Genomic DNA, 106,083 nt, shown 5'->3' with positions numbered 1-106,083 from the left:
TGTCAAAGATTAAAAAGAAAGAGAAAATTTAAATAGCAGTAAGAGAGACGCAAATAGTTACATACAAAGGAAACACCATAAAGCTATCCATTGATTTTTCAGCAGAAACTTTACAGGCCAGAAAGGAGAGGAATGATATATTCAAAGTACTGGAAGAAAAAACTCTACACCCAGGAATACTCTACCTGGCAGGGCTATCATTCAGAATTGAAGGAGAAATAATGAGTTTCTCAGACAAAAAAAAAGTTAAAGGAGTTCATCACCACTGAACCAGTCTTATCAGAAATGTTAAAGTGACATCTTTAAGTGAGAAAAAAGAGCCAAAATTAGAAGTAAGAAAATTATGAATAAAAAGATGTAAAATATGACAACATATACATAAAATGTGGAGGTGTGGTTAAAAAGAAAGTCTTTAAAGATGTGTTCAAGCTTAAATAACCATCAACTTTAAATATAAAGTGCTATATACTTCGGATATTATATATGAATCTCATGGTAACCTACAACCCCAAACCTATAATAGATGCACAAAAAATAAAGAGAAAGAAAGCCAAGCATAACACTACAGAAAGTCATCAATCACAAAAAGGAAGAGAAGAAGAAAGGAATGGAGAACAACCAAAACAACCAGAAAACAATTAACAAAATGTGAATGAGTAAATATCCATCAATAATTACTTTCAATATAAGTGGCCTAAATGCTCCAGTCACAATACAGGGTAGCAGAATAGGTGAAAAAACAAGACCATCTATGCTACCTATAAGACACTCACTTCAGAGCTAAAGACACATAGACTAAAAGTGAAAAGATGGGAAAAGATATTCCATGTAAATGGAAGTGGGGGGGGAGCCTTAGTAGTAATACAATATTTTGACAAAATAGGCATTAAAACAAAGACTGTAACAAGAGACGAAGAAGGGAATTACATAATGATAAAGGAATAAATGCAACAATATATGTAAGAATTACAAATACCTATGTGCTCGACATTAGAGCACTTATACATAAAGCAAATATTAACATACCTAAAGGGAGAAATTGACAGTAACACAATATTAGTAGGGGACTTTAACACCCCATTCACACCAATGGATGAATCATCCAGACAGAAAAAAGCAAGGTGTGCTTAAGGCCCAGGACAGTGGACCTCTTCCCCAGAAGACAAGCAAAACCCCTTGCACACACCACATCTATCTCCTATAGAGTTCTGCAAGGCTTCAGTTCTAGTGGAAATAGCATCAGGTCTCAATTAACATGCAGACTAGAGCACACCTACTTAAAACTCTCCACACTCTGGCCAAGGGTCAAACACTGTCCACTGCAGGCAAGGAGAGCCTCTGAAGGACTGACCTGAAGGATAGAGCAAGGGTTCCTCTTTGCAAGAGACTCATTTTAGATCCAAAGACACCTCCAGATTGAAAGTGAGAGGGTGAGAAGTGACTTATCCTGCTAGTGGACATCAGAAGAAAGCCATGGGTGGCAATCTTTATATTAGATTTAATATATTATATATTTATAAATATTATATATAATATTTATATATATAATATATATATTATATATATATAATATATATAATATTTATAAATATATATATAATATAAATATATTTAGATTTAAACCAAAACTGTAATAAGAGATGAAGAAGGACATTATATCATAATTAAAGAGTTTATCCAACAAAAAGATTTAACAATTGTAAATATTTATGCCTACAATTTGGGAGCACCCAAATATAGAAAATGATTAATAACAAACAAAGAAACTAACAATACAATAATAGTAGTAGGAGACTTTAACACCCCACTCATATCAATCAATGTACAGATCATCTAAGCAGAAAATCAGCAAGGAAACAGTGGCTTTGAATGACACACTGGATCAGATGGACTCAACAGATATATTCACAACATTTCTTCCTAAAGCACCAGAATATACACTCTTCTCAAGTGCACATGGGACATTCTCCAGAATAGATCACATACTAGGTCACAAATCAGGCCTCAACAAGGACAAAAAGATTGAAATCATATCACGCATATATTCAGACCGCCATGCCATGAAACTGGAAGTCAACCACAAGAAAAAAATTGGAAAGATCACAAATACATGGAGGCTAAACAACATGCTACTAAAGAATGAAGGGCCAACCAGGAAATCAATGAAGAAATTTAAAAAAATACACCGAAACAAATGAAAATGAAAACACAATGGTCCAAACCTTTGGAATGCAGCAAAAGCAGTCCCAAGAGGGAAGTAGATAGCAATACAGGCCTATCTCAAGAAACAAGAAAAATCTCTAAAAAATAAAAAAACCTAACCTTAAACCTAAAGGAGTTAGAAAAACAACAACAAACAAAGCCTAAAGCCAGTAGAAGAAGGGAAATAATAAAGATCAGAACAGAAATAAGTGATATAGGAGCACCTGGGTGGTACAGTTGGTTAAGTGTCTGACTCTTGGTTTCAGCTCAAGTTGTGATCTCAGGATCCTGGGATTGAGTCTCACATTGGGCTCCACATTCAGCATGGAGTCTGCTTGAGATTTTCTCTCTTCTCCCTCTGCCTCTCCTGCTTATGCTTCCCCTCTCTCTCTCAAATAAATAAATAAAATATTAAAAAAAAGAAATGATGTAGAAACTAAAAAAAAAAAGCATCAATGAAATTAAGAGCTGGTTCTTTGAAAAATTTTAAAAATTGATAAACCCCTAGTCAAATTTATCAAATAGAAAGACCCAAACAAATAAAATCACAAATGAGAGAGAAGAAATAACAACCAATACCACAGAAATACAAACAATTATAAGAGAATATTATGAAAATTATATGCTAACGAATTGGAGTATCTGGAAAAAATGGATCAATTCCTAGAAACATATGAACTACCAAAACTGAAACAGGAAGAAATAAAAACTTGAACAGACTGATAACCAGCAAAGAAATTGAATCAGTAATAAAAAATCTCACATCAAACAAAATTCCAGGGCCACATGGCTCCCCAGGGGAATTCTACCAGACATTTAAAGAAGAGTTAGTACCAGTTCTTCTCCAACTACTCCAAAAAATAGAACTCAAAGGAAAACTTCCAAACTCATTCTTTGATGCCAGTATTACCTTGGTTCCAAAACCAAAGACACCACTAAAAAAGAGAATTACAGGCCAATATCCCTGATGAACATGGATACAAAACTTCTTGACAAAATATTAACAAATTGAATCCAACTATATATTAAGAGTCATTTACCATGATGAAGTGGGATTTATTACTGGGCTGCAAGGGTGGTTGAATATTTGCAAATCAGTCAACATGATACACCACATTAATAATAATAAAAAAAGAAGGATAAGAACCACATGATCCTCTCAATAGATGCAGAAAAAGCATTTGACAAAATACCATGTCCATTCATGATAAAAACCCTCAACAAAAGGCTAGAGAGAACATATCTCAACATAATAAAGGCCATATACAAAAAGCCCCACAGCTAATATCATCCTCAATGTGGATAAACTGAGAGCTTTTCCTCTACAGTAAGGAACACAACTCAGATGTCCACTCTCACCACTGTTATTTAACATAGTACTGGAAGTCCTACCCTTAGCAATCAGACAAGAAAAAGAAATATAAGGCGCCCAAATTCAGTAGAAAGAAGTCAAACTTACACTATTTGCAGATGAAATGATACTCTATATAGAAAACCCAAGAGACTCCACCAAAAAGTTGCTAGAACTGATACAGAAATTCCATAAAGTCACAGGATACAAAAACCAATGTACAGAAACCTGTGGCATTTCTACACACCAATAGTAAAGAAGCAGAAAGAGAAAGCAATGAATCAATCCCATTTATAATTGCACCAAAACCCATAAGATATGTAGGAATAAACCTAACCAAAGAGGTAAAATATCTGTATTCTGTAAACTATAAAACCCTAATGAAAGAAATTGAAGATGACACAAAAATGGAAAAACATTCCATGCTCATGGATTAGAAGAACAGATATTGCTAAAATATTTATACCACCCAAAGCAATCTACACATTTAATGCAGTCTGTATCAAAATAAGACCAGAATTTTTCACAGAGCTAAAATAATACTAAAATTTGCTGAACCACAAAAGACCCCAAATACCCAAATCAATCTTGAAAAAGAAAAGAAAACCTGGAGGCATCACAATTCTGGACTTCAAGCTGTATTACAAAGTTGTAGTCATCAAGACAGTGTGGTGCTGGTGCAAAAACAAACACATAAATCAATGGAACAGAATAGAGAACCCAGAAACAAACCAACAACTATATAGTCAACTAATCTTCAACAAAGCATGGAAAAAAGACAGTTTATTCAACAGATGGTGTTGTGAAAACTGAACAGTAACAGGCCAAAGAATGAAAATAGACCACTTTTTTACACCATACACAAAATAAATTCAAAATGGATAAAAGACCTAAATGTGAGACAGGAAAGCATCAAAATCCTAAACAAGAATACAAGCAATAGTCTCTTTGACATTGGCCATAGAAACTTCCTACTACACATGTCTCCTGAGGCAAGAGAAACAAAAGCAAAAATGAACTATCGGGACTTCATCAGATAAAAAACTTCTGCATGGTGAAGGAAACAACAAAACTAAAAGGCAACCTACAGAATGGGAGAAGATTTTTGTAAATGACATATCTGGTAAGAGTATCTAAAATACATAAAGAACTTATAAAACTCAACACCCCAAAACCAAGAAATCCAATTTAAAAATGGGCAGAAGATATAGACATTTTTCCAAAGACGACACTACAGATGCATGCTAAGAGATGCATGAAAAGATGCTCAACATGACTTATCATCAAGGAAATACAAATCAAACTACAATGAGATACCACCTTACACCTGTCAGAAGGGCTAAATTTAACAACACAGAAAACAACAGTTGTTGGCAAGGATGTGGAGAAACGGGAACCCTCTTGCACTGTTGGTGGGAATGCAATTGGTGCAGCCAGTGTAGAAAACAGTATGGAGGTTCCTCACAAAGTTAAAAATAGTACTACCCTATGATCCAGCAATTGCATGATATTTGAAGGGTACAAAATACTGATACAAATACTGATTCAAAGGGATACATTGTGTCCCAATGTTTATAACAGCATTATCAACAATAGCCAAATTATGGAAAGAGCCCAAATGCCCATCAACTTGTGAATGGATAAAGAAGAAGTGATATATATGTAAATATATTGATATATATAAATATATATATGTATATATATATATTTAGATCTATACTGGAATATTACTCAGGCATAAAAAAGAATGAAAATTTGCCATTTGCAACAATGTAGATGGAGCTGGCAAAGTAAATTCTCATGGTGTACAAATGAACAATTCTAATACTGCTATACATGTATACTGGAATTGAACAATTTTGTAAATGCATAGTGGATGGTGGGAGCCAGGTTTCTTATCACTGGAGTAGGAATTCATAGATATGAAGAGGAAACTAGAATACTCCATGTGGAAGGGATAGAATTGAAGACAGTAAGAACATGATATACATACAGATGGCTACATACAGAAATATTTATAGATATATGTATATATAGGGGTTGGTATACACACATATATTTCTTTCCTCTTCTGATTGACAGTCTGAAAGAAATCACACTATGCAGTAGCAGCAAACACACATAATGCCTGGACCTTGGTTAAGATTTGGTAAGATTTACCAATGGTCAAAGCTAGAATACTTTGAGCAAGAAAATTAATAAATTGGATTATAACATAATTGGATGATAACCAAAATCATAAGACAATATCCATGAGTCCATATTAATACAAATAAATGATTGAATAAATAAATAGGAAGAGACAAATGTCTTATGCAGAAAATTCCAAATAAATATGTAGACATTCCACTGTAAAGGATGGGAAGCATAACTCCCACTCATTAATTGTGAGCTCCACAAAATGACTTCTTTCCAAACAATACAGCATAAAAAGGGAAAAAGTAGACTTCAACTACTTAATCCAATTGATCAAAGTCAACATCAACAGTCATATTTACACTGTGTCCTTGATATGATGTGATGAAAATGGTACTTTCCCTCTGTGATCTTCCACCTCAAACCCATAACTCCAATCTAATCATGATTTTAAAGATTTGTTTATAGCAGCAATGGCCACAGTTGCCAAACTGTGGAAAGAACCAAGATGCCCTTTGACGGATGAATGGATAAGGAAGATGTGGTCCATATACACTATGGAGTATTATGCCTCCATCAGAAAGGACGAATACCCAACTTTTGTAGCAACATGGACAGGACTGGAAGAGATTATGCTGAGTGAAATAAGTCAAACAGAGAAAGTCAAGTATCATATGGTTTCACTTATTGGTGGAGCATAACAAATAATATAGAGGACAAGGGTAGATGGAGAGGAGAAGGGAGTTGAGGGAAATTGGAAGGGGAGGTGAACCATGAGAGACTATGGACTCTGAAAAACAACCTGAGGGTTTTGAAGGGGCGGGGGTGGGAGAGTGGGGGAACCAGGTGGTGGGTAGTAGGGAGGGCACGGATTGCATGGAGCACTGGGTGTGGTGAAAAAACAGTGAATACTGTTACACTGAAAATAAATAAAAAATTTAATTAAAAAAATAAAAAGAATAAAAAAAATAAAAATAAAAAGATTTTATTTATTTGTTTGGAGGGGAGGGGCAGAGGGAGAGAAAGAGCTAATCTTAAGCAGGTTCCACACCCAGCCTAGAGCCCCACATGGGGCTTGATCTCATGACCCTGAGATCACGACCTGAGCTGAAACCAAGAATCAGATGCTCAATTGACTGAGCCATCCAGCTGTCCCTAATCATGATTTTAAAAATCAGGCACATTCCATTAGAGGGACATCCTACTATGTACCTGACAAGTATTCTTTAAACAGCGAAAGTCATTAAAAATAAGAATCTGAGAAATTATCACAGATAAGAGGAGCCTGAGAAGACATGACAACTAAATGTAACATGATATTGTAGATGGAATCCTGGAACAGAAAAGAGACTATTGGGAAAAACCAAGGTAATCTGAATAAACTATGGATGTTAGTTAATAATAATGTATCAGTATTGGTTCGTAAATTGTAACAAATGTACCATACTAATGTAAGATAATAATAGGGGAAACTGTTCATGGAGTATATGGAAACTGTACTATCTGTTCAGCTTTTCTATACATCTAACCTGTAGTCTACTAATTTTTAAAAGCCAAAAAATTCAGTTAGCTGTACTTGTGTGGGTCTATTCCTCTCTACTCTTTCACTGATCTTGTATGTATTCCTTCACTATACCACACTTTGTTTATTACTATAACATTAGAATATGTCTTAAAATTGAGTGGTATGGGTCCAATGATTTGTTCAAAAGTTTTAACTATTCTAGCTACTTTGCTTTTCTCTAGAAATTTTAGAATTGACTTGTCTATATTTACCAAAATTTTTTGGAGATTTTGATTGGAATTATATCAAGCTTATGTATGAATTTGGGAAGAACTGATCTCCTTACAATATTGATTCTCCTTATTCATGAATATGGTGTGTTTCCCTATATATTTAGAACTATTTTAATTTTTTACCAGCCATTCATAGTTTGCAACAGATATTGTATACATGTTTTGTAAGATTACTCCATTTTTATGCCTATCACAAATTTTATTTTAATTTTGGTTTACAATTGTACATTGCTAGTATATAAAAATACAATTTGTCTTTGCTTGTTGATCTTGTGACTTTGCCAAACTTTTATTGGTTTTAGAGGATGTTTCTGGTAGAATCTTTGAAGTATTTTATTTAGACAATCATATAACCTGTAAATAGGGACAGTTTTATTTCTTCCTTTCCCATGTGTATAGCTTTTTTTTTTTTCTTGTCTTCTTGCATTGACTAGGTCTTCCAGTAGGATGTTGAATAGGAGTGGTGAGAGTGGATATCCTTGCCTCATTCCTGATTTTATGGGGAAAGTATAATGCTAGCTAGAGGTTTCCAGATACTCTTTATCAGGTTAAAAAAATTTCTTCTATTCCAAGCTTGCTGAGAGGTTTATGTTTTTATTTGTTTATTTATTTATGTATTTAATTTGGTGAATAGACATTAAATTTTGTCAAATAGTTCTCTGTATCAATACATAGTGATCATGTGTTTTTCTTCATATTGGATTACATTCATTGATTTTCAAATGTTAAACCACACTTGCATGCCCAGGAGAAATTCGACTTTGTCATGTTATTTATACTTACTGTTTCTGAGTTGCTAATATTTTGATTTTTTTAAATTGAATTATAGCTGACACACAAATTACATTAGTTTCATGTGTACAACATAGTGATTCCAAAACTCTATAGTAATGCTATGCTCACCAAAGTATAGTTACCATCTATCACCATACAGTGCTCTTACAGTACCATTAACTGCATTCCCTGTGCTATACCTTTCATCCCCATGACTTATTCATTCTATAAGTAGAAACCTGTACTTCCCACTCCTCTTCACCCATTTAGACTCCACATAAAAGTGAAAATACCACTCAATTTTAAGACATATTCTAATGTTATAGTAATAAACAAAGTGTGAATGCATAGTACTCTCTAGGCCATCCATTGGCCTAGAGAGTTGTCACAAATGATATGATCTTATTCTTTTTTATGGTTGAGTAATATTCCATTATATCTCTATCTATCTCTATATCTATCTATATCTATATCTATATCTATATCTATATCTATATCTATATCTATCTAATACCACATCTTCTTTATCCGTTTATCTACGGATGAACACTTAGATTGCTTTCATATCTTGGCTGTCATATATAATACTGCAATAAACATAGGGGAACATATGCTTTTTCAAATTAGTGGTTTTTTTTTTGTTTTTTCTTTTTTAGATAGAGAGAGAGCACAATCAAGGGAGGGGCAGAGGGAGAGAGAGATTCTTAAGCAGGCTCCATACTCAGGGCAGAGCCTGACACAGGACTTGATCTCACAACCCTGAGATCACGACCTGAGCCAAAATCAAGAGTTTGACACTCAACTGACTGGGCCACCCAGGAGCCTGAAGTGTTTTTGTTTTCTCTGGCTAACTACGTAGTAGCAGAAAATTACTGGGAATCATATGGTATTTCTATTTTTAAGTTTTTGAGGAACCTCTATACTATTTCCCACAGTGGCTGCAACAATTTACATTCCCACCAGCAGTGGGTGAACTTTCCTTTATCTCCACACCCTTGGAACACTTGTTATTTCTTGTCTTTTTTGTTCTATGAATTGTTAATTTCTTGTTGAGGTATTTTGCATTTATGTTAAAAAAACATGTAGTGGTATCATGGTCTATAGATACAGTGGCTTAAGGTTTTCTTTTTTTATACTGTCTTTGTTTTTGCTATCATAATAGCACTAGCTTCATAAAGTGGGAAGTGCTCCCTTTTCCATTTTCTGGAAGGGATTGTGTAGAATTGATATTTTTTTTTATCATATAGATGTTTTGAAGAACTTATTAGTAAAACCACATGGGCCTAGAGATTTCTTTTCCAGAAGGCTTTTAACTATAAATTCAATTTTATCCAAATTATCTATTTCAGTTTGGGCACAATTTAGTAGTTTGCATTTTCAAAGAATTGGCCCATTTCATCTAAAGTTTATGTGCATAGAGATGCTTATGTTATTGGCTTATTAGTTTCTAATGTCTACAGGTTTGTAATTACATCAATAATTTGTCTTCTCCTTTTCTGCTTCATCAGTCTAAGAATTATCAATTTTATTGACAGATCAGAGGACCAGCTTTGAGTTTAAGTGATTTTTTTTCATTGTTTTCTGTTTTTGGTTTCATAGGTTTCTACTCCTATCTTTATTATTTCCTTCCTTCTGCTCTGTTGGGTGTATTTTCCTCTTCTTTTTTTATTTCTTAAGATGGAAGCTTAGATTATTGATTCAAGACTTTTATTTATGTTTAATATAAGAATTGAATGCTAAAAAAATCCTTCTAAGCACTTTTTTAGCTGCATCTCACATTTTTATATGTATGATTTTCATTATCACCCAATTCAAAATAGTTTCTAATTTCTTTCAAGACTTCTTCCTTGACCAAAGGATCATTTATAAGTATGTTGCTTAATTTCCAAGTGTGTAGGGATTTTTTTTAATCTTGCCTCTATTAATTTCTAGTTTAATTCCATTATATCTAGAGATTATATTTGCTATGATTTATTTCAACCTTCTTATGACTCAGGATATGGTCTATTTTAGTTAATGTCCCATATATACTTGAAAAGAATGTATATTCTGATGTTGTTGGATGGAGTGTTATATGTGTAGATTAGATCCAATTGATCGATGATATTTTTTCAGTTATTTAATCTCCTTGCTGATTTTCAGTCTCTAGTTCTATTAGTGAGATAAAGAGTTTCTGGTGAGAAATCCACAGTCATTTGAAATGTTGTTCCCCTATAGGTAATACATTTTTTCCGTGGCTGCTTTCAAGAGTTTTTTTGTTTGTTTGGTTTTTGGTTTTTGGGTTTTGGGCTTTTTTTTTTAAATGATTTTATTTATTTATTTGACAGACAGAGATCACAAGTAGGCAGAGAGGCAGGCAAAGAGAGAGGAGGAAGCAGGCTCCCCATAGAGCAGAGAACCCGATATGGGGCTCGATCCCAGGACCCTGAGACCATGACCTGAGCAGAAAGCAGAGGCTTTAACCCACTGAGCCACCCAGGTGCCCCGGGTTTGGGGCTTTTTTGTTTGTTTTTTAGTTTTCAATAGTTTCATTATGATTTATGTGAGTATGAATTGCAGTCTATGCTGTTCAGATTTGAATTAGTTGCATTGTATCTTTCACATTAAATTGGGGAAGTTTTTAGTCAATTTTTCTTCAGATGCTTTTTGGCAGTGTACTCATTCTCCTCTTCTTCTTGGACTCTAATGACACCAATCTTAAACATTTTGTTATTGTGCCACAGGTCGTGTCCCTGAGGCTATGGTCATTTTTTTAAATCATTTTTTTCTCTGTTATTCAGACTGGATACTTTCTATTGATCTCCCTTCAAAGTCATTGACTTTTCTCCTGTCTTTCCGGTCTGCTACTGAGATACTATTTTGGTTATTGTATTTTTCAGTTCTAAAATACCCATTTGTTTCTTTTTTATATCTTCCATTTATTTACTAAGATTTTTTACTTTTCTATTGGTTTCTAGAGTATCTGTGATTGACCACTGGAACAGTTTTATACCAGCTTCTGTAAAATCTTTGTCAATTCACTCTGACATCTCATCTTGATGTAGCATCATTTGATTTTCTTTTCCCGTGCAAGTTGAGACTTTTTGGGTTCTTTGAACACCAACTAATTTTGGATTGTGTTCTGGCAACTTTGAAGATTATGCTATGAAACTCTGGGTCTTATCTAAATTTCACAAAGAATGTTATTACTTTTGTTTTAGCAGATAATCAACACAGTTAGGTTCAGGCCACTAGTTTCAACATGCTTTCAGTGGGCTCTTGTTCCTGTGTCGTTTCAGTTCTCAAGTCCTTTGCCATGCTGTTTGGATCTGTTTCATGTGTATGCCATCCAGGGTCTAGTCTGTGATCTGAGCAGTAGTCTGTCTTAGTTCAGTTCCCAAAGCATTTAGTATGCTGATTGAGATCAGATCCACACATCTGCCACTTGAAGGTGAGCTTAGGAGTTCAAACCCAACATTAAGACATGGTTTCCCTGTGCTTCCCTCTCCCTCTCCAGGATCTCCCCAGTACTTTCTGTCTCTATGGCACTTCCATTTCTAGTTTGCAGACAGGAAGCTGGGGCTTTAATTGCCCCATTCTGCCACATGCCTCTCCAAGTGTACCCCTGTCTGGAGCCAGGAAATAGGAGAACAGAGAGAAAAAGAAAGCAATAGAATTGGGGTCCAATTTCTTGGGACCATAGTGTCACTGCTTGGACAGGGATGTTTTATTTCTTTGGGGTTTTGGCAGTTGCAGGCTCCATTTGTTGCCATTTCAGGATTGCTTGCAGGCTGGGTTGTCAGAGAAAAAAGAAAAGAAAAAAATGGGGCATTTCCCACTTTCCCTGAACAATAACAATTCCCATTCCTTCCAGTCAAGTCACAACTAGAGAGCATCTCCTGGAGATTTCTGTCTTCAACCTATGCCTACTTCAGAATATTGGGCTGTATTGAGTTCAGGCTGAGGGATACTGTAGGGGAGAGAAGAGGGCAAAATCATACATGTTGGTAGTACTATGAATTCTGGTCTTTCCCATCCCACCTGCTACTATTTACTTTTTAGACTCCTGAAGTAGTTGCTTTAAGCATGTTTCCAGGCTTTATACTACATTCAGTGGGAGAGATGGGGTGGATTGTACTTATTTTATCTAATCCAGAACCACAAAACCAAACTAAATATCATGTCCAGATTGTTTTACTGGAGAGTTTTATCAAGCAAATGATTTCATTCAAAGAGCAAATTATTTCATTCTTAATCAAGTTAATATACTCTCCAACTCACTTTTTTGAGATTAAGCTTATATTAAAATCTGGCACACACAGGAAAAGAAAGAAAATCAGAAGCTAATCTAAATCATCAACATAAAGGTAAACTTTAAAACCAACTACTAGCAAACAGAATCCATCAAGATGTAAGAAAGTTAATACATAATGGCCAAAGTAAGCTTCCCAGGAACGCAAGGTTAATTTCAAATTAGGAAAACAATCACTAAAATCCACCACATCAACAGATAAAGATTAAAAACATGATTATCTCAATATATGCATACAAATATTTGATAAATTCAACAAGTATTGATCATACTAAAATGAGTCCTTAAAAAGATTTCACATTAAGATCAGTAACAAGATAAGGGTACCTATCTGCTGTACAGGAGGTGTCCCTAAATACAAAAAAAAAAAAAAGGCAAAAATGGCACAAGAATTAAAAATGAAGACACAAATGATCATAATTCACAGATGAGTGATGCCTAATGTCCCTCTCCGAAGGACAGGGAGAATTTGGGAGGCCTCTCTGACAGAGGAAAGAAACAGAGATGATAGCAACCGGAAGAGTGGAGAATTCTCTTTCTTAGTTTTCTGAAAACCGATATCAGACTGTGTTTTCTGCCCAGTGCTTGTATCTGAATATATACATATACATATACATATACATATACATATACATATACATATACACATACATACATATATATGGCAAGAGCACAGAACAATCCTAAAGAAAATATTACCACACTAACAAAATTATACTTATTTTTTCATGCCTTTTTCAGTCTTCATGCCTTATGCCTAGTTTTTAATTTTGTTGTTGGGAAACGCAATCCAGCGAGGGTGCTGAGCTCCCTGCAGGTTCCTGCCAAGTATGCCAAGAATGCTCGAATGCTCTTTGCCTGGGCTATTTCTCAGGGTTATACTTGCAGTGGGCAGCCTCAGTAGATGAGTTAACATCCCTCCCCAGGAAAGAGCAAGCTTGTTTCTGCTTTTTGTAAAACCGGGGAATCTCCCAAGCTCCGTGTTCCTCTCCCGAGAATTGCAGTGCTCTGGTTGTGAAGGCATCCATGAAGGGATCCATGAAGGGCCTTTTGCATTGCCTTCATGGGATTTGGGTGGCACGGGGAACCAACACAAAAGAACGTGATAAGCTCCACCTGCCGCTTTCGCTGTGAGTAATGAATGAAGTCCTTTGCCTCTGACCCAGAAGTCTCACATCTTCTCTCTGCATCTGTGAAATAGGATGTAATAGACTAACTTGTTAGCTTGTAAGTAGGGTAAAATCCTAGAACCTGCACAGTGCTTGACAATTATTTGGTCCCAGTTTACTTATTTCTTGTATGCAACACTTTCCAAGACCAGGTTTTATAAGTTGTGCATAAGAACACATAATTTTCTTTTAACTGTATAATGTTACATCAAAGTGATACAACATAATTTGCTTCATCAAACTTAAATTTATAATTCTTTTCATTTTAAAAAATCTATAACTTAGTGATTTTTTAAAATAATTTCTTAGGATAAATTCTCAAGAATGAAGTTAAAGTATTGAATGTAATGAATAATTTCTTCATAAATTGTCCCATTACTTCCTGAAAGAAAAAATTAGTAATAGAAGAAAATATGCCTACAAAAGACTCATTTCCGGGGCGCCTGGGTGGCTCAGTGGGTTAAAGCCTCTGCCTTCAGCTCAGGTCATGATCCCAGGGTCCTGAGATCGAGCCCCGCATCGGGCTCCCTGCTCAGCAGGGAGCCTGCTTCGCCCTTCCTCTCTCTGCCTGCCTCTCTGCCTACTTGTGATCTCTATCTGTCAAATAAATAAATAAAATCTTAAAAAAAAAAAAAAGACTCATTTCCGACCTAAAGACACTGGCAGATTGAAAGTGAACGGGTGGAGAAACATTTATCACACAAATAGATGTCAAAAGAAAGTCGGAGTAGCACACTTCTGTCAGTCAAACTGGACATTTTTGTTTTTGTTCTTGTATTGTTTTCATCCTGCTTTGGTATCAGGGTAGTACTGGCCTCATGGAATGATTTTGAATGTGTTCCCTCTATTCCCTTATTTGTATGATTTTGATTTTGATGAAGATTATCGTTAATTTATTTTTTTTCAGTGTGGTAGAATTCACCAATGACGCCGTGCAGTCTTGGGCTTTTCTGTGTGGGGAGATTTTTGATTCCTAATTCAACTCTGTTATTGAATTGTTTGTTTAATTGTTTGTTTAATTGTTTAATTGGTTTAAGAAGATTTCCTACTTCCTGGATTCAAGATCCATGATTTAAACTTGGTAACTTTTGTGTTTTTAGGAATTATCTGTTTTTTTTTCTAAGTTATCTGAATTGTTAGTATATAATTGTTTATAATAATCTGTTATCATACTGTGTATTTCTGTGGTATCTGTTATATTGTTTTCCATTTTTCATTTTGTTTTTTTTTTAAATGTAGAAGATAGAACTTTAATATCAAAGACAATTTTATTTGGACATAAAATGACATCAAATACATTTTCATCATCTCCTGTACAGGTGGTTTTGGAGAATTCATGTCTCAATTTGGTTTTGAGTCTTCTCTCTTTTTTTTCTTAGTTAGTTTAGTTAAAGCATTGCCAGTTTTGTTTATTTGGGATGAAAAACCAGTCACTACTTTCAGTGTTATGTCATTGTTTATTCTGGTCTCAATTTTATTTATTTCTGTTATTTATTTGTTATTTTCTTCCTCTCCTAAATTTCAGCTAAGTTTCTTCTTTTTCCACTTCCTTGTGGTGTCATGTTGTTTATTTGAACTTTTTTTCTTAATACAAGCATTGATAGCATAAATTTCATTATAACATCTGCTTTTGCTGCCTCCCACAGGTTTTGGAATACTGTGCTTTCTTTTCTCATGTTCTGAGACATATTTTGATTTGCTGTTTGATTTCTTATTTGGGCTATTGCTTGTGCAGGGGTGTGTTGTTTAATATTTACGCGTTAAGTATTTACATTGTAGATTTTCCGGCTTTGTTTTATTGTTGATCCTTACTTTTGGTACCGTTGTGGTTGGAAAATATACTTGGTATGATTTCAAAAAAAGAAAAAGAGGAAGAAGAGGAAAATTCAGCTCCATGATTAAATAATTAATAATTAAATGATTAAATTTATTAAATAATTGTAAGTAGAGAATAGTTTCCATGAAAGCACAGACTGTATCCCAGGGATTTGAATCCAGGTATCTTCAGAATAGCTTTTGAAGACTTAGAAGGATTTTATTTTGTAGGATATTAAACATACTAATTCTTGAAAGAAATTTAGTACTGTTTGGGTTACTTACTTATTAGGAAACCTTTATGCACATTATTAAATGTAGCATCTGAGTCTAATCAGGAGATAGCCCACAGTTGGGCAAACAGGAGCTTAATGGAAAGAATTGTGAATGATGATAAAAGAGTGAACGTAAGATCCAAGACAACTCTGTAAGGTTCCTTTGGGCTGAGAGAAACCACCACAGAGAGACAGTGCTTGGGTTTAGACCTGTTGGGGAGACTGTGGCTCGGCCCCCATGTGGCAAAGAAATTCAATGCTTTGCTCCCGCTGGAGCTGAACTGGAGTTGCTGGGAGAGCAGTAGGCCAGCCTGGGGGTGCAGGCAATAGGCGGTATCTGCAAAAGGGGGCTCAGCTTTCCCTGCAGAGGGGACTGCGCCCGGGGTCTGCCTGGCCCAGGCTGCAAGTTGGCAGTGTGTCTGCTCTGTGGCTGGGCCCCTCCACTGGGGGTCGTGACACCACACCATAGACCCCAGCCCTCATGATAAAGCGCCCCAGAACCTCTTCCTCTGTGCTGGCCTGTCCTCCCAGAGCCCTCCACCAAGGAAACTTAACATCATGCTTGCTCAGGAGGAGAAATGCTGAAGGGAATTGTGCTCATCACGCAGCAAATATTAGAGGTGGCCTTTGGGGCCAAGAGGCAATAACTTAACGGTGGACATGTTAAGTCTACTCGGCCAACTTTTCTGTAAGTTTTATTTAACTACAGTCACATCTGACCACTCCTCAGTGGGCTGAGTGGGCTGCATGTTATTTTCCGGAGTACGAAGGAGGCGGGCAGTGGGCGGGCTCTTCCTTCCCCCAGCCTGCCAGCCTCCGGGCCCCCAGCGCCCCTGCTCTTTGCCTTCCTCTGTCTGATGCAGCCTCAAGAGCAGCAGTCCTCTGAGGGGAGAGGATCTCAGCTCCTTGGAAGTGTAGCACACAGTGCTGAAGTCGGTCCAAAAATCACTGGGAGCGCCTGGGGGGCTCGGTCGTTGAAGCGTCTGACTCTTGGTTTTGGCTCAGGTCATGATCTCAGGGGCTTGAGATCGAGCCTTGTGTCAGGTTCTGTGCTCAGTGAGGCGTCTGCTTGAGATTCTCTCTCTCCCTGTGCTCCTCCCCCTGCTTGCACGCAATCTCTCTCTCTAAAATAAGTAAGTAAATAAATAGACAAATAAAATCTGAGAAAGAAAGAAGGAAGAAAAGAAAAAGGAAAGAAAAGAAGAGAAAAGAGAACTGGTTAGAAGCCATCCCTCACAATTCCTCTGAGAACCAAACACCCCGAAGCCTTTCCAGAAGGGTTAAATGGTGGTTAGCTAAAACCAAAGTCCCCCTCAGTGTAAGGGCAGAACACGCTGGATATACAATTTTTCCTGTAAGTCAGGCACCTGTAAGTGAGGCAATTTTGATTTCTGTAAGTAACGTAAGCAATTTTGTAAGTAAGCAAGTAAGCAATTTTGATTTCTGTAAGGCAACTTTCCTGTAAGTAAGGCAATTTTGATTTCTGACTGTGACAGGGACAAATCCTGGTGTCAGCATCAGTAAGGAGAGAAGCCAGTTCCTGCAGTGAAAAGCCCAAAGCCCCTCACTCTGCAGGAGCTCCCGTCCTAGAACCATTAACCCACATCTAACCCACCTCTCTTCTGCCCTGTGTTCTGTAAGACCATCCTTCACGAAAGCAGTTCTCAGATGCGCGCACTTTGCTTTGGACACCCTGAGACCCGGGACTGTCCTTGGTGCCCACCAGCTGCATTGTAAGCTCAGCCACACCGCAGAAAGCCCCGTGCGGAAGGTTTGCCTTCGACTCCATCCAGAAGGGTTCAGTGAGTCAGCTCTCGGGGGGCCTCGTGAGAAAGCATGGTCAGCCAACATCAAGCTTTTTCACACACTCAGAGAGGGAACAGTTAGGGCAGGACAGCCCATGATCCCCCCAAGCCTGGCTTTATCTCTCTGTTCACAATTAGCTCTTAATAACTAATGATTGATCATTAAGGAACCAGTGGCTGCTGCTTTGCTCAGGGGTGGGGCAGGAGGTGGAGGAGGGTTGGAGGAGGGTGAGGCATAGCTGTACCAGAGAATCCCAGGGCTTAAATCCCTGCGGGGACTACAGGGAGCAATGCTAGTCTCTCCCCAGGTCCCACTCGGCTGGACATCTCCACAGCTCCTTTCGTGGTGAATGAACAGAGGGCTAATTTATTCTGGGAAAAAGTTAACAATTGGGTGAAGAGCAAAAGTGACATCCAACACGAAGTGTTGATAACATCGCTGGGGGGCAAATCCAAATCGGTGTCCTCCAGGCACAGAGACAGATGTGACATTCCCTGCCACATGTCATAGGTATTTGCGTACGAATCTGTGCCCCCTGTAGTTTAACAATCCACTTAGAATGTGGCCTGTGCTGTCCCCATCTGTAGGCACTTAAGGTATAGCACTGCACATAATTGCTTGAAAAGCATTTATGGAATAAAAAAATAAACATATCTAATAGATTGGAGGTTTAACTTGATGGGATAAAAAAAAAAAAACTTTATGAAATCTAAGGTTTTACGGAACTTCTAACCCAAGTATTACTGAGCACAAGTGTGAAGGAAGCCAGATTCACAGCATTTTGGTGGCTTGAAAGAAAATCTTTCACACGTATCCCGTCCAACCAGCCCTTGAGGACAGGTGGCGCGCCAGGCCTGCACCGAGGGCCCCAGCCAAGGCAACACGAAAGAGACGCAGTTAGCCAAACAGAAATGAACACCTGGGTTTGGCGGGAGACTGTACACAGCTCATCTTTATTCTATCTAAACATGAACTGATAATGACTCAGAATCAATCCAGCCATCCTCTTTCATCAAGCGGACCAGACAGGTTTGACATAAACTGGGCTGTTTCCTTCCTCCTGTCCTATGGGGGCTGTCTGTTGTGGTCGTAGTAATGCGATCCCCTAGCAAAGGAAGGGGATGTTCAAGGAAGACAGTTGGTAGCTATGCTGGACACTGGCCCTGTGGAGTCTGTCCTCTGCTCAGGCACAAGGGTCCCGCCAAGGGAGAGCCCACGACAGACAGAGGGAAACAGTCTTTCCCTTTCCAGGTCTGGAATAATATGTTGCTAGCCATCCTGGACTTAACCTGAGTAAGGTTCTAAAGCATTATGGTTTCAACCCATGCTAAAGGCTATATTCCTGTACTGTGTTTGTATACTTGCATGAAACGTTTTCTTATGCCCACAGATGGCCTACATTCACACTGCCCAGCCTACACCTTTGGTACTGGGAGTGGGCCATGCAAAGTATCTGTTTGCAGGTGGGAGCTGTGGATCTGAATGTAGCTGAGTTCATGGGCATTGAGGGACGCAGTGTGCACAGAGGTTAAGAGCCTACGCTCTTTGGCAGAGGACCTAGGGTGTGATCCGAGCTCCAAAACTCATTAGCTGAGCCGTTTCCTTTCTCTCCAGCATGGCTCCCCTCCCCCCACCATCTTCTACCTACTTGTCGTGTGGATTAAATGACACACTTCTATAAAGTCTGTTGCCCAGTGTGCAACACCGAGTAAGCATTCTATAAACTTTAGCCATGGTTCTAGTCAGTGTTCAATGAAAAAAACGAGCTTAGCTTCTGGGCTGGGTGTCTGGGAATGGTCTGGGAGTGAAGCTGGAAGGCACGGGTTCATCCTGTGGAGGACGGAGTCCCAAGGCTCACTCCAGGACCTGCCACTAGAGGGAAGCAAATATGCAGCCTGCGTCTCTGCCCGCTCCTGGGGCAACCACAGTACTTGGGAGCATCAGATGGTCGGGTGAAGGGGGTTCACTCTGTGTCCCTGTGGGTCCAGATGGTCTTGGGAGCCCCAGTCACCTTCTGCAGACATGGGCGCACAATGCTTGAGGACTTCACAATATGGGGGCGGTTTCACCATGCAGAACCGGCCAGGCCACGTGACTGGAATCAATACTTTGGGGAAGTGTTGACTCAGGTCACCGATCAATTTGTGAACCACGTTAAAACCAAACAAAAAAAGAGCATGTGACAATCATCAGAGTAAACAAAGACAATGAGGATTTTCCTTCAATTCTCCAGACTTAGGTGGATCGCTTGTTGTGAACCTAAGTGACCTTGATCATCTCGTCTTGGCAATGGCAGGTCCAAGCTCGCCAGCAGCCTGGCCCGTGGAAGGAGCAGGGATGACATGAGAACTTCCTGGAGCCACCACTGGGGACAAAGAGCCCAGGAGCCATATTTAGCCTGGAGCCCCGGGATTTACAATTTGGGGTCCTTGTGGTTCTGGCTACAGCAGTCAGATGTGTGATTTGAGTGCCATTCCCTGATGCCCTTTACTAAGTCTACATGTAGCACTTACCCTGCATTCGGAAGATACCTGGCTTATGTGATATTAAATATTAAATATATTAAATAGGAGAAAAAACAAACTTGAAATATCAGCCCATTGGCTTCCTGAATCTTCTCTTGCTCCTCTATCCTATCTCTGACCAGAGACCTCTTCTTATAGCCTCCATCTGCATCAACTCATACTTGAAGACCCTGGGGCTGAGGAGAGATCTTGGGGAGAAATATGTGACACATAGGTCTTCTCACTCTCGAGCTCAGCAGGTGTCTCATGCAAATCTGAGATCATCCCCAGCAGACAGGGTTAGGCTATTCCTGCCTCTTTTTGATTCTACAGGCATTCATTCATTGGAGTTCTGGTATGTGCTAGTACATTCTAGTATGTGCTGGGCACCATGGGTTCCCATTTTCCTGAGGTGCACAGTGTATTAGGGGGAACAGATGGAAAAGAGGAACCAAAATATGTGGAGCAATGTGGGGGGAAAAGCTACCTGCTCAGCCAGCTGTATCTGTCTAATCAACCCTGGAAAACAGAGATTTCAGCCAGAATCACTCAGAGTTAATAATCAAAACCCCAGGCAATAATAGGTCTATTTAAGTAGTACAGCAAGTCTAGGAGCGGGGAGAGATTAGCTCCACTTGGGGTGTTTCAGGAAGACTTCCCAGACAGGAGGTTTTGAATGGAATTTTGAAGGACACCTAGGAATTTCCAGAGGGAAGAGCCCAAAAGATGGTAGGAATAAGATCACTGTGGGCAAAGCATTTGATTGTGTTGAGGGCTCTCTGCTGGAGTGTAAGGTCTGTGTGTGTCAGGGCTGGGCTACGGCTGAGTTTGTGGCAGCCACGGGAGGGCTAGGGAGCCTTGACGAGGAAGCAGACTAGAGATTGGTAGGGCTGTATCGAAGAAGTCTTGTGCTTTCTTCTGGAAGCAAAGGGCAGCAATGGAAGGTGTTTAAGCTGGAAGGTGAACTTAGAGCATGTTCAGGTTTGTGTTTTAGACACATCCTTCGGCAGCAATGTAGAAAAGGGCAAGGTGGGAGGTCTGGCAACCATTTCAGAGATGACTGTATAAAGATAACAAATACCAGGGCACCATACGGCCCGGCCTCATGAAACCTGAGGGTCTCATATTCTAAGAAACAACAATAAAAAGCAATTCCAGTCTTTCCTTGTGCTTCAAGAAATTGCTAAAGGGCATAGCAACACATCTTGGCAGTTCTTCCTCTTCAGCGATCCACACTCTCTAAGGGCGAGCACCCGGAGAGCAGGGATTCTGTCTTGCTTACACTTGCATCCGTAGTTTTGAGACTAGCCTTTGGAGCATCACAGACACTGTGTGAGTTGTTTTTGACTCCACGGCAGAGCTTCTCATACTCCAAAGCCGGTCCTTCCCACCCTCAGCCCCCGTGGCCTCTCTCCTTCCTATTTCCTCTCTTTGCACCTCACAAACCTAGGAACTCACCTGGCAGTCTGCTCTGCTCGGAGATTGGTATAAAGCTCTGGGGATAAAGATGAGAGCCTTTTATGGAAGAGAGGCTGGGAACACTTAGATATGAATGACTTGTGCGTCTGTCCCATGAGGGGTATTCCAGGTGACGGGTAATAAGGACCTAAGCCCAGGTGCTAGTAATGGGAGGAAATCAAGGATGGCTAGGGCCCAGGATGTTACAGGGAAGCATCCACAGAACTAGAGCAGAGAGCTGGAGTATCATCGTGACTAAAAGGAGGACTGTGTTGATTTATTCCCTGAACATGCACATGGACTCCAAAGTTGATAACAGAGTTACCCACCCTGAACCCAAGTATACTACATGTCAGGCAGTATACTGCACTAAATGCATTTGACATAAAAACATTTTTGAAATCATAGGCATAACCCCCATGAGCTCACTGTGATCTCCATCTTCCAGATGAAGAAACTGAGGCACAGAAAAGATAGGTGACTTGCCTGATGTCACAGAGTTAGCGGCAGAACTGGGATTCAGATGCAAATCTGTACAGTGTTAGAGATCAAAACCGCCAAGCTATGGTGTATGTCGGAGTTTTCAAATACTGGGGCACCTGGGTGGCTCAGTCTGCTAAGCAGCTGACTCTTGGTTTCAGATCAGGTCATGATCTCAGGGTTGTGAGATCGAGCCCTGCTTCTGGACACATGCTCAGCACGGAGTCAGCTTGAGATTCTCGCTCTCTCTCTCTCTCTTTGCCCCTCCCCATGCCCATGCTCTCTTTCTGAAATAAATAAGTCTTAAAAAAAAGAATTTTCTAATACTGATTTTTCTTGAGGGGAGAAAAATTAGCATCTTTCCTGGTGTCATAATTGTTTTGAAACTTTATTTGCCACCTTTCCCTCTCTCTCTCTCCCTCAACCTACTGTATTGTTTGGGTGGAAAAGAGAGAGGGAGAGGACGATGGTGTATAAGAGCCTATTTATGAGGAAACCTTCCAGTGTAATTGCTTTAGGTAACTTATGACTTATTAGCTAGTGATATCAGATAATGTTGTAGTAGTCAACAAATATTTTGTAGTAAAAAAATATTTTGTATACTATTCTACTTAGACATCTTTTCTAGACATTGAAAGAATCTTTGAGAAAGGCAAAAACCAATACAAACTTTGGGGCCAAGGGGGACTGGTAGAGTCTAGGAATGTTGAAAACTTTTCTCAGGCTCACAAGCTCATCTGATTATCTCTTGGGCAGTGGCTCAAAAGGCTCATTTATCTGTACTTGGACTGTGGGTGTCTGTTTATAACTTCGACATGTTAATGGGGTACCATTAGTTCCTTTCCTCAAACCCCATTCCTGGTCCTTATTTTGCCATTCAATATTATGTTCATAGTTGATTTCTTATGAAGAAAGAAAGGAAACCTTTAAACAGGGATCAGAAACAGCAATGACGTAGCCCTGCTTTTTGAGTTTATCCACGGACAGTTTTTCAAGGCTCCATTGAAAGACCTGGGTTCTTTCTTGGTGCACATAGATGATGAGCACTTTCCTTTTTTCTTACTTTTTTTGAAGTATAGTTGTCACACCATGTTGTGTTAGTTTCAGATGTACAGCATAGTGATTCCCCAACTCTCTAGGTCATGCTATGCTCACCACAGTGTAGCGACCACATCACCATACCTGGCTATTACAATGCCACGTTCTCTATTCCCTGGGCTGCACCTTTCATCCCTGTGATTAATTCCCCAGGTGAGCACTTTCTCACCTAAATCTGAAGAAGAAAATAAAGAAAATAAAACTTTCTGGAGAAAAAAAAATCTTCTCCATGATTTAAGGAAGAAGAAAACCATTAGCAAATATTGTATTTAAGTGCATCACCCTATTCAAAGCAGAGAAATAAGATTTTTAGTGCATACTTCTTAAAAAGTCTGATCATTTTATATTGTTTTAAGTGGTAATTTGCAAAGTTCACTTTCACTGGATTTTACAATTAGAAAATAGAGTGGAATAAATCATGTCTTTTCAGGATGAAACAAGCAAACTTTATTAAAAGTCTCATATGCTTTGGTTATTTTGGGATGAGAGATTTTAACCCTTTTCTTGGGGAAATAAATATAGTTCATGCTCTGTGCTGAATGACAGGGGTTCTGACATTTTGCCTTCAGCCATGACCACACCCTGATAAATACCAATCTGATTGTAAGAACGGAGTTATGTCTTCTTCTCCAGGCCCACACTCAACCCACCGTGCAAAGAACCGACCTAAGATTCAGCAAGCCTGAGACCGATTCTGCTTTTGGTGGTGATACAGGTAGCCGAGAGAAATCCAAACTGGTGATGGCTCACAGGCTTTGCTTATGTCCCGCCCCTCGCCACCCCTGGTACAGAGCGCTAGCATTTCGGAAGTCCCTGTGAGACTCTTCAACCTTCTGGAAGGCAAAAATGGCAGGCGCCCTCTGTGCGGGATGGGTTACAACAAAATCCAAATGCTTAAGTGCAAGCCAGAGCTACTACAATTAAAATGATAGATCCTCGATTTTGTAGGATTTGTTCAGGTCCTAAAAAGGGAATATATACATAATGCTAGAATTATCAGCTTCAGGCCATTCTCCCAAGAATAGGAATTTGTATTTATTTATTTATTTATTTTCCCCGGGGAGAAGATTTTATGGCTGCAATTTGGCTATTGCAAAAAGGAGGAGCCTCTGAGAGCTCTGAATTATCCGCTGGTCCTAACCCCGCATTCCTGACGTGGCCCTTCCCAGCCAAGGAGGAACCAAGAAAGGTCGGCCATCCTGCAGCTGCGGCCCGAGCCCGCGCGAGGGCGCTGTAGAGAGTCAGCCCGCCCTACCTCAAACGCGCCTGGCTAGAGATATCACCGGCACTAGCTTGGCCCACGAAGCCTTCACTTTCTTCCAGTTAACCCATGGGTCCCTAAACGCCTTTATTAGTTAGATTCCATCCCCCCTCGCCCCCCAACTACCCTTAAATTACACAAGAACCTGGGGGGTTTTCTCAGGACTTTTGCTTCCAAACCTTAAGACTTGGAAAGTTGTCTCCCTCCGCCACCACCGGTGCTCCTGACCCTGATATTTTGGGGTCACTGCCGAGTTTACCGACGACCTACAGGGCCTCACGGACATTATTTCGCTGGGATGGACATGCCGTATAGATGGTTCAGAGCATTCACAGCCCTCAGATTCCCCGCAGTGGCCTCCTAAGGGGCAACTTTCTCAGCTTACATTCCCTCCGCCACTGGCCCCAGCGCAGAGCCTCCCACCTCGGCAGCTGGCACCTACAACAATGATTTAGATTACTTTATTATCATTACTTTTTAAAAACAAACAATTTCACATATGTAAAAGTAAATGTTATATAAATATGACTTAAAGGACAGTAAAATGAATAAGCAAGTACCTACCATCTAACTTAACAAACATTAATACACCTTTAAAGACCTGTGTGTCCCTTCCCATCATATGGGAATATTCTGAATATTCCATTATAATTCAACCACTTCAGTATGTGTCCCTAAATAATTTTTACTTGGTATGTTTTTATACTTAGGTTGAGTGATATTCTGTGACCTTTTTTCCTCTCACTCAACTTCTGATTATGAAATGTATATACCTTGATTGGGTACCTATAGTTAACTTTTTAATGGGTAGTAAAATGTGTAAATGCACAGTTTTACACAGTACATTTTCTAAAATCAGCTGTTTTAATTTAGGTTCCACTCTCTCTGTGTTATTTTTGTCGAGCATGCTTTTAACCCTGTGAGTCAGACAGGATGGTTATTGTTATTGTTATTGTTTTATATAGTCGTTTGTCTAATTGGCCAAAGTTTACCATTTTCGTTGCTCTCCATTTCCTATTGCATTTCAGGCCTTCCTTCCTTCCGGAGTCATTGCCCTTCTAAAAGAAATGCAACTTTCGGAAATTCCTTTTAGTAATCTCTGTTCACAGCTAACTGTGTGTGTGTGTGTGTGTGTGTGTGTGTGTGTGTGTGTGTAATGTCTTTATTTTACTCTAAGAGTTGAAACAGAGGTTTCAATTTGTAGTTATCTTTTTTTGCAATGTGTTGATAATATGATTTCATCATTTTCTGGTTTATGTTGCTGTTATTGAGAAATCAGTTGTCAGTTGTTATTCCTTTATAGGTGATATATCTATTCTTTCCATTTTTCTTTTGTGTTAAGCAGTTTCATGATGTTATTCTGTGTATAGGTTTTCTTTTATTTAGCTTGTTTGAGACATGTGGTGCTTACTAAATCAGTGGTACTAATATCTTTCATAAACTCTGGGACATAAGCAGATATTGTGTATTTTGAAATTATGATACATCCCCATTTTCTCATTCAAGAAACCCAATTAAAAATATAGCAGGTCTTTTTACTCTATTCTTTATGCCTACTGAGTCTATCTTTCAGCCTTTTCATTTCATTCCTTATTTGTCCACATCTATCTTTCAGTTCACTAATTCTTTCTTCATCTATATCTAATCTGTTTAACCTCTTCACTGATTTTTCAAAACTATCTGGTCACTTTTGAATGACTCTTCTATATCATTCAGGGTTTGATTCAATTTTCACTTCTTCAAAGATTTTGCACTGGACACCTGAGTGGCTCAGTAGGTTAAGTGGCTGCCTTCACCTCAGGTCATGATCCCAGGGTCTTGGGAATCCTTGCTCAGCAGGGAGCCTGCTTCTCTCTCTGCCTGCTGCTCCCCCTTCTTGTGAGTGCACTCCCTCTCTGACAAATAAATAAATAAAATCTTTCAAAAATAAAAAATTTGTTATTTTGTATTACGTATCTCATAATGCTGACATTTGAAAGTCTGGGCAATAAGATCTATTGCTTGGTGTTTCTCCTTGTTCTCAGCCATGATGTTTTGTTTCCTCATACGTCTCGCAATGTGGAGGGGCTTATATTAGGCTGATTGTAATCAGGGAGAATTCTGACAGGCATGAGATGATGTTTGTTTTTTTTTCCTCCAGGGCAAATTTATGTTTACTTCTTCCTGCATTGAAGGTTCTCATCATTTTGGGCCACTTTATATAGCTTTCCCCTACTCTGTAAGTGTGGGTAGACTAAATTCCATTCCCAAATCCTATAGTACTGGAGAGTTCTTGTTTTCTTCTGCCCAGAGATGAGAGGGAGATACATAGGTTAGCTTCCTGTCTCCTGTTGAAGGCAGATGTCATCTTCTATTCACCTTCTCACAAGTGACCCCATTTATGTAAGGTCTCAGCTCAGTTGCCCAGGTTGTATGGACCCAAATCTGGTCTCTAGATCCTTCTAGAATATCAATATCAGCATTTGACCCCGAGGAAGCATAAGACTCTGCATTTGCTCATCATTCTGCTATCAGCAGCTAGTTGGGTTTTTTGTTGCTGTAGGGCAAGGTTGGTAGGTGGAGTAGGGAGAGAAAGGACACATTTGAACATTTTCCTTAGTCTCCGACAATCTCAGTAATGCATTTAAAAGTGTGTTTTTTGTATCACTCAGTATCAAGGAAATACAAATCAAAACCACAATGAGATACCACCTCACGCCACTCAGAATGGCTAAAATTAACAAATCAGGAAATGACAGATTTTGGCGAGGGTTCAGAGAAAGGGAACCCTCTTACACTGTTGGTGGGAATGCAAGCTGGTGCAGTCACTCTGGAAAACAGCATGGAGGTTCCTCAAAAAGTTGAAAATAGAGTTACCCTATGACCCAGCAATTGTACTCTGGGTACTTACCCCAAAGATACAGATGCAGTGAAAAGAAGGGACACCTGCACCTAAATGTTTATAGCAGCAATGTCCACAATAGCCAAACTACAGAAAGAGCCCAGATGCCCGTCAACAGATGGATAAAGAAGATGTGGTGTGTATGTATATGTATGTATGTATATAATGAAATATTACTCAGCCACTAAAACATGAAATCTTGCCGTTTGCAACGATGTGGTTGGAACTAAGAGGGTATTATGCTAAGTGAAACAAGTCAATCAGAGAAAGACATATCATATGATCTCACTGATATGTGGAATTTAAGACACAAGGCAGAGGATTGTAGGGGAAGAGAGGAAAAAATGAAACCAGACGAAACCAGAGAGGGAGACAAACCATGAGAGACCCTTAATCTTAGGGAAAAAACTGAGGGTTGCTGGGGGGGGGGGTAACTGGGTGATGGGCATTGGGGAGGATATGTGTTATGACAAGCACTGAGTGTTATATAAAACTGATGTATCACAGACCTGCACCCCTGAAACCAATAATACATTACATATTAATTAATTGAATTTAAATTTTTTAAAAAGTGTGTTTGTTGTGATTTTTCTGGCTTCTAGAAGTTTTGCTGCAGGAGAGCTCTTCAGAAATCTTATCTGCCACAGAGCAGGAAATGAAAGTCTAGGTCGGGTTTTGAACCTCAACCAGAAACTTGGCAAAAGAATCCTCAACTCGCTGCCCCCCCCCCAAAATTAGGTCTTTATTGAGTGGGATGCCTCAGTTCAGACTTCTCCTTTTCCCACTATGAACCCCCTCACAGGTCTTTGAGGGTCATTTTTTAAAAAATGGCCTCTGTTCAGTGCTGCTTTCCCCCACACCGACCCCCTGAGCAGAGTTCCCTAACATGAGTGGTTCTGAGTACAAAGTCTGAAAAAGGCTGCTTTGGTTTGAGCCTCAGCTCTGCCCTTGCAGTGGTGGGACCCTGGTCAAGTTCCTTCAACTTTGTAAGTCTCAGTTTATCCATCTGTAAAATGAACATAATAATAAAATCTTTTATACCACCAACTCATGCTAGGGGACATCAGACAAAATACAGTTCTTCCAACAGCGATAGAGGAATTCAAGTGATACATGATCAGATTCCTAATAAACCTCATCCTTAATACATTTTAATGAAACAAATGACTGAATGAATTTAATTTCAAAGCATCCACCCCACTTTATGGAAAGAAACAGTGAGAGATAAAGAGAGATCAGACATACCAGTCTGAGTTGGGATCAGCCCCAGGACCATGGGGGGCTGGGATGTGGGATGTGGATCCCAGACAGTATTTCAGACTGTTTCTGGACCTCAGGGAAAAGGATTATAGTATGACTGGACTAAGGGTTTATTGAAATTTTGCACATCAGGTGGGGTAACTATGGAAGCCAGACTCCCTTTTTCATAGATGGGGAAACCAAGGCTCAAACAGTTTGATCAGCTTGTTCAAGGCTACTCTGTCAATTACTGGAAGAACTGGGACTGAACTCAGGACCTGGTACTGCCCTCTGCTGCCTCCCTTAGGTCTCCACAGTGGCAGATTCTCCATCTTCTCCTTTGTTCATCAGGCACTATACATGTAACCCATTTGGCGAGAAAAAGAATGTGATATATTAGTATAAATTTTATTCTAATCTTATATGGCCCATGTATATTCTTATGTCATTGTAATCAGACTCCAAAACGAATTTGTGTTTCCTTTTCCCTGGAGTGTTTCATATTTTCATGGAGATACTGTGCTTGTTGGATTCATTGGGATTGCACTAATTCCAATTGTAATAAAACCATGTAAGCAAAAGGGGCGATGCATTGCCTTGCATGACTGAAGAACTGAAGAAATTTCAGCTTCAGGCAAGGATGGTTCCAGGTGTTCAAAGGATGTATTAGGAAGTTGTCTCTTTATGCAGTGAGGACAAGCTTCCCTGTCAGTTTCTCCTGCAGGTCAATGCTCTCTAAGTCCTGGCACTTGGCTGATTTACAAGAAGCAAGACCAGTGTCTTCTCTCCCAGGAGATCAGTGAATTCCTGAGCGTAATCTCATTGCCTGGCTTGACTTGTCTCCCCAATGGAACTGCGATTGATCAGGTCTGTCAGGTGCCACTCCTGGGTACTGAGGGACTCACATGGCTTGGTGAAAGGCCATGATTCCCAAAGGAAAATCAGGGTGTTGCCACCAGAAGAAACAGAAACAGATGTGGGACAGGCAAAGGTGACTGTTTGTGACTCTTGCCATCCTAATAGACCCGTGGGTGACCATGGCATTCTTCATCATTACCCCAGTCCTCCAGAGAGGAACCAGAGGCTCTGGGTTCAAATCCCACATCTGCTTCTCTATAGCTGTGACCCTCGGGCGAGTGTCTTCGTCTAACGCTGCCTCAGTTTCCTCAGATGCGAGGTAGAGACAGCAAAGATACTTGCTCATTGGCAATGTTATGAGGATTAAAGGACCTAATAATACCTGTAAAGAATGTGTATCAGCCACTGGCATATATGAAGTATTCAAGACATGTTAGCGATTATTGCTCATTACTACAACTAGCATTGCTAAAAAAGCGGACATTTAATTTAGATAATTAAGTTTCCCCTCAGTGTATTTCCTTAGAATACATTTCCGTCTGTGGAATTTTCTTGTCAAAGCTCCGGCTGTGTTTCCAGCTCCTGTTACTTGCTGCCAGGGCACTCTGGGCTGCACAGAGCCAACAGGGTCGCCGCAGAGTGCCCTTGTGCGGTTGTGATCCTAGTGCTCTCACTGGAGATCACTGCCTGGAGAAGCACTCGCTTTTCAGGGCAAACAGACTAACGGGAGCCCACAGGGGATGGGGAAGACTGGCGGGCTGCCTGGGACTGGCTGCTGCCCGCCCCCCCGCAGTCGCCTCTGCCTTCCTGCCCCTGAACTGCTTGTGCATGCGAGGTGTCTCTCCTCTGCCCCTATCTTGCTCCCTTTTCCTGGGCTTCAGGAAGGTCCTCTTGGGACTTGTGCCTAGTTCCCTCTCCCATGCTCTCCAGCTGCCATAACCACTCCAAATACCTTGACACTTTTTGTACATGGAGCAATGTTAACTTTCTTTCTCCCACCCAAACTAGGTGTGGGACCTACCTTTGCAAGACCAAAGAGAACTAACTTCCCGAATCCCAATCAGGCCCCACGATCCTAAGAAAAATGTTGTCTTGCCTTAGATGCGACTGCGGTCATTTCCCGTTTCTTCTTTTTTCAGCAATTCCTGCTTCCCTGCTGGTGCTGAGTGTGTTTTCATTTTAAGTCTTTCAGCAATGAGGCTTTAAAACTCAGCAGTGGGGGTGCCTGGGTAGCTCAGTGGGTTAAGCCTCTGTCTTCGGCTCAGGTCATGATCTCAGGGTCCTGGAATCGAGCCCCACACTGACACAGCTTAGACTAGTCTTGCTTTCATGAAGCCAACAGTCTAGTGACAGAAATGAACATTGATAAGATGGCTCCAGTGTTTGAAATGGGTATGAAAATGTCCTCTAGTGTTTCTCAAGTAAACACAGTATCACAGAGATTTTTTTTTAAGAGAGTGAGCGCGTGCATGCACATGAGGGGGGCGGGCAGAGGGAAAGGGAGAGGGAGAGAATGTGGGGCATGATCCCACCACCCTGAGATTGCGACCTGAGCCAAAATCAAGAGTTGGGAACTTAACTGAGTGAACCATCCAGGTGCCGCACACTGAGAATTTTTTTTTAAAGGCAGAAGTACAGGGCATAGGACAGGACATCCAACCCATCCAAGGGGTTGCGGACGGCTTCCTTAAGTGACATGGGAGGTGGCTTGGGCGATGAGATGGGGCAAACGTTGCTGCTGGAAGGGGCTGCCCCTGCACCAGGAATAGAAGCGAGAAGTCTGGTATGGCTGGAATGTAGACACGGAGTAGCCCGAAAGTCTGTTTAGGAGACAGGGTCACATGCTGTACCTCACAGACCAGCTCAAGGATTCTGGACATTTCCTAAAAGCCATGAGAAACCCCTTAAAGATGAATAGGCCTCAAGAGGGGCATGAGGTGTGTGTGTTTGTGTGTGTGTGTGTGTGTGTGTGTGTGTATGCACGCACACAGTTAAAGAGTGCTCTAAGCATTCTATAGAAAATGGGTTTTAAGGGACAGGCATGCATAAGGGAAAATTATCTAGGTGGCTGTTGCAATAATCCAGGCGAGAGAAGGTGGTGCCTGGATGAGCATGGTAGAACTGTGGATGGAAATAATGGGCAAATGAAACAAAGGGAGAAGGTGGAGTCAGCAAGGCATGAATCTTGATTGTGGGTAGTCCAGGTGAGGCCTAGGTTCGGGGCCTGACATTGGAGGAATGTTCCTGCCACTTACTGAGATAAGGGGTGGTGAGGGGGCTATGGGTAGGGGGACGAACTCAGGTGATGAGGTGTTGGATCGGAGGTGCCTGGAAGACAGTCAAGTAAATTCTCCAATGATCAGCAACTTTGAGAGATCCCAGAAGCAGCGTCTAATAGGGAAATAGTGCCACAAAAGAAAGCCAGACTCAGCGAAAACAACACAGGTACCAGATCTCGAGCCTTGACCGCAGTGCTGAGGCAGGGCAGAGCAAGCCAGCCCCTTCTTGCTCGCCTGGAGCCTGCTCTGGGCTAGGCAGGGAAACTAAGGCAGCAAGTACAGCTGAATAATGCAGGCTAGAGGTGCTGGGCATGCCCCCAGAAAGTCTATGTGTAACTCCTGACCCCACAGAGTTATCTACTAATGAGCTAGTGTTGACCGGAAGCCTTACTCATAACATATAAAGTCCATTAACACATATTTTCTATAGGCATTTACTGTATTCTTACAATAATACATTTTTCTTAAAAATTGCAGGGTTTCCAGGCTACTTGGGTCACCTGTGAATTTCTGCAAATTTTTGTAAATCCCTCAAAATTTTTCCAATGTATTTATGAAAAAAAAATCCACATGTAAGGGGACTGTAGTTCAAGCCCATGTCATTCACGGGTCAAGTGTACTTGGCTGAGGAATTTGTATATGAGCAATTGTGAATGGAGAACTATACCGAGACACCAAGAATCCCAGTGGAGAAAGCCGATCTCTCGGGCAGCGGCAGGCTGACACCTGGGCAAGGCAGCTGGTGTGAGATCACTGGAGACTTTATCCCTGTGTACCAGGCTGATTACGGCTTCTCAGTGCCGGCACATCTGGCTCCGTGGCCAACGTACGGGATGTGCCAGCAAGGCTAAGAGACCTCTGCAGAAAATAGCCTCAAACCCACTGATCTCGGAAAGAGGAGAAAAAAGAAAGGTTTCACGTTGAAGACAGAACTACAAATGTAAATGCAACTGCTTTGCCTGCTGACATCACAGCAGAGGCCTTTGTACAACTTCTGTCTAACTTGGCACAATTATGAGATCCTCAGACAGAACTTATGGTCAAGTTTTACAATGATAAACCAAGGGAATCTTAAAGCAGATGGCACTACAGTTACTTGAAGAGGGAATCTGGATTGCGCAATAATGCTTTTGGATGAACATGAAATTAGAAGCTTGAAATCACATAGTGAGGGTAGCTCAGCTTCAACGGAAGCGGATGAGAGGGCATCAGAAAGGAAGAGGTGCGAGCGCCACAGGAAGGAGCTGGCTCCGGAATGACGGCAGCAGGGCTGGTGGAATACTCGAGGGAGACCCCACCAGGGAGTGCTCATCATCACAATGCTTTACCCTGTGGACTTTGAGGATGGTCCACTGGTGCTGATCAAGGTCAGAGAAAACCTTGGGCCAGCCAGGAAGCTCCTTCTCTTGGAGAGACATCCAGATGTCCTGAGGAAACTATCTGTGTACTCAAACCTTCTACGGAAGGTGGCTTGGAGGCCATCGAATCCCTGTCTAAACATGGGGTGGGACTACAGATGGCCAGGCTGAGAAGACTGCAAGGTGGGGAGGGGAACAGTCACAAGAAGGGAAGTCTTTCTTCCGTGTCCTGAGGCCAGTGGAGGCCTTTAGTGTTCAACTTCCATCTTTGCTCCCAAAGGCGAGGCTTTCTAAAAAGTAAGGCATTTCCAGAGCACTCGAGCACATCCAGGATGAATGCTCAAGGAGCCACAACTAACGCGGAAAGAATCTAGACATGGAGAGATACTCGGAAAATGAGGAGATGGGGAGATTTTGAGGATGCTTCTGAAAAAGATGCTAAAGAATGCAGTCCCTGAAGAATCTGAAGAAGGCAGTTCCAAGAAGTGACGAGAACAGTCTCGAAAGAATACCTCAAAAACGATTCTGAAGAAAATGACTTTGAAAAAAGTCTGAAGTTGACCCTGAAAATCTGAAGAGGAAGATGTCTTGGAAAGAGAATCTGAAGACTGTTCTGAAAAGGAGTTTGAAGAGGACTCCAAAAAAAATAACTAGATGAAAACGGTGTTGAAAAAAGTTAGGAAGGAACCGTCCTGAAAGCTGAGCATCTGGGGATGGCAGATCTGAGGGAGTGTTTGGGGGGGTGGTGGGGAGGCTGTGGGGATGCAGATGAGGAGGAAGGAGATGCACATAGAGAAGCATGATGATTCACCAGACGGAAAACAGGAGGAAGAGAAGGCAGATGGAAAAGGAAAAGGGTCTGGAGATGCTGAGAAGGAGAAGGAGGTGGCGAAGCAGGGGACAGGCTACTCAAGGATGAGGGTATCAGCCTGAAGGAAGGAGTATGACGAGGAGGGTCTGGGGACAAGCTGGGTGGCCAGTCCGATGAGGGGATGGTGGGTTGCCCTGGGGACCTTAAGGAAGGACGGCCTCTGTGCACAGGCCGTGGCTTTATCCTTGGAAGTGATGATGATGAGGAGGAGGAGATTTAACCCTTTAAACCTGCTTTTAGGGAGATCCCTGCCACTACAGGAGCCTCTACTCAGAGTAATTACCAGTAATGTCAAGTGAACACATGCGCAGGGAGAGGACGCCATTGAAGCGATGCTGGGAGACTTTCACAGTAACCCCCGTGCAATGAAACTACATACGGGTTAAACAGCTGTTCACTGAAAACTTCAAAGCCATCATGCATGCGTGTACACTAAAAAAAAAGAAAGAGCGAGAGATGGAAGAAAAAAGTCCAAACATAGCACTGAAACACTAGCTATCAAAGATTCAACCTTTCTATGAAAAAACAGAAATTGCCAAGCTGAGTTATGAAATAAAGCAAAAGAAAAAAACTGCCATGCCAGGAGAATGGTTTGAAAACAAGAATACCTGTGAAGGTTGATCACAGGGAGATGGAAAGACCTCAGAAGAGAAAAGCAAGCCCGGATGAAAAATGGGCTCAGCTGGAAGAGAATTCAGGGTAACCAGCTGTAGGACACCCGGTCCTGCCCGACAGGAAATATCACCAGCTCACTCTGTCATAACTTCGTTTTATTACGGGAGCATCTTCTCTCTGCACGCGCGGGCAGACGTGGATGTGGCGTGAAGCGTCACTGCCCAAAGTACCAAGAAGGCGTGCAGTCGATGGGCTCTTCCTCCCAGATGGTTTTCAGCCGCTGGGCCCAGGACGCCACCATGGCCTTCCTCTCTTCTTCGGAGGCAATCTCGGGAGCGAAACTGATCTGCGGGGCGAGGACTTTAAATCCACAGAAGTGCAACGCCCCGTGCTGCGGCCACAAGGAAAGCAGAGAGCTGATCAGAAGCGGCATCCCTTCCGTGTCATTCAGGTAGACAACGAAAGGGGGGAAAGGACCTGAAATAAGCCTTCAAAGAAGAAAAGAACAACTTCACTGCTACTTGGTAACCAAAGACAACTGAACTGCCCTATACCCTTACAATGCGGGCAAGTGAGGTGAGGAACTCCCGGCAGCTGGAAACTTCTGATCCTAATTGAGATTCATCTGTAATCTTCGCTTCTGACTCAGACAGTAAACCTTATGGTTTTGATCGATTAGGCAAATTATGGTACATTCATACAGTGGATTATTCTAGAACGATGTGACATTATTCTAGCTATGGTGTATATCCACGTGTAGTTGTTCAAGATGCGTCAAGGAAAAATAATAAGAAATCTGAAGCAGTATTTGTGGTATACCATTTATGTAAAAACATAAACATAATAACGCTAATAATAAAAAATACACATGTAAAAATATGTATGGGCCATAAGGAAATACATCAAATTATTGAAAGTAATTATTTTTAGGGGGGATTAAGAGGACTTTCTATTTTTATATTTTATACTCTCACTCTTTTTTCTTAATATGTATTTTTGAAAAATGAAAAGAATATATAAAGATTTTTCAAAAACCAGAAGAATTTAAGCTTGGCTCATGACCCTTAAGAGACTAGTTGACCTGTGGAGGAGGAAGTTCAGGCCTTTAAGTTATCACTTTCTCCCACAGAGCATCACAAAATGAATCACTATCTTTTCAAAGACAGCTCTTACTAGAAAATATCACTCTCCCCTCTCTGCACTCCTTGCCTTAAAACCCAGGGGTAAGTCAGGGGGCAAGAGGCCCACAGGTCACTGTCCGTATCTTTAAAGAAAGCTCACAAGCTGTTGAATATGTGATCTCCTACTGCTGGACAAATGTCCCTTTATAACATCCTGGAAGAATGGTTTGCCTCTAGGATTCTGGGTTTCCTGGGAGCTCGGAGCCAGGATGTAGCCGCCTGACCCAGAGCCTGCTCCCTCTGCCCCGACCCCCAGCTCGGTCCCTCAGCAAGGGGTGCCTCCCATGGGGACACCTCAGCCTGCCTGCATATGTGCTGTCCCCTGCTATCCCCTTCACGACAGTCCAGAGGTCCACAAAGGCAGCTGGGTATCCACCTGAGAGCAGGCCCAGAGTCCTGGGAACCCGGGGAGGGGTGTGGGCTCTGGGGATGGGGCACGACCCTGGCTCCATGGACCATCACCTGTGGGAGGTGGGAGGCTGTCTGGGCTGGTGGCCCTGCGGCCCCTCTTGCCAGGGTCTGAATGGGTTGACGCCTTCACAAAGCACCGCCCATCAGTGTAGACGGTGCCCCGGTGCTCCGCACACACTCACGGGGCAGATGGCAGCTAACCAAGTTCAGCTTAGCTTCCACCCAACAAAGTCAAAGGCTGTCATTATAATAAATATGTGTTTCCCTACTGGCCCACTTTTTCAGTGCTAAGTAAGGCATTTGAAAAGGCAAAATGTTTTAACTTCTTGTATTCAGGTGGAGTCAAAATGGTCTGGATTCCGGGCTTCCATCACATCTCTGACTCCTGGGGGGGTGGGCTGCAGGGGAAGTGGAGCGGGTAAGGGGTGCGGCAGGTACCTGGAGGGGCCACAGGAAGTATCGGAAATCCCCACTGACTCCGGTTTTCGTGTACATCTCAGCTGTGCTCCCCGTGGTTAATGAGAGGAGGGCCAATTTATTCTGCGGAGAAGAAAACAAATCCATGTGACTCCGGCAACAAGGTGCAGAAGGACCAGGAGGGACAGTATGAGGTCAGTCCCTCCAGGAATGGACAAATGATAACATTCTCCTCGAACACACCCAGCTACAGGCAGCAACCACAGCCGCTGGGGACAGGGGAGGGACCAGACCGAGTGAACACGGGGCTCTGCTGCACCCCGACTTCTGGCAGACAGCAGGGTGTGATGCCGGGTGTGGACAGGCGAGGCCCAGATGCTGACCGCCTGGGCTGCTGTGAGGGCCAACGAGGCAGCACGGCCCCTGGCCAGGACCACTCATGGAATGGCAGCATGACTTCATCCACGATGGACCTCGTGGCTCTACGGCTTCCTTACATACCCTTATTTTCTGAGGCTTTCAGAATTAAGACATTATTTATTTCGGTAAGGAGTGAACTTAGTAAGAAATTCACCACTACTGCACTGTGCACGCACTGGGTTCAATGCAATGCCTTCCCTGCCACACGCGTCATATTATCCTGTTTTTCAAGGAGGAACGTGAAGCTGTGAGGTGAAGAGGTGTGAGGTCCCGGCTCAGCTCTGCATAGCAGCGCAGACGCTCTCTCCCGAGCCGGAGCTCACACCGTGGGGTCCACTGCAGCCCTCCCACGACACCAATTCTGGGCCTTCCTTGGCCCCACCGTGCAGTTCGCGGTGGATGCATCTATATCCCTCACTAGACAAAAGCCCCATGACCTCAGAAATGACACTTTCCTTGCCCAAGTACAGCACACAGGGCTTTGCACACAGCTGGTGCTCAATCAGTGTTTGTTGATAAAAAAGCAAACTAGAAACAGGACTTGAGGAAACGCTCCCCACCAGTACACAGAGATCCGTATCCTGGGGTATGTACCTTGAGAAAACCGGCGTCGTAGAATCCTGGGATGTCAAAGGCAAAGCCCTGGCATAGGACCCTGTCCATCCAGCCCTTCAGGATAGCCGGCATGCCGAACCAGTACAGCGGGAACTGTGGACACAACACCAGGGAGAAATGGATGCTGCAGGCTGCCTGACATGGCAGGTTTGCTGATCTGGAAGGAATCTTCCAGATTCCTCTTCTTCTGTATTCCTCTTCCCAGGGGGCTGGGCAGGCGAGTATAACCAGAGGGCAGCACGACCGGCAGACTTTCTTCCTTTCGCTTGGGGGCATGCAGTGTGGACGGGGTGATGGTGGGCAGGGGGGCAGAGCTGACCATGGTCCTGGTTGCTGTTACAGGTGGCTCTGTGTCCCCTGACCAGGAAAGCCCCATCAGCTGGTCCTTGAGCAGATGGGGTGGTGCTAGGAAGTTCTGCTGGACACTAGCTCAGTGGCAGCAGTCCCTGGGACTGATCCAATCAAGGGGCACCAGAAAAAGGTATAGAAAAGAATCTGGCCCTTTCCAGTTGCTGCCCTCTGGAAGTCAGACTGAGTTAAGTTCTGAGAAGCTCTGGATTTTGACACAAACAAAAGCCTTATAACCTCAAATTCCACACACCAGCAATAAGATCTACTTGAAGTCCACCCTGGTCTCCAAAGAACCCCTACACTATATCCAGAATCATCATCAATGACAGGAGATGAGCAGATACCAAGGCGGAGAGAAACCCGTGTTTCATGTGCTTTTGCTATAAATCTAACACAGGACTTGGCATTGAAATTTAAGCTCCACGGCCCACTGCTGTGTGATGCTGACAAGTTACTTCACCTCCCTGTGCCTCCTTTTCCTCATCTGGCAACAGGGCTAGTACAAGTTACTAGGCCACAGCATCGTGGGGAGGATTCCATGACACGAAACAGTGCTTAGAACAGAGTAAATGCTCCATGAGTGATGGGGAGTAGTGATCACTACTAAGCAGTAGTGAGGAATGAAGTTCTTATTAATGTTGAATGAAAACCAGTACACTTACAATGCAGGCCCTCTGGGCAAAGCATCAGGAAAAGAGGAAAGGCAGAGGGAAAGGAGCTGCGAGATGGAGTAGCGAAAAAGAAAGATGAGTACAGAAAGGACAGGCCTTGGCTTGCTGTAGCTATCCAGGAGTACAGGAGCGGGGAGAAAGGAGAGACGGGCTCCACGTGGTCACCTGACCCCAGGGGACAGGAAAGAAGAATCAGAGAGCCCAATATGGTTCTGCCTGGACCATGGGCCCAGACTGCTGGGCCAGCTGTGATACAGCTTCACTGTCCCGGTGTGGCTACTATCCTGTGGGTGACAAAGCATGGGGCAAGCACACATGGTGGCACTGTGATCCAGCCACCTGGAATTAGGATGGAAGCACAATTCGCACTCTGATCAGATTAGCAACTCCAAGTTGCCTGGGAAAGAAAGGGAAGGGGCCAGGAGAGGGTGTCTAGAGATAGCTAGCCTGGGTGGGGCAGAAGAGGAGGGCTGAAGCATTCCCTTCTCCCATATGGGTCGGGTTATTTTACTAAGGGTTTGGGAACTTTGCCTTCTGGACATGTTGTTTCACCTGGAAACTGGTCGCATCCTCACCCCTCCCCCACACGCGGGGGTCTTGTTCTCTCACCCACTCCCTGCCTTTCCTCTGTGTTGGAAATAGAGACAACTGGGACCCATCAGATCCATCTTGGAGATTCCGGATCTAGAGCCCCCAGTCCGTGGTGTGCAGCGAGAGGACAGAGCCCGCATGTGGGGAGCATCAGAGGAGAATCAGAGGGAGAGGGCAGAAGGGTCCCTGAAGCCCAGCTAGCCTGTCCTTGGCTTCCACGAGACCCAAGGGATCAGGGCCCTGAAAATAAATTCCTTTTTTTTTAGTTGACTTGGATTTCTGTCAACCCAACAGCTCCCCCAAAGTTTACTTTGCTGCCAGGCTCACCGTTCCCTCTGTGGGTACACATGCCTGTCTAGCTGGGGAAGGGGTGTGTGTGGCCGGGATGAGTTAGAGACCACAGAAGCAGGATCCTGGCCCAGTTCTCTCTGCAGGGAATCCTAGCCTGTGAATGAGTGCACAGGTGGGCTGGTGAGGAAACCAGTGACAGGAAGAAAACAAAAGACGACTTTCCTCTTAATAATTGAGATATTTAGGGCAGGAGTTGCATTTGGACCAAATTACCTTGCGTCAACAAATCTGGTTTTCACGCAGCCTCTGCCTGTGTGGGGTGGGGAGCGGAAGGCAATGAAGGCAATTCCCCCTGCATGATGCAGATGCTTCTTAGAGCGCTGGGCTAAAGGGGAATTCCTTACTACTTACTTGGGAGTCAGGATTTTGAATGAATATTGGCTACACGGATCTCCTTACCTAGTTAGACATAAATAAGTGTGCAAATGTGCTAACAACATTAATACCATTTCTTAGAAGTGTGCGACTCAATATTTGGAAAGAGCTTGTATATAGAACGAATCTAATTTGTTATAGTAATTGGAGAAGAAACAAACCTGAAATATCACTAGATCAGCTTCCTGAACCTTTTTCTGTTCGTCAGTTATGTCACTGGCCAGACACCTCCTCTTAAAGGCTTCATATGCTTCCACCCCATAGTTGAAAAACTCAGGATTAGAGAGAGCACCTGGAGAAGAAAAGGCCAAATGTTCTCACTCTCATATGCGCACCCACAGCCCATCCTGGCCAATCCCACTGGCATCCCCGTTACCTGGACTCCCTAAAGTAAGTGGCCGGACATTCACTGAGACCCCACCAGGTGCTGGGTCCTGGGGGTCAGGCTACGGAAATAAAAAGAGAGGAAGCTACTGTTCTCACCTGGGACTCAAAGTCCAGTAAGAGTAGATGATAACCACATGATGAATATACAAGATAACACTCAAGCTAGCTCAGTCTAATGTTACTTTCAGAAAAGCCTCCCATCTTACAATAAAGATGCAGGTGGTCTAACCCAGTATAGTAGTGGGTGGCTCTGCTTGCTTGGGCTAGTGATGAGCTTTGTAAACCAGGCTTTGAAGAGGGGCGGGAGTTCACCAGGTTCCCTGGAGGGAAGAGACAGGACAGTCTGGGCATAAGACACAGAGATGGCAGGGTGTCCAGCAACTGGGCCTGTCCAGGAAAGGGCCACCAGGAGGCAACCTCCAAAGCAATGGGTGAAAGGCCGGGGGGCTGCAGTTGATGTGAGCAGAGAGATGGGCCGGGTCTTGTGAGCCTTCTCATGGAGCTTGAACTTCTCCTGCCTGTGGGGAGCCCTGTGGCGTAGGCGGGAAATACATGAATGCTCTGAAGTGGGTGCTCACGAGCTCAGTGTAGCTGCAGGGATGCAAGAGCCAGTCAGGTGGGGGAGGCACGGTTAGGCAGCAGCAGTGAGGCGGTGGGAGAAGGGAGCTCCGGGTAGAACTTACAGCACTGCCCACGGCAACCAAAATGAAAAAGAAGTTATTTTGATCTATGCTTTTAACTGGGATCTTGTCAACAAAAAGGATTCATCAAAGGCACTGATCAGCATCAATCACAGCTTACCATTCACTGAGGACGCCCTACCTATCAGGTGCTGTGCTCCACACACATTGCCCTTTCTATCTTTATAACAACTGGTAAGTGTAGGTCCCAGTCTACCAAAGAGGAAACTGAGAGTTTAGAGAGGCTGAGTGACTAGTTCCGTACCACAGAGGTCTTGGTGGCAGCAGAGGTGGGACGACCAGGCCAGGTGTGAACCACTCCACCACATGGGGTCTGGAGAGGAGCAGACACACCCCCAGCCATGTGGAGAGGAACCGAAAGGAAGACTGAATCCAAGCTCTTTAAATAGACTCATACTTTAGAAATAGGTCAATGTTCCTTGCTTCCTCTTTAATCTACCTGTATTTGATTTTCATCCAAAAAACACCTACTGAGTGTTTCCTGAGTATGAGGTTCTGTACTGACAGGAAAACCCAGAGGGTAACTGCTACAGGCAAGAGGTCGTGTTCTCTCAGGCAGGTTCCAGGTAGGGTTTTGGCTAGTCACCATGTGTGGAGCCTAGAGCAGGCCTGGGGTGGTTCTGATGATGGTGAACAGAGATGAAAAGAGGTACGTAGGGCAAATATATTCAGGTAAATTTCAAAAGTAAATATCAAAGTAAAGGTATCTAAGTATCATTGGAAAGTAAGAATATTTTTATAAGTGTGGGTATGGGGAGGCCTTCCTAAGCAAGGCAGAAAACCCAGAGCCATAAAACAAAGACTGGCACAGAGCTTGAAATAAAAGGTGGGAACAACATAGATATAAATCAGCAGGGGAACTGGTGAGTAAGTTATATCACATCCCATGGAGTGCTATGCAATCATTTAAAACTTAAGACTTCCCAAGATCTAAGTGAATAAAAAGCAAGTCCCATGACATGGCACCATTTACATCTGTACCCATAGAGTTTTGAAACCATAATTTACATGGGTATGTACCCTTGTTGATATTTAAAGTAAGATCCACAATGATCTACACCAAAAAGTTAAACTAATTTGTCTCCATGGACAGGGTCGGACTATGGAGTATATATGAAAAGGGGCTGCACTTCTTACCCTATATGTTCACCTTATTCACTGTATCTTAAAATATTTTTTATAATAAGCTTGTGTTACTTTATCCACTTAAAATCATAAGATTCTGTTTTCCCAGTCCCTACTCTGTTGTTCCTTAAGTGAAAATGAATGACTGATTTATTAAAATGGAAGAAAGACAAGAAGATACAGGATGTCAGCTATTACCATCAATATCAAATATTAAACCTTGGGATTATCACTAACACAATTATAAACAGAAAGAAGTTAAAGGCATTGAATACTGGAAAGGCTGAGGTGAAATCATCATTATTTGCAGATGATCTGATGGTATATCCGGAAAGCCCCAGAGAATGAGCTAAAAATCTACTACAAACAGTAAGAAAATTAGTCATGGCTGGGTACACACACACTCGCAGGCACACAAACAGGCACACAGAGATTACCCCTCTTCACGTAGAGAAACGAAAACCAATTCAAGTATTATGCAAGATCTGTATGAAGAGCTGCAGGGTTGTTCAGGAAGACGGGAGCAAATGAAAAGTCATACCTTCTCCTGGGTAGGATCAGTATAATGGAAGTTCATCTGTAAGTTTAATGGAATCTCAATAAAGAAATCATCAGATTACTTTCTGAATCTGGAAAGTTAATTTAAAAGATTTTATAGAAGAGTAAAGTAAAACTAGCTAGAAAAATAGAAAATAAGGCAAACATGGTGACCTAATTCTATCAGATACTCTATCACTTTCCAAAATAATTAAAGCCATGCTGTACTAAATCCACAAAGACAGGAAAAAAAAAAAAACCAACAGAATACAAAGTGTAGAAGAGAATCAAAGGTACATGAGAAGTAAAATCACAGTGAAGGTGGCATTTTAAATTAGGGTTGGATCATGCAATAAATGATTATGAGACAACCAGTGCGTTCTTAGAAAAAATACTGGACCCATACCAAAATAAATTTTAAGTAGATAAAATATTTTTTTAAGTGAAATATGTCAAACACTAGACAAGACTATAAAATTAAAAAAAAATCTTAGAGTTTATATAAGCATGACACAAGATCTAGAAGTCATGGAAGAAAAAGACTGATCAAAAGCCAAGTAGGTAAATAAAATCCTGCATGGAAAAAAAAACCAACATAAACAAAGTCAAAACAAAATACATATTAAGTAAAAACTGTTTACAATTCATATCCCACATAAGAAACTAATTTTTTAATATATAAAGAGCTCTTTAAAACCAATAAGAGACATAAGAGAAAAATGAGTAAGGAATATAAAATATTTAAATTTTGTTAATATAAACATTTATAAATATACAATACTAATATAAAGCTAAAAGTATCTCACTTTTCAAAAAGAGTATTTTAGAAAATGCAGTCATGTTGTAAAAAAAAAAAAAATCCAGTCAAGAAATGGGCAGAAGACATGACCAGACATTCATCCATAGAAGACATACAAATGGCCAACACAAACATGAAAAAATGCTCCACATCACTCAGCATCAGGGAAATACAAATCAAAACCACAATGAGAGACCACTTCGTACCAGTCAGAATGGCTAAAATTAACAAGACAGCAAACAACAAGTGCTGGAGAGGATGTGGAGAAAGGGGAACCCTCTTACACTGTTGGTGGGAATGCAAGCTGGTGCAGCCACTTTGGAAAACAGTATACAGGTTTCTCAAAAAGTTAAAAATAGAGCTACCCTAAGGCTCAGCAACTGCACTACTAGATATCTTTCCAGAGGATACAAACACAGTGATTTGGAGGGGCACCTGCACCCCAATGTATACAACAGCAATGTCCACGATAGCCAAACTATGGAAAGAGCTGAGATGTTCATTGACAGAGGATTGGATAAAGATGTGGTCCGTATATACAATGGAATACCACTCAGCCATCAAAAAGAAATCTTGCCATTTGCAAGATGATGAATGGAACTAGATAATGAATGGAACTAGAGAATATTATGCTAAGGGAAAGAAGTCAGTCAGAGAAAGAAAAATACCATATGATTTCCCTCATATGTGGAATTTAAGAGACAAAACAGATGAACACAGGGGAAGGGAAGGAAAAATTAAATAAGATGAAAATAGAGAGGGAGATAAACTACAAGAGACTCTCAACTATAGAAAACAAACTGAGGGTTGCTGGAGGGGAGGTGGGTAGGGGGATGGGGTAACTGGGTGATGGACATGAAGGAGGGCACTTGGTGTAATGAGCACGGGGCGTTAGATGCAACTGATGAATCACTAAACGCTACCTCTGAAACTAATAATAATAATTTAAAAAATACTAGGAAAAAACCCCCAAAACCCCCTCATGCTGTATACCTTAAATATATACAACCTTTGTCAACTGTGTCTCAGTGCAGCTGCGAAAAAGAGAAAATGCTTCTTACATAAACACAGGCAGTAAAGCTTACTTACAATGAGAGAAAGGCAAATCAGAACTATACTGGGAGGCCATTCTTCACCTGACAGACTGGAATTTATCAAAATTGGTCATGCAGAGGAAATGAGCACTTGCAAACATGTTGGTGTGACTGTAAACTGGTCCATTTACCATCTGATATTATCTACGAAAATCAAGACTGCACCTTCCCTCTGACCAGCAATTCTACCTCTAGATACACCTGGATATGTAGAAAAACACACATGGCCGTAGGTCTGTGTGTAACAGGAAAAGATCAGGAATGATCTGAAATGCCCGGGCAGTCGGGGCTACTTGAACTATGACACCTCCACACAGTGAATACTCTGGGCAGTAAAAACACATGCAATGTGCAACACCTGTAATATATGCTACCGTTTTGAAACAAAGTGGAGAGAAAATGGAGACTATCCCTGTAAATGTGTTGCATAGCACAGATAACTCTGGAGGGACACAGAGACGAGTGAGCGCCCTGGTAGGACAGGGATGGGAAAAAGATCTGCCATGTAGACTCTCCCGACTTGAGAACTGGGTACCGTGCAGTGGTTAGTTTTGTCAAAATATTTTTTCCATTAAAAAATTAGAAAAAACAAAGTTAAACAGGGGTGCCAGGGTGGCTCAGTCGGTTAAGCATCTGCCTTCAGCTCAGGTCACTGGGATTGAGCCCTGCATCGGGCTCCCTGCTCAGCAGGGAGTCTGCTTTTCTCTCTGCCCTTCACCCCGCTCATGCTCTGTCTCTCTCTCAAATAAATAAATAAATAAATAAATAAATAAATAAAATCTCACCCCAAAATTCAAACAACAAACACCATTCAGCCCATGACTCACCGATGACATCCTTCCTGGTGGCCCGTGGCTCGAAGTCCATGGCGTACAGATCGGAGACGGTGATGGTGCAGCCCTGCTTGCTGAGTTCCTCCACTGCCACTTTCTTCAAGGACCCATTTAAAGACCTGGGTTCTTGGTGGGCATAGACAATGAGCACTTTCTTGCCTGTATTGGAAAAGAAATGATTTCTCCTGAAGAACAATTCCTCTTGGTCAAAATTCCAAGAAGACTAAGATAACAACAAAACGTGTAGTTGGATCACAGGTTCAAGTTAGGAAATACCAACCTTTGTCACATGTAACAGTTTTAATGTAATGAACAGTTTTAAAAGTCCAGTTATAACCTAGCTCGTGGCTGCCTAAGTTTACTAATGCACAGATATAAAATGGGTCAAATTAGGATTCCTCAAAAATAACATCATGAATTTCTTGAAAGGCCCAAGCTATAGCAGTTATCTTCTATCAGAGGTTTCTGTCCTGTTGACGAACACCAAAAGTGAAAGTTACCGTGACGAATTTCTCCAGCTAACCCTACTTTGGCAGGCATCGGCTTCGGACAGCTCTGTCTCCTTCTCCTTCAGGCCCACAGAAATGGGACAAGTAAACCAGGCAGGGAAAATCAGACCCCTAACCCCAGAGGGAGGCAGGGTCTAGACGGAGCCCGTTTTGAGTGACAAGGCTGATGTAAAGGCTCTATGAAGAGTCTTAGCTTTACTGGTCCTGCCTGTGTCATTAACACCAACAGCCTCTGAAGCAACATCTCCCTCATTCAGAAGATTCTGGGAGGTCATGTGCTGATTTATTCTGGGAGGCGGCTTTGGTCATCTGCTTAAATTTGCCCTCGGTAATGTCAAAGACTGAAATGTTTGAACTCTAGATTTAAATTTTTCGTTTTAGGCCCCTAAGGAAGAAATACCAATGTTAGTTTGAAGCAGTTTCGGGCACTCAACTGGGTGTAAAGGTTGGATTCAAGGGCTTAGGTTAATGGTTAACATTTTTATTTTAACTTCTCAGACTCACTGGTAACACAGGAACTCTACCAATGGATACAAATGAAACATCCACATCAGTGGTTCTCAGGTGGGGGCGGTATCCCCTCCTAGGGGGACAGCTCACAATGTCTGGAGACACTCTGAGTTGTCACCGCTAGGGAGAGTGCAGCTGGCATCTGGTGGATAGATACCGGAAGAGCTGCTAGACATCCTACAATGGACGGGACACACCACACCAAAGGGTCACTGGCCCAGGATGTCAGTAATGCTCAGGGTCAGAAGCCCGAGTCTACACCAGACTGTGTCAAGTAAAGTGGGTCCTTACATTCTAAAATGAAGAATTTTTGACAGAGAAAGAGAAAGCACAATTAGGGGGAGCAGCAGGCAGAGGGAGAGGGAGAAGCAGGCTTTCCGTTGAGCAGGGAGCCCAATATGGGGCTTGATCCCAGGACCCTGGGATCATGACCTGACCCGAAGGCAGATGCTTAACCGACTGAGCCACCCTAGTGTCCCCTTGAAATTAAGAATTTTTATGCCATATTGTTGAGAGGAAAAATAAGCTGCAGAATGGCGTGTGTGTGTGTGTGTGTGTGTGCACGTGTGTGTGTATGCACGTGTGTGTGTGTGCTGAGCAGGGACAAGAATAAAAATTGAGTCATGCTGGATTTTAAACCGTGGTTACTCCTGAGGTTCATTCACTCAGTATAAGTATTTATGAGCACTACCATAGCCTGGGTATCATTCCAGAGACTAGAGGCAGAGCAAAAACAAGATAAGCATGGCTCTCATTTTTGAGGAACTTATAGTCTGGTGGGGTTTGAAATGCACAATAAAACAAGAAAATACAAAACAAGATAATTCCAAATAGTGATTCATGTTAGAAACAAAACATTTCAGCGTTGTTTGGGTTTTTATAACATATTTAATTTCTAATTAAAGTTGTTTTTTTTTCTTAAGAGAAGCTTATCTCCCCCATAGGTTACAGTCACCTGCCATGTTCTAAGATGATGAATTCTTCCACTCTGACTACTACCAAAGGGAGTGTCTGCTGTTAATCCTGGGCACGGAAGGATTCAGAGGGCAAGCTGCGGGGGTTCAGCTGCGGTAGTTCGCTCTGCTCAGCAACACCAACAATCTGGAAGAGAACACAAACACGTGAGGGAAGGGGACAGATGTGGTGAGGTCAGTGTACCAACGGCAGGCCTTAGGAAGGACATGCAGATGTGTCTGAAAAAAGCTTTCTCAAGAGGGGCAAGGAACCACTTGGAGATTTCAGCTTCGGAAGACAAATCATGCAGGGTGCCAAAACCAAGGCTTTTTTTTTTTTTTTTTTTTTTGAGGACTTGGAACCTTCCATGAAGGTAGTCAAAACAAAGAGGTCCTAGAAAATGAGATATGATAAGAAGCAGGAGACATGTTTCTGTGTCCTTCCTCCCTCTCCCACATTTCCACGTCCCTACCCACCAGTAATCAACACAGCGGAACAGACGAAGGTCAGGGGTGTTGGTCAGAAATTCAGTTACCATGTCTACTGCGGTCTGTAAAGTCCCAGCAAGGCTGAGAGGAGCAAGACAGACAAGACAGACAAGACAGATATATGGTGGCCTGCATGTAATAAGGCTCTGGAAAAATATTAGTTCTCCCGAGAAGGCCTCAAAGGCACAAGAGAAGCCTGAATCCTTACTCCTGGCTAGCCAGCTCTTAAATAATTGGCTTCATTCTGGGAAAGACAAGACCCCTCCAACAAACCTGCTCCCTCTGCCAGAAGAAACAGCCCACACAGAGCCTGTGGCTCAGGGTCAGTGTGGAGATGCTGTGGGATGCATGTTGTATCAAATGACAATTTTTTAAAAAGATTTTATTTATTTATTTGATACAAAGAGAGAGAATACAAGCAGGCAGAGCAGCAAGCAGAGGGAGAGGGAGAAGCAGACTCCCCATGGAGCAGGGAGCCCTATGTGGGGCTCGATCCCAGGACCTTGGCATCATGACCTGAGCCAAAGGCAGCTGCTTGACCAGCTGAGCCACCCAGGCGCCCCATCAAATGACAATCTGAACATATCAGTGCATCTTTACCGGGTAACAAGAACAGAGAGACAGAAATCAGGCTTATCCATGGTCACGACTAGAATCTGGAGCAGGGCCTGAATTAGCCTCTTCCTGGGCCCTCCACACCTCCAGCTGTCCGGGAGCCCTGGGTCAAGGGCTGAGGTATGCAGAATGCTGCCAAGAAGTGAGGGTGGGTTGCAGGGGAATGGGCTCTGGCCCAGGTTGGGCATCCCAGGGACAGAAAGAAAAAGAGATTTAGGTAATAGTGGCCGGAACTGAGTCAAGGGCAGGCAGGATGCTTAACTGGAGCAGGGCAAAGAGCTCTGGTCAGACAGAGGGTGGGAACGCCAACACCATCATACCTCAAAGGTGAGTTTAAATCCTGCCCGTTTGCTCAAGTTGACTACTGACTGAACAGCTGGGAATCTGCGTCTTCGGCTACCCAGCATCCCCTCCTGTTTTTCACCAACAGTCCCTGAATTTATTCAGGTGTCAGTGTGTCCAGCTAATCCCTCCATTTCCCAGTCTTCCACTCAGGGGTGGCCAAAGAAGTGAAGCAGAAGCCATTACATGTGGCTCCTAGGACATATCCTTAAAAGGGCTGACCCGGGGGGGACGAAGAGGGTGGGGGCACCATTTCAGCCCCTGCCACTGGCCCTCCTCTGAGCCGCACTGTGGAATGACAGCTAGGGCTCTGTCATTAATTTGTTGTCATGGGAGTAGACACTCTGGACTAAGGATGGCAGTGCAGAGATACGAAAGGAACCTGGATTCCTGATGCTTCCTTGGGGCTGTGAGACGGTTCTGAATTGCAACCTTCAGACTTCTTCATATGGGAGAGCAAACGTGGAATCGTGATTAAGCTGCCTGGAGTTGACTGTCCATCAACAGCAGTGAATGGAAGACAATTTCAATCTAGGCATTCGTTCAGCAGGGTCACCGACTCATAGGAGGACTCTGGCCAAGTACTGCGCCCGGTCGGGGAGGCCATGGCAGTGAACAAGACAGGCAAGAATGGAACTTTATACTCTCAGCTGGGCAGACAAAACCAGCAGGCAAAGAAGGTAACTATAATATTCAAGATAGTGGTAAGTACTAATAAAAATGCTAAGTAACAGCGATAGTGATAAGAAAACAAAGTCCTTTTGTGACTAAAATGGCATGGGGTACATTTGCTATTTTAGATAGGAGCTCCAGGAAAGTATCTCTGGGAATAAGGATGTGAATGATGTTACGGACCCAGTCATGCAAATATCAGAGGTTTAGGCAGAGGGAATGGCAAGAAAGAGGCCTGAGGTAGGAACTGGCCTGGAGTGTTCAAGAAAGCCTGTTTGACTGGCCTGCGGCTTAAAAAAAAAAAAAAAAAAAAAAAAAAAAAAAAAAAAAAGTTGGATGGTGGGAGATGTGGTCAGAGAGGTGAAGTGGGGTCTGTAGGCTGGGGAAAGGATCTTACTCAGCCTAACAGAGAGCTACCGGAGCATCTTAATAAGCAGGAAAATGGTAGGATCTGATTACTTTTTTTTTTTTTTTTAAGATTTTATTTGATAGAGACAGATCACAAGTAGGCAGAGAGGCAGGCAGAGACAGAGGGGGAAGCAGGCTCGCCGCTGAGCAGAGAGCCCGATGCAGGGCTCCATCCCAGGACCCTGAGATCATGACCTGAGTCGAAGGCAGAGGCTCAACCCACTGAACCACCCAGGCGCCCGGATCTGATTACTTTTTAAAAGGTTATCAGTGTCACTGCCGGCTTTGGGAACACCTTATCCTGAGATTCTATTTTGGTTTGGATAAAATGCTTTAATTTTAATGCCCATGACAAGGCATGGATTCTTTTGCATCCCCAGGCCTCACCATTCACTGCTGTTTTGCTTGGCCCAGTTTCCATATTTACATGACACACCTGGCCGCCTGAGTCATTTGAGTTCATGACTCCCCATCTTGTCCATTCTTCTATTTGTAGAGGGTAAGACACAGACCCAGGAAGTAAACGATTTGTCCAAAATCAGAGAAGAGACTCCAAGCCAGGCTCCTTACTAGCTGTCCAGTGCTCTTCACCTCTCTCCCCACTCACCTTCCTTAACACCCTCCTGCACAGAGGCAGTTTCCTTTGTTAGGAAGAAGGCACTTACCCAGCTCAATAAGAAAAAGGAACCATGTGGTGTGTGAAAGTTAATAAAGGGAAATATCATTTGAAGTGGAGTCAGGACACCCCGTAGGGGGACCTCTCACCCATACACTTCCCCTCACAGCTAACCTTACATTCCTGAACAGGAAGACGTTCATTTTACAGCTCCAGTGGGAGGAAGAAAGATTTTTTTTTTCTCCTTGCCCAGCAACAGTTCAGTTAGTAAGAAACTGCCACAACTCAGCCCACCAGAAAGGATCACCACCCGGAACTCTTCCCTTCCTCCAAGAGGCTCAACAGACCTTTGTTCAAAGCAGTTCTTCCCAAATTCCTCTGTTCCTCTCCTTTGTTCTCCAGACTGACCTATGGTTTGCCATAGCCTGCAGGTCCCCCATTGTATTCCTCTGCAATTCCTGAATACACTCATTTTGCTAGTAAAATAACTGTTTTTTTTTGTTTTGTTTTTGTTATTTTGGTCAACAGGTTATTAAACTATATATACCATACCAAATGGGCTCTGATATTTTTATGCATATTATTTCATCTTAATCCACAGAGTACCCAGAAACTATAATATTTTCATTAGATTTCTGTGAAAATTAATAAAAGGAAGGGTCATTTAGAGTGGAGTCGGGGGCCAGCAGGAGTATCCCTCGCACGTTACCGCTTAGTCAACCGCAGATCCAAGCAGAAGAGACAGACGCACTTTGCAGAGAGATACTACCTAAGTGTTCCAGCAGGAAGTAGAAAGGTTTCCTCTTGGCCCACCAACAGTCCAGCCAATGGGAGGCGGTCGTACTCAGCCAATGAGAAGCCAGTATACTTGAAACTCTGGCGTTGCTCCACTGGACTTTCTGGTTCTAACAGCCTTCCCGAACTCCCCTCTCCCAGCATTGCTCCTGTTCCTTCTGGGAACTTGCCTATGGCTTTACCTGAGCTTGCTTGCTCCAGATGGCAAATCTCCGCTGTTTCCAAATAACCCTTTTTTTTTTTTTTTTGGCTGGTAAAATAACTGTCACTTTTATTTTTAAGGTTAAGAGGTTCTTTTAAGTATCAAGTATTTTTAAGGTTAAGATAACATCTCAACATGTATGCATGCCCAAATGTGCCCATTTCTCTTACTGGGCACCCAAGTTATTCCTGTTTCCCCCTCGCAACTATAAACGGCACTGCTAGCCGATGTCTCCTTTAATACATATTCCTTTTCATTCCTTTAGCTAATATTCTCAGAAAGACAAAAGGCTGAAGACTATTTTTCTAGGATCTGCTACAGACAGCCACGAGGCAAAGCAGAGGCGGCTCCCTGCGGCCAGCGTAGCCCTGGCCGGTGCTCCGCGGGCCTAAATGATGGCACGCCCTGTCCACACCGACCCTGGGCTGCCCTGTTCCATTTTAAACACGAGGGTAATCACACCACGTACCTCCTGGGGCAGAGGGCCCCTTAGAGGAGACGATTCTGCGAAACACTCACAACCGGACCTAGCACGCGGTAAGAGCTAAGTACAATGCCAGGGTCCAAGGGTGAATGGCCCGCGGAGCGGACCGCAGCGTCCCGGAAAGTGTCCCCCCCAACCCCGCGCCAACGCCCCGCACCCTGGCGAGGGAAGACCCTCACCTTGAGGGCAGCGCAGGCCCCGGAGAAGCAGCTGCAGGTCTCAGACCTCCGCCTTCAGAAGCGAAGCTCCTGCCCTCCGAGCTAGCTTCCAACCCCCCGGGGCCCCGCACTCTCACAAGTCCGCTGGGCGACGAGCTGCGGCTGCGCTCTGCGCTGCCAGGCCGCGCGCACTGGCGCGGCCCTGCGAGTCCTCAGAGCCCCGGCACTCCCTCATCCCAGCGCCGCCTCCTGGCACCGCCCCCCGGTGCCGCCCCCCCCACCGCCCCCCGCCTGGGCGGTCCTGACCTGCGCCCCGCCCCACACCTCTAGCAGTGGCTCTGGACCCGGGCAGGGGAGGGGAAGCCCTCCTTCTGTGTGCTGCTTCCCTTCTCCATCCCTGGTTAGGTATCCAGGTTAAAAAAGGCGGGTCCACGGCGTAATACTTAGCAATGAAGAGGAACGAACACCCAACAGCCCGTGAGACTCTCCAGAAAATTATGCTGAGTGAAAAGAGCCAATCTCAAGAGGTTCCATGCTGTAGGACTTACTTTATGTGACATTCTTGAAATGACAAATTACAGAAATGGAGCACAGGTTAGTGGTTGCCAGGGTTTAGGAAGGGGGTAGCTGGGGACAACAGGGACCCTTGTGGTGATGGAAGTGTTTTGTATGGGACCGTGTCAATGTCAGTATCCTGGTGCGATACTGCACTGTAGTTTGGCAGAATGTTCTCATTGCAGGATTCTGAATAAAGGGCACAGGGGCTGTCTCTGTACTTTCTTTCTTTCCCTCTCTCTCCCCCTCCCGCTCTCCTTTCCCTTCCTCCCTCTTACTCTTTCCTTTTCTCTCCTCTCCTCTCCTTCTCTTTTCTTCTCTTCTCTTCTTCTTTTCTTTTTGTTTCATTTTGTTTCTTTCTCTTTCGTAGGCTCCACGACCCTGAGATCAAGCCCAGAGCTGAGATCAAGGGTATGACTCAACCAGCTCAACCAGCTGGCCACCCACATGCCCCTCTGGGTTGTTTCTTAAAAGACATGGGAGTCTACAATTTTCTGAAAAGAAAAAGCTTAATCAAAGAAGAAGAGGAATGTTCAAGGCCAAGGATATCCCCTTAGAAGGCAGAGAGGTACATGAACCAGAGCCTGTGTGTGTGTGCGTGAGAGAGAGAAAGGTGCTGGTGAGCAGTTTGGGCTAATTATCTTTTCCTTTTTTCCCAGCTCTTTCTAGTTTATGCTGCCTCATTTGATAGCCCGCCTACCTTTGTGACCTTCTCAAGGACCCTCCCCAAACTCTATGCTTTGATTTCTCGTGTCCTCAGATGGATTCAGCAATGAGAATATGGCGTCTCTGAGATGCCCTCATGCAGGCAGGGAACAGGGCCGCCTCGTCTTATGAGCCCAGGAGATCCCGGAGGCAGCTTTCATTTTAGAATGACCTTTGTCAGAGGAAAAAGTGCTCGAGGCACTTTCTGATGGACTAGAATGTCCCCAAAGGTGAAGTTTGCTTTGTCTTATCCCCCTTTCTGTTGACTCACTGAGGGGATGTCCTCACATCATCTCTGTGTCACGGAAGGAAACAATTCATCCTAAAAGGAAGGTGCAGGCCCTCTGGCATAACCGAAGGGAAGCTTCCTTAGGAGGAGGGCAAGTAACCCTATGGTCCCGTCTCTTGTATTGTGTGGACTTCTAGGACCTCTGGGTGGTGTGGGTGCCGTGGGAAGACCAGGGAACTGTGGAATAGCAAATGCCAGAACCAGTCTTGGGGGCATCATAGTCTTCGGATGAGAACTGAAAGAACCGGGGAGTAAGGGAAACCAAGGCTCACTCTCTGAAAAACAAGAAGTAAAGGGAAAATTGGAACGCCGCGTTCATTACGCTTCTGTGTGATCTCACAGCGCCATCTTGTGGTGGTGAGGAGCAATCACACATGTGGACGGAGCTAGTTACTCTCTTGACAGTGGAAGCTGGCCTTCCCTTGGCTTTTTGAGCCCTCTGGACGCCCCCGTGGTTGCTTCTAGGACAGTTCAGCAGGAGCCCATCTGCCAAGAGAAAATAACAGAATCTCCTGCTAATCTGGTTTTGGAATCTGAGTATTTACCGCAGGCAAATAAGATATGACCATGTTTGTATTCTGAGTTTAATAAGAAGGCGGCGCTTTTATTTCCCAATAAATACAACTGACAGCAACAATACACATCACTTGCAGGGGGTTCTGAGATTTCCATTTTCATATCCCCCCCTTGCTATGAAGAAATGCAAGAACTGAATTAAGCATTCTAGGCAAAGAGGCAGTTAAGCTAGTTATACGCTTCATCTTCTCCCCAACTCCCTATACTTGTGTTTCTGATGAAAATGAATAGCGAGGGCTACATTAAAGCTAATATAAGCAGTTTAAACTATCTCCTAGAGGAGATAGTTTGGGTTTTATTTAATGACTTTTACTCTGCTAACAGCATCCCCTTCCTTTGAGAAACAAATTCTTCCTAATAACATAATTTTTATTATAGTAAACTGTGTATAAGATTTGCCATTTTAAGCATTGTAAGCACACAGTTCAGTGGTGTTAATTATATTCACAGTGTTGTGCAAACAACACCATTATATATATCGCCAAATTTTTAATTATCCCAAAGAGTAACTCAGTAAGCATTAAGCAATCACTCCCTACCCCCGCCCCCAAAAGTCCTGGTAACCTATTTACTTTCCACCTCTATCAATTTGCCTATTCTATGTATTTTGTGCAAGTGGATTCATATAGTATCTGGCCCTTTGTGTCTGGCTTACTTTCACTTAGCATAATGTTTTTGATGCAAGAAAGTTGGGTCCAAGGACCCAGAGGGAGGTCCCCACAGGTCCCGCCAAGAGGGTCCTTGGCTTTGCATAGCATAAAAATCAAACTTGAGCTGGAGAAAGTAGAAGCAGAGGTTACTGAATAGTGATCAATTATGGGAGACAGAATGTCCAGGAGCCTAGGGAAGGAAAAGAGAACAATTCTCGTTGTTGCTTGGAGTTAGGGGTAGGGGGTCCAGAGTACATGTTCCTTCAGGAATCCAGGGTAGGGTCTGATCAAAAGCAAGTGACAGGTGAACCAGTGGTCTTAGTTCATAAATCATCAATGGTAGAGGGTATCGATGCTAGCGTTGGCTGAGGTTTGTTTGAATCTAATGTCCTGGTACATGTTTGGGTCCCGGTTCTTCTTAGATATTATTAGGCGTTTGGGGACCTGGGAAAAACTCAGAGAATGACTAACTGATGTGCTTCCCCCTTGGAGTGGGAACATAACTCCTTTGGGTTACCAGATGCAAAATACAGAACATGAGGAAAAGGGGCCCAACAGAAAAACAGCAGAGATAGAGCCTTTCTAAAAACAGAGTCCCCTCAGCTTCCCTATCTCATCTTCAAGGTTCATCCATATCATAGCACATACCAGAACTGTATTATTTCTTTTTTTAAAGGGATGCCTGGTGAGAAGTGGCATTCAGAGGATGCTGCTTGCTTGGAAAGTGTGTGGAGCTTGCTGAACTGGGATTCCTGGAGGCCAGCAGGCACTAAGACAGTCCTTGGGGCAGAAATGAGTCTCAGGATGAGTTCCTGAGCAAGAGACCAGCTGCGGCCAAACAGGCATGACAGCTGTGGGCTCCTGACCCTCTGTCTGCAAGGTCTCAGCTCCAGCAAGAACTTCATTACATTTTATGGCTGAGTCATATGCCATGACCCATACAGAACACATTCTGTATATCCATTCATCTGTTCGATACTTGGGTCATCTGGCTGTTGTGAATCATCCTGCTGAAAATATTGCTGTATAAGTGTCTGAACCCCCGTTTTCAATTCCTGGGTATACACCTAGGAGTGAAATTGTTGGGTCTTAGGGTAATTCTGTGTAGCTTTTTAAAGAGCTGGCCAACTGTTTTCTGTAGTGACTATACCATTTCACATTCCCACCAGCTCTAAACAAGGGTTCTGATTTTTCTACATTCTAACCGTTTGTTGTGTTCCTTTGAAAAATGATTATAACCATAATGTTAACAATGAAACACTTATTTTACCAGTACAAATGGGTTTATTTAGGAATAACAGAATTACAATTTGGGACATGCAAGCTATGGCAAAGCCATCGGCAAGTTCAATAAACAAAGGAGAGGAATGTTATTTTATGAAGAGGAGGGAGAAACTTAGGAGGGATTATTTTGAATGGAAGAACATTGGAGAAGAGCGAGAGTTCAGGGTGACGATGATTTCTCATTGGCTGAGTTGCGGGGGTGGGGGGGGATGAATTTCCTGGAGGAGATGCAGTATAATCTGTTCCCTTTGGGACCCTATAATTGATGGGGTCTATAACTGACAATTCTTTTGGGGTCTATAATGGACAATTTTGCCATAATTGGCATTGAGTGGTATTGTTATGGAACCCCTGAAACCAGGTTCTTGAGTCTCAATGTCATAGAAATGAACATTGAACTCGAGAGAAAGAAAACAGGTGGAGTTTATTAGAGACAGCTTATATACAAGGAAGCTGACCAGAAAAATGTCATTACTTTGTGGTCATCACTCTTTAGTGGCTGACATATTTTAGGGCACCTGAAAAACAGAAATAGTTGTGCAGGCAGGCTTAAAATTGTTATTTCTGGGTGAACTCTTCCTTCTGTTTTTGCTCAAACAACTCTAACTCCCTGAAGAATTGTTCTCTCTCCTTCGTTCTCTTTCTGAGAAGGAGGTATTTATCTCTAAGCATATGGAAACTTTGCAGGAATTAAATCTCTCTCATTTTCCCTGTACTGCCTCTGTATCGCTCGCCTTACTAGCCTCAGGACTCTACTTTAGTGGGATTTCCCTTTATTAATTTTCACACATCCTAATAGGTGTGAAGTGGTATCTCCTGCTTTGATTTGTATTTCCTTAATGGCTAATGAAGGTGAACATATTTTCATGTGCTTATTGGCCATTTGTAGATCTTCTTTGGGGAAATGTCTATGCATGTCCTTTGCTCATCATTTAATTGTGTTGTCTATTTTTCGTTGAGTTGTAAGAGTTCTTGATATATTCTGTATATTATCAGGTAAATAATTTGCAAACATTTTCTCCCATTCTTTATATTGTCTTTCACTTTGAGGGGGTCCTATTCCTGTGTGAGCAATTAAGCGTTATTCTTTTTCTTAATTCCCTTTTATTGTTATTTCTATCTTGCTGCTGAGTTCTCAGGAAATAGATCTTGGAGGTGGGTTGGAGGTACAGTCTTCATTCAATGAACATACTGGTAGTTCTGAATATTTTTAGGTTTTTTTTTTTTTAATATTTCAGGGTGAGCAGATGTTATCTATTTTCAGGGTGTTCTTTGTTTCTAATTGAAGGTCATCCAAACTCTGAAATGTCATGAAGAAATCTAATGGCTTTTTCCTCAAACTTAACTGGAAGACATTGACCCCCTGCTAGTTTCATTGGGAAATGAGCTATTATGTCCGTCTCCTTACAGAACCCCTGGTTTCTGAGAAGTTTCTCTCCCTGTGGTACTTTGGAGAGGTCTGCTGTTATCAAGAATGGTCCGTCTTGATACCTCAAAAGTTGTGGGTAGAATTCTAAAGGCAACATGGTATGAATTAAATTTTTGCATTAATCAGTATTAAGTGGATAGCATCTAAACAAAACAATAGAGACTAGATTCGCGTTTTGTTATTAGTCTATTTTTTATTTTTTAAATAGTTTTTTTAAGGATTTTATTTGTTTACTTGAGAGAGAGCCAGAGAGAGCATGAGCAGAGGGAGGGGCAGAGGGAGAGAGAGAAGCGACTCCCTGCTTGAGGGAGCCCATCCTGGGACTCTCTGTCCCAGGACCCTGAGATCACAACCTGAGCTGAAGATAGACATTTAATCAACTGAGCCACCCTGGTACCTGCCTCCCCCTACCCCACCTTTTTTTTTTTTAAGATTTTATTTATTTATTTGAGAGTGAAAGAGAGTGAGAGAGAGAACGAGCATGAGAGAGTGAGAGTGTTATTAAATAGGTTTTTGTTGTTAAGTGACCATTCAAACCATGAGTAATTGATAGCTCAAATATGAGAACACAAGCCTCTCATATCTTAACTTATTCTAACAAGGATTTAGTTGACAACCAAAACGCTGGCAAATTCAACATGCCTTTAGAAATCACTGCCCTGAGATTTGGACCCAACCAAACCTTAAACTTTGTATCACCACCCCAAATCAGTCAGAACATTCTGGCAATTGTATGGTTAGAGGTATTAGGCTTTTACTACACACATTGCTGTGTATAATTCTGATTAACAATTGTAGATAAATAGTACTTTAAAGATTTCACCATGGGAATTACAAATATAATTAAGCCAGAATTCTGTTCTATAACCTTTCCCCCCACTTTCTTCATGATACAGAGTAATGAAACTTGGATGAGGGAATGTGAATTGAATAAGTGTTCCCTGCCATTCAAGGGTAAGCTAAAAAGGCAACTTAGCCTTCTGGATAATTAGGATAGTGTGGGAGAAGAATCATTAGCATTTACAGAGGGCTTGCTATGTACTAGCGGTATGCCAGGTTCTTTACTGCCTTGATTTAATCCTCACAGCAGCACCAGAATGCAGTTTCTATTGTTATTTCCATTTTCCAGATGAGAAAACTAAGGTCCGAAGAGTTCAGTAAAGATGCAAAGCAGCCTGTCTCCAGAGCCCATTTTTTGACAATGATAATGAATGAAAATATCCCCAGTAGGATAAGAGGGGGCTGTGGGGAAGTAGGAACTTATTAACTTTTCATAAGATTAAAACAAAGAAAAATCAGAACCACTAACCCTATAAAAATGGAGTCTATTTCCAAAGGAGTTGAGAATTAAAGGTTTCCTGAGAAGGGCAATTCTTTATATCCTCTAACTTTTCAGCTTTGTAGGGCAACATCAAACAACAGGAGTGACCGGAAAAGAACTCACCAACCTCTCGAGTGGCCCCAGAAGCCTTTAAAGCCCATTAACCTGACTCAAAGTAATCACACAGTGGTGAGTGTATAGCACACCTATGTCTGTGTGCCTCTTGATTGGCTCTGCCTTCAAGCTGCGTTTCCAGTGTCTTTCCCTTTCTTGATAATGTCCTTTGGTACATAAAAATAATTTAATTTTGATGAAATCCAATTTATCTAGCTTGTGTTTTTTTTATCATGTTCAATTACTCAGCATAGAGTACATGATTAGTTTTTGATTAGTTGCGTGTAACACCTAGTGCTCATCACCGCACATGCCCTCCTTAATACCCATCACCCGGCTACCCCTTCCCCCCAACTCCCTCCCTTCTGCAACCCTCAGTTTGTTTCCCAGAGTCCAGAGTCTCTCATGGTTCTTCTCCCTCTCTGATTGCTCCCCCTTCAGATTTCCCTCCCTTCCCCTATGGTCCTCTGCACTATTCCTTGTGTTCCCCACATGAGTGAAACCATAGGATAATTGTCTTTCTCTGCTTGACTGACTTCACTTAGTACAATCCCCTCCTTGGGCTTTGGGTGTCATATCTAAGAACTTATTGGAAAATCCAAGTTCATGAACATTTACTCTGGTATTTTCTTCTAACAGTTTTATAGTTTTGGCTCTTATATTTAGATTGTTGATTGATTTTAATCATTTTGTATATGGTGTGAAGTAATGGTGCAGCTTCTTCTTTGTATGTGGAAATCCACTTTCACAGATCATCTATGGAAGAAACCATTCTTTTCCCTAATGAAGGGACTTGGCACCCTTATCGAAATCAATTGACCACAGAGGTGTGGGTTTACTTCTGGACTGTCCGTACCATCCCATTAGCATATATGTCTGTATTTGTGCTAATACCAAACCACACGGTTTTGATATCTGTAGCTTTGTAGTACGTTTGAAATTAGAAAGTTGGAGTCTTCCAACTTTGTCCCCCTTTTCCTAGATTGCTTTGGCTATTCAGAGCCTCTTGTAATTCCATTTGAATTTGAAAATCGGCTTTTGCATTTCTGCAAAAAATTTAAAAATGCAGTTGAAATTTTGATAGGAATTGCACTGAATCTGGAGGTTGCTTTGAATTGTATTGATTTCTTGACAGTTAGGTCTTCTTATCCACTAACACAAGATGTGTTTCCATTTATTTAGCTCTTTTAAAAGATTTTTCAGAAATATTTTATAGTTTAAATTTAAATTTATTCTAGTTTAAATTTATTCTAGGTATAATATTTTATTGGTATTTTAGGATTTTAGATGCAATTGCAAATGGAATTGCTTTCTTAATATCTTTTTCATATTGTTTATTACACATATATAGAGACAACTGATTTTTGTATGTTGATCTTGTATCCTCAACTTTGCAAATTTGTGTATTAGATTTAGTAGCTTTCTTTCTTTTCTTTTAATTCAATAAACTAACATATAGTATATTGTTACTTTCAGCGGTAGAGTTCAGTGATTCATCAGTTGCATATAACACCCAGTGCTCATTACATAACGTGCCCATTAAGGATTAATGCCCGTCACTCAGTTACCCCATCCCACCACCCTAACAGAACAGGAGAAGATATTTGCGAATGTCTTATCAGATAAAGGACTAGTATCCAAGATCTACAAGGAACTTACCAACTCAACACCCCAAAAATAAATAATCTAGTCAAGAAATGGGCAGAAGACATGAACAGACATTTCTCCATAGATTTAGTAGCTTTCTTATGGATTTTCTATGTATTTTATGTATTTGGAATTTTCTATATATTTGGGATTTTCTAGATATTTTATATATTTGATATATTTCTATATATAGGATCATATAATCTGTGAATAGCAATAGTTGTACTTCTTCCTCTCTAAGTTCAATGACTTTTCTTTCCTTCATCTAATTGCTCTAGCTAGGATTAGTAGGTTTTTAATAAATGCCCTTTATCATGTTGAGGAAGTTCTTTCTATTCCTAGTTTTCTGAGTGTTTTAAAATTATTATTATGGAAGAGTGTAGGAGTCTGTCAAATGCCTTTTCTGTGTCAGTTGAGACCATCATGTGTTTTTTTGTATTAAGGTGATGCATTATATTAGTAGATAATCTTATGTTGCATTCCTGGACTAAATCTCACTTGGTGGTGATGTATAATCATTTTAATATGCTGTTGGATGCAGTTTGCTAGTACTTTCTTGTGGACTTTGCATCAATATTTAAATGGTTATTAGTCTACAGTGTTATTTGCTAGCAATGTCTTTGTCTTGCTTTAGTATCAAGGTATGAGTTTGGACATATTCTTTCCTCTTTAATTTTTTAGAAGAGTTTGAAAAGAATTGGTGTTAATTCTTTTAATATTTTGATAGAATTCACAAGTGAGGCCACATGGTTCTGGACATTTCTTTGTTGAGAGGTTTTCTTTCTTGCTTGCTTGCTTAACATTAAGTTGGAATATTTGGTTTGTGGGAAGTAGGCAGGAGTAAGGGAGGGGCTAAGGAACTTGTATATTTTAATCTGGTTCTTACCACCTCTCAATTCTAGTTTTTCTTATAATGAGAACTTCTGACATTTAGTCTCTTACCAACTTCCAAATGTACAATATGATATTATTAACTGTAGTGGCCATGCTATATATTATATCCCCATGATTTCCTTATTTTATAACTGGAAGTTTGTACTTTTTGACCTCCTACACCCATTTTTCCGATCCCTACCCTCTGCCTCTGGCAACTAACGATCTGTTTTCTGTATCTGAGCTTTTTTTTTTTTTTTTCTCTTAGATTCTACATGTAACTGAGATCATATGGTATTTGTCTTTCTCTGACCGACTCATTGCATTTAGTATAATTGGCCTAAAATTCCATCCATATTGTCACCAATGGCAAGATTTTGGCTGAATAATATTCCATTTTATATATGAGACACACCTTCTTTACCCATTCATCTACTGATGGACACTTGGGTTATTTCTGTGTCTTGGCTATTGCAAACAGTGCTGCAGTGAACATGAGGGTATGGACAACTTTTCAAATCAGTGTTTTTGGTTTTTGATTAAATACCCAGAAGTGGAATTGTTGGATTGTATACTAGTTCTATTTTTACTTTTTGGAGAACTTCCATATTGTTTTCCATAGTGGTTGTACTTCGGTTCCCACCAATGGTCTCCTTTTCTTCACATCCTTGTCCACATTTGTTATTTCTTGTCTTTTTGATACCAGCCATTCTAACAGGTGTGAGGTGATATCTCACTGTGGTTTTGACTTGCATTTTCCTGATGATGAGTGATGTTGAGTATATTTCCATGTACCTGTTGACCATCTGAATGTCTTTTTGGGAAAAATGTCTATTCAGATCTTCTGTACCTTTTTAAAACTGAATTGTTTGTTTTGCTGTTGAGTTGTAGGGATTCTTTATATGTTTTATACATTAACCTCTTAGTAGATATATGATTTGCAAATATTTTCTCCCACTCAGTAGGTTGTCTTTTCATTTTGTTGATGGTTTCCTTTGCGGTGCAGAAGCCTTTTAGTTTGATGTAGTCCCACTTGTTTGTTTTTGCTTTCATCACTTTTGCTTTTAGTGTCTGATTCAAAAACTAATTGTAAAGACTGATGTCAAGGAGCTTACCAGAAGTTTTATGGTTTTCTTTTAAGAGTTTTATGGTTTCAGTCTTACATTCAAGTCTTTAATCCATTTTTGTATTAATTTTTATGTGTAGTGTAAGGTAGTGGTCCAGTTTCATTCCTTTGCCTGTGGCTGTCCAGTTTTCTCAACACCATTCATTGAAGAGACTGTTCTTTTACCATTGCATATTCTTGGCTCCTTGTAAATTAATTAACCATACATGCATGGATTTATTTCTGGGCTATCTATTCTATTGATCTGTGTGTCTGTTTTTGTGCCAATACCATGCTTTTTGATTACTACAGCTTTGTAATATAATTTGAAATCAGGGAACATGATGCCTCCACTTTGTTCTTCTTTCTTGAGATTACCTTGGCTACTCAGGGCTTTTTTTAGGTCCATATATATTTTAGGATTTGCTTATTCTATTTCTGTGAAAAATGCCATTAGAATTTTAACAGGGATTACATTGAATCTGTAGATTTCTTTGGGTAGTATGGACATTTTAACAATATCCTTCCTATCCATGAGAACAGATTATCTTTACATTTATTTGTCTTTTTCAATTTCTTTCTTCAATGTCTTTGTAGTTTTCAGTATAAGGTCTTTTGCCTCCTTGGTTGTATTTACTCCTAGGTATTTTATTCTTTTTGTTGCAAGTATAGATAGGATTGTTTTCTTAATTCCTCTTTCTTATCATTATTAGTGTACAGAAATGCAACAGGTTTTTGTATATTGATTTTGTGCCCTGAAACTTTACTAAATTTATTTATTCCAAAGTGTTTGGTGGAGTCTTTAGGATTTTCTATATATACTATCATGCTATCTGCAAATAGTGATAGTTTTACTTTTTCCTTCCCAGTTTGGGTGTATTTTATTTCTTTTTCTTGCCTAATTGCTCTAGCTAGGATTTCCAATATTATGTTGCATAAAAGTGGTGAGAGTGGGTATCCTGTTGAGAGGTTTTTGATCACTGATCCGATCTCTTTACTTGTTATATATCTGTTGAGATTTACTATTTTTTCTTCAGTTTATGTAATTTGTAAACTTCTAGAAATTTATTCTATTTAGGTTATTACATTTGTTGGCATATAATTGTTCATAGTATTCTCTTGTCATCATTTTTATTTCTATAAAATCTGTAGTAATGTTACCATTTTCATTTCTGCTTTTAGTTTTTTACATCTGCTCTCTTTTTTTGTCAGTCTAGGTAAAGTTATGCCAGTTTTGTTGTTCTTTTAAAAAATCAACTCCGAGTTTCATTGATTCTATTATTTTTCCATTTTTTATTTTATATATCTCTACTCTAGTGTTTATTATCTCCTTCCTTCTGCTAACTTTGTGTTTAGTTTCATTTTCTTTTTCTAATTCTTCAAGATGTAAAGTTAAGGTCTTGATTTGAAATTTCTTTTCTTGTTTAATGTAGGCATTTATGCCAAGAAATTTCTGTCTGAGTGCTCTCTCTACTGCATCCCATAAGTTTTGGCATGTTGTTTTATTTCATTCATCTCTAAGTATTTTCCAATTTCCCTTGTGATTTCTTCTCTGATTTATTGGCTATTTAAGAACATGTGGTTTGATTTCCTTTAAAAAAATTCGTTCTAGCTTCATTCCTTTGCGGTCAGATAATATATTTTATATGGCTTCAATCTTTTAAAATTTATTAAGACTTGCTTTGTGCCCTAAAATACGGCCTGTCCTGGAGAATATGTATTTTGCTGTTGTTCAGTGTAGCACGTCTGGTAGGTCTAGTTGGTTTATAGTTTTTTTTTTTCATGTTCCCTACTCCCTTATTCATCTTCTGTGTAGGTGTTCCATTTGTTTTTTAAAGTGGAGTATTAAAGTCTCTTAACTATTAATATACAATAATCTATTCCTCCTTTAAATTACGTCATTTTTGACCTCTAACACTTTGAGGGTCTTTTTTTAGGTGTGCAAATGTTTTAAATTGTTGTATCTTCTTGCTGTCTTGAAACTTTTACCAACATATAATGCTTTCTTTGTCTTGGTACCGTTCTTGACTTAAAGTCTATTTGTCTCATGTTAGTATAGCTACCACAATTCTCTGTGGATTACATTTTCCATGGAATATCTTTCTCCATCCTTTCACTTTCAGTCTATTTGCATATTTGTATATAGGTTGAGTTTCAGTTGGATCACGTTTTACTAATCTAATCTGCCAATCTCTGCCTTTTATTAGAGACTCTAATCTATTAACATTCAAAGTAATTACTGATGTGGAAAGACTTATTTCTGCCATTTGGCTGTTTGTTTTCTGTAGGCCTTTGTCTCTCATTTCCTCCAGTATTCTCTTCTTCTGCATTTAGTTGTTTTTTTAATGAATCATTTTGATTCCCATCTCGTTTCCTTTTGTATATATTCTTTAGATACTATATTGTTACCATGGAGATTACATTTAATATCCTAATTTATAACAGCCTAATTTGAATTGATACGAACTTAATTTCAGTAGTTAAACTCTTCTCTACACAGTTCTATACAGTTCTGTTCTTTTCCTTATATTATCATCACAAATCGCATCTCTCTATATTTTTTGCCTAATAACATAGATTTCTGTTTTATACATTTGTTTTTTGAGCATTTGGAAATAAAAAAGCATAATCACGAAACAACAATACAACAATGCTGGCTTCTATATTTCCCATGTATTCACCTTTACTGGAGATTTCTGTTCATACAGCTTTGAGTTACTACTGCCTGATGTCATTTTGTTTCAAATTGGACTCCCTTTAACATTGCTAGTATGGCAGGTCTAGTGGTAACAAATACTCCTCAGATTCTGTTTATCTGGGAGTATCTTAATTTCTCCCTCAGTTTTGAAGAAACGTTGTGCTGAGTATAGAATTCTTGATTGACAGTTTTTCTTCCAGCACTTTAAATATGTCATCCCACAGTCATTGGGCCTCCATTAATAACGAGTTTCTCCTTAGAGAAACTCGTTATTAATCTTACCAAGTCGCCTTTGTACGTGAAGAGTTGGATCTCTTTTGCTGCCTTTAAGATTTTCTCTTTGTCTTATAACCAGTTTGATAATAATGTGTTTCAATGTAGATCTCTTTGCATCCCAACTTGGAGTTCTTTGAGCTGCTTGGATCTGTAGATTTACACACGATGATACAAACATGTCATTTCAAGAAAACCAAACTTACTGTTGGTTTTTTTTTCCCATAAATAAACTCTACTTTGGGGTTGAAGTTAAATTATTTATACCTTGTGATTGTTTTGGAAAGTGCTGCAAAAATGATCTAAGTGTCAATAAGATCTCAAATATCAAACTAAAAATTAGAGTGACAACAGAAAGCTGGGCCTCAGGACTTCTATGAGCAAACTCTGTCCCAGTGGCTGTGGGACTTGGTGAGGCTCTGATGGTCTATGGGCTGTCTACTGAGAAAAGGAGTTAAACTAAAACAGAACGAAGACCCTTATTTGGGGTCTTATGCAATTTGGGGAGCATAGATTCTGGAGTAACCAGAAAAGTGTCCCTTTCCTGTGGGAAGGCGAGGGGTTTTTATGCGAAAGAAAGAAGGCACCATTATATGATTTAGAGGAAAAGAAGACAAAAAAATCTTAATTCGGTGCTAATTTTGATAAACATCTAATCTACTCTTTTATTGGTGCTATCAAAGGAGCTTTACCTGGTATGCGTTAGTTAACTTTTATGTCTTCATACAGTTCCTATTAACAGTTTTATGGTCCGAATGCCAGTGATCCTGTTGGATTTTATGAGCAACTGCTTGTAAAACAATGCCCGCTTCTGGCACAGTTCCAGATGATTAGTCAGAAAGGAAATCAAGCTTCAAAATGGAGACACTCCTGCCCAGACATTTTATACAATTACACAGGACGTGACCATGGCAAAGCCAGGGGATTCTGGCAGAGGTCCCAGTGGCATCAAGGTGGACCGGAGGTCCAATGTAATGTGATGAGCCTCCCCCTTAGCTCGACCGGGGACACAGTCAATGACAGTACCCCACGCTGTCCCCAGCCCAAGTAGGTGCTGCGCCCAGCTCTGCTCACTCTGAACGCCAGTCTCTTCCTCTAACCCCGGGTCTTCCAGCCTCCCCTCCTCCCCTGGCCGATGCGCCGCCGCGAGTCTGGCGCTGTTGCAGCCAGTGGGGGAATTCAGGAGATCTGGCCGCCTCTCCTGGAAATCACCTTCTGATGGAAACTAAGAATGAGACAGTACAACTCCTTACAGACAGTGGCTAGTGCTGTGAAGGAAGTAAAGAGGGCGCTGTGGTAGAAACTAACGGGCCTCCGCAGGGTTTATCAAGTGTCACTTGACCCTCCTCTACCAAGCCTCGGCCCCAGGTGAGTCACCCCAAGCGATCCCCTTTCACGCCCTGCTGCCCCGGCGCCGGGACGCGTCCCCCGGTCCCGCCACGGTGTCGCCGGCTCCTCCCAGATGCGGCAAACTGGGGCGCGGGGGGCTTGGCTGGCAGATCGCAGCGCGGTGGAGATCGCGGGGTGCGGCCTCCAGGAAGCGAGCCGGGGCCGGGGGGCAGGGCGTCAAGGGCGCAGCGGGTGCCAGAGGCTTGGCGGGGAGGTAGGTAAGTCTCAGGAGTGGGCGGCAGGCCTGCCTCTTGCTGGTCCCCGGCGGCACACACCCCGCGCCCGGTTCTCGGGCGGGAGAGGAGCCGCGCGGAGCGCCTGGAGTCCCGTCACTCCTTAGCCCGGGCTGGCTCCATGGGCCCCGGGCGGTGCCTGCAACTTTCCGGGCTCCGAGCTCCGTAATCGCCCAGTCCTGCTGAGCTCCTAGGCGGGACGCGAACCCTCCCCAGCCTGCCTCCCCTCTATTTCCGGGAGCATCGTGACTTAAGCGCGGCTCAAGGTGACTCGTCTCTGACTCACCGGCTTGCTTTCTTTCTCTCTCTCTCTCTCTCTCTCTCTCTCTTTGTTTCTTTGTTTCTTTCTTTCTTTTTTAAAGATTTTATTCATTTATTTGACAGACAGATCACAAGTAGGCAGAGAGGCAGGCCGAGAGAGAAGGGAGGAAGCAGGCTCCCTGCTGAGCAGAGAGCCCGATGCGGGGGCTCGATCCTAGGACGCTGGGCTCATGACCTGAGCCCAAGACAGCGGCTTTAACCCACTGAGCTACCCAGGCGCCCCACTCACCTGCTTGCTTTCTTGGTTACCCGGAACTGCCGTGTCCCCAACCTCTCCAGCCTCGCCTTCCTTGCAGCATTTCTTGCGACGCCGAAGGTTCTGATCCCTCCCGCTCAGGCTGGGGTAGAACCCGAGGGACCCCTCCCAAGCCACTGGGTATCACCAACCTCTACCCTCCTTTCTGGCCCCATTTCCCCACCGCTGAGGATATCAGCACCCAGCTCAGCTTCCTCCCCACCCAGCCCACTGGAATCATCAGTCCAATCCGTCCACACCTCTGCAGCCATTAGGGTCTCCATCAGATCCTACACGTACTCAATTCTGACGATGACACTGCCACTCAACCGCGCAGGGCTAGCTTCCTTCTTTAAAACTCTATTCTCTTTTGTTTGTTGTTAACCATTCTCTTTCCAGATTCTTCATGCCTCCCTGGCTTCTCCTTGTCTTTTCCCGGCTCTTCGTTTCCTCAGTTCATCCTTATATATTTGGCATTCCTGAGGGTTGGATGACGCTCTCCCTGGCCAACCTCTCCAGTCGGTAACTTCACCTTATCCATTTGCTGATGACCCCCACGTTGACGGCTGGTGCCTAGACATCTCACCCGAGCCTTCCATGGAACCTCATCCTTGCCCTCACAAAACCAAAATTCATTCCGTTCTCCAAAGCCATTTGTCTTTCTGTTTCCAATCTTCCAGTCTCATGCCTGGTCATTGTCATTCACCCACTGGTCCAAGTCAGTGATCTGAAAGTCAGCTAGATTCCTCCTTCCTTAGCTACCTACCTGACAACCCCCAGGTCCCATCCTACCTTCTTCCTGAACCACTTTTCTTTCTGTTAAAAAGAAAACCACAGGCCCCAAATGGTGTTACTTAGTCCAGGCTGAGTCTCCAAACCAGAGCTTAATACCGAATCCAATCGCAATTCCAACCTCCTCCAGCAACATAGTCTTAATTGGTCAGTCAGGAATTTTCTGATGGGGGTCAGTGAGTCTATCACTTGGCCCTCTCCATTCCCCTGAAGGAAGATGAGATAATCTGATAAAACCCCCTGCTTTCCCCTCTCAGGAAATGAGAACCTGCCTGGAACAATCTTTTCCTTTTGCTTCTAACTTTTCCCACCCTCCTTCCTATAAAAACTTTCCATTTTGTCCAACTCCTCAGAGTACCTCTCTACTTGCTAGATGAGAGACTGCCTGAGTGAGGAATCATTTAATAAAGCCAATTAGATCTTCAAGTTTACTCAGTTGAATTTTTCTTTTTTAATACTTCCATCCGCCCACCCCCACTGATTGGGGTCTTTCATTTCAAGGACTGCCGCTGACACATCAGTCTTGTTCCCATCCCACTTCTCCACGTTCCTGAAAAACAATCTTCCCAGGACATAAGTCTGCTTATGTGTCCCACAGTTCAGAATTCTTTGGAGACTCTCCGCAGCCTATGAATTAAAATCAAAATTTATTGGTGTGACATATAAAGCCCTGTCTAGTCAAAACTGCCTCGTATTTGGTGATACTGGAGTAGTTAATTACTTCCGCCAACATGCATATTTTTGCAAGTTTCCCTGTCTCCCAGTTTGGAATACTGTCCCCTACTTAACTCAGCCTGATTCTGCAGATCTCCGCTCAAGTGCTATGGAGTGCGTGACACCTTTCTTGATTCCTCCAGCCAGACCCCTTATTGCTGCTCCTGCTTTTTCTTGCCCCTTATACTTAAGGCCGTTATAGCACATACCACATCCTGCTTCACTTGTTTGCATATCTGTATTAGGAAAAACCTCAGTCCAGTCTTCCTCTTTTTTTTTTTTTTTAATTAATTTATTTATTTATTTATTTGTCAGAGAGAGTGAGCACAGGCAGACAGAGAGACAGGCAGAGGCAGAGGGAGAAGCAGGCTCCCTGCCGAGCAAGGAGCCCGATGCGGGACTCGATCCCAGGACGCTGGGATCACGACCTGAGCCGAAGGCAGCCGCTTAACCAACTGAGCCACCCAGGCGTCCCCAGTCTTCCTCTTGATTAGAGAAAAACCCCAGTCCTTTCCCCCTCCTGTGTTTCTCTTGTGCGTCTCCTTTACTACTCACAAAAAACTCTTCACTTCTGATCCTTCTGGTCACCAAATGTATGTGGGGGATTTCCTACACCAGCAGTTCTCCACAGCACCAGCTGAAGTCCTATAATTTAACACAATTCTAGCACATTCTACCTGGAGATCATGTTAGGCCCCACAGGTTAGGGGCTCTGTCCCACAAGACTGCCTCTCACCCCCCTCAACTTCAGATGCCAGTTGCAGGTAATAGATTCCCAGGTTTGGCTTAGGATGGGAGGTTCCTGTCCAGTTTGGCTTAGGATGGGAGGTTCCCATGATGCCCCCCCACCCTACCCCCCCAAGCCTGCCCTGGTTTGATTAATTTGTTAAAATGACTCACAGAACTCAAGGAAACACATTTACCAGTTTATTAAAAGAAAGATAAAAGATACAGATGAACAGATATGGGGGCGTTTTGGGTAGTTCAGTTTGTTAGTTAAGTGTTTGCCTTCAGCTCAGGTCATGATCTCCGGGTCCTGGGAATGAGTCCCGGCATCAGCCCCAGATCAGGCTTCCTGCTCAGCAGAGAGTCTGTTTCTCCCTCTCCCCTTCCCCCTCTACTCATGATCCTTCTCTCTATCTCTCTCTCAAATAAATAAAATCTTAAAATAAAAGATACATAGGGCAAGGTCTGGGAGGGTCCTGAGTTCAGGAGCTTCTGTCCTTTTGGGGTGGGGGTGGGGAGCAACACCCTCCCAGTGTGGGTATGTTCACCTATGTAGTACCTCCCCAAACCCCATCTTGCTGGGATGTTTGTGGGGGCTTCATTTTGTAGCGATCTGTCATTAACTCCACTTTCAGCCCTTCTCCCTTCTCAAGAGGATGGGGGGGTGGAGCTAAAAATTCCAAGTTTCTAATCATGGCTTGGTCCTTCCAGTGACCAGCTCTCATCCAGGAGCCATCCAGGACCCCACCTAGAGTTGCCCCATTAGAAAAAGACACCACTATTACCCAGGAAATTACAAGAGTTTCAGAAGCCATATGTCAATAACCAGAGTCAATGACCAACAATGAGAACAAAAGATGTTCCTTGTGTTCTTATCACTTAGGAAATTACAAATGTTTCAGGAGGTTCCCTGTCAGGAGCAGGGGGCAGACCAATATATATGTTTTCTATTATCTCACAGTATCTGTTTGATATCTTGAGGTCAGGGACCTTGCTTCTATCATCATATTGCCATCATATCATCATATTACCTTAGTGTAGCTCCTGACCTATAGTAGGTACTCAATAAAAGTTTATGGAGTGAATGAAATAATTAGTCATTGCACCAGTTAGGACATCATTTACCATTTTGTGAACGCCAAATAGTTCATATAATAAAGTTATTAAGGCTGATGAGCAAACATTAAGTCATCAGAGAATACCATCACAAGTGGTCTAAAAGTCTTTGCTCATCATGTTTTTTAGATAAGTCATAGGATAAGAACTCTTCACAGTCAGGATCTTATACTGCCTTTGGAATTTGCAATGGCCTTGGGAGAAAGTATGTACGTCACACAGTAGGGCTGAGGTAACAGAGCTCCTCCCTCAGCCTGGGCTCAGCAAATAGTCAACTTCCTCGTGAGGGATTGAGGTTCTCCAGCTCGAGGCTGATGGGCACCTAGAAAGTGATGGGACTGCTTGTCCTTGTTTAAAAAGAATGAAAATGTTCTGACCACCTTTCACCAAGTAGGAGTAATGAAAATGCATATCTTGTGTCCCTTCTTGCTTTTGCTCTATGATACCCAAACTTGCGTTTTGAAATGAAGTCTCCTGCTGATGTGGGAAACAGAGGCAGAAGAAAATCATTAAATTTCCTTACCTACTGACAAGCCCTTAAAACAGGCAGAGTGACCTCCACCTTAAGGCTTTGCTAAGGGCAAAGGGCAATCTTAGCCTGACCAACCCCCTACCCCCAACCAGGATCCTGTAAGTCTACTTTAACAATTCCTTTAGGAAACTTTATCTCTAAACCTCCAAAATAGTGTCGACAATCATTCCCAAGCATATGACCCACTGATACACATCTAAAGGGTCTCAGGAGAAGGATTTTATTACTGGTAATAAATAACCTTTCTCCCAAACAATAGCTAGCCCCTCAAGGTCCTAGAAACCTTGCTTCCAAAATTCCTTAGAGACTTACGCCATCCCTAACCCCTTCCCAACTTACAAGTATAGAATAGACCACTCCTCACATCCCCGGGGCAGCAGCTCTTTCTGCCCACGGGTCCTGTCCCCGTGCTTTAATAAGCCACCATTTGGCACCAAAGATGTCTCAAGAATTCTTTCTTGGTCATCAGCTCCAGACCTCACCCCACCGAACCTCACCTAGGTTCTAGAACTTCATCACTGCCATTTGTGCAAAATCTGGTCCATTCTCATGAGTCTCTCACCCCTTGAGCCCTAAGCGTGGCCAAGAAGACACTCTTCTGAGTTTCCAAGGTCACTGCTCAGTAATATAAGATCTGGTTTTGGCCCGTCTCCCCAGGCACGCCCTGTGACAGGTGACAGGTCTAGAGGGGAATTTCACACCTTTTGGCACAAGCCACAGGCTGTCTAGAATTACACTCATAACTGTTGAGCTCTGCTCTCCACTGTCTTTGTTTGCTTGCCTTTAAAAAAAAAAGTTTAGGAGCTTCAATAGCACAGGCCCTAACAGGGACTTCTCTGGCTAACCACACTAAGTCTCTCTAGCCTGGTATTTGAGGAAACAGGTTTCCTTAGGCTTCTCATGCAAATCCATCAGGCTCCCTTCAGCAATGACCTGGACCTCGGGGCAAGGTGGCCCAGACCCAGGGGCACCTTATTCCAGGGCAAAGTGTTCCTATTCACCTTTCTTTTCATTTGCATTCTGAAATGGATCATCCAAGCAATTCCAGACGGTATAAGAAGATAAGCTTCTCTCCTGAGGAACAAAGAAAGGGAGGGGGGGAAGTAAGACAGAGAGGGAGAGAGAGGAACCTCTATTCAGTTATTTAGCTATTTCTTAAAATCATATGATCATGAATATTAACAAAATCTCCAGAGTAATAAGATTCTCTTGATTTAACTCAGATTTTAAATAAGAGAGCATGATTTAGGGATGCCTGGGTGCCTCAGTGGGTTAAAGCCCCTGCCTTCGCCTGAGTCACCCAGGCACCCCTAAACACATTTTATTTCGGTTACATCTGATTGTTTAGAAGTGTTGCTTGCTTGCTTTCCTGCCTCGGCTGAACTAGTCTCCAGCTCTTCCTCGTTTTGATAACTCCAGGAGGTCGGTTCCAGGAGGACTGTAACCTTTTTATAATCAGTCACCTCCCACAGCTTTAGTGCCCAGTAGGAGTCTCAGTATAAGGAATGTTTAATACATGAAGTTTGGGGTTTTCCAGCTCTTCTATCTAGTGGGACTTAGAGGGTGTTAATCTGCTGGGGGAGGATTTACAAAATACAGGCATCTGAATGTGAAAAGTAGTACGTGGCTAAAAAGAAAAAGTCACTTTTTCCTCAGTTATAACATGGTGTGATGGAAAACTGTCAAGTAGCACAGGAGAGAACTGCCTGTTTGCATCTCTCAGCCCTTTACCCTCATAAATGAGTTCTTTTAATTGTGGAAGCGGAAGAGGCAAATCTATGCTGGGTTTTCCCAAGAATTCAAGTAAGAACAAAGAAAGTCAATGTCAGGTCTATTTTGAAGGACCATGGGTTTACCTCAGTTGCAGGACTATGATCACATTTTAGGGAAGGAAAGTGAGAGGGATAAAGAATCTTCTCAGTGTTGGAGCCCAAGCCTCTGCTAACGTATCAAGGAAAGAAGGCAGGTAGGTTCCCCCCCCCCCCCCCCCCGCAGTTAGATCAGCACTCCAGCACTCACAAGCTGGGTTGGGGGATTCAGTCCTGGATACTCCCCAAACTTTCCTTAAAGGGAAAACGCAGAGAAGCCTGGCATCTGCCTCTCAGCTCCTTAGATATTATTCCAGAAGTTTCTCTGGAGTAGAAAAAATCAAGACTTCACCTCAGTTTTCCAAATGTTTTTCTCCTGGGTAAGGGGGTCACCACCTCCCAGAGAAGGGAGTGCACTGCCTTTGTTCACCCACTGCCGGCTGACTCATTGGATCTCTGCTGCTCACATTTTGCCACTTTGGGCAACGTCTTATTTTACGTTTTTTAAGTTTATATTTTCATTCCAGTTAGTTAGCATATAGTGCTATATTAGTTTCAGGTGCTCAATATAGTGATTCAACACTTCCATGCAACACCCGGTGTCCATCACAACAGGTGCATTCTTTAATCCCCATCACCTATTTCACCCATCCCCCACCCACCTCCCCTCTGGTGACCATCAGTTTATTCTCTAGATTCTTGTGTCTCTCTTTTTCCTTTGTTTTGTTTCTTACATTCCACAAAGGAGTGAAATCATATGGTATTTGTCTTTCTCTGGCTTATTTTGCTCAGTGTAATACTCTCTAGTTCCATCCATGTCATTGCAAATGGCAAGATTTCATTCTTTTTATGGCTGAGTAATATTCCATTGTGTATATACGACATCGTTTTATTCCATTCATCAATAGATGGGACACTTGGGCTGCTTCCATATCTTGGCAATTGTAAATAATGGGGCTATAAACACAGGGGTGCATGGATCCCTTTGAATTAGTGTTTTTCTATTCTTCGGGTAAATACCCAGTAGTACGATTTTTGAATTGTAGGGTAGTTTTATTCTTAACTTTTTGAGGAACCTCCATACTGTTTTCCACAGTGGCTGCACCAGTTTGCATTCCCACCAATGGTGTAAGAGAGTTCCTTTTTCTCCACATCCTCTCCAACGCGTGTTGTTTCTTGTGTTGTTGATTTAAGCCATTCTGACAGGGGTGAGGTAATATCTCATTATAGTTTTGATTTCAGGGTGTTATTTTTTGGGCCTCTTTGATGGTTTTCACTGGCAGAAGACAAGGTTACATTTTGTCCTTAGCAGGGGTCGACCTTCCAACAACACTCTCCATGTTCATGACCTCTGTTCTCCCCTGCCAACCTGGTCTGTCTTTCAGAAGTGAACTATGACCTGAACAGGTCTCTCAAATGAATCTCTGGGAGAGGCTGCTACACTTTCTTTGAAAGAACGTTAGATATGAGGAACTATTAAGTATTGTGATGTTACTAACGGGCCATTGCCATGCCATTCGAATAACTTTTATGTTCCTAGGAAACCTTGCAGTGTTTACTATCTGTAAGGAAAACCAAATAGAGGTTAGATGATTGCCTGGGAACTTATGTTATGTGCTTTCTGGGAAGGCAGAGGTTCTAGTTCTGGGCCAGTCTCCGAGTTTTGCACTGCAGATGTGTGGTAAATATCTATTTAATTAAGTTGGGTTTGCTAAGCAATTGACCTAATCAGGGATGGTTCAATCTATTGGGGTGATTTTTTTGTTTGTTTGTTTTTAAACTTATTTAAGGCCCCAGGTGACTATTTAGATGCTTAGTCTTGCTTGGCTCCTTTACTGTAATCTGATTTTTAAAAGGCATGGCTAAATCAGTACAAACCCATCACTACCACTGAGGTCAAGGTAGAAATGCTCTACCAGTTTTATGGAATTTAGTTCCAGTTAGTCCACATAGCACTGAAAATATATAGAGAGAACAATATTACATAACATAAATGTCATGGTCACGGGTTCCAATTATGAGAGGAGTTTCCTTTTTTCTCCCCTTTTTTTTTTTAATATTTTATTTCTTAAAGAGAGAGAGAAGCACACAAGCAGGGCAAGAGGGAGAAGCAGACTCCTGCTGAGCAGGGGGCTTGATGTGGGCTTGATGTGGGCTTGATGTGGGGCTCAAGGCTTGATCCCAGGACCCTGGGATCATGACCCGAGCTGAAGGCAGACGCTTAACCATCTGAGCCACCCAGGCGCCCCTCCTTTCTTCTCCTTTTGTGTTAGGGTTGAAATGTCAGCAGAATAGAATGCACTTATTCAGGATGATGTTTCAGTTACTGTTCTTTGATTGCTCACGGGTGAGTTACTGTGCTGTACACTCATGTCAAAACCAACTTGTGTTAAATGAGCTGAATACAGGTTGCCACATGATTTTTGACTGGGTTTTCCAACATTTAAAAGGAGGATTGTTTTCAAAAATAAAACACAGCAAAATATTTACCTGTAAGAGTCCCAAATTCATTAGTAAAATGAACTGAGTGTAGTATCGTGATCAAGACTCTTGGTTAATCTTTATTTCCAATTTACTGGTTGTGAATTCAGACTGCTTTATAAACACCTAAAGGGTTCTGTTTACTTTTATTTTATAAGGAGTGCCAAAGTCTCTTGAAATGGAAATTGAACCAATCCCCCATCCAGGGAATTTTGGGGAAATAAAATGCCACGCTATTGCCAAGTGTCAGAGTCATGTTTTCAGTCAGGGTTAACAACAGACGCCAGTTAAAATGGGATTGGAAAGAAAAGACATTCTCTGGAATCAGATCTTTTTTGTTGACAACATTGTTGTATTTGAACTGAATTTTCTAAACATTAGACACCAGTGAATCATTGAGTACCACTGAGCAACAACTGTGGGGGTGGCCTTCCGCACATGCACTGGAATACTCTTGCCTTCTATCTTCACTGCTCTCTCTTCCTCCAGCCATTACTTGGGGCTGAAATGAAACTATACAAATACTGGAAGAAAATATTGGTGAACTGTAAAATCTAGAGAAAGACTTTCTAACTATGACGCAAAAATCTAGAAGCAGTAAAGGAAAAAATCATTAAATTTTGACTACCTGAAAAACAAACAAGTATGCTAAAACCACCAGAAATAAAGTTAGGAAACAGACGAGAAGCTGGGATAAAATATTTGCAACTTTATATCAGAGAGGTCTAATGCTACTATATAAAGAGCACCTAAGGGGACGCCTGGGTGGCTCAGTTGGTTAAGCAGCTGCCTTCGGCTCAGGTCATGATCCCAGCGTCCTGGGATCGAGTCCCACATCGGGCTCCTTGCTCGGCAGGGAGCCTGCTTCTCCCTCTGCCTGCCACTCTGTCTGCTTGTGCTCACTCTCGCTCCTCTCTCTCTCTCTGACAAATAAATAAATAAATAAATCTTAAAAAAAAAAAAAAATAAAGAGCACCTAAGAACCAAGAAGAGAAAGACCAAACAATTGAAAAAAAAATGAACAAAAGTCATGAGCAGAGAGCAAGAGCATGCATATACATAAGAGTGGGGGTAGGGGACAAGGGAGAGAAGCTTTTTTTTTTTCAAGATTTTATTTATTTATTTGACAGAGAGAGAGATCACAAGTAGGCAGAGAAGCAGTCAGAGAGAGGAGGAAGCAGGCTCCCTGCTGAGCAGAGAGCCCGATGATGAGCAGGGCTCCATCCCAGGACTCTGGGATCATGACCTGAGCGGAAGGCAGAGGCTTTAACCCACTAAGCCACCAAGGCACCCCTAAGGGAGAGACTCTTAAGCCCCACACAGAGCTCCATCTCATGACCCCGAGATCATTACTTGAGCCATTATCAAGAGTGGGATGTTTTAACCAACTGAACCACCCAGGTGTCCTCAGGCAATGCTTTTAAACATACGAAGAGATGTTCAACCTCACTCATAATAAAGGAAATAGTAATTAAAATGACATGGGATACTGTTTCTCCCCTATCAGATTGGTAAAAACCCAAAGATAACCAAGTATCCAAAGATGAATTAGTGTTCAGATATAGCTGGTGAGAGGACAAAAAGGATACAATCCCAGTGAGAGGAATTGGACAATAACAAAAATATGTGTATTTGTCCTTTGACCTAGCAATCCCATATCTAGGAATCTGGATTAATGGATATTTCTCTACTAATACAAAACAGTATTTACACTAATCTCCTGCCACTGAAAGTGTGGTCTATGGGACAGCGGCCTCAGCTACCTGGGAGCTTGTTAGAAATGCTGTATCTCAGGTCCTGCTGAATCAGAATCCACATTTTAACAATACTCCAGATTGTTCACATGTGCATTTAAGTTTGAGAAGCACAGCACTAGGTTATTGGTGGCATTATTTGTAATGACATAAGACTGGAAACAACCAAAATGACCATCGGTGACACGATGAAATACTCGATGTAGCCATGAAAAGGAATAAGGATCTCTCTGTAGCAAATACAGAGATCTCCAAAGTTTGTTAAGTGAAAAAAAAAAAGTTGCAGAACTATTGATAGATAAAGGATAGGTAACAGAATGCCGCCTTTCTGATAAGTGCACACGCACATACATGTTTGCAAAAAGGCGAGCTGGAAAGACAAATCTGAAGCCGGTAAAACTGGGTTGAAAAGGAACAGGGAGGATAAAGGTGGAGTGATACCTCTGGGTATTCCTTTATGTTTCACTACAAAAATAAAATCAAAACAGTCACAACTGGGATAGGGATGGTGGGGTCGGCTACGGCTACTGCCCTGTAGTGTCTAGAGAGGCCAGGGATGCTGTTAAGCATTCTGCGGTGTGGGAGCACAACCAAGAATTATCCAGCTCCGATGTTAATGGTGTGTAGGGTGAGAACTCTGGGCCTAGGGTAAGGATGGAGGAAGCACAAAATAGTCTTGAAGTTTCCAAAACTGACCTTGTTTTTATTTATTTATTTATTTATTTATTTATTTATTTATTTATCCTACAGACAAAGATCACAGACAGGCAGAGAGAGGAGGAAGCAGGCTCCCTGCTGAGCAGAGAGCCCAATGCGGGGCTGGATCCCAGGACCCTGGGATCATGACCCAAGCCGAAGGCAGAGGCTTCAACCCACTGAGCCACCCAGGCGCCCCCTGACCTTGTTTTTAAAACGTGGCGAACATTTTCCCCTCCATCTGTCACCTGAGCCTTTTCCATTCTCCAACACTGCTCCAAGATGGCAAACGTGGATTTCCTATGCATTTGGTTAATTTGTCAGTACCCTGGAGTGTAATTTCACATGGTTCGGAAGACTACTGGAATCTTTGAACACCCAGAGGATCACGTAGAGTTTGTTCATTTAAAAATTTCTGTCCTGGGCCATCTGGGTGGCTCTGTCGATTGGCATCCCACTCCTGATTTGCGTTCAGGTCATGATCTCAGGGGTCCTGAGATGGCGCCTGCTTAAGATTCTCTCTTTCTCCCTCTGCCCACTCCCACCACCTCACTCTTTAAAAAATAAATACATAAAAAATAAATTTCTGGGGGCGCTTGGGTGGCTCAGCGGGTTCAAGCCTCTGCCTTCGGCTCAGGTCATGGTCTCAGGGTTCTGGGATTGAGCCCCACATCGGGCTCTCTGCTCAGCGGGGAGCCTGCTTCCTCCTCTCTCTGTGCCTGCCTCTCTGCCTACTTGTGATTAAAAAAAAAAAAAAAAAAATTCTGTCCTGCACGGTACAACTTATGCCCATGTACCAGGAACTGGCACTTTTCTGGTCACTGAGAACATAATTCACGGTCTCCACAAAGCCTTGGCTGCGCAGGGCGGCCCTCTGACCAAAAACCTCTGGACGGTCACGCCTTGCTTTGATTTACTTCGCCCGGCGGCCCAGTGGGCGAGGTCTACGAAACTAGGCCCAGAAAGGCGGCGCGGCCCCTCCCGCGGCCCGCGCACGGGCGGGCTCCCGAGCGGCGGTCAAAGTGCAGACGAGTACCTGGCGCACACCTGCTCCTCTCGCTCCTCTCCCTCCTCCGCCCTCCTCCGCCCTCCTCCGCGCCCCGGCTGCGGCTCCGCGATCCCAGGGGTGGGCGGCGCTGGCTCGCTTCCCCGGACTCGCCCCGCCCTCGGGCCGCGCGGCTATTTGAGGCCGGGAGCTACTCCCTTCCCTACAGACCGCCGCGCCGACCTTCTGAGGTACTTGGCCGGGGTGGGCGTGGGACCCGTCCTGCCACACGGGGGTCTGTCCTCCGCTCCCAGGCCAGCAGAGCGGGAGACGCAGGGTGGAGAGGCCGGCGCGAGGGGAGCGGTCGGGCATCGTCGCTCAGGGGTGGGGTGGGGCGGGGTCGGGGGGACTTGCGCGGACCGGGGCGTGGCCGCGCATGGGGAGAGGCGTCGCCGCACGGGGCCGCGGTCACGCGTGGGGAGGGCGGGGCCGTGGCCCTTGCAGTTCTGGCTGGGCGGGGGTGGGGTGTGGGCGTTTGGGTTCGTGTTCCCAGGAGGAGTCCGGCTGTCCAGGACAGTGACGCCATTTGGTGAGTTGTGCGTGGAGGCCTAGGCCGGACGCGCAGCCCCGCGCCAGCCGTGGAGGAAGCGCCAGCGGGCATGGGGACAGCGCTGAGCGTGGGGAACTGCCACGCTGGGTCCCGCGGCCACAGGTGACCTCGCGCGCGGTCCCCCGCCACAGGTGACCCCACCTGCCCTGTGGCCCAGACCCGCGGGGCGCCGGGCGTTGGGAATCCAGAGTGGGGCTGGAGGCCCTAGAGCAGGCCGGGGGTCGTGGGAGAGGCAGCCTGATTCTGGTTCACTGAACCTGCACCTTGGTCTTCCTGACCATCCCCGTAGTCCGGGGACTTCGCAAATTCCGCAGCATTTTCCAGGACCCTCAGGCCTGCTGAGATAACTCGTGAGCATCATTCCAGATATTGTTACTTCTGTGTTTTTTCGTTAAACTCCCCGCAGGTAAAGTACTCCAAGATGTGGTGTCTAAGGGGCTAAGAGGACATGATAGAAATTTTCATCATACTTCAGGCTTGTGCGCTAGACGAAATTGGCACATAGGTTATTTTCTTTCCCCCTTTCTCCCCATAAAGTTCAGTTTTAGAAAAGAGGAGTATGGGAAATGAATAGTCATATGCTGCCAGGAATAAATACCTAGATGCTAGGGGGGAACTGGGTCAGTGTTGGCACTCTTACTCCTTGGGTCTGTACAGCTGTACCGGAGGACAGGAATATGACCGTCGGGAGGCTGCCTACTTCCTCCCTGGTGTGGTTTAGGACTGGTGTGGTGAGGTGAGCGGCAAATGTAACCTTTGGATTCAGGTCCTATGGCAGCATTGTATTGCTGAGCCAAGAAACGTGCACTGGGGTTAACATGAATGAAGCTGTTATCAGTATTATAGAGGTGTGCCCCAGTATTTCATGATACCTTTGAGTGATTGTATCATTTCTTTTATGTCATCACAGAGAAAGGGTACACTTTCAGTCATACTTGGCCACTTGAACTAAGTATTTAAAATTATATGAGACCAAATCCAATCCAAGGCATCTTATTACAATTCTGCATATCCTGTATAGTAAGCTCTGCCTGTTAACAGTAGAGTGGAATTAGAGTGAATGTAATCACCATTCTTTTCTGTTTATGGTAAGAGCTCTCTGTATCACACTAGGCATTTGTTATAAGATCTGGAAGAAGACCACGTGCCTTACATTTCCAAGCTAGCTGACCTGAGATCGGGCCTAGACATCTGAAGAAAGGAAATAGTGTATAATTCTACCCATTTGTTGAATACCCAGTGCATGCCAGACACTAGTTTATTTAATCCTCACAGTAAACTTGTACATAGAAGGAATCATCTCCTGTTCACATATTGGAGAACTGCTGTTCAGAAAAGGAAAACACACAGAGGATACACAGAGTACACCAGAAAATGTAGGTAGGGACAAAGCAGAAGCCCAGGTCTCCATTCAGCCAGTCTTTAAATGGTTAGATTTTGTAGGAAATTAAGGCATCCTTAATGCAAGAAGGCAAGGAAGCACAAATAGTAACACTTTAAAAACCTGATCAGTTGAATCAAATCAATTGTGAACATTAATTGCTCAAAGTTACTGATGGTGCTTTAGGGAAAAATAATGGTGCGAGGATAGTTTTGTTAGGCTTGTTTTATACACACAAACTCATATAAAATTGTTCGTTAATAAAACCTTAATACTCAGTTTTTATGTTGGCGGAGCCCATGTGCTCAAGGATGGAGGCTCCAGTACCCAGAAGGGTAGGACTGAAGTGCAGGGATGCAAAACAGGGTCTTGTTAGAACATGTGTTGGCAGATCCATTAGGCCCCACCTGCTATCCCTGACCCTGGCAACCAGGCAGCCACCCTCCCAGACCTACCAGCCACCCACCAGGAGATCAGGTCTGAATTTGATGCTCAGACTCAGGGACTGCCAGATACTGGGTTGAAACGAGGATATTATAGATCCCGTAGAAATTCCAGCCCTGCCCAGCTTGCTTCCAGAACACATCAGCAGCCACACCAGCGGATTCCTCCATTTGCTGGACAACCACAGCCAGCCACTGATCTCTTGATCACACCGCATGGAAGCCCCCAGATGACTTCCTCCCCATGTAAACAATTTCCAACAGTTTTGTATTTTCCTCTTAAATGTGACTGATACCCAAGGATCAGTCAGACATTTATGAGAAGCCTATGCATGAAACACACCTAGATAAAATAAAGCATACACTAACCACAATAAAAAAAAAGACTCCAGAGGAGGCGGTGTAGGGAGCAGGAGATAACTCAATAAAAATGTAATGATGTTTTCCAAGGAATTGGAATAGAGGGCTGTAAAGAAGGAACAGCAGAGAACAAGGAGAAGTCCTTGGAAATTAAAAATATAATTGATGAAATTAGAAAAAAAATCAGTAGAAAAGTTAGAAGATAAAATCATGGACCTCTTCCTAGAAATGGGACAAAAATGTCATTGTGGTGGAAAATGCAAGAGAGGGAAGAAGATCAGAGCAGAACTTTCTACCTCTGCGGTAAGCTGGCTTGCCCATCCCAAAGCGCCACACAAATATCTTTTTCTGTGTGTGCCATGACATGAAGGTGCTTAGGCAATATCAGATGAGATCAGTCCAAGACTTCTAAGACCTGAATAATAGGGGATACTGAAAAAGAGAACAGAGTCAGTCTGGAGGGAACTAACAAGTACCTTAAAATTTTCCCCAGAGAGGAAGGAAAATTTGAATTGCTATGTTGGAAGGTCCCACCAGGTGCACAGCAAATAAATAAACTGGGCCCATCTTAAGGACACATTGTGACATTTTAGAATATCAGGGATAAGGATAAGATTTTATGAGCGTTTTGGAGATATGGGGAAGGAGGGATGGAACTGAGGTCAGAATGTCATCAGACTTCCCAACAGCAGAGCTGCACGCTGGAAAGCAAAGTAGCAAAGTGTCAGACATTTGGAGGTAAAATGCTGTGCCGCTGTTGGGTCCATGGTCAAAGGAGCGAGACTGATACAAAGCGAAGGTCAAGCAAAGCTTTATTTCGCGCCAAGCATCAAGAATCACACTGACCGGCCAGGAATGTCTCTTGCAAAGAGGCGACCCCTCTCTTCTTTACAGACTAGCTTTTAAGGGCAAAGGCCATGTGGTTGGGCCTGGCCACACACAGGTGACCAATGAGATTGTAACACAGAGAAAGCTGCACAGTCCTGCTAGGTCACACATAAGTGACCAATTGAATTACAATTTACCCTATAGTAGATATTTGAACTAGCCTATCACCTTGGTCAGAATTGGCACCCAAAGGGCGGGGCCCATGCTCCTTGCTAGCTAGGGAGACAGTATGTGCCCCCACCGATTGGATACCTCCACCTGGCCTGACCCACCCTTGTATTTGGGCTTTGTTACCTGGGACTGGTTTCCAGGACTTGTTTTTAAGTAAGTTCCCTGAAGGGGGGGTGGGGGGGGGGCAGGGTCAGGATGGACCTGCTCTGGCTAAATAGGCCCTTACACAGCTCACTCCAGACCCTGCCACACTGTCAGTTACATGGGATGGTAAAGACTTTCAGACATGCAAGAAGCCAAAATGTATGTATTCTATTTTGGAAAACTATTGAACAATTTGTTTCATCAAAATAAGTAAATCATGAAGCAGGAGACACTGGGGTCTGACACAAAGGATATTATTGGCAAAGAGATCTCTCATAGAAGGTGGCAGTGTGGCATGGAGGAGAGCGGTGTGTCCAAAACGTGGCCAACAAACAGTGGTATCAGTGCATGAGTGTAATGAAAGAAGGCCTCGAAGTGCGATTATGCTTTAGAAAAGTCAAGTGTATAAAAATTTTATGTGGCAGTCTCATTTACAGCATGGCACATTTGGGCCTGAAAGGAAACATCTACCCAGCTTTGTCGCTGGTGTGACCCAGACAGCAGCACCAAAACTCACATACTCCCTGAAGATTCAGATTTTGTACCTTACAGTGCTTCCCCATTCAAAGAAACTGGGAGAGGGGATGAGCCCTGAGGTCTTTGGGCTGGAAAAAAAGTGGAAATGGGTCGGTAAGCCCTAGAGTTGTTGCCCTAGAACAAGAACCTTTGAGATCAACATATCAAGATAAAGGAATCAATTTAAAGAGAGCCCCCACTAGCCCAGTTATAGTGGTTCAGGCACCAAGAAGAAAACTGAGATCAGCTAAAACATTGTTTGTAAAAATCCCTGAGTCCATTAGTGACTTCAAATGAGGCAGACAAAATGAGCTTTGGAAAGGCACAAAGGAATTTCAGTAATGTTTCAGGAAGTGCTGTGTGATGATCCATCTGTGGTTGTTACTGTAAGAAGTTCTGTTATCAAGCACAGTAGTCACACAAGCCAACCCAGAGGCCTAAAAATGAAGCTCATAGCCACGTTATACAACCCAGATGGAGGAAAACTCAAATGGTACTTCATTTTAAGGGAAGACACTGGGTTACAAGAAACTGAAAGTTAGTGTTTGGTTTTGGCCTTGTAAAATCCCAGAAAAGGGAGAAATGAAGATGGAAACTCCCCCACCTACTGGGGTGTGCTTGTCTACCAAATGGTGAGTGCGGAGCTCCAGGGAGCCGCTGGGACCTCCAGTGACCAAGAACCAGACTCCTTGTGCGGGGAGGGGATGGTCCCTTAAGACTGATTGAGCACCAGGGAACCATTAAAATGAGCATTACTGTCACCTTAGGAAATGTATAAGAAGATATAACAAAGATAAAATACATTAGATCCATGGTGTTAATACCTTTGTGCTAGGCTTAAGCACAGAAATGTAGAAATGATTTTTATAACCATTGTAATGCTTTGTGTGTTCTTAAACCTGTTTGAAAGCCTTAGGTGATCCTGGCTTACTGGACTGTGTAAGTCTTGATTTATAAGGTTTATAGAAGTTTATAGAAATGTTTACTAAGGCTTGGTTTAAAAAAATTTTTTAAAGATTTTATTTATTTATTTGAGAGAGAGAGGGAGTAAAAGAGAGAGAGAATGCATGAGCCAGAGGAGGGGCAAAGAAGTAGACTTTCCACTCAGCAGGGAGCCCGAAGTGGGACTTATCCCAGGACCCTGGGATCATGATGCTTAACTGACTGAGCCAGCCAGGCAGCCCTATAAACCCTATTTTAAACTGGTAATAACTTAACTGCAATAGAATTAATATACTTTATACTTTTACTACTTCTCCCTTCCACATTATAGATAATTGCTGTTTCAACTAACATTTTTATGTTGAGTAACTAATAACAGATTATTATATTTATGGATATTTTTTTCCTACATTAATCTTTTTTTTTTCTAAACTTTTAAACCAGGGTTGTGAGTTATGTACCACTATTACCATGTTGCAGAATCTGTGACTATTTACCATTACCAATGTTTTTATGTTGGTGTTCTTTTACTCCCACTCAAAGAATTCCCTTTAGCATTTCTTGTAAAGACAGGTCTGGTGGTAATGAAATCTCTCCGCTTTTGTTTGTACGGGAAAGTCTTTATCCCTTCTTTGTTTCTTAAGGAGAGCTTCACCAGGCATAGAGTAACTAGTTGACAGTTTGGGGTTTTTAGTTTTTTTGGTTTTTTTTTCCCCCCAATATTTTTAATGTCATCCCATTTTCTCCTGGCCTGAAATGTTTTTGTTGAGAAATCTGTTTATAGCCTTACTGGTTCCCATAAGTATGTAACTTCTCTCTTTTCTCTTGCTGCTCCTAAAATTCTTTCTTTGTCTTTGACAGTTTAATTCTGGTGTGTCTCTGTGTAGCCCTGTTCACATTCAACCTATTTGGGGTCCTTTGTGCCTCATGGGTGTATATATCCATTTTTCTCCCCAGGTTTTGGAAGTTTCCAGCCATTATTGCTTTAAATAAACTCTCTGTCCCTTTTTCTTTCTCTTCTCCCTCTGGAATTCTCATGGTACAAATATGGTTTCTTTTTATTGTGTCTTATAATTCCCTTGGACTTTCTTCACAGTTTTTCATTTGTTTTTCATTTTGTTTATATAACTGAATAATTTCCAATGTTCTATCCTCCAGATCACAGATACTTTTGTCTGCATGATCAAGTCTGCCTTTGAACCTCTCAAATTCTTTGGTTCACTTATTGTACTTTCAACTCTAGGATTTCAGCTTTTTGGGATTTTTTGATGGTTGTTATGTCCTTGTCAGATTTCTCATTTCAATCCTGCATTGTTTTCCTGGTTTTGTTTAGTTGTAAGTCTGTACTTTCTTTTAGCTCACTAAACTATCTTAGGAAGATTATTCTGAATCCTTTTTCTGACAGTTCATAAATCTCCATTTCTTTTAGGTCTGTTATTGGAGCTTTATTAGTTTCCTTTGATGGTCTTCTATTTACCTGACTTTTCATGACCCTTGATTCCTTATGTTGGTATCTACATGTTTGACTAATGGGGTTCCTCTAGACTTTTCCGATTGATTTTGGCAGAGACAGTTCTTCACCAGTCAGCACAGTGGGTTTCTGGATACATCTGCTGCTAATGTTTTTAGGCGGTGGGGGGGGGGGGGCTGTTATTATGGTCTATTTTGAGACAAGGCAACTGTTCGAGCTCTGAAGATGGAAATGGTGGGTTGTGCCACTGGCTGAGAATGGTTGGCTGGGTAGGACTACTGACTTGGTTCCCTACCTAAGTGAGTCTGTGGGATAGGCTCAGCAGTTGCTTGGATTTCTGGTCCTGCTTACTAGATGTCAGGAGTGGATACTATATTCAGTAGCGATTGGGGCTCTGAATTAGCTTTCCATCCCTGGTAGGGCAGCAGGCCAGAACCGAGGGCGTGTACAACTCATTGTTTGGGGGGGCTGAATCAGGCCAGAGTGTGCACTGGGTTCCCTACTCGGGTGAGGGCACAGGTTTCACTCTGCAGATGGGGGGAGAAGCCATGGGCTGTACTCTCTGTTCAAGAGCCTGTTATTCTAGGGATGTTGAATGGGCGACAGAGCTTCTCATGTGCTCTGGATAGGTTTCCTGATTGAACGGGCTGAAGGCTGTATTCAGCAATGAGTGGGGCTATGAATTAGATTCCCTGTTCCAGTGCAGTGGGAAAAGCAGTTCTAGAGCTGGTAAAATTCTTTGTTGTCTTAACTTAGACTGATCCACATCCCAATTTCCCTGTTAAACAGGACTACTGGCTTTGCTCTGCAAATTTTCAGCTCTGTCTGTCCTTCTCTTGGCTCAACACCCCTGGGCTGAACAGCTCCCAGGGGTTGTCTCCAGCTCTTCTGGTCAGGTGGGTCTGGAAGACCCCCTCCACAGCAGCTACTGTGGTTCAGCTACCTTGCCTAGGTGGGAGAGGGAAGGCTACTCTAAGCTACTCTCAGTTTCCCAAATGGGCTCTCTGGTTGGGAGAGTCCTGGAGCTACCCTCAGTCCTCTGAATGTATCCTTCTGCCTCCATACCTGGTACTGGCTTTGCTGTGGGGACAGTCAGCTCTGCCTGTCCGCCTCTCAGCTGGAGCACCAGTGGGCAACCCAGCTTCCACCGGTTGTCACCAGGCCTTCTGGTCAGATGGGGCTGGAAGGCGCTCTCCACAGCGGGTGGGGCTATGACTTAGCATGTTAACTTGGGCACCTTCAGACCGGGCACTAGGGCTGGCACTCTCCTAGCCTGAGGATCTAATCAGGCAGATCTCCACCCCAGCGTGTTCACTATTCAGAGGTCACCCCTGACTTAGTCCTACAGATGAGCAAAGCCTCTGGGCGGGATTACTGCCTGGACATTGCAGGTTTAAACTTGGTCTGCCAAGATCCATGTGCTGGTTGTTGCGAGCCCCTCCCCTCTTGTCCATCACAGATGCCCAGTGGTTGAGCCCTGCAGATTCCACTGCAATCTCAGTAGAGAGACATCAGGGTAGGGGCTCCTGCAAAAAACCCAATGCTGGGGGAGGCTGGTTGTCTCCCCTGGGTTCTCTTTTCCCACTGGAGAAACCAGAGACTCAGGGGAGACCTCCCCTTATGGCGCAGCATTGTCGGGGGGCTGGAGGGTAGTACAGCCAGCGTGTAGCCGCTCCTCTTACTTGTCTAATGCAGTCTGTCTTCAGCCTCACCCCATGTTCTAGGATTCTCTCAGTGCTGTCTTGTTCTTGAATAGATGTTAGTTCTTCTTGTGAGGGCGAGTGAAGACAGGACCGACCTATGTTGCCATGTTGGTCCGTGCCTGGTATTTGCATCAGTAACTCTGAGTTTCACCTTTAATTAAATCCATAGATGTGAAATTTTTGGTTTGGGGAATATGAATGTTTTCATGACATTTTTGTCATCCTTTATTTTTTATATAATTCTAAATTATGATCTGGAAATATTGGCATACATATTTATACATCATTTAACAGACTAGGAAGGAATATCTATCTTAGTCATTGTTGGAAAGTAATGGTTTTTGAACTTTCAACAATTGTGTTTTGGACAGGTATCTTTAATTTGCTCTCCACCTCTCCTTTTTTTTTTGGAAGTTGTTATGTTACAGTGATTAAAAGAGTGAACTCCAGAGCCACCCAGACCTGGTTTCCCGCCTTCATCCTGCTGCTTGTATAGCCTTGTGACCACAGGGCAAGACAAAAGAGCGATGTCAAATGCTGATATCGTCAACCAGCCTTATAGAGTTGTGAGAGTGTTTTAGGAAAAGTGCTAACATAGGTTCCAGTGTGTAGTATATACTCCAAAAGCAATATTTATTTTTTCTGAAGTTAAAACTTTTTAATCTAGTTATTATTGTTCCTATTTGGGGAACAAGGGAACTGTTTTCTAATATTTTATCATCAATGATCATCACATTAAGGAAGTATAGGAAGTACCATTTCCCATTTGTTTCAAGGACATTTATTGTGAGTGGGCAATTTAGTTATTTCATGATTAACATATTTTCTGCTATAAGACTATCCTGCATATCTGGGATAAACCTATGAGGCATCATTGATTTCATGTTTCTTTTTTACTTAGCATTTTTTATAGGATGTGGATGGAATTTTACCTTTGGTGGCTATCAGTCATTTGCAGCTGAGAAATGGAAGCTGTTAGACTTCCCTGTGGGCTTTGAAGAGTGAGCCACAGGTGACATTGTTCCCTCCCATCGAGGATGAAAAGGAACATATTATCTGGCCCATTCTCTTCCTCAGACAGGGAGCAGAAATCAAGAATATATTTAGAGCCCATGAGCTGGGATTATAAACCTCGTCTCCCTCCTGACTGGTGCCTTTTCCTCTGAATGTCTTGGCTTGTTCTTCCCGGGCTCAGTATTTAAAATAAGACTGGAGCTGCTTTGTGTTGAGGAACTAGTTACTGGTCTTTCAGCTTTCTTCCCTTTTTAAAAAAAAAAAAATATATATATATATATATACTTTTGAATCTTTCAGCTTTCTTGACTCACTGAGGGGCTGTGCTATCTTGGGGGCAAAGCCAGAGGTCCCCCTGTCCCCAGGCAAGAAGATTAGTGTGTCCGGGGACCCACAGACACCTGTATCAGGAATTTGCTTCTTGTCCTGTGGGACCTCCTCTTACCTAGTTCTTAATTCTTATACCTATTTTTTTTTAAAGATTTTATTTATTTATTTGACAGACAGAGAACACAAGTAGGCAGAGAGGCAGGCAGAGAGAGGAGGAAGCAGGCTCCCTGCCGAGCAGACAGCCTGATGCGGGGCTCCATCCCAGGACCCTGAGATCATGACCTGAGCCGAAGGCAGAGGCCCTAACCCACTGAGCCACCCAGGCGCCCCTCTTAAACCTATTTTTAACAGTTGTTTCCTTTAAAATTGATAAGCAGGGAGCATTTGCTAATACAAAATCCAAATAAGCAGTATAACTTCGCATCCGTTTCATATAATGGCTACTTTTGTTTATGTTGATGTTCCCAAGGCCCTGCGGAATCCTGAAGCTATTTCTCTATCATACGATCAGTTGTATTTAGGAGAATTTTAGTAGTGGGTGTGTTCTATTGTACTTTCATGAGAAATTAGCAATTTAAGATACGTACGGAAAGTCTGAGCAAACCAGGAGTGCCAGCGCCCCACCTTTTCTCTATAATGAATAAAGGAGAGTTTGAAAACAAAGAGTTTAAACAAGGACCATAAATAAAATTTATCAGGTGTATTTATTAAGTATTCGTTTTCTGCAGCTCTTGTAACAAATCACCACAACCTCAGCGCATTTACTCTCACGCTTCTGGAGGCCAGAAGGCTGGCAGGTTTCACTGAGCCACCCTGAGGGGCTGCAGGGCCGTGCTCCCTCCAGAAGCTCGAGAGGAGCATCTGTCCCGTGCCCTTTCCAGCTTCCAGAGCTGCGGTTCCCCCAACCTTTGGTTGTCTCCCCTTCCTCCAGTTTTCAAGCCACAGGTAGCGCTTTGCTTCTGTCCCCACATTGCTTTCCTCCTTGGTCACATCCTCCTCTGCCCGCCCGCCTCTCATTAGGATGACGTTTAGGGGTCACTTGGATAATCCCCAGTGACCTCCCCATGTCCAGATCCTTCCTTTAATCACATCTGCAAGGTCTCTGCTGTATAAGGGAACGTTCGCATGTTCCAGGCAGGAGTTGGGCTGGGGGCCTCTTTGCTGCCCATATTCAGCGGTCCACAGTTATAAACGGAAAAGCACGCTCTGTGGAGAGTGGGTTTACTCCTCATTCTCTGGTCTGGGCCTTTCAGTCAGATTTGTCCTCCCCTCTCCCTTCTACTCCCTGAAAATATCTAGTGTCGCCCTTTCCTTGTTCCGTAGGTTTCCACGCATAGCTCAGATGAGTCATTTCCCCAATCTCTGACAGGGGAAATGTGAATCTGGTAAATATTTGTCAAGACAGCAGAGCAGGCAGGGGCTGCTTCTCCCAGAGTCTGCTCCTCCCAGGCCCGCTGCTGCGTCTGCAGCTAAGCTGGCTGATGGGGCCCTTGGCTGCCTCTTGCCTTCCCGCCTACCCTTCTGTCCTACCTCAGGCTCTTCCTCAAGTAGGGACATCTAGAGCCACAGTGCAAAGACAGGGTATTGGCCCTGAGTTCAGCCTTAGCTATTTAGTTCCTTAGCTTGGCTTTATCACTTCACCTCTGTGACCTTTAGCTCCCCTGTCATAAAATGGGGAGTCGATGATAGGTCTTTCTAGAGAACTGTTTGAAGGTTCTCATACCCACCCCATCCTAGACCGCCCAGAAGTATTCCTGTTCTGGACCCCGCCTAGACCACCGGGGTCATGGCCACATGCCCTCCATGCCTACCTGTGCAGTCTGACCCCTTACCCCTGAGGCCTGTATCTGGGGGTGGCCAGGGGCATGTACCTGCTGTCACATACCCTTGTCTGGAACAAGGGGCAAGGAGGCCTATGACAGCAGGGGGTCTGGGGAACATGGCCATAGATTTGGGCCTCGGCACAAGCAGAGGTTTCATAGAAGGAGAACTGAAGGTCAAAAGTCCTTGTTTTTAAGGCTTTCATATATCTTTGCATGTGGTTTGATTTATCTTTTATCTTTGGGCTTCAGGTTATCTTAAAATGGAGTCCTCCCACATCTTAAAAACATTCAACCATCTTTTTTTGCATAACCTTGTGGTTGGATTGATCATTTTAAATGATTTTTGAAGGATTAAATAATACATACAAACCCACACAACACACCAAACAATAAGAAATGGAAGCAAAAGCCAATAACTCCTTTCCTGACCGTCCCCACCCCCCCGGAAGTAACTTGGGTAAGCTGTCAAATGTATAACTTTCCACACTTCCTCTGTGCTCCCAGGTAGGTGGATACATAGCCGTCCTCACTGCCCTTTCCCCCCCACACAACAGGATTATATTATTAGTACGTTGTTCAGTTTTATTTTTCACTTAATATTAGATGTGCACAAAATAATTTTGAAGGCCCCAAAAAGAAATAGAGTTTTGTGAATATACGTATTTACCCACTGAACCAAAGTGGTAACCACTAATAACAGAGTGAAATATAGTCAATGTGTAAGCCTGTATTGATGTGATACTGATTTTACTGTATTATTTATTTGTTTATTTATTTAATTTGGAATGTGATACTGATTTTAGAACCATTCTTTCAGGCTCACCGTCATGGATACTCTTTCGGAGGCAAATGGCACATTTGCCTTAAGTCTTCTGAAAAAGCTGGGTGAAGACAACTCAAAAAATGTGTTTTTCTCACCCATGAGCATCTCTTCTGCCCTGTCCATGGTCTTCATGGGCGCAAAGGGAAACACGGCAGCCCAGATGTTCCAGGTACGTACCTGAAGCCATTTCTGGGCGACAGGAAATGCTATTAATTTGTCAGTTGAGCTGGTCTTCATGTTCACCTCCAGGATTTGCTCCTGACAGGTCCCTCTGCTGGTGTTGGGGAATGGGGACAGAGCTGTGGGTGACATGCTAGTTCTGAGGGAGCGAGCACCTGGAGTGGTGGCCTTAGATCTATGAGGGAGGAAGTGGTGTGCTCTATGAAGAAGGATGAGTGACGTCACTAGCCCGGACTATGCTTTTTCCATGAGTTTGAGTTTGTGAGTAGGGAGTCCATCACACGGCCCATGCTGAGTTCCGTGATAGTGTTTGGATGTTGTCACTTGCTTTTCAGTTGTTAGAAATTGATATGTTAATTTTCTCACTGAAGTGTAAAACCTTCTTAGAATGGCACTGCTCAGTCACAGATGTTTCCAGTAATGCCTCAGTTGTTTGCTGTTGACTAACCAGTACCCTAAAACTTAGCAGCTTAAGATGACAATTTCCTGGGCCCTGACTCTGGCTGTGTTGGGGATATTTCTCCACTTGGCCCCAGCAGGGTCTCTGCTGTGGGGTCTTGGGCCTCCTCCATGTGGCCTCCTCGGCGTGTCTCCTTGGCCGGGTGGCCTGGGCTTCCTTACAGGATGGTACCCAGCTTCCAGGAGGACCAGCTTAAATGCACAAAGCCTTATGCAGCCCTTTCTGTTCGAGGAGTGCCTGTGTTTGCAGAGAAGGGGGACCTGGTGGGCAGCCTTATTTGCAGACAGACTCCGAGTAGTGAGCCCACAGAGTAGGGCTTGCAGAGGGCACTGTGGCCTGAGGGTGCTCGCGGGGCTCTGCCCCGCCCCCCTGCAGGAAGTGCCTTTTATCTTCCATTGGACCAGTCTTCTCTTAAGCTGTATCTGTACTAGGCTGAGTTAGTGTTGTATCCATTTTGGGAAGTCTGGGCACACTGACATTGTGCATTTGTATTCTGTTTTGGATTTCAGACACTTTCTTTAAGTAAAAGCTGTGGAGGAGGGGACGTGCACCAGGGGTTCCAGTCGCTTCTCACGGAAGTCAACAGGACTGATGCACAGTATTTGCTTAGAACCGCCAACAGGCTCTTTGGAGACAAGTCTCATGAATTCCTCTCGGTAAGTCATACACACTGTTTTTGACCAAGAAAGTAAAGACGCCAAGAGGGTGGGGAGGAGGGATCATGAGGTGACAGCAGGTAGCCTGGGGGTTATGAATTCACACCGGTGGGCAGAAACTTGGCTCTCCGTTCACTAACTTCATGCATTCTCTTGAACCCTGCTTCAGTGCTATCTTCTGTAAAGTGAACCTTCTCACAAATACTGTCTAGATTTTTGTGAAGCTTCAATGAGATAATTATAAAAGAATTAACATGGAGCAAACACAGCTCAAGGTGAATTGGCCAAGGGGCGCCTGGCTGGCTCATCAGAAGAACATGTGACTCTTGATCTTGGGGTTGTGAGTTTGAGCCCCACGTTGGGTGCAGAGATTACTTAGAAATAAAACCTTTAAAAAAAAATAAGAGGTAAACTGGCTGAAACAAAGAAGGCATCAAAAGGAATATTTCTAATCATTGTTTTCCACATTTGATCATTTTTTTGTGCATGTGATACTTGGTCAACTTTTTACACTTGTAAATATTTTTATCATTTTTTCCAGTGCAGAATTTTTATAAAGTTATTTGTCTAATTATACTGGTTCTCTTTATTTATAGTACTTTCAGGCTTTTTTTTTTTAATTTTTCAGAAACTACTCAAGTAATTTGTGAGCACCTTCTTGTTATATAAGGAGTATATTCTTATTATATAAAAATGCAAGCAAAGCAGGCAAAGCAAGAGCTCTCACAACCACTTCCATACCTCATCACTCCCCTTCCAGTATATGAGCTTTTATAGATTTGAGGTGTATCCCCCACACATGGAGAAATAAATCTGTTTGGTGAGGTTTTCTCTACCTAATGTCATTATACCATAATATTATTTCATAACTTGTTTCTTTTTTTTTATTTTTTTTTTTTAAGATTTTATTTATTTATTTGACAGACAGAGATCACAAGTAGGCAGAGAGGCAGGCAGAGAGAGAGGAGAAAGCAGGCTCTCCACGGAGCAGAGAGCCCGATGCGGGGCTCGATCCCAGGACTCTGGGATCATGACCCGAGCCAAAGGCAGAGGCTTTAACCCACTGAGCCACCCAGGCGCCCCTCATAACTTGTTTCTTTTTACCCAGCTCTGTCTGAAATTCTTTGCATCTTGGGCATTGACCTCTGTTTCACTGTTATCTGCTGTTCCTCAGTATGCAAGTACTGAACCGCACCTAGTGTGCTCCTCCCCCACTGACCGGCATTTAGACGGTGAACGTTAGGGTACATGATCCATTGCCTCTGTGCACGTGTTACCCCAAGATGGATTCGTAGAAGGGAGAAGGGAGTGAAGCTTTCAAGTTGTAGCAAATATTGCCAGATTGGCCAAAGTGCTGTGGTCATCTACCTTCTCTCTAGAAATACTAGCAGAGTGCTCATTTCCACTCGCATCAACACTGCATTTGGTTAACCTCTTAAATTTTGATAATTAATGAGATTGACCTACTTATGTTTATTGAACATTTGTATCTTTCTGAGAATTTTCTTTGCACGCTTTTTATTGGGCTATGTATCTTTTACTGTTTTTTGAGTTCTATATTCGGGGTATCAATCTTATTCTATTATATGATTTTTTTCATTATTTTTTAAAACTTGTTTCAGACTGAAATTATCTTAAAATAATTGGAATAAAGTAAATGTAGTCAAGCATGAGGTCAAATATTGGCAAGATTTGTTCCCCACAGTGTGGTTTTTTGCAGCTTATCTTATTTTATTAGTCTTAGGCATTTGTCATCTTTTTATAAGCCTTTGGCATAAAGAAGAACAAAACTTCGAATAAACACAAAGAATTAGTGGATTTTCTTTAATTTTCTTTCTTTTCTGTTGGATACTTTAAGAAAAGCATTGATTTTTTTTTAAGTGAAATTTTTTTTTTTAAGATTTTTTTTAATTGAGAGAGAGAGCGAGAGAGCGTGTGCACACAGAGGTAGAGTGGGAGGGAGAAGCAAACTCCCCCCTGAGTGGAGAGCCAGATGCGGGATCCCAGGACCCTGGGACCATGACCTGAGCCAAGGGTGGATGCTTAACTGACTGAACCACCCAGGCACCCCAGCATTGATGTTTTGAATCTTATTTTGATATTGAAATATAAGGCGGTTGTTTCTCAATTATTTCTTATTTAGTGTTCCAAGTATCCAGTACCAATCACGACATACCATGAGATATTCCTTCAATTTGATTAGTCATTTCTTATAAAACAGTAATTTAAATAGCAAACATTTGTTTTCAAATGTGTTTAGAAGTTGTTGAAATCACCCAAGGCTGTGACAGGTTATCAATACGCCAGGGCCCAGGTTTCTTCCAGAATAGTTTCTTACTCTGAGAGACTCACACGGTTTTCACGGGCACAGAGCTGCCGTGGAGTGGCAACATAGGCAGAGCACAAACGCTACGTGGATGAAATGAAATGATACCCCCCGCCCACCTCGGGCAGCGTCTGCAGCATGCTGAGAATTCAGTGATGTTGTACGAAATAGCCCTGACGCTAAGAATTCATCTGGCCCTCAGACCAATGCCGTATCCTCATTCGCAGGGAAAGACAAGGAAGCTGAGAGAGACAAAGTGCTTTTTTAAGGTCACACAGCTAATAAGTTGCAGGACCAGCGTTGGTAGCTACTGTGCCCCATTCCCTCTGTCATGTTGTCTCAAAGGGGAAGCGTGAAATCCTGCATTAGAAAACCAGTCCTGAAAAGGGGGATTAAATATTTAGCTGTAAGCTGTTCAAAAGAAAGATGGGGAAACCATTCCGTAGTGCGTAGTGGCCACAAATGGGTTATTTCAGTCTGTTCACTTTCTATCAGATTTTCTGCTTTTATGGGGCATGATGTACATGTTCATGAATGACATCATCATTTAACAGACTATATTAACAAAATATAGTTTAAACTTTTTTGAGAGTTGCTCATGCTCTAAGATGGAGCCATCCAAAGTGGTAGAAACTAGACACATGTAGCTATTTGAATTTCCGTGTGAGTAATTACAATTACAGTTCACTATTCAGTTCCTCAGTGGCCTGGGCCCTATTTCAAGTGTTCAGGAGCTGCACAAGGCACCGTTTGGGACAGCACCGACTTACAACATTGCTAACATCATCACAGAAAGTTGTAGTGGAAGGGGTGGAGTGGGATCACGCACTTCCCCTGTTGTACGGAACAGCAGGCCCTTGTTTCCAGTCCATTGTTCTGGAATGTTCTGGAGGCAGCTGTGGCTCTTGCTGTGGGCGGGACTCACATAGCAAACATGTTGGCTGTCCAGGAATGACACTCTAGTAGCCTCAGAGTCTCAGTGTCTCTGGACTTGCCTCACTGTTGCAGAGCTAGTTCCTCGAGGAATCTCGCAGCTCACGATGTTTCTTTGATATTCAGACCACTGTTTCACTGGGTTTGTACGCTAAGATTAAATGTAGCTGAAGAACGGATTTTCGTTAGTTCCTCATACTTCAGTTTGATTAGTCTTTGCTTATGAAATAGTAATTTAAATAGCAAACATTTGTTTTCAAATGTGTTTAGAAGTTGTCGAAATCACCCAGGAGTGTGACAGGTTATCAATAGGCGAGGGTGTATTGTATTGTATATTTGTATATTCCGCATGTAAATCATAACATCGCCGACATTCTGATTGGGTGCCACGAAGAAGTAAGCTCTAACGGTTGGCTGTTTCTGCAGCCATGTGATTATGTTGCTCTGTCTCTCCTAGTCTTTCAAAGACTCCTGCCTCAAGTTCTACCAAGCGGAGATGGAAGAGCTCGACTTTCGAAACGCTGAGGAAGAGTCCAGGGCACACATCAACACCTGGGTGGCCGAAAAGACGGAAGGTGAAAATACAGTGTTACTCTGTCTTAACAGTATTTTAATTGATCTCACTGTCCATTCCTTCACAGGACCTTCCGCATGTAAACAGGAATGACATTTTTCTCTGAATAACTGTAAATTTTTAAAATCTGCTTCTGAGATATTGTCAGTGTTTGCTTATTTTCTCAAGCTCTTCCCTGGTCTCATTGGTGCATCTGTGATATCCCTCAATCTTCAGTACTCCTCTTCTAGAACAATCCATATGGTTGTCATTGTTGTCAATATAGACCTTCTTTTCATAAATACTATAAAGAAAAAGACAGAGCCAGGCTTCGTGCCATCTGCCTGCCCTGTGTTGCCCATGCCGTGTGGACTGCCACGCATCCTGGTAGGACCCTCGCTCGAGCCCTCCCCCTCCTGCGGCTCTTCACTGACACTGCCCTGGACACGCACACTGCCGCTCGCCTTTCTGACTGTCCCTTATGTGCCTGTCTTTGATCGTAGGCGCCAGGCATTCCTTTCTGTCTCACTTGCTGGGAATTCATCCCACACGGACTCCTTTGTCCATTTTATGTTTTGCTCAAGTGATGGTATTTTTCTTACCAGGGCTTTTTAAGTTTTTGTTGCTGCTGTTGTTTTACGGAGCAGAATCCCCTTACATGGTTATATTTGGGGGACAATAAACTCTTTTTATCTGTGTATTTCACAGGGAGATTGCCCAATTTAAATATTGTCCCAGGTGCATGCACCGGGAAACTTTTTTTTTTTTTTAATTTAAATTCTGGCTAGTTAACGTACAGTGTAAGGTTAGTTTCAGGAGTATAATGTAGTGATTCAGCCCTTCTGTACATTCTTCAGTGCTCATCCAGATAAGTGCCCTGTTAATCCCCATCACCTATTTCAACCCATCACCTGCCCAGGTCCCCTCTGGTAATGGTCAGTTTGTTCCTTATCGTTAAGAGTCTGTTTCTTGGTTTGTCCCTCTCTTTTTTCCCCCTTACTCCTTTGTTTTGTCTCTTAAATTCCACACATGCATGGGATCACGTGGTATTTGTCTTTCTCTAACCATCTTGCAATTCTTTTAGTTCATTGATTCTTTAATTCTTCTCTTCAGGTCAGATTACAGAGTTGCTGTCTCCGGGTTCAGTGGATTCAATGACGAATCTGATTCTCGTGAATGCCATCTATTTCAAAGGAAACTGGGATAATCAGTTTAACAAAACGCAGACCATGGAAAGACCATTTAAAGTCAGCAAGGTGAATATTTTGGAATAACAAAGGAGATTCTTGGAGACAGTCCCTGTGTTCACACTGGTTTTTAAAATATGCAAGAAAGCTCACCTCACAAGCTACCTTGTGCCCTGTGCGTCCTCAGGCGGTCGGGCAGCCAGGCTCCCCAGCGTGCCTTGCCCTTCTCCTTTGCTGTGTCATCAAAGGTAGCTGCATACTCATAGGCTACGGTTGCCAGGTGTTCTGTCTACAATCACAAATCCCATGTCAGTTGTCAGGCTTAAGGTCTTCCTTGGCTTTCTAGAACTTTTGAGATAAAGTTTGAACTCCAAAATATGGTATATGAGCCTCTTTGTGGACCCAGATCCTACCTATTTATCCCCATTTCTCTATCTTCATTCCCATCAGTACCTGTATACCCCTTCCGTTCCAGCAGCATCTGGAAGCCTTCCCTGACCATCCTCCTGGTGGGGATTTCCGTATCCCTCCTCTCCGCAGCCGCAGCGCCCCCTGCTGGTCCCCAGGGGGGCATTGCGGTGGTTGAAGGGCCGAGGCTGTCTCACTGGTGCCAGGCATGTAGTTGGTGCTCAGTGAACTCTGAACAAATGAGTGATCTGCAGCCTTCTTTTGATAATAAGGAGAAAAAACCTAATTTTTGTTTAAAAAACAAGCAAAACAAAAGGACACATATATAGAATAGACAGCAAGTTGAGCTGTCTCTAGCTTCAAAGATGTTATTTGCTGGTGGCCTTTTATCTTTTCTGTCACTGAATCTAGTATATTCTTTCTTTTTTTACTTATCTTTAATTGTAGAGATTTTTGCACATACATCTAAGTAGACCGAATAGATTAGTTACAGCCTATTCCTGATCATTGACTATGAGTTGGATCTTCTAAGCAGACAGGAGCCTCAACTTTCAGTTTCTCAAGAAACATATTTTCCTTTGAGCTTTATTCTGAAATGAACTGCCCTGTTTTCACCGGGGAAATGATTACTCTCCTTGAAATTCATCTTTAACAAGATGTATGTTTGGACTTGATTCGTGGAAAGTTCATCTCCCCTAGGAGAGGCCTGTGGGGGCGCCGGGAGTGGGGCCGCTGGGAACCAGCTCCCCGTCTTTCTGCTCTGCCATGCCTAGCGTGCGGCCCTCATCTGCGGTCACGGTCATGGCAGCCACCATCCATGGGGAAGGGAGGGAGAGGATGAAGGGTGAGAGCAAAAGTCCTCTCCTTTGGGGCTCTGACATCTTATTCAGAATGAGAAACCTCTCTTCTGTGTCTCATAGGCGCAATTATGTATGGCCTCTGCTGGCTGCAGGGAGGTGAGGACGTCTAGCTTGCTTCCTCATTCTCTCCAGTAGAGAAAGGCAGAAGGAGCACAGCAGGTGTTGAGCCCACCAGCTTATCAGGCTGGGGGTTGTGCCTGAAAGTAAACAGATTTTGAGTTCCTATAGATTTTTAAAATTCTTTTGTTTCTAAGTAAGATGAAGCTTCTCTCTGTAATTGTATACTTCATGAATCATTCAGTTACTGAGATTGGATCCTTTCATATTATTAGACTGAGGGCTTTGGGTCCTGGATGGGTAGAAGGAGAAACTGCCTCAGACAGGGGTCAGCAAACTGCAGCCCGAGGCCAAAGCCAGCCCACCACTTTTTTTTTTTAAAATAAATTTTAATGCAACATAGTCATACTTATTTCATGCTGCAACTATAGAGTTGAGTAGTTGGGACAGAAACTGTATGGTCCATAAAGTTGAAAATATATACTGTCTGGCCTGTTAGAGAAAAGGGGTGCTGATGGCTGGCCCTGGAGGTGAATGGGACGCTGAGGAATGAGGGTGCAGGCATGGCTCAGGCCAGTTCAGGCGTGCGTTGGCAAGGCACAGGAGAAAAGCCAAAACCAAAGTTTCTTGCTTGTGACACAGAGTCACGTGCTAGCCCAGAGACCTGGGGACTGCAGCGTGGGGCTTGGCCAGTTCACAGCCGCTGTGGATCTCATACTTGCACGCAAGTCAGAAGTTGAGGGGGGCTGCTGGCTAGGATGTGGTCACTGCCCCGGGTCTTTCTTACTGCCTGGCTCAGGGCGCATTGGTGACGAAGTGCACTGTTCTCCTGGTAAGATGTGTTTGTTTTGCCTGGTCCTGTAGTTGTTGATCCATTTGTTCAGCCTGTGCTGGTTGGGGGCCAGGCGCGGTGCCTAGTCCCATCATAGTGTGCACAAAACTGGTGACGCTTCCTCTCGCGAAGCTGCTGTTTTCCTGGGGGTGAGAGAGTGGGTATGCCTGGGAAAATAGGAGTGTATGGGACTGCGGTAGTGATCCAGAGACAGACACAGGGGAAGGATCCAGCCTGGCGCTGGGGGTATGGTTTCAGGGTGCAGCCCTCACTGAGCAAAAACCAGAATGACACAAGGGCGCATGCCATCCAGGTTCTGGGGTCAGCAGGGCTGGGTTTGCCCACGGAACCATCCAGGGGCCCCTGTGACTGCAGCAGACAGGCAAGGGGAGATGGGAGCAGAGAGCGTGGGGGACGAGCTCTTGTCATGTCACAGATTGCTTTAAGGGCTTCAGCTTTTTTACTCCCTTGGAGTAGAGGGGAACCACAGAGAGCTGCTCAACCCAAGAGTGATTTGATTTCATTTATGATAATATTTTAAAAGCAGAGCTGATACGACTTGCTAATGATTCCATTGTGGGGTGAAAGACAGGAGTCAGGAATACTCCAGAGTGTTTGACAGTGGGGTGAATGGCAGTGCTGTCACCTGAGATGGGGAACATGGTGGGTGGAGCAGACCCGGAAGGGACTGTGAGGAGCCCAGTGTGACATATGACATTGAAGGTTCCTTCACTGTCCAAATGCAGGCGCCAAGTAAGCACGACACACGGGAACATAACTGTCTGGAGTGCAGGGGAGGAGTCCCGGCTACAAGTACACGTTTGGTATTTCTGTTTAAAGTCACAAGATTGAGATCACCGAGAGACAAGCAGTGTAAGGACTGAGTCCTAAATACCCCAGTGTTTGGAGGCTGAGGCAATGGAGATGGGCCGGCACAAGAGGGGGCCGAGGTAGTGTTCCAGAAGCCAGCTGAGGAAGTGTTTGTAGAACCCCCACTGGCTGGTTCTGTCCATTTGTCCCATGTGTCCACTGGGTCTGGTTTCAACTTAATGTTTATCTGTTTCCTTTATAGAATGAGGAGAAACCTGTGCAGATGATGTTTAAAAAATCTACCTTTCAAATGACCTACATAGGAGAAATATTCACCAAAATTCTGGTGCTCCCCTATGTGGGCAAAGAGCTGAACATGATCATCATGCTTCCAGATGAAAACACGGATTTGAGGACGGTAAGGAGCACTGGGCAGTCCTGGCGCTTGCCGGCAGGGGCTGTGGGGGCTGCCTCTGAAGGTCGCGTGACGTCCCGTTCCTGCCACCCTTCGTGCACCGCCCGGAGCGCTCTCAGCCCAGCACATGGTTCTCTGGGGCAGCAGCGTTCTAGATCTGAACATCTTCAACTCTCTTCTAGGTGGAGAAAGAACTCACTTATGAGAAATTCACAGAGTGGACGAGGCCGGACATGCTGGACGAGGAAGAGGTGGAAGTTTTCCTCCCTAGATTTCAGCTGGAGGAGGATTACGACATGAAGAGTGTCCTTTGCTCTCTGGGCATGACCGATGCCTTTGAGCAGGCCAAGGCAGACTTCTCTGGGATGTCATCCAGGAAAGACCTGTATCTGTCCAAGGTGGTGCACAAGGCCTTCGTGGAGGTGAACGAGGAAGGCACGGAGGCCGCGGCGGCCACCGCGGCCATCATGATGTTGCGGTGTGCGAGAATCGTGCCCCGGTTCTGCGCCGACCACCCCTTCCTCTTCTTCATCCAGCACAGCAAGACCAACAGCATCCTGTTCTGTGGCCGCTTCTCCTCCCCGTAAGGACATAGTCAGCCCAAGCGGAGTCCTCTTCCTTTCTCCTGCCGGCCTGCTTTTCCTGACTCTTCACAATGTGCCTACAATGCAAAATGACCTTGGGTGACAATCCAAAAATAAAAGGCCCGATTTTGAGACCCTGTGTCCTGGACTCCTGTATGTGTCTGTGTTCACGTGTCAAATGTTTCTGAGGATCGGAAACTGCCATTCAGGCAGCCCTGTGCTCACATTGGCAGGGCCAGCGCCAGCCACTTAGCCAGTCCCGCTGCTCAGAGCGGTGTGGTTCCCTCCACCCTCACACCTGCCAGGCTCCCAGGTCCTCACTTTGGGCAGAATGTGGCTCTCCTGCAGGAACAGGAGGACTCATGGTGCCTCTCCTCTGCTCGGTGGCACATTAGTGAGAGGACAGGGTGACACAGCTTATGGGGTGCCGGGGGAGCAGGTCTTGGAGACCCCTGCAGCGAGCTCTAGCCCCACGCATGTGGCAAGCACTGCAGAAGCCAGCACAGAGCTGGGAGAGCGTTCGCTCAGACCAGTGAGAAACAGGTCCCATTGCCCTGTGGCTTCTCCTACGCAGCCCACAGTCATAGGGATCTGTGGTCACACACGCATTCAGATGGACAACATCCAGTTTCTCTGAACTCCTTAAGTGGTGACCGGGGGCCAGAGATGATTAGAGAGGTTCCGTTCATGGTGGTGTCGTCTAAGACAACTTCCTGAGCTATAAATACTGATGGTTTTTTGTTCTACTGCAAGTATTAGAGAAAAGGTGGCTAAGGTTTCTGTGGCCACTTGGGTTACTCGCTAGAAACGTGATCACTGTGCTCAGCGACACTCGAGCCTACTGATGTGTGAGGTTCAGTAGGGAGACCTGTGCTGTGTTTTGGGGACAGCTGCGAGGACTTCCTCCATGAGCTGTGTGGATGCGATCAGAGCCCAACTGATGGGATTCGTATTTCTTTTCCATTGCTGGTCCACTTTTCCCATCGTGCCCAAGCCAGCAGCTTGGCCGTGGGGAGAGGCTGGGACTGAAGAAGTGATATGATGAGTGGCTTGAGAAGAGGAAAGAGGGCTAGAAGGGGTTGCTGGTTGGGGGGCTGCTGGTTAGGTGGCTGGCATCCCCCTCCCTGTCACCAGCATTGTCCGCTCTGCTGCATGTCATGTAGTTTAATAGTCTCCAAGCGTCCAGGTTTCAAGGTGTCTGTCCGCCCTTTCTCTGGAGGAGAACTGTCAGATCACATCAATAGTAAATCATAACAATGAACACCAGTGCTCTTATCTGTTGGAGATCTATCACGCAGAACTTAACCGTGTCAGAAGTCACAGGGCATGTAGAAGAAACACACTTGCTGCTCTCAGAATGCCTCTCCCAGAATGCCTTCTCTTAGCTCTCCCAGAATGCCTTCTCCCAGAATGCCTTCACTTAGCTGTCAAGTTGCCTTTGAAGGGTCACTCAACATACAATTTTAGTAAAAGTAAAAGGCACAGTCACCTGAATAATGCTTCCATGTCTCTTATGAGATTGTACCAGAAGACATTTCTCTTTAGTCACGTGGTGCTTCTTGTAAGGATCTACAACATAAAATACCCCAGGGTTTAATTCTAGGAAAGTGTTGGTCTCACCCACTCGCAGATGTTTACTGAGCACTCGCTTTGCACTGTGGTGTTTTACACAGGTGGTTTTACTTGATCCTCAGCAGTATATAAACCAGGAGGGATCTGAGGCCCAAAGGGTTAAATAACTTGGACAAGTTCTTGCAACCTGCAAAGGAAAGAACCCAGGTCTGAGGTCAGTATTAATATGTCCAAACCTCGCCTTCTGTGGTGCTGAGTGGAAACCAGGGTTCCCAACAGGACAGCGATCAGCAAAGCAGCCCAGGAGGGCAGGAACTGTCCCAGCCTCTAACAGGAAGTCTCATTTCTCTGCTTCTATTTTCTCATCTGCAAAAGTGGGGCTAGGACAGTTCTGGCCCCGAGAACACATGAAACTGGACCTTGAACCAGGGCCATGGGTGTGGAGCTAGGGCTGGGTGCCACAGCAGGCTCTAGGAATCCACTGGGATGGCAGCACTCCAGGAGGGCCAGAGGGACGCTGGGGAGCCCACACCTCCCACCCCTCTATTCTGCTGCGTTTCTCAGAGAGGCCTTGAGGCTACGGCATTACTGAGGGTGGAGGCGTCAGAAGCCTGGATAAAGGCCCTGAATGCTACCGACCAGATCATCCTGAGCCGTGATCCAACTTCCACTGGGTTCTGGTGAGTAGAAGAGCTCCAAGGGATCTACACTCTAACATGTTGAAAATAGACTCCAGGATTGTAGGTGAGTTTTACTTATTATTTGGAGATATATCTAGTAATGTAAAATTTTTCTACGATGAACATGTATTCTTATATAATATATCGTGGAATTGTGTTTGTATGGTACATGGGGTCTATTCTTTCCTTTTTAAAAAATATAGTCATCATGCCACGATTACACCCCCCAAAATTAAATTTTTTGAAAATTTCTTCTTTTTAAGATTTTTAAAAATTTACTAGAGAGAGAGAGAGAGAGAGAGAGAGAGAGAGAGAGAGGTGGGCGGGGGAGGGGCCGAGAGAGAATCCTGAAGCAGACTCTGCACTGATCATAGAGCTGACTAGTGGCTCATTCCCAGGACCCGGAGATCATGACCTGAGTAAACCAAGAATCTGGGGTTCAACTGACTGAGCCACCCAGGTACCCCAAGATTTATTTCTTATACCTGGAAGTTTGACCGTCTTTACGCATTTCACTTACTCCCTGCTCCAGCCCCCACCTCTGGCAACCACCAATCTCTTCTTTGTATCTATGAATTTGGGGTTTCCCCCATTTTGTTTTAGATTCTCTACATAAGCGAGATCATAGAATATTTGTCTTTCTCTGTCTGACTTACTTCATTAGCATAATGCCCTCAAGGTCCTTCCATGTTGTCACAAATGGCAGGATTTCCTTCTTTTTTATGGCTGAATAATATTCCTCTGTGTGTGTGTGTGTGTGTGTGTGTGTGTGTGTGTGAGAGAGAGAGAGAGAGAGAGAGAGAGAGAGACATTTGCTTTATCCATTTAGCCATCAGAGGGCACTTAGTTTGTTTCCATGTCTTGGTTTTTGTAAATAACACTACAATGAACACAGGGGTGCAGATATCTTTTTGAGAGACTGATTTCATTTACCTTAGATATGTGTCCAGAAGTGGAATTACTGGATGATATGGTTTCACCAATTTACAATCCCTCTGAGTGCACAGGGATTCCCTTTTCTTTACGTCCTTGCCAACACTTGGGATTTGTCATTTTTTTGAAAGAAGCCATTCTAACTGTTATGAGTTGATATCTCCCTGTGGTTTTGATTTGCATTTCCCTGATGATTAGTGAGGCTGAGCATCCTTTCATGTACCTGTTGGCCATCTGGATGTCTTCTTTGGAGATATGTTTGCTCAGTTCCTCTGCCCATTTTTTAATTGGATTGTTTGTTTGCTATTTAGTTGTATGAACTCTTTATACGAATCTGTATCAGATGTATAATATGCACATATTTTTTCCCCATTTTGTAGGTTACCTTCTCATACCTTTTCATACTATTCCGTAGGAAACCATTTTTGGTGATAATTTCCTTTACCATCACGGTACGGAAGTCTTTTAGTTTGAAGTAGTCCCACTTGTTTGTTCTTGTTTTTGTTGCCCTTGCTTTTGGTATCAAATCCAAAAAAAAGCCATTGTCAAGACAAGTGTCAAGGAATTCATCCTGTATGTTTTCTCCT

The 106,083-nt window shown here is 43.3% G+C and overlaps 2 protein-coding genes across 6 annotated transcripts; one reads left to right on the top strand and one right to left on the bottom strand.

The window, feature by feature from the left end:
- Window positions 1-34,652: 34,652 nt before the first annotated feature.
- Window positions 34,653-52,384, bottom strand: NQO2 (N-ribosyldihydronicotinamide:quinone dehydrogenase 2). The gene is made up of 7 exons (XM_080805489.1): window positions 52,152-52,384; window positions 47,352-47,497; window positions 45,372-45,536; window positions 40,063-40,193; window positions 37,542-37,655; window positions 36,549-36,650; window positions 34,653-34,909 (listed from the first exon to the last, which is right to left on the bottom strand). Exons 2-7 carry the CDS (start codon window positions 47,356-47,358, stop codon window positions 34,733-34,735), a joined length of 696 nt encoding a protein of 231 aa, XP_080661615.1. The 5' UTR covers window positions 47,359-47,497; window positions 52,152-52,384; the 3' UTR covers window positions 34,653-34,732.
- Window positions 52,385-52,464: 80 nt separating this feature from the next.
- On the top strand, window positions 52,465-102,452 carry LOC308343964 (serpin B6-like). Of its 5 annotated transcripts, XM_080805232.1 has the most exons (9): window positions 52,465-52,724; window positions 53,056-53,253; window positions 59,015-59,128; window positions 92,045-92,219; window positions 93,200-93,346; window positions 97,063-97,180; window positions 98,272-98,414; window positions 101,575-101,730; window positions 101,910-102,450. In XM_080805232.1, the coding sequence occupies exons 4-9, from the start codon at window positions 92,055-92,057 to the stop codon at window positions 102,312-102,314; spliced, it is 1,134 nt and encodes a 377-aa protein (XP_080661358.1). In that variant the 5' UTR covers window positions 52,465-52,724; window positions 53,056-53,253; window positions 59,015-59,128; window positions 92,045-92,054; the 3' UTR covers window positions 102,315-102,450. The 5 variants fall into 5 exon arrangements, with proteins under 5 accessions (XP_080661358.1, XP_080661360.1, XP_080661361.1 ...); XM_080805234.1 differs by lacking the exons at window positions 52,465-52,724; window positions 53,056-53,253; window positions 59,015-59,128 and adding an exon at window positions 66,934-67,017; XM_080805235.1 differs by lacking the exons at window positions 52,465-52,724; window positions 53,056-53,253; window positions 59,015-59,128 and adding an exon at window positions 67,153-67,256.
- The last annotated feature ends 3,631 nt before the right edge of the window (window positions 102,453-106,083 follow it).

The sequence above is a fragment of the Martes martes genome (genome assembly GCF_963455335.1).
Source record: "Martes martes genome assembly, chromosome: 6".
Classification (NCBI taxonomy): domain Eukaryota; kingdom Metazoa; phylum Chordata; class Mammalia; order Carnivora; family Mustelidae; genus Martes; species Martes martes.
Note: the sequence above shows the minus strand (reverse complement) of the source record. Positions and strands in the feature narration are given on the sequence as shown.

Excerpts from the sequence above, each read along its gene's own strand:
- NQO2 (XM_080805489.1), bottom strand. Across the intron at positions 40,194-45,371 it reads CACCAGGAAGGATGTCATCG|GTGCTCTCTCTAATCCTGAG; the intron begins GTGAGTCATGGG and ends TTTCTTCTCCAG. Across the intron at positions 37,656-40,062 it reads CTGATCTAGTGATATTTCAG|TTCCCGCTGTACTGGTTCGG; the intron begins GTTTGTTTCTTC and ends TTGTGTCCACAG.
- LOC308343964 (XM_080805233.1), top strand. The coding sequence starts at position 92,055 with ATGGATACTCTTTCGGAGGCAAATGGCACATTTGCCTTAAGTCTTCTG. Across the intron at positions 97,181-98,271 it reads GGTGGCCGAAAAGACGGAAG|GTCAGATTACAGAGTTGCTG; the intron begins GTGAAAATACAG and ends TCTTCTCTTCAG. Across the intron at positions 98,415-101,574 it reads GACCATTTAAAGTCAGCAAG|AATGAGGAGAAACCTGTGCA; the intron begins GTGAATATTTTG and ends TTTCCTTTATAG.